At 43.6% G+C, this 144,179-nt stretch overlaps 1 protein-coding gene across 1 annotated transcript; it reads left to right on the top strand.

Annotated features, from left to right (window-relative positions):
* The first annotated feature begins 43,798 nt into the window (after positions 1-43,798).
* fez1 (fasciculation and elongation protein zeta 1 (zygin I)) lies at positions 43,799-138,277 on the top strand. Its single transcript, XM_060846862.1, has 9 exons — positions 43,799-44,133; positions 75,871-75,970; positions 105,615-105,716; positions 107,704-107,851; positions 116,026-116,297; positions 123,671-123,751; positions 124,965-125,040; positions 135,480-135,545; positions 138,242-138,277. The coding sequence occupies exons 1-9, from the start codon at positions 43,799-43,801 to the stop codon at positions 138,256-138,258; spliced, it is 1,197 nt and encodes a 398-aa protein (XP_060702845.1). The 3' UTR covers positions 138,259-138,277.
* The last annotated feature ends 5,902 nt before the right edge of the window (positions 138,278-144,179 follow it).

Below are 144,179 nucleotides of genomic sequence, written 5' to 3'. Positions count from 1 at the left end.
ATACACACCACCCTCTGTTTGAAAAGGTTGCCCCATAGGTCTTTTTTATATCTTTCCCTTCTCATCCTAAAGCTATGCCCTCTAGTTCTGGACTCCCCCACTCCAGGGAAAAGACTTTGTCTATTTATCCTATTCATGCCCCTCATAATTTTGTAAACCTCTATAAGGTCACCCCTCAGCCTCCGACGCTCCAGGGAAAACAGCCCTAGCCTGTTCATCATCTCCCTATAGCTCAAATCTTCCAACCCTGGCAACATCCTTGTAAATCTTTTCTGAACCCTTTCAAGTTTCACAACATCTTTCTGATAGGAAGGTGACCAGTATTGCACGCAATATTCAAACAGTGGCCTAACCAATGTCCTGTACAGCCGCAACATGACCTCCCAACTCCTGTACTCAATACTCTGACCAATAAAGGAAAGAATACTAAACGCCTTCTTCACTATCCTATCTACCTGTAACTCAGTTTCAAGGAGTTATGAACCTGCACTCCAAGGTCTCTTTGTTCAGCAACACTCCCTAGGACCTTACCATTAAGTGTATAAGTCCTGCTAAGATTTGCTTTCCCAAAATGCAGCATCTCGCATTTATCTGAATTAAACTCCATCTGCCACTTCTCAGCCCATTGGCCCATCTGGTCCAGATCCTGTTGTAATCTGAGGTAACCCTCTTTGCTGTCCACTACATCTCCAATTTTGGTGTCATCTGCAAACTTACTAACTGTACCTCTTATGCTCGCATCCAAATCATTTATGTAAATGACAAAAAGTAGAGGGCCCAGCACTGATCCTTGTGGCACTCCACTGGTCACAGGCTTCCAGTCTGAAAAACAACCCTCCACCACCACCTTCTGTCTTCTACCTTTGAGCCAGTTCTGAATCTAAATGGCTAGTTCTCCCTGTATTCCATGAGATCTAACCTTGCTAATCAGTCTCCCATCGGGAAGCTTGTCGGATGCCTTACTGAAGTCCATATAGATCACATCTACTGCTCTGCCCTCATCAATCTTCTTTGCTACTTCTTCAAAAAACTCAATGAAGGTTTGTGAAATGTGATTTCCCATGCACAAAACCATGTTGACTATCCCGAATCAGTCCTTGCCTTTCTAAATGCATGTACATCCTGTCCCCCAGGATTCTCTCCAACAACTTGTCCACCACCGAGGTCAGGCTCACTGGTCTATAGTTCCCTGGCTTGTCTTTACCACCCTTCTTAAACAGTGGCACCACATTTGTCAACCTCCAGTCTTCCGGTACCTCACCTGTGACTACCGATGATACAACTATCTCAGCAAGAGGCTCAACAATCACTTCTCTAGCTTCCCACAGAGTTCTCGGGTACACCTGATCAGGTCCTGGGGATTTATCCACTTTTAACCATTTCAAGATATCCAGCACTTCCTCCTCTGTAATCTGGACATTTTGCAAGATGTCGCCATCTATTTCCCTATAGTCTATATCTTCCATATCCTTTTCCACAGTAAATACTGATGCAAAATATTCATTTAGTATCTCCCCCATTTTCTGTGGCTCCACACAAAGGCCGCCTTGCTGATCTTTGAGGGGCCCTATTCTTTCCCTAGTTACTCTTTTGTCCTTAATATATTTGTAAAACCCCTTTGGATTCTCCTTTATCCTGTTTGCCAAAGCTATCTCATGTCCCCGTTTTGCCCTCCTGATTTCCCTCTTAAGTATACTCCTACTTTCTTTATACTCTTTAAGGATTCACTCGATCTATCCTATCTATACATGACATATGCTTCCTTCTTTTTCTTAACCAAACCCTCAATTTCTTTAGTCATCCAGCATTTCCTATACCTTCCAGCCTTCCCTTTCACCCTGACAGGAATGTACTTTCTCTGGATTCTCGTTATCTCATTTCTGAAGGCTTCCCATTTTCCAGTTTTCCCTTTACCTGCAAACAACTGCCCCCAATCAGATTTTGAAAGTTCTTGCCTAATCCTGTCAAAATTGGCCTTTCTCCAATTTAGAACTTCAACTTTTAGATCTGGTTTATCCTTTTCCATCACTATTTTAAAACGAATAGAATTATGGTCCCTCGCCCCAAAGTGCTCCCCTACTGACACCTCAGTCACCTGCCTTGCCTTATTTCCCAAGACTAGATCCACATACTGAATCAAAAAATTGCCTTGTACACACTTAAATTCTTCTCCATCTAAACCTTTAACACTATGGCAGTCCCAGTTGATGTTTGGAAAGTTAAAATCCCCTATCATAACCACTCTGTTATTCTTACAGATAGCTGAGATCTCCTTACAAGTTTGTTTCTTAATTTCCCTCTGATTATTAGGGAGTCTATAATACAATCCCAATAAGGTGATCGTCCCTTTCTTATTTCTCAGTTCCACCCAAATAACTTCCCTGAATGTATTTCTGGGAATATACTCCCTCAGTACAGCTGTAATGCTATCCCTTATCAGAAATACCCCTCCCTCTCCTCTTTTGCCTCCCTTTCTATCCTTCCTGTAGCGTTTGTATCCTGGAACATTAAGCTGCCAGTCCTGCCCATCCCTGAGCCATGTTTCTGTAATTGCTATGACATCCCAGTCCCATGTTCCTAACCATGCCCTGAGTTCATCTGTCTTTCCTGTTAGGTCCCTTGCATTGAAATAAATGCAGTTTAATTTATTAGTCCTACCTTGTCCCTGCCTGCCCTGACTGTTTGACTCACTTCTGTTCTCAGCTGTACCTATCTCAGATCGATCTCTTTCCTCACTATCTCTCTGGGTCCCATCCCCCCACCTTACTAGTTTAAATCCTCCCAAGCAGTTCTAGCAAATTTCTCAACCAGTATATTAGTTCTCTTCCAATTTAGGTGCAATCCGTCCTTCTTGTACAGGTCACTTCTACCCCAAAAGAGATTCCAATGATCCAAAAATGTGAATACTTCTCCCATTCACCAGCTCCTCAGTCATGCATTCATCTGCTCTATCCTCCTATTCCTGCCCTCACTTGCTCGTAGCACTGGGAGTAATCCAGATATTACTACCCTTGAGGACCTCATTTTTAAATTTCTGCCTAACTCTCTGTAATCTCCCTTCAGAGTCTCAACCTTTTCCCTTCCAATGTCATAGGTTCCAATGTGGACAATGACCTCCTGATGACGCCTCTTCCCTTTTAGAACATTCTGCACCCTCTCTGAGACATCCTTGATCCTGGCACCAGGGAAACAACACACCATTCTACTTTTTATCTGCTGGCCACAGAAATGCCTGTCTGTACATCTGACTACAGAATCCCCTAACACAATTGATCTCTTGGAATCGTAATGCAGAGGATTCTCGGCAGGCTGTGAAGAGTTTTGAAAGCCCATTTTGAAAACCTGGTTCTCAGGTGAAATTCATACTGGATCAAGTTATGCATTTTCCCTCTTGGGTTTTTCATAGATTATTCTTGAGTCTTGTTCACAAATTGGAAGAACCAATAATTTTGGTGGAATTGTCCACAAATAGCTCTGAGCTGATATTTTAAACATGGCTGTCTCACCATGTCACCTGACAATGTGATGGAAGGTTCATGATATATATAATGTATAAAATTATCATCATTTCTTTGAGTTTGGATTTTAAACTAGTCACATATGTGACACAAGCAAAACAGAAATTGCTGGAGAGACTCAGTAGGTCTGGCAGAATCTGCAGAGAGAAAATAGAGTTAACATTTTGAATCCAGTGACTCTTCTTCAGAACTAGAGTTGTATATAATTCATCGAAGACCAGGTTGTCTGGCAGAAAGCTTAAGATGCAGGCTCTATCATGAATAGAGTTCCCAGTTACCTTGACCTTTCCTCTTCCTACTAGCACCTTGACTGATGTTTAACGATTAAATGGTTTAATCAGAGCTCCTTTTCACCTGAGTGAATCCCTATGTGTTTGGAGTCATACCTAGCAGAAAGGAAGATGGTTCTTGTTGTTGGGGATCAATCAGCTCTGTGGTATTTTCCCAGATGACCACTACTGGTACCTTGTGGTCTTGGACATTTCAACTCATTAGTGGTATGAGGTAGGGTTATTTGAACTGATTCACTGCCACCAGTCTTCCTGTGTCTTTGGACCTATTTAGTGATTAGTGGTAGAGGATACGCCATCTATAGAAGAGGCACTGTTCTTAGTTAACAGGAAGCTTTGATAGAATAAAGTACAGCTATATTCAGTCAGGCATAATTACTAGGGCCTTGGGGAGCTGGCACAGATATATCTGCTCCCTCCAAAAGTGAGAGTGGAACTGTTTGAGTCCAACCACAGATTGCATGTGACATTAACAGAATGGGTAGAGCCAATATAAGATGAATGGTAACTCCTTCAGAACCATTGCCTTATGCAACAATATCTGTCCCAGGAGATCTCCACAGGAATTCATCAGGGTGGTTTCCTAGCCCAACCATCTTCACCTGCTCCATCATTGACCATCCTTCCATTATAAGGTCCAAACTGTTGATTGTGCAATGTTCAGCACCATTCATAGATTCCTGAAATACTACTAAAGCTGTTGGGGTCCATAATGAGCACAACCTGACAATATCCAGACTTGGGCTAATCAATGCAAGTAGCATTCAAATATCACAATGATCAACAAGAGAGAATACAATTATCTTTCCTTAACATTCAATGGTATTACCTCCATTGAATATTACACTATAAACATCCTTAGGGATGTTGACCACAATCGGGACTGGACGAGGCTTTTTCGACAGTGCAGTGTAGAATGGTCTCTTTTTGTGTTTTAAACATCTCTATAAATACTGTGGCTACAAGAGCAAGTCAGAGGTTAAGAATTCAATGGTAAGTAACTAACCTCTTATCTTCACGAAGCCAGTCTAACATCTAAAAGATGTGACTGAAATGTGATGGACACTCTCCACTTGGCTGGGTGTGTGTAGCTCCACAATTACTCAACAAATGTGACATCACCCAGGACAAAGCGTCCATTTGATTGGCACCCCATTGACAATCTTCAGCATTCACTTTGTAAAGCACTGCTGTGAAGGTACAGTCTCCACCATCTGGATACTCTAGGGCAACATAAAAGCGCATTACAAAACCACAACCTCTGCCATGTAGGGCAGAAGATGCATGAGACTTCTCCCAACTGTGACCCTTCTGAGCAGCATGAAAAGGACTGATCACAGCAAGAGGCAACCTACCCAATGGGGGTAGGTATAGATGATCAGCCAAAATTCCTGTCTTTGGTTATGCATTGATTCTTGCTGCAATGTAATGGATGTGCTAGTGAGGTAAGTGCCATGCTGCCCTTTGCTGTTCAACAGTAGGTGGCGTTCACTTTCCAATTCGATGCTTGAAGATTGGATATGGGACTATACTGTGAGAATTGACTCTGGATCAAGTCAGAAATTGGAATAACAAATACATTTGAAAATGTTCTTATTGACTGGCAGCTTGATTCTTAAATTGAAAAATAGCACTTATCTTATCATTACTCTGAGTTATAATATGAAACAATGGTTTTTCTATAATGTACATGTCCTTTAGATCAGATGTCAATCTGAGGCTGGATATAAACGTAGTAGTACAGGGGAGATTCCCGCATCAATACTATCTATTATCTGGTTATTATTGCATTACTTGTCATGAGATTCATGCTTATGATACCATCATTGTATCTGAGCCTATGACTCAAGGGCAGAAAATCTTAGTCTCCATTGTAACTCAAGTCACTCAAAGTATAACGTAATCATTGAGGCACATTGCTCTTTGTGGCTGAATAGCTGAATGTTAACGCAGCCACACGTGTCTATGAATATTTGTATATATCAGTGAGTTATAATAAACTTTGGTGAATCTTTCAAGAGCAAGGTACCCATATCTGGTTCATAGAATCATAGAGCTGTACAACATGGAAACACATCCTTCGGTCCAATTTGTCCATGCTAACCAGATATTCTAAATTAATCTAGTCTCGTTTGCCAGCATTTGACCCTTATCTCTCTAAACCTTTCCTATTCACATATTCATCCAGATGCCTATAAAATGTTGTAGTTATACCAGCCTCCACCACTTCCTCTGGCAGCTCATTCCAGACACACACCACCTTCTGAGTGAAAAAGTTGCCTCTTGGGTCCCTTGTGATTCTTTTCCCTATCACTTTAAACCTATGTCCTTTAGGTTTGGACTCCCCCACCCTCAGGAAACAACCTTGCCTATTTGCCCTATCCATAACCTTCATAATTTTATAAATCCTTACCCTTCAATGCTGCAGGGAAAATAGCCCCAGTCTATTCAGCCTCTCCAACCCTGGCATCACCCTTGTGAATCTTTTCTGAACCCTTTCAAATTTCACAACATTCTTCCAATAGCAGGGAGACCAGAATTGAATCAAGTATTACAAAAGTGGCCTAACCAGTGTCCTGTACAGCCCCAACATATACTCCCAACAACTACACTCAATGCACTGACCAATAAAGGAAAGCATACCAAACGCCTCCTTCACTATCCTATCTACCTGTGACTCCACTTTCAAGGAGCTATGAACTTGCACACCAAGGTCTCTTTGTTCAGCAACACTCCCCAGGACCTTACCAGTAAGTGTATAAGTCCTGCTCTGATTTGCTTTCCAAAATTCAGCACCTTCCATTTATCTCAATTCAACTCCTTTTGCCACTCCTCGGCCCATTGGCCCAAAGGTTCTTATATTATGAGGGATAATCTAATCTAAAACATAATATTGTTGAATGTCATAGATTCCCTGCTGGAGTTAAAACATACATCATTGTTGTGCACAGATTAGCCATTGCACTTCTATGTTGTAATTTTTGCTATATTTTTTTTTATAGGATAGTTCCGTTTGGTCCATTGAGTCTGCACCTACCATCCAAAGACCATCTCACTCAGCCCAACCCCCTACCCTATCTCTGCATTTCTCACTTAGTCTACACATCTTTGGACCATTGGAGGAAACTGGGAGCATCCAGAGGAAACTCACGCAGACATGGATAGAATGTGTAACTCCACACAGATAGAGGTCTGAGCCTGGAATCAAACCAGGGTCTCTGGCGCTGTGAGGCAGCAATGCTAGCCACTGTGCCGGCCCAGACACACTGTACAGGTCATTTTGCTATAACACGTGTTTCATTAACGCAAATTTGCTGTAACATAATTGATGAATTAGAAACACTGTTTCTAAAGTGCAAACCTTTAAAGCGTGTACTGGTTATAACATGATTCTGGCCCCATTAGTTAAAATGGTGCTGCTGTTACTTGATTTTCTTATAACATAGGATTGCACGAGGATGGAACTACTGTGTAATAGCAGAACTGACCGTATTGTGGAAGGTTCTTCAAAATGTCCTGAGATCATGAAATAAAGTAATGTACTTTTCTTTGAACTTTGCTACAAATGTAATCAGTCCATGATGGAACTTGACTGCTCTACACCAACATTGTGAGTGCAGTCTCAATCAATGGGTGGGAATCAGATAGCTTTCCAGTCAGATCTGGAGTCAGGCAGGGCTGCCCTCTCTCTCCTGCCTTGTTTGGGTGCTGCATAGAGCCATTTGCCGAGTCCATCAGGAGGGATGCGAGCCTGAGAGGGGTGACTATTCCTGGCAGCAGGGGCCTGCAGGTCAAGGCCACCCTGTACATGGATGACGTCACCGTTTCCTGCTCGGATCCGGTGTCCATGCGCAGACTCATGTGCATATGTGATCAGTTCGAACGGGCCTCGGGCACCAAGGTAAACCGAGGCAAGAGCGAGGCCATGCTCTTCGGGTACTGGGCTGACCAATCCTCGACCCTCTTTACCGTCAGGACTGACCACCTGAAGGTGCTGGGTATTAGGTTCGGGGGGGCTGGGGCTTGCACCAAGTCTTGGGAGGAACATATCAGCAAAGTGAGGCAGAAACTGGGCAGATGGAAGCTATGGTCGCTCTCCATCGCAGGAAAAAACCTGGTCATCATGTGTGAGGCACTGTCATTGCTGTTATACATGGCACAGGTCTGGCTTATTCCCAGAACCTGTGCCACTGCAGTCACCCGGGCCATCTTCCAATTTATATGGAGGTCAAAGATGGACTGGGTCCGAAGGGACACGCTGTACAAAGATCTGGGCAATAGGGGAAAAAATACACACAATGCCACCCTCACCCTGATGGCCACCTTTGTGTGTGGCTGCATCAAGCTGTGCGTGGATCCCTGGTACGCAAACACCAAGTGTCACTACGTTCTGAGGTTCTACCTGTCCCCGGTGTTGCGAAGGATGGGCCTGGCCTCGCTGCCGCGGAACGCTCCGAGTAGTTGGACTGTTCCGTATCACCTGTCCTTCGTGGAGAAGTTTATGAAGAAAAACACCTTTGACCACAAGTCCATCAGGAAGTGGTCAGCACGTAGTATCCTTGAGACCCTTCGGGAAAAGGAGAGGGCGGATCCTATCAAGTGGTTTCCTGAGCAAAATGCCTCATCGCCAGCACTTTCCAACAAGCACCAAGACATGGCTTGGCTGGTGGTGAGGAGGGCTCTGCCTGTGAGATTCTTTATGCACACCCAGACTCTCTCCCGCACTGCATGCTGCCCTCGAAGCGGCTGTGGGGGGGACGAGACTGTCACACACCTCCTTCTGGAATGTGCCTATGTAGAAGAAGTCTGGAGAGGAATGCAGTGGTGTGTGTTGAGGTTCATCCTGAGCAGCGCCGTGACGTGAGACTCCATGCTCTACAGTCTGTTCCCCGGGACGCAGTCCGAGACGAACATCAACTGTGCCTGGAGGATCATCAACTCGGTGAAGGACGATCTCTGGGCGGTCCGAAACTTGTTGATCTTCCAGCTGAAGGAGTTGACCCCAACTGAGTGTTGCAGACTGGCACATTCCAGGGTCTAGGACTACGTGTTGAGGGACGTGCTGAAGCTTGGGGCAGCTGTCACCAAGGCGTGGTGGGGAAAGACCACCGTGTAACATCTGCCTGTCTGAGAACAGGGGGCCCACCCAGTCATTTGGGCTCTGACGCCTCAACTAAATGGATATATGATTGATAAATGTACAGACCTGTATATAAAAATGATAAATTCTGATCTCTGTATGTAAATGTTTACATATGTATGGCATGACCAACTGTACAGACCATCAAATTATTTTATGAATAAAGTATATTTTTGAAATTAAAAAAATGATGGAACTTGGGGAAGCTGACCACAAGCTGTCTATCAAGTTTCACACAGACCTCATGGCGTATTGTTTCACTCCCGCTACCAGTCCATTTATTTTGTAAATGCAAATTTCCAAAGCAAGGAATTTGTTTTCTCTTTTATATTCTGTCACTTTGTTTGTAGATGGGGCACTCCTTAGTAATGTGCAGCGTTGCTTATGTTTCTTCACGAGTACATAGAGGATTTTCATTGAGGCCCTGTGTGTACTGAAATAAAACAAAGATGCTGGAGATCTGAAATGAAACCATAAATTGCTGGAGAAACTCAGCAGGTCTGTGGGAAGAAACCAGAGTTAATGTTTCGAGTCCGGTGACACTCCATTAGAGAGGTTGTGGAGATTGGCTGCACATGGGCTCTGTGGTAGTACAAAACCTGCAATTCCACAGATGAGGCTTGTCAGAAGAAATTTGTGATCCTGTGTTTCCCATTCCATTACCCAAAGCCTGCTTCGCCGACAGTTATCTGATTCTGCTCTCTACGCATCTGTATTTCACAGAGTTGCTGTCTCAGACACCCCTGTGCTTCATCCACATGACAATTCCATAAGGATTCACTTTTCCTAATGCTCGGGACGCTGGGATAGCCTGGGAGGCATCTTAAATCTCTTGTTGATCTTTCCTCTTTCTGCAGGGATGAGACGTTCATGAAGCTTTGGCAACTCTGGAACCACAGAATCAGATAAAGGTTGTGAAAGCACCAGCATGTCAATCACAAGCCACACTTTGTAAGGCATTTTGTACACCTGTGTTTTTGTTAACCCCTGCTGAGAACGAAAGGAAAAGAAAGAAAATGAATACATCAGAAAGAAATAGAGAAAGAAAATTAGCCCTCCTACAGATAAAATGAACAAATCCCCATCACCTTCTCTGAGAGACTCCTGTACCGATATTGATTTTTAACCCCTATTATTGTGTATTTTTAATGGGGAAGACACAAAACATGTCTCTCGCCCAGACTACTATCTTCTCTCATCATGTTCACAGTCTCTGATAAAATTAAAAATCACACAACACCAGGCTATCGTCCAACAGGTTTATTTGGAAGTACAAGCTTTCGGAGCACTGCTCCTTCGTCAGGGAGCTAGTGGGACAGGATCATAGGACACAGAATTTATAGTAAATGATCCAAGTGTCATATAACTGATGAGATGTATTGAGATGTGACCTACAATCCTGTCTCACTAGCTACCTGACAAAGGAGCAGCGCTCTGAAAGCTTGTTCTTTCAAATAAACCTGTTGGACTATAGCCTGGTGCTGTCATTTTTAACTTTGTTTACCCCAGTCTAACACCAGCACCTCCACATCAAATCTGTGCTAACTCCCAGCACACTACAGTTCATTTCTTCCAGTGTAAGACCATCCCTTTAAAGCTTGCTTGATACCTTACCCTCAGGAATGTCACACCTGATATGTGTGTCTCTCTCTCTCTATCTCTCTCTCTGTCTCTCACTCTGTCTTCCAGACAGCCACTGAATTTACTTCCATGGTCATTTTTATAGCTGTTGCAGGCCTCTTTTTAATCCCAACATGTGTTTTTTTTAATATGTCTATATGTCCATCGGTGACCCAGATGATTTGTGGTCATGACTTTGGCATTACCAACATCCTATCAGTAAATATTGAGTATTGACATCATATTACTAGTAGAGTCATAGGGAATGGAAACAGATCCTTTGGTTCAGCCAATCCATGCCGAACATAATCCCAAACCAACCTAATCTCACCTGGCTGGATCCTGGCCCATATTCTTCCAAACGTTTCTTACTCATGTACTTATCCAAATGTCTTTTAAATGTTTAATTGTACCTGCATCCATCACTTCCTCTGGAAGTTCATCCCACACAACAACCACTCTGTGTAAAAAAAACTTGCCCTTCTCATCCATTTTAAAGCTTTCTTCTCTCATCTTAAATATATGCCGCCTAGTCTTGAAATCCTCTACCTGTGGGAAAGGACGCCTGTCATTCACCTTATCTATACCCCTCAAGATTTTAAAAATCTTTATAAGGTCACCCCTCAACCTCCTACACTCCAGTGGAAAAAGTCCCAGCTTATCCTGCCTCTACCTATAACTCAAACTTTCCATTCCCGGAAACATTCTCTGCAATCTTGTCTGAACCCACTCCAGCTTGATCATAACAAGTTCAACACACGGCGAGACATCGAACAATTCTTCCACCGCCTTTGCCTCCGCGCCTACTTCTCCAAACAGGATTCTCGCCCACCCTCTGACGACCTCTTCTCCCGCCTCCAATACATCCCATCCACCTGGACACCCCGTGCTGGCCTCTTACCCACTCTCGATCTCTTCATAGCCAACTGCCGCCGCGGCATTGACCACCTCAACCTGTCCACCCCTCTCACCCGCTCCAACCTCTCACCATCACAACGCACAGCCCTCCACTCCCTCTGCTCCAACCCCAAAGTCACTATCAAACCGGCATACAAAGGAGGCGTGGTGGTAGTTTGGCGCACCGATCTTTACATTGCTCATTTCCCCTCCCCCCAACCTTATCTCAGTCCCAACCCTCAGACTCAGCACCGCCTTCTTGACCTGCAATCTTCTTCCCGACCTCTCCATCCCCACCTCCTCTCCGGCCTATCACCCTCCTTCCAACTATTGCATTCCCAACGCCCCGCCCCTAAGTCCCTCCGCCCTACCTTTTATCTTCGCCTACTTGGCACACCCTCCTCATTCCAGAAGAAGGGCTTATGCCCAAAACGTCGATTCTCCTGCTCCTTTGATGCTGCCTGACCTGCTGCGCTTTTCCAGCAACACATTTTTCAGCTCTGATCTCCAGCATTGGCACTCCTCACTTTCTCCATATTCTTTCTATAGCAGGGTGTTCAGAACTGGAGGTACTGGAGTACTTCAGAGAAGGTCTCTCCAACATGCTTTACTCAAAGGTCTGAGCAATGAAGGCAATTTTCTTAACCACCCTGTGACACAAATCTCAAAAAATTATAATCGCTAAGATACGAGCAGGGCATCAATATCAAAGCAGCCTCTCTCATCAGTCACACATTTAAAGAAATAATGATCTTCAAAACACCACATCAAGTGAATGTACCCAACTCCGCCCCCATCGTAATTGTCACCTCTGTGTGTAGCTGCATCAAGCTGTGCGTAGACCTGTGGTACGCAGATGCCAAGTCACTCATACTGAGGATCTACCTGCCCCCTGTGTTGCAAGGGATAGGTCTGGCCTCGCACTGCAGAACGTTCTGTATCATCTGGACAAATTTGCAAATAGAAACACTGTGATCACAAATCCATCAGGAAGTGGTCAGCATGTAGCGCCCTCAAGACTCCGTGGGAAAAGAAGAGAGTGGATCCTGTCGGGTTGTTCCCTGAGCAGACCGTCAAAGTCATTTGGCAGAATGCCTCATAACCGGAACTTTCCAACAAACACCAAGACATTGTTTGGCTGGTGGTGAGAAGGGGATTATGCACGCTGCCCTCGAAGTGGTTGTGGGGGGATTGAGATAGTCACACATCTCCTGCTGGAATGTGCCTTTGTGAAGGAAGTCTGGAGAGAGATACAGTAGTTCTTGACGGGGTTTTGTCCCAAATAGCTCCATGATGCTGAACTCTACAGTCCACTCCCTGGGAGACCACCATCGACTGCACCTGGACAACCACTAACTCAGTGAAAAGCACACTTTGGTCTGCCTGAAATGTGTTGGTCTTCCAGAGCATGGAGTTGATCCTGACCAAGTGTTGCAAACTGGCACATTCCAAGCTCCAGAACCACGTGCTGAGGGATGCAATAAAGCTTTGGGTAGAGGCCACCAAGGGGACATGGAGAAAGGCCACTATCTGAGGTCATAGAGTCATAGAGATGTACAGCATGGAAACAGACCCTTCGGTCCAACCCGTCCATGCTGACCAGATATCTCAACCAATCTAGTCCCACCTGCCAGCACCCGGCCCATATCCCTCCAAACCCTTCCTATTCATGTATCCATCCAAATGCCTTTTAAATGTTACCCTTTTGTCCTTAATGTATTTGTAAAAACCCTTTGGATTCTCCTTAATTCTATTTACCAAAGCTATCTCATGCACCCTTTTTGCCCCTCTTAAGCATACTCCTACTGCCTTTATACTCTTCTAAGGATTCACTTGATCTATCCTGTCTGTACCTTACATATGCTTCCTTCTTTTTCTTAACCAAACACTCATTATCTTTAGTCATCCAGCATTCCCTACATACACCAGCCTTTCCTTTCACCCTGACAGGAATATACTTTCTCTGAATTCTTGTTATCTCATTTCTGAAGGCTTCCCATTTTCCAGCCGTCCCTTTACCTGCAAACATCTGCCCCCAATCAGATTTTGAAAGTTCTTGCCTAATCCTGTCAAAATTGGCCTTTCTCCAATTTATAACTTCAACTTTTTAGATCTGGCCTATCCTTTTCCATCTATTTTAAATCTAATAGAATGATGGTCACTGGCCCCAAAGTGCTCCCCCACTGACATCTCAGTCACCTGCCCTGCCTTATTTCCCAAGCATAGGTCAAGTTTTGCACCTCCTCCAGTAGGTACATCCACATATTGAATCAGAAAATGTTCTCGTACACACTCAACAAAGTCCTCTCCATCTAAACCCTTAACACTATGGCAGTGCCAGTCTATGTTTGGAAAGTTAAAATCCCCTACCATAGCCACTCTGTTATTCTTACAGATAGCTGAGATCTCCTTACAAATTCGTTTCTTAATTTCCCTCTGATTATTGGGTGGTCTATAATACAATCCCAATAAGGTGATCTTTCCTTTCTCATTTCTCAGTCCCACCCAAATAACTTCCCTGGATGTATTTCCGGGAATACCCTCCCTCAGTACAGCTGTAATGCTATCCCTTATCAAAAATGCCACTCCCTCTCCTCTTTTGCCTCCCATTCTTCCTGTAGCATTTGTATCCTGGAACATTAAGCTGCCAGTCCTGCCCATCCCTGAGCCATATTTCTGTAATTGCTATGACATCCCAGTCCCATGTTCCTAACCATGCCCTGAGTTCATCTGCCTTTCCTGTTAGGCCTCTTGCGTTGAAATAAATGCAGTTTAATTTATTAGTCCAACCTTGTCCCTGCCGGCCCTGACTGTTTGACTCGCTTCTGTTCTCAACTGTACCCGTCTCAGATTGATCTCTTTCCTCACTGTCCCCTGGGGTCCAACCCACGCCCCCCCCCCCCAACTTTACTAGTTTAAATCCTCCCAAGCAGTTCTAGCAAAGCTCCCTTTCAATTTAGATGCAATCCATCCTTTTTGTACAGGTCACTTCTCCCCCAAAATGAGATTCCAATGATCCAAAAATGTGATTCCTTCTCCCAATGTCTTTCCGCTGAGGTTAAATGGTGCCCTTCTAGTTAACAGAAACTACCAAATGCATGAAAATATAGTCTTGTACAATTAAGAGATGCCATGGAACCAAACTGCATTTGTGACTATGATATAAAGTTACTTGTTATGAATAAAGTATATTTTTAAAATAAAAAGAAGTGTTTTATAAACCACTGTAGCTAAAGCTAAGTATCTTCAACTTCACATCAATTCCATTAATTCAGACATCTTATGTACAGTTAGAAAAATTTACTTGTAATATTTTAATGATTACTTGCTGATGAGAGAGGCTGAGTTGTCAATCATGATCAATCTGTGAGGTTTGCTAGGATTTATGTCTGATTTGGTGTTCTCACAAAGAATCATTGACCTGAAATGTTAGCCCCCCACTTCCTCACACCACAGGTGCTGCCTGAATAGTCCAGTGTTTGCAGTATTTTCTCTTAATCTTGCAGCCTCTAATTCTAACGTAACCTTGAAGAGGTCAGAACATAAAGCTATTCTTCAGCAGCACAGTAAAACCTTGTGCATTGCACGCTGCAGTACACACGTTACTGCACATTCTCCAGCGTCTTAATTCATTCACAGGATGTGGTCTGCACAGCCACAGGGGCATCTGCTATTATTTGCATAAATATTCTCTCTGTAACCCACAGTAGTCATCCTGTTTTCAAGAAACACTGTTCCATGAGCACGCATCACCAACTGCTGCCAACTGGCTCAGTAACCAGCTGATAACATCCTTATTTCCTGAATGGGTCCACAGAATTTCCTGGTCTAACGTGGCAGGGGATGAACAATAGGTGCTCTACCAAAATGCTTTGAACAAGATGTGTTTTACTGCATGGTTCAATTAGTTACAAATTGCAATTGTAAGATAGACATTGTCATTGAGGCTATTGGACTTGTCCCTCTAAACCTTCCTATTCATGTACCCATCCAAACTCCTTTTAAATGTTGTCCATGTACCAGCCTCCACCACATCCTCTGGCAGCTCATTCCATACACGTACGTGAAAAAGTTGCTCCTTGGGTCCCTTTTATATCTTTTCCCTCTCACCCTAAACCTATGTCCTCTAGTTCTGGACTTGCTGACCCCAAGGAAAAGACTTTGTCTATTCACCTGATCTATGCTCAAGATTTTATAAAACTCTATAAGGTTACCCCTCAGCCTCCTACACTCCAGGGAAAACAGCCCCAGCCTGTTCAGCCTCTCCCTGTAAATCAAACCCTCCAGCCCTGGCAACATCCTTGTATGTCTTTTCTGAACCCTTTCAAGTTTCACAACAACCTTCCTATTGGAGGGAAACCGGAATTGCACACAATATTCCAAAACTGGTCTCAGCAATGTCCTGTACAGCTGCAATATGACCTCCCAACTCCTACATACAATGCACTGACCAAGAAAGGAAAGTATACTAAATGCCTTCTTCACTATCCTATCTAACTGAGATTGCACTTTCAAGGAACTATGAACCTGCACTCCAAGGTCTCTTTATTCAGTAACACTACCCAGGACCTTACCATTAAATATATAAGTGCTGTCCTGATTCGCCTTGCCAGAATGCAGCACCTCGCATTTATCTAAATTAAACTCCATCTGCCACGCATTGGCCCTTCTGATGAAGATCACACTGCACTCTAATTTAATCTTTTTCCTGATAATATCATCAAAGTGAGTGAAGCTGAACCAATTCTTCGGCATTAACCCTTTCAGAACTATGATCTTCCATACCAGCACCAATCAAATCATCAGAGCACAATCATTCAGGAGCACCTCCATTGACTTTTTTTAAAAACATGTAAGTCTAATCAAATATAATCTAATTGTGGGTGGCACGGTGGCACAGTGGTTAGCACTGCTGCCTCACAGCGCCTGTCGACCCGGGTTCAATTCCCGACTCAGGCGACTGACTGTGTGGAGTTTGCACGTTCTCCCCGTGTCTGCGTGGGTTTCCTCCCACAGTCACAAAGATGTGCGTGTCAGGTGAATTGGCCAAGCTAAATTGCCCGTAGTGTTAGGTAAGGGGTAAATGTAGGGGTATGGGTGGATTGCACTTCGGCGGGTCGGTGTGGACTTGTTGGGCCGAAGGGCCTGTTTCCACACTGTAAGTCTAATCTAATCTAAATGTTTCAGGACTGTACATACAGCTTCAAACTCTGCAAATCTCAGTGAGTACTCAGCAAACTCTTAGCTCCATCATTGTCTTTGGTCAATCCCCTCTTACTCTCTCACCATGCTCTTTCACTTTATCTAACTTTGTCCTTTTTCTGGAGAGCAGAAAGTTGCGAAGGGATATTGGAACATCAGGTTAGTGGGCAAAATTCTATGTGGATAAGCGTGAGCTCATCCATTTTATCCATAAGAATAATAAATCAAAGTATTTTCTAAATGGTGAATAACTAGAAGCAGAGAGATTGAGTCATCCATGCGTGGAAATCACAGAAGCTTTTATTTTGAAAGGGCGTATCAATAAAGGGGTGGAAGATATGCCACAATTGTAACAAACTCTGGTTTGACCCCAACTAGAGTACTCTCTTCAGTTCAGGCAACACAGTTTCAGAAAGATTATTAACTGTGGAGATTGATTGTAATGATACCATTGTTTAAAAGATTAAATTATAAGAACAGGGCTCATGGAATGGCCTTGATTCCCTGGGAAACAGAAGTTTAAGAGATTATCTTATCAAGGTATTTAATATGATTAAATGACCTGATAAGTAGAGAGAAATCCTTTCCTCCATTAGAGTCCAGAAATAGGGGAACGTAAGTATAAAATTAGAGCAGGTAATTTGGAAGTGATGTTGAAAAGTATTTTACACAATAAGGGTTTGATGGTTAAAGTTCAGCTATTGAATGGTTCCCAAGCCCCAAAGGACAAATTCTAGTTCCATCTTGTTGCTTACATCTCTGAATGGTAACTTGGAAAGTTTCAGATCAATTCATTTTGATTTCAGGTCTTCTATATATACAAAAGTGAAAGGTCTAATTGCTTTCTCTTTCCATTGTCACTATAAATTTTCACCAATAGTTTTTTTTCCTTTGTTACATTTATAAAACAAATTATCCTTAGCTGTTGAATAAACTGGAAGGACTGAAATCTTCCCCAGGGCTGACAAGTGCAGATATTAAAACAAAATGTGACATGATTGCTGCAACTCAGTAAATTAAATTAGCATAATGATTTTAAATCTCTAACAGCTGTAAACATCAATGTACTTTTCCTTTAAGTAGTCTGCTGTAGTTGCTAATTAGTCAGCTGGTAAATTAACCTATTGAGATTAGCAATCAGGAGATTTGTACTTAGAAAGAGATATAAAACATTATTAACTGTAAAATAGAATGTGCAATGGAGCACAATACAGTCACATACAATCCTTTAATTTTTAACTTAATGATTAGACAAAAATAGGAACAGCATGTCATTAAGATCCCTTACTGTGCTTAATAAAGAGGAGCTACATAAACATCGGTCCTATCCTCCAAAATCAATTTATACAGTATATAGTGACCAATTCTTACCTTGTTGAATAAACAATATCAAATTATCTGATAAGATTTGAACACTCTTGGTAAATTGAAACACTGCAGTCACATAAGAAACTGTTATTTTGTTTCTAACCCAGGCACTCGGTAATTATTAAACTTTCTCTGTCTTTGATGGGACAAAACAATTCAGTGAAATTGCAGGTGAAGGTTTCTGGTTTGCTCCTAAAGGGAGCTGCCTTTGGTGATGTGCCATGCCTTTGGATGCAGATGTTGACTAGCCATGGCAAATATTTCCATTATGGTCTTGAGACCAAACTCTGTAAATGATTAGATGGAATGGACATAGCATTGAGAAAGGATAGATGACGACTGCTTACAATTACTTAGAGTCAGAGTCATAGATCTGGACAGCGTAGAAGCCTTGGTCTAACTTGTCCACACCGACCAGAAATCCTAAATTAATCTAGTCCCATTTGCCAGCATTTGGCCCATATCCCTCTAAGCGCTTACACTTCATATATCCATCCAGATACCTTTTAAATGTTGACATTGTACCAGCGTCCACTACTTGATCTGGCAGCTCATTCCATACATTCACCAATGTCTGCATGAAAAAGTTGCTCCTTGGGTCCCTTTTATATGTTTCCCCTCTCACCTTAAACCTATGCCCTCCAGTTCTGGACTGCCCTACCCTGGGGAAAACATCTTGCCTATTTATCCTATCCATGCCCCTTATGATTTTATAAACCTCTATAAGGTCACCTCTTAGCCTCCGATGCTTTAGGGAAAACAGTCCCAGCCTATTCAGCCTCTCCTTACAGCTCAAGCCCTCCAAACCTGGTAACATCCTTGTAAATCTTTTTCTGAACCTTTTCAGGTTTCACCATATCTTTCCCAATTCAGGGAGACCAGAATTCAATGCAGTATTTCAAAAAATGGCCTAACCAATGCCCTGTACAGCCATAACATGACCTCCCAACTCCTATACTCAGTGCACTGACCAATAAAGCCAAGCATACCAAACACCTTCTTCACTATCCTGTCTGGCTGTGGCTCCACTTTCAAGGAACTATGAATCTCACTTTAAGGTCTCTTTGTTTAGCAACACTCCCAGGGCCTTACCATTAAGTGTAAAAGTCCTTAATGACATGTGAGGTGCTACATTTTGGAAAAGCAAATTAACTAAATTAAATTCCATCTGCCACTCCTCGGCCCATCAAGGTTCCGTACTACTCCAAGATAACCTTTTTCGCTGGCCACTACACCAGCAATTTTGGTGTCATCTGCAAACTTACTAAGCATACCTTCAATATTCACATCCAAGTCATTTATACAAATGAGAAAACGCTTGTTAGGGACTGTTTCCACAGGGATTGTGCCCAAAATATATGCACACCCCCCCACAAAAGAATAAAGGAAAAGAACGTATGATTGTATTGCACCATTCACATTCTCAAAATACTTTTTAATTTAATGAAATACTGTAAACATTATACTTCAGAAAATGCGTCAAGAGTTTCCATGACAAAGTCTCACATCATAATTGAGACAAATAATTGGAAAATCAGATTGACCACAAGGTTCCAGAGATGAAGTGTCTCACCTTCAGAAATGAAATAGACCTCATCAGATTTCTCACACATTTCTGCCGCAAATTTCACAATGGTCCATGTCGTTCCGATTACTGTAAAACTCTGCCCTTTGTAGTGGAAAATTTAGACAACTTGTTCACATTTCAAAAGTGTTTTGTTAACCATAAAAGTGATTTGAGGCAGTTTGAAGACGTGAATGGTGTGACACAAACATACGTTCTTTATTCTTTCTAGTCAACATGAGTCAATGCAAGCTAAAATACATAAATGTCTAAATCACTGCACAAATGGAACACTCAAAATACAACAGGATAACGAGACTATTAAATAGACGGTAGCAAGACCTAACTATGTAATCAACTCGTTGTGAAGTGGTTACAGGAGGTGGATAGTGTGTGTACAAATGATTTGCTCAGTGAATCAGAAATGTGCAGAAGTCCTACACCCTTAGTGTTGCCTAGCAACCCTTCAGAAGAAATTTTACCTGTTATTATTTTCTACCAGGGAAAATTTCAAACAGTCTTGATCAGATCAGGAACATCCTCCATTCTTGCTCCTTTACAATATGCAAATTTTCAAAAATCAACAGTTGAATTAAAATATGGATGGCACAGTGGCTCAGTGGTTAGCACTGCTGTCTCACAGGGACCCAGGTTCGAATAAAGCCTCAGGCGACTGTCTGCATGAAGTACGCACATTCTCACATGTCTGCATGGGTGTCCTCCAGATGCTCCAGTTATTTCCCACAATCCAAACAGTGCAGGTTTGGTGGATAGGCCATGCTAAGTTGCCCATAGCGCTCAGGGATGTGTAGGTTAAGTGGATTAGTCAGGGGAAATGTCTGATTACAGGGAATAAGCATGGGTATGTTTGGGATGCTCTTCAGAGAATCGGTGCAGACTCAATGGGCTGAATGACCTGCTTCTCATGCTGCAGGGATTCTATGAGAGACATTTTTGGACAAATGTCTCTCATAGAACCTGAAAGCTTTGCCTCTTCTTTATGCATTTTTACCGAGCTGATCTCAGCTTATTTTATCTGTCATAGATAAATTCCAAATTTCGTAGATTGATACCATTCATTCATCCATTTGTGTCTGTACCAATTGGGGCAAATCTCATCACAGCAACAGGTGGAATTTGAAGTCAATGAATAAATGAGGAATTAAAAGCTCATCCCATTAGCGATGTCCATGACAACGTGTGTCAATTATTGATAAACTGTTGAGGAAAGAAATCTATTGTGCTTGCTTGGTCTGGCCCATATGTGATTGCAGACCCAGTGGTTGACTCTTAACTGCTCTTTCAAATGATCAGCAATACACTCAGTTCAAGAGCAATTAGGGACAGGCAACAAATGCTGGCCTTACCAGTGACACAACATCCCACAAAAAATTTAAAAGCATTTAGGGTGGCAGAGTGGCTCAGTGGTTAGCACTGCTACCTCACAGCGCCAGGGTCCTGGGTTTGATTCCAGCCTTGGGCGACTGTCTGTGTGGAGTTTGTACCTTCTCAGAGTTGAATTCATTGTGCCCAGTTCCTTTCATGATGCTCAGTAAGTTATTAGCTGAATGAAATGGCATTTTCCTTACTGTTAATGTAATCTGCGTGGGTTTCCTCCCACAAATCCAAACATGTGCAGATTAGGTGAATTGGCCATGCTAAATTATAGTATTCAGGGATGTGTATGTTAGGTGCTTTAGGGGAAATATAGAGTAATGGGGAGTGGGTCTGGGTGGGTTACTCTTTAAAAAGTTGGTGTGGACCTATTGGGCCAAGTGGCCTGTTTCCACACTGTCTATGATGAGGCAAAGGCAACAGAAACATTTGGTCCTACCAATCCATGCCAATCTTTATGCTCTACTTTTAATAAGCTCTTTGCATAGAAGCATGTAAGAAAGTAATTAGTTTTCCAAACAGTCCCATACAAATAACAGGCATGTACTCCCTTGAACATTAAAGGTGATTAGAGTGATGAGTACAGGTTGATTTGAATATAGACAGTGTCTGTTTTCTCTGAATTACAAATTGAGATTGATAGATTGTTCTTGGATAAGGATGACAGGGATATGGGTAGATGGTTAAGATAGATATCAGCAATGACCTAATTGAATGGAAAACACATTTGGGGGACTGAGTGGTCTCATCATGTTCCCAGTGTCTGACCATTTAAGAAGGGCATCTAACATCTTGACTTTGACTGACACTTTTAATCTTATGGGCCAAGGACCGGGACTCATGAGAAATCAACACAAAACCCAAAAGTTTTATTAATTAAGAGCCAAGACAACAGAAAAGCCACAAGTGAGGAACTGTTGCCACTTTGAGGAAGTGTATGGATTTTAAGTTGATGCAATGGTATGCTAAGGTAAGCTGTTATTATGTGTGTGTTCTTTTTTTTTGACTGTTTAAGCTCAGAAGTTGAATTCATTGTGCCGAGTTCCTTTCAACATGCTCAATAAGTTATTAGCTGAATCAAATGGCATTTTCCTTACTGTTAATGTAATCCTTCTTTGGACGGATTATGTAAACACTTCAGTGAGTGTAAATCACTTTAGAAATTCCTGAAGCCATGACAGCCTCTAAATAAATCCATACATTCATACAAAATAAATTCTTAAAGAAATGCAGTCGCGAAAGATTAATTTTTGTTCGTGGAATGTGGGCATCATTGGCTAGGCAAGCATTTATTGCCCATCGTGAATTGCTCTTGAGAAGTTGGTGGTGAGCTGCCTTCTTGAACCACTGCAGTCCTTGAGGTGCGAGTACACCCACAGCACTGTCAGGAAAGTGGAGTTTAATGATACTGACCCAGTGTCACAGGAGTAAGGTTAAATTATTCCAAGTCAGGACAGTGTGTTGCTTGGAGGGGAAATTGCTGGTGGCAGTTTACCCATGATGCACTGCCTTTGAGCTTCTAGATGGTAGAGGTCACGGGTTTAAAAGGTGCTTTGAATGAGCCTCGATGATTTGCTGCAGTGCATCATATAGATGATACACACTGCTGCCACTGCATGTCGATGGTGAAGGTGGTGGATGTAGTGCCAATCCATCAGGATGTTCTATCCTGGATGGTGTTAAGCTTCTTGAGTGTTGTTGGAGCTACACTCATCCAGGCAAGTGGAGAGTATTCTATCACACTCCTGACTTGTGCCTTTTAGATGGTAGACAGGCTTTGTGAAGTAGGGAGGTGAGTTGCTTGCAGCAGAATTCCAAGCCTCTGACCTGCTCTTGGAGCCATATTATTTATATGGTTGGTCCAGTTCAGTGTTTGATCAATGGTAGCCTCCAGGATATTGATTCTGGAATAAAGTGAGAATAATATCATTGAATGTCAATTACAGTGAAGATTACACTGTAAAATTCTGTGTAATTCATTGAGAAATAGCACTAGCAAGTAGTGGTGAAGTTTGATTTCAAAAGTAGGGAAACACATCGTAAGAATAAGTGCCTAACACTGCTAAATAAATCTAAGCAGATAGTCCAACAGATCATAGCTGTTCCTTAAAAGAAGTATACTGATACCATTAACGTGTCATTACATCGATTGTGACTGCATAGTAGGCAGTTCTTTAACTACAAGGTGCATTTATGTGGCAACTTTAATGTTATGAAAACATTTCAAGGTGCTTTAAAGAAGTGTTTTCAAACACATTTTGACTCTGAGGCACATAAGGTGAGACAGGTGATCAAAAGCATAGTCAAAGAGGTAAGGGTTAAAAAGTGATTCAAACGAAAAGTGAAAGGTACAGAATTCGATAGTTTGGGGATGTAATTCCAGAGATTATGGTTAAACAATTGAAGATGCAACTGCCATAAGCCAGTAGCAATAGTGGCAATGTTTGTCAGATTGGAGGGATTATATTGGACTGGTTAGCTTCCTGGATTTAGGGTTGAGACTATAGAGCTTCTCACAATATATTAAAAGTGGCACAGTATGATACTTGTGATCTGCAAGGCCAGCTCTGAGCACACTCTTGCCCATTTCTTCAGCCCAAGCCATTTCCTTGATGGATTTTGTAAGTGGTGGTCTTCCTCTCCTGGGAGAAGCAGGAGAATGCAGTTCCCAACTCTACTTCATCCCAAACAGTAACTAAACTCTACAGTGTTGGCATTATTCCAAACCACCTATTGGCCATCTACGCAAATGGACTAACCTGCCTCTCACATGTAAAGCCCTTGCAAGCCATTCAGGTCAAAGTGCTTTCAGAATGGACAGCAAATGCTGCCTTGCCAGTGACACACACATTCCAAAAAAGAATAAACAGGATGGAAGCTTTGAGTGTAAAGTTCAACTTCCGTAAAGATACAAAATATGCGATAATTGATAGGCTGTTCTGGCAGGTGTCAATGCTACTGGAAGTGTTCAGAAAAGAATATTGCTGGAGTTGGAGGGTTTGAGCTATAGGGAGAGGCTGAATAGGTTGCGGCTATTTTCCCTGAGTGTCGGAGGCTGAGGGGCAACCTTATAGAGGTTTATAAAATCATGAAGGGCATGGAGAGAGTAATTAGACAAGGTCTTTTCCCCAAAGTGGATGAGTTCTAAACTGGAGGGAAAGTTTTAAGGTGAGAGGGGAAAGATTTAAAAGGGACCTGAGGGGCAATATTTTCACTCAGAGGGTGGTACATGTGTGGAATGAGCTGCCAGAGAAAGTGGTGGAGGCTGATTTAAATGACAACATTTAAAAGGCATCTGTATGGGTACATGTATAGGGAGGGTTTAGAGGGATATGGGCCAAATGCAGGCAGATAGGACTAGATTAATTTAGGATATCTGGTCAGCATGGAGGAGTTGGACCAAAGGATCTCTTTCCATGCTGTACATCCCTGTGACTCTATGACCCAATAAAATGAGAATTTAGATAGGGTAAATAACAAGGTCCTCACCCATTACTGCCAAGATTACGGTCAGCTCCTTGCCTGCTTGCAGAGGAAACAATATCCATATTTGCAGAAATAGTGAGTGAGGTTGTGAATGTATTGAAGTGATGGTTAAAAAAATGCTTGCTGCATCAAGCCTTCCATCACACTCAGGATGTTTTGAGCAATGCGTTTCCCAAGCTTATAACAAATGTCAGAAGCACAATTCAGTTAGTGGCTAGGAAGATTACTGAATGTACAGAAGGTTAGTATGGGAAGCAAAGAGGGATCATGAGAATAAAAGAAATTTATGTAAATCTCATGTTTCTTTTCATGATCACCATGACATCCCTAAGTGCTTTAACACGAATGAAGTTCTCTGAAAGTGTAGTCACTCATGTAGGAACTCCCACAAACAGCACTGAGTTAATGACCAGCTGTTCTGCTTGGATATATTATACATCCACCCAATTGAGGAAATGCTTTAACACAGTTTAATCTCAGTTGAACATATCATCTGAAAAATGTCAGAATCAACAAAGCAGCACTCTTTCCTTACTACACTGCTCTTTTTTGAAGGTATTTGATTTATTATTGTCACATGTCCCGAGTGAAAAGTTTTGTTTTGCATGTATTACAGGCAGTTCATACCATACAATGATGTGGAGGAGCTGGTGTTAAAAATCACACAACACTGGGTTATAGTCCAACAGGTTTATTTGGAAGCACGAGCTTTCAGAGCACTGCTCCTTCATCAGGTGGTTGTGAAGCAGGACCATAAGACACAGAATTCTGCTTTCTTGCATTTCTGCAGAAACTTGAAGCCTGTGTCGATTTGCGTGATCTTCTTGCGTGATCCTCCCCACTTTGAGCCAGCAGTTAGTGATGTCAATGATAGCCATGATGTGGCGGAGCTGGTATCTTATGGTCATGATGAAGGAGCAGCGCTCCAAAAGCTAGTGTTTCCAAATAAACCTGTTGGACTATAACCCAGTGTTGTGTGATTGTTTTAACTCAGGCCATAAAAAGTGCATAAGGGTACTAGAACAGAGTGTGGAATACAATGTTACAAGGTGCACAAAGAGCGAGATCAACATTAATTTTAAAATTTGAAGGGTCTATTCAGAAGTCTAATAACAGCAGGGAAGAAGCTATTCTTGAATCTATTCATATATGTATTCAAACTTTATATCTTCTGCCTGATGAAAGAGGGTGGGAGGGATCTTTGATTATAATGGTTACTTTCCCAAGGCTGGGTGGAATATAGATAGAATCAATGGATGGAAGGCTGGTTTGTGTTCACAACTCTCTGCAGTTTCTTGTGGTCTTGGGAAAAATCCCGATGTGCGTCTTGAAGCATGTTCCATGTGATTCAGAAGCAAAAGTGCAAACAATAGAGCCATGATTGACTCTGAATGAGCTGTATTTAGTTGAATTGTAGAATCATAGAATTTCACAGTCCAGAAGGAGGCCATTTGGCCCATTGTGCCTGTACTGGCTCCCACAAGAGCTAGTTCTATTCTCCGGCCCTACCTCTGTAGCCCCTAATTTTCAGGATTTAGCGTTGAGACTATTGAACCTCTCGCAATACATAAAATGTGACACAGAATAATACTTGTGATCTACAAGGCCAGCTCTGAGCACACTCTTGCTTGTTGCTTCATTCCAAGCCATTTCAAATATATACCTAGCTCTCTTTTGAAACCTCCTAATGCCCCACCTCCACCAATCTCCCAAGCAGCACATTCTAAATCTTAGCAACTCTCTGAGTAAAATGTTTCTCCTTGTCTCACTCTTAGCTCTCTTGCTGACAGTCTTGAAATTGTGACCGCTAGTTACTGACATAAATCCTATAACATTTTCCTCACAAATAACTAGTTAAGGAAAAAGCTGGGTCAATTCAGGATCCAAAAAGATACTTTCAATTAAAGGCAATGAAATGGCTAAAGTATGGCTGAATAGCTGGATGTGTTCACGGGTTTTTATAATTCAGTGAAGGTCAATTTAAGAGGAAAGAATCTACACCATTTCTCTCCAATTCTCTAATGTAGTTGGAACTTGTCTGGGATACCATACTAACCATGAATCACATTGCTCAGCTCATTCCTGTATGCAGTGATATCAGGCCCAGGAAGAACAAGTCTTTTGAAGATATGGAGCTGATCAGAATACACCATGTTCTCTGGCCTCTAACTCCACAGATTTAAATTTTATAACCTTCCAGAGGCGGCAATGGTGTTGTGATATCGCTAGACTGTTAATCCAGAGAGGAACTAGGAGAAAGTGAGGACTGCAAATGCTGGAGTACCAGAGTTAAAAAATGTGGTGCTGGAAAAACACATCAGGCCAGGCAGCATCCGAGGAACAGGAGAATCAACGTTTCAGGCATAAGCCCTTCTTCAGAAAGCCCTACATTTACCCCTGACTAATCCACCTAACGCTATGGGCAATTTAGCATGGCCAATTCACCTCACCTGCACATCTTTAGACTGTGGGAGGAAACCAGAGCACCCAGAGGAAACCCACGCAGACACGGGGAGATTCTGCAAACTCCACACAGACAGTCACCTGAGGCGGAAATCGAACCCGGGTCCCTGGCGATGTGATGCAGCAGTGCTAACGATTGAGCACCGGTGCCGCCCAGAATGATCGGTAGGATAAAAATAATGGACAGCGATAAGGGAAAACAACTTGAAATTTAGGGTCATAGAGTCATAGAGATGTATAGCACGGAAACAGACCCGTCCATGCCGACCAGTACCCCAATCCAATCTAGTCCCACCTGTATGGATGAGGGTCAGTTTGTTAGATAGCTGGTGTGCAGTGCGAAGAGATACCAGTAGTGTGGGTTCAATTCCTGCACCAGCTGAGATTAGCATGAGGGAATCATCTTATCATCCTGTCCCCTCCCGTGGGATGTGGTGACTCTCAGGTTAAAAGCCATGGCCAGACATCGCTCTCTAATGAGAGAGCAGACCTATTGCAGGGTTGGGACAACTTTAGCTCATTGACTGTTCAAACTGCAGCACAGAAAAACATTTCATTTTTGACAAAATAAAAGTGATTCATGTGAAAACCCTGCTGTTTGTGAGAATGGAGTACAGTCACAAACTAAGTGAGACTGAATGTAAAACCCTGTTCACATAGAATAGGAATCTTCCTCTGCCCTATGATAGAGATTGGTTGATATGACCTCACTTTATTTCCAATGGGTTAGTTATAGTTTAGCAGTTACCTAGGTAGAAATGGATGGCATGGGAGTTTATTTAGAGAATTATAGAAACTAGAATACAAGGACAGTACCTCAAATCTGGCACTCTTGGGATCAAAACTGTGCTGAATTTCAGGTCAAGCATTTCTGGCCCTGAGCGGATTAGGTCAAGCCAGATTGGGTGTTGTGAAGAATCACTTGGAGCATTGGATAGAGAGGAGTGCAAAGCGATAGTAGCCAGTAACTGGTCTGGAATCACAATGTGCCAATGTAATGCTTAGCCAAACCGTCCAGGTAGTTTTAACACAAACATTTATTAAACTAACATTCATGCAGGAAGGTTGTAAAAATGTCCAGTTTTCATATATTTGGGTTGCTCGATTTGAGGTACAAGTATTGCATATAAAATTTGGCTAGTTCTCAATCTCCTTAAAAATAAATAGTTACAACCATCGAGAATTGTGCCCCTGCTGTACAGCCTGCAGGTATCAACAGTAAACCTCATAAAAATTGAAAAGTGAGATGGATTTTAAAATTTAATCTTAAACCTCTCATCACAGCATGAAGAGCGTTCCAAACCATTTCTTTTAAGACTGAAATTCAGCACTTCAGTGTAAGTTTTAATGACTTTGAAAGTGATATATGTTTGCAAAAATAAGTGTGAACTTGAACAGTACTCTGCATCCCTGATATTTTGAGGGATGCTACACTTCACCCTACATGCTACGTTTCAGACAAATGTCACTAAACATAATATGTATACTCGCTTGTGCAGTCAGGTTCATAGAGTTTATGTGACATTGAAACTGCAGAATTTTGCTTTAATATAATCATACTTCAGTAATAGCAGTCTGTGCTATTTGATTTATTTCAAAAATATGCTGATGGACTGACTATAAAGGATTCTGTTCTTTACAGCCTCTCCTATTAGGAGAGAACTAGTAACAGGCACTTAATTAATTGGACTGATCTCTAAGTTCAATTGTCCATCACATCTCCCTACCTCCGGAACCTCCACCAGTTTGCAACTCTCTAGAAATTCTGTTTCTCTCTACTCTGGTCCTTGTGCCTTCAGACCCACTATCAATGACTGTGGTTTCATTTGTCTGGGGCCTAACATCTGGAATTTTCACTCTAGTCCTCAATACCTCATTATCTCTCTTTCCTCCTGTGAGTTTCTCCTTATTACCTCCCCTTTGGACTGAGCTTTTGTACATCTGTCCTAAAATCTTTTTATGTGGCTCAGTGTCCAGTTGGTTTAGATATGATTCTGTGAGCATGTTGGAATTTTTTACTATAACAAAGGCCATATAGAAAGCAAATTATTGTTAATCATGATGGAAGGAGGAAGTGGGAGCTTGTATCAGTCTGGTCTTATATCTAATCTGCTAGTTTTGGATGGGGCAATGCAATGGCAGCTTTACTCTCTATTGTGTTCTGCCTTATCTGGCAACTCATTGGAAATGCTGGGTGGACTAAGTAAAAAATGTTCCCCATATCATGTAATTATTTTTGACAAATTTATTAGAGTTTTTTGAGGGAATCACTGGGATGGTAACTAAGAGAGCCAGTTGATGTAGTGTACCTCAAATTTCAAAAGTTATTGGATAAGTTGCCATGCAAAAGGTGAATACACGAGATAAGTGTGCATGAATGTTGGGGTAATGATAGCATGGACAGAGGATTTGTCAACAGACATGAAGAAATGAGTAGGTATAATTGGGTCATTTTCAATTTGACAGGCCATGACTACTGAGTGCTGTAAGGATCAATGTTGGGGTTTCAGCTTGTTACAATCTGTATTAATGACTTCAACAAATAGACAGACAGCATTATACTGTTGGTTCTGCTATAACACAGTAGTTCTCATGTGATCCTGTATTATAGGAAAATCACATAATAGCAGCGCCATTTAAATTAATGGAGCCAGAATAGCATTATAGTCAATACATGCTTTAAAGGTTTGAGTTTTAGAAACAATGTCCTCAATTCATCAGTTGCATTATAGCAAATTCGCATTAACTAAATACATGTTAAAGCAGAACAACCTGTATCTAGATTTGTTGATACAAAATGTGCAAATGTAACTGAGAGGCTGCAGAGACATGGACAGGTTGGGTCAGTGGGCAAAAGGTAGTGGATACAATATAATGTGGGCTCTGTGAGCTTATTCACTTTGATTGTAAGAATAGAAAAGCAGGATATTTTTTAAATAAAGTAGTTGGCATGAACACAAAGATGGCCATCAAAATGGCAACATTACATGCACAAATGGGCCCAGTGACATTAGTTCCTAGTGACAAATGTCTCTAACTCAGAATGAGTGAGGCTAAATTCCCTTCGACCTGATGGAATACATCCTAGGATGTTAAAGGAAATGATTATAGAGATAGTGGTTACCCTAGTAGCAGGGGCGGCACGGTGGCTCAGTGGTTAGCACTGCAGCCTCACAGCACCAGGGAGCCAGGTTCAATTCCAGCCTCGGATGTATGGAGTTTGCACATTCTCCCTGTGTCTGCGTGGGTTTCCTCCCACAGTCCAAAGATGTGCAGGTCAGGTGAATTGGCCATGCTAAATTGCCCACAGTGTTAGGTACATTAGTCAGAGGGAAATGGGTCCGGGTGGGTTACTCTTCGGAGGGTCGGTGTGGACTGGTTTGGCCGGAGGGCCTGTTTCGTCACTCTAGAGAATCTAATCAAATGTACAGAATCAAATCAATCTTCCAAGATTCCTTAGGTTTTGGCAAAGTTTCCAATCTGAGGATTGGAAAATTACCACTGTAACAGTCTCATTGAAAAACAGAAAGAGAAAGAAAGGTAACTATACTCCACAAACACAGAGTGCTGGAGATATCCAGCATGTATGGCAGTATCTGTGGGAAGACAAACAGGGATAATACTTCGAATTTGTTATGATGCTCCTTTAGAACTGAAAGGTGTTGGAAAAGGGTTTTATTATACTTCACTGAGGACTCCCAATCACCTCCCCACCCCAACCACTTCATTGAATCTCTGTGGATCGGTTCACTAGACTTATCCTACTGCTGGAAGGCAGCTGTGTCTGTCCCTTTACGGTGGAATAATACAGACAGGCGGAGTTTCTGGGCCTGCACAGTTTGTGCCATCTAGAGGTGGCATTCCTCTCACACAGCGTTTTTGTAACAGCTATGAAACTTGTAATTATTGATGTTCAGAGACAATTGTGTATCCTTGTGCAAGGAATTCAGAATATTAGCATGCAAGTAAGCCAACCATTAGGAAACTAAATGGCATGTTAGCCTCTATTACAAGGTGGCTGGAGTTCAGGAATAAAGAAGTCTTCCTGACAGTTGTACGGGGCTTTGGTGAGACTACACCTGGAGTACTGCATGTAGTTTTGATCTTCATATTATTCTAAACAGCCCAGGAGTGAAGTTCCCCAACACAGTACGGTTCCAGATAGGATACCCCCAAACTGTTAAGCTCCTGGGAAAGGTGGAATGAATGTGCTCCTCCTCTTTATTCACTTATTCAAGGAACAAGGTTCATTTAAAAAGGATCCCTTCCCTTGCAGCTACCCTTTTCCTAGAACAAAAGGACTGCTGCTTTACAGAATGAACAAATTAGGCCAGGGTTTCTTGAATTAATGTTCCTGAGTTTAAATATTATTATACGTGAGAAGGAATACTGACACAACCCAATACAAAACGAAAGAACTGAGGATGCTGTAAATCAGAAACAAAAACAGAAATTGCTGAAAAAGTTCAGCAGGTCTGGCAGCTTCTGTGGTGAGAAATCATCATAGAATCCCCAAAGTGTGGAAACAAGCCACTTGGCCCAACAGGTCCACACCGACCCTTTGAAGAGTATCCCACCCAAACCCATTACCTTATCCTATCAGGCCCACAATCCATTATGAGGAGATAATGGCATTAGCGGTAATGTCACTGGACTAGTAGAGTCATAGAGTCATAGAGATGTACAGCATGGAAACAGACCCTTTGGTCCAACCCGTCCATGTTGACCAGATATCCCAACCCAATCTAGTCCCACCTGCTAGCACCCGGTCCATATCCCTCCAAACCCTTCTTGTTCATATACCCATCCAAATGCCTCTTAAATGTTGCAATTGTACCAGCCTCCACCACATCCTCTGGCAGCTCATTCCATACATGTACCACCCTCTGCGTGAAAAAGTTGCCCCTTAGGTCTCTTCTATCTCTTTCCCCTCTCACCCTAAACCTATGCCCTCTAGTTCTGGACTCCCCAACCCCAGGGAAAAGACTTTGCCTATTTATTCTATCCATGCCCCTCATAATTTTGTAAACCTCTATAAGGTCACCCCTCAGCTCCAGGGAAAACAGCCCCAGCCTGTTCAGCCTCTCCCTGTAGCTCAGATCCTCCATCCCTGGCAACATCCATGTAAATCTTTTCTGAACCCTTTCAAGTTTCACAACATCTTTCTGATAGGAAGGAGACCAGTGCTGCACACAATATTCCAACAATCCAGAACCAGTAATCCAGAAACAGGCTAATTCTCTGGATATATGGGTACATGGCAGATGATGAACTTTGGATGCAATAAAAATTTACAATAAGAAGCAAGCATAATGGTAAACATGTAACCTATAAAAAAACCCATCTGGTTCACTAAACTCCTGTAGGGAAGGACATCTGCTGTCGTTACTTGATCTGGCCTATGTGTAACTCCAGACACACAGCAATGTGGTTAACTCTTAACCACCCTCTGAACAATGAAATGTTGGTCTAACCAGCCACTCCTGCATCCCACAAATTAATTTTAAAAGTCTTCATGACACTCTGATAAACTTTAAGATAAAAAAAATCTCAGACACAAGTGTGATTGTGCACCATTTATGAATTACTTATTCCTCACTGTGCAGTTTTTAACTTTACACAGGATCTAATTCTATCATGATGTGTTGTAGAATGTTTCACAATTCACAGTGGACTTACTGAAATTGCTACTGAAGGTAATGCACTCACATTGATCATAATGCTGTCTCAATTCAAATCAAGTTGATAGTTCTTATCATTGAAGAATCTACAATGGATTCATTTTATGAAGCAAGCCATTTTCAATTCCGCCATTGTGTGGTAAGGCTGATTGCAAAGCCATTGGTATAAAACTGATGTGTACTAAAATGTGGGTATAGCATTGTCCATTGTTCATTGTGATTCTTCCCCAGCCAGTTTCTAAGACTAGAAGATGAGAACCCTTATTTGTGTCTTGAGTGCTTTTTCAATAAACCATCAGAATAATGGAAGCCCAATACCCCCACCTATTCTGTTTTTATTAGTAGCAGATTTTGTCTTTGACCCAATTTCCTCCCTTTTCATTTTGAAGGTAGTAATCCTTGTAGAGGTTTGGCACCACAGGTGGCATTCATACAACAGTATATTGTCCACGCATCAATTCACTGTTTATTCAGACAGGAATCAGGCACTGAGGGTATACAGTATTGACAATTCTCAGAACTGGAGCTCCACAGCTGAATAAGGTGCTCTCTACTCTGCCTCATTCATTTGAGATGTAAGGGATTGAATACAATTGTTGTTACCTTGACGACTTGTATTCAGAAAGTGAATGTACATTAGTGAGCGGATTGTATCAAATTAGGCGAATTTGAAAAAGGTGGATCATGAATTACAAAGTGGAGTGGATACAATTTCTAAGCGAAAGATAAAATTTAATGTAGTTAAGTGAATTAAAATGGGGATCATGTACTGGGAGGACAGTATTGAAAGGGCTAAGAGTGATTTTTTAAGACACCTAGGAGCATTGACAGAATTGTTCAGCATATCGAACCAGTTAAAATCAGCAAACAGAGGTAAGCAATAGAGTGAAAACACAAAGTGCTGGAGATCACAGTGGGTCAGGCAGCATCCATGAAGAGAGACTCGGAGAAAGTGAGGACTGCAGATGCTGGAGACCAGAGTTGAAAAATGTGGTGCTGGAAAAACGCAGCAGACCAGGCAGCATCGAGGAGCAGGAGAATCAACGTTTCGGGCATAAGCCCTTCTTCAGGATTCCTGAAGAAGGGCTTATGTCCGGAACGTGGATTCTCCTGCTCCTCGGATGGTGCTTGGCCTGCTGTGTTTTTCCAGCACCACATTTTTCAATCCATGAAGAGAGAGCAAGCTAACATTTCAAGTCTGGATGACTCTTCATCAGAGCAAATATGGTGTTGGATTAAATAGTTAAAAGTTAAAGGAAGTTACAATCAAACCGATTAGACCACACGTGGACCATATGTTTGGTGTGGTCACTGAGTCTCAGGAGTCACCTTCCAGCGCTGATGCAGAGGAGGGTTACAAGACAAATCCTGATCTGTAGACAGCTGGGTTTTCAAGGAAAGAGGCATCTAAGAGGTGATCTTGTTGATGTATATAAATGAATAAAAAATAAGCAAGGCTAATTTAGGAAATTTATTTCAACTAGATTGTGAGGAAAACAAATAAAATTAGTAAAAAATTAGTGAAGAATGAAATTAGTAAGAAGCAAATTTGGAATTGATATCCAAAATTTCTCTTCACACAAATGATCAATAGATGGAACTGGCTCTTGGTTGGAGCGGTCAAGACAAACAAAAAACTTCATTAATATTTAATAGTAATTGGATTCTGCAGAGGACATATTTAGAATATTTGCCATTGCAATGCAGGAGGACCTTGAGATGCTTCAAAGAGCAGTGACTGATGCTGCCAATCTTGGGGGTCAAAGACTGGTATAATATTAGATGATGGGTAGATAAAGACAATGATTTCTACAGCTTGATTGCTAAAGAATGAACTTAGGAGACAACGTAATGAGGGCTTTGTTCCGAAAAGCTGTAACTAGACAGTATGGATATATGTCCATTAATGGCCCAGGCAGTGTGTGCTTGAGGAAATTGCTTGGTCTGAGTCCAGGTCTCTTGTCTTTGTTTACACCCATACTCATGTGTTTCTGGAGATGGCACATTAGATTAGATTTAGATTAGATTTACAGTGTGGAAACAGGCCCTTCGGCCCAACAAGTCCACACCGACCCGCCGAAGCGAAACCCACCCATACCCCTACATTTACCCCTTACCTAACACTATGGGCAATTTAGCATGGTCAATTCACCATGTGTATGGTGTCCATACTGATGTTCGAGGCCTTCCCCAATAGATGGGCCCTACAGCTTATGTAGTGCATCATTACCTCCAGGAAAGTTACTTTGATTTATTAAGAATCCAGTAAATTTTCTTAGCTGTTTAATTTCTAGGCAAATGCTCTCATTACCCTCCATTAATTCATCGATATGAAAATCTGCCAATGATTCATTCATTAAAGATTTAGATACTGTAGAGGTGAAAATTGCAATGGTCATTATACGGATTAAATTGGCTATGAGTGAGGATATAAACGGAAGATATTAATTTTCTACTTGTAAGACACACTGCCTGGTATTCAACAGCATGTGCAGGAAATGATTTTATATAAGGAAATTTTCTGAATTCCAGACACCGCCTTCAGGAAGAATATATTGACCTTGTTGTGGGTGCCATGCAGGTTCACCAAAATGTTACTGGGGTAAAAAGAATTAACTTATGACAACAGATTGCAAAGACATGGTATCCATTCCATTGAGTAAGGGGTTGTCTAGTTGTAGTGTTTAAGATAATTAAAGAACTTAGAGTCATAAAGTCATAGAGATGTACAGCATGGAAACAGACCCTTTGGTCCAACTTGTCCATGCCAACCAGATATCCCAACCCAATCTAGTCCCACCTGCAAGCACCCGGCCCATATCCCTCCAAACCCTTCCTATTCATATACCCATCCAGATGCCTTTCAAATGTTGCAGTTGTACTAGTCTCCACCACTTCCTCTGGCAGCTCATTCCATACATGTACCACCCTCTGTGTGAAAATGTTGCCTTAGGTCTCTTTTATATCTGTCACCCTAAACCTATGCCCTCCAGTTCTGGACTCCCCCACCCCAGGGAAAAATACTTTCTCTATTTATCATATTCATGCCCTCAGGGTTTTATAAACCTCTATAAGGTCACCCCTCAGCCTCCGATGCTCAGGGTAAAATAGCCCCAGCCTATTCAGACTCTCCCGGTAGCTCAACTCCTCCAACCCTGGCAACATCCTTGTAAATCTTTTCTGAACCCTTTCAAGTTTCACAACATCTTTCTGATAGGAAGGAGACCAGAATTGCACACAATATTCGAACAGTGGCCTAACCAATGTCCTGTACAGCCGCAAAATTACCTCGCAACTCCTGTACTCAATACTCTGACCAATAAAGGAAAGCATACCAAATGCCTTCTTCACTATCCTATCTACCTGGGACTCCACTTTCAAGAAGCTATGAACCTGCACTCCAAGGTCTCTTTGTTCAGCAACACTCCCTAGGACCTTACCATTAAGTGTATAAATCCTGCTAAAATTTGCTTTCCCAAAATGTAGTACCTCACAGTTATCTGAGTTAAACTCCATCTGCCACTTCTCAGCCCATTGGCCCATCTGATCAAGATCCTGTTGTAACCTGAGGTGACCTTCTTCTCTGTCCATTACACCTCCAATTTTGGTGTCATCTGCAATCTTACTAACTATACCTCTTATGATCACATCCAAATCACTTATATAAATGATGAAAAGTAGTGGACCCAGCACTTATCCTTGTGGCACTCCACTGGTCACAGGCCTCCAGTCTGAAAAACAACCCTCCACCACCACCCTCTGTCTTCTACGTTCGAGCCAGTTCTGTATCCAAATAGCTAGTTCTCCCTGTATTCCGTGGTATCTAACCTTGCTAACCAGTCTCCTGTGTGAAATGTTGCTGAACGCCTTATTGAAGTCCATATAGGTCACACCTACCGCTCTGCCCTCATCAATCCTCTTTGTTGCTTCTTCAAAAAATTCAATCAAGTTTGTGAGACATAATTTCCCATGCACAATCCCTAATCAGTCCTTGCCTTTCCAAGTACATGTACATCCTGTCCCTCAGGATTCCCTCCAACAATTTGCCCACCACTGACATCAGGCTCACTGGCTTGTCTTTATCACCTTTCTTAAATAGTGGCACCACATTAGCCAACCTCTAGTCTTCCAGCACCTCACTTGTGATTATCGATGTGTTCTTGTTACACAGTATGGGCATTATGAGAGACGAGATTTTACCTGGGATTGAATGGTTGTTCTTCAGATGGTCCCATTCATTAGCATTTCTTATCAGCATCTTGCAGTTTGTTTATCGACTGATTTTAAATCAGCAAGTTGTGTGGAAAACATATGAAACAAATTTGCTCACAGTTATTCCTGGTAAACAGAAACAAAATAGGAACAAAGCAACAGGAGAAGACCATTCAGCCCTTTGAAACTTCACTACTGTTCAATTAGACCATGGTTCATGGCTGCATTCTGGAACCTCTGTGCGGTGTAAATCATTTCTGTATTTGCAGCCATAAAGAATGTGGAACATATGTATTTGGATGGTATAAAAATTCTGGGGTATTTCACCAAATGCAAGATAAGCACGAGTCTCATAGCGTCAGGCCATGGAGTCTGCTCCATATGGCAACCTACTGTATAGTCAACCACCCAGGGTCATCCTGAAAGGTCCAGGAATCAATGACTAATCTCTTCAAAATTGCTGAGAGTAAACTGGGAGAAAGGTCAGGGAAGCATTAGACTCATAATTAGAATTTTTTTATCCTAATTCATTTGAGGTTAGGGGTTAAAGACTGTTGTACTTGTTGGGAATAGTTGAATGTGGGAGGTTATGTAATTAACCTCCAGCAACATATTCAACAAGAATGAGTAACTCCAGGAAGACATGACGACCTGTAGCAATAAGACTGCCAAGTACTGATTCTGTTCAAGATGTTTGACATGAGTAGGACAGCCACTAAAGTTCTGCACACCTATAGCATCATCAAATTCATGACCTCAATTAACTGCTAGATCTATAGAACAATAATTGATAGAGATTTGAACTGGAGCTTGATGCAATTTTTACTTCAGTACGCTAAACTAGATAAACAGTATACATAATGGTTATAATATTATGTATAATGGATATGGCTATGTGTATTGGCTGTTCAATAATTGACTTCCAATACCTGTACCTAGGCTGTAGTTAAGGTTCTATTCTACTGTACATTAGCCAATGTTGCAGGACCTGCTGTTAGGCCTGTCCCACTTCTCAGCTGCAAATGTGTTGCTGGTCAAAGCACAGCAGGCCAGGCAGCATCTCAGGAATAGAGAATTCGACGTTTCGAGCATAAGCCCTTCATCAGGAATAAGAGAGAGAGAGAGCCAAGCAGGCTAAGATAAAAGGTAGGGAGGAGGGACTAGGGGGAGGGGCGATGGAGGTGGGATAGGTGGAAGGAGGTCAAGGTGAGGGTGATAGGCCGGAGTGGGGTGGGGGCGGAGAGGTCAGGAAGAGGATTGCAGGTTAGGAGGGCGGTGCTGAGTTGAGGGAACCGACTGAGACAAGGTGGGGGGAGGGGAAATGAGGAAACTGGAGAAATCTGAATTCATACCTTGTGGTTGGAGGGTTCCCAGGCGGAAGATGAGGCGCTGCTCCTCCAGCCGTCGTGTAGTTGTGTTCTGCCGGTGGAGGAGTCCAAGGACCTGCATGTCCTCGGTGGAGTGGGAGGGAGAGTTAAAGTGTTGAGCCACTTTTGCTCAACACTTTAACTCTCCCTCCCACTCCACCGAGGACATGCAGGTCCTTGGACTCCTCCACCGGCAGAACACAACAACACGACGGCTGGAGGAGGAGCGCCTCATCTTCCGCCTGGGAACCCTCCAACCACAAGGTATGAATTCAGATTTCTCCAGTTTCCTCATTTCCCCTCCCCCCACCTTGTCTCAGTCGGTTCCCTCAACTCAGCACCGCCCTCCTAACCTGCAATCCTCTTCCTGACCTCTCCGCCCCCACCCCACTCCGGCCTATCACCCTCACCTTGACCTCCTTCCACCTATCCCACCTCCATCGCCCCTCCCCCTAGTCCCTCCTCCCTACCTTTTATCTTAGCCTGCTTGGCTCTCTCTCTCTCTTATTCCTGATGAAGGGCTTATGCTCGAAACGTCGAATTCTCTATTCCTGAGATGCTGCCTGGCCTGCTGTGCTTTGACCAGCAACACATTTGCAGCTGTGATCTCCAGCATCTGCAGACCTCATTTTTTACTGTCCCACTTCTCACTTACTTTGCCCCTGGAGTAATCTTGCAGCCAAGCAAGGTGTGCCAGCACTGGAAGAGGACTCATGAAGCAATTATCCTGCAGCCTCCATGGCTACCACTATTGTAAAAGCATAAAAGACTGTGTACCCCTTGTCTGTGGTTAATTCCATAATTGTCTGTTAGTAACTCTGAGCTGGTGGCAAAAGAAGGCTCCCGAGCCGGAACTCATCTGCTCCACTGCTTTTCTTCCTTCTTTTCTCATTTCTTTCTTTTTTTTAGTTTTTCTTTTCTCTACTAACCTTCTGGAGGGAGCTCAGTCTTGGAGGCAATGGCAGTGATGGCAGCAGCTAGGGAGTTTTGGCGGTTGGCCACGAGATGGCTGGGGTGCCCACACTGAGCCCTGGCAGTCAGCGACATTGTGGCTTCTTTGAGATCCTGGGCATGGAATAGGCTGGGGGTCCAGAGTGGGACTCCAGCAAGAGTGCAGGAGCAGGCAGCCTGGGACAACAGCAGGAGCAGGAACAGGGGGAGGCTGAGTCCTTGTGAGGAGTATGAGCCTAGCATGGCCAGACACTTATGGACTGTGGTGTTGAACTATTTATATGTATCTTTGTTTTTCTACTTTTTAGTAAGAAGGATTGTAATGTTTAAGTTTTTAACTTTGTTTTCGTTATTTTTCTGTTTTGTACCTAAGATTCTGTTTCTCGGTCCCTTTATAGCTAAGATGGCACCATAAGTGGTGACTTGAAAACTTCTCACTGTACTCATATGTGACAATAAAACTAATTCAGCTCAATTCTCTTGAATATTTCTTTCCATGCTATATTGTGAATGATGTTGTTCTATTTAGCGTTGAATTCTTACTGCTAGTCATGAATAATTGCACATTAACAGTGAAGTATTAATGTGCTGCACATAGGCTATATCTGAGAAAGTATAATGCGCATGAGCACTGAATGTCATGTTTTATATGAATTTTATACCATTGCATATGTTTATGTTACATATGACTTCATCATGGAGTCTGCATATCTCACATAAATTAGCAATAACTTTTGATTTATAAAGCACCAATATTGTAATAAAATTTAGAAGGAATATTTGTGAAGCATCTCAAATGTTTGATAATCAATCTGTGAGTCTGTTCGGCATTTCCCTGCTGTTCCTTAAAAGGGAAAATAGTGTATTTGAAAACATGCTAAAAATATTAATCTCCAGTTCAGTACCTTGGTATGATTATCAGACAGAATTTGATACTGAGCCACATAGGGATAATAGGACAGGTGACCTAACCCTTGCTTATTTCGTCACTCACTGTATCATTGTGTATAGTTCTGTCACTGTATTACTAAAACCTGCCCACTGTTAACACTCTGACCAGAATGTTGAATGTTTCTGTACTACACATTTATAACATCAAGTCAGCTTTATTTCAGAGACAGCAGTCTTACCTCTAACCCTGGAAGATTGTAAGTTTAAATCCCACTCTAGGACTTCAGCTTACATTGAAGATTGCCACTTCATCACAGTTCTGAGGGAGAATTGTAAGGTCAAAGGTGGGAATTTGATTGACGATTACAAAATGTTCTGCACCATTCACAACTCCTTAAATGCCAAGGTAGTCTGTGTCCATACCCAGAAGGACCTGGATAATGTCTGAGTTTGAGTTAAGGCAACATGAGTACTAAGAAATGACCATTTTCAATAACTGAAAATCTGACCATTTTCCTTTGACATTCACTCGCATTACAATCACTGAATCCCCCATGATCAACATCCTGGGGGTTGCTATTGAACTTAAAATGAACAGCGCTAGCCATACAAATAGTGTGGCTGCAAGAGGAGGTCAGAGGCTGGAAATTCCAAATCCATGACCACCAGCAGCTAGCAAAACAAATGCAGAAAATACAAGGGAATACCACCCGTACTAGTGTCCCTTCAAGCCACTTGTTGATTTGACTTGAAACTAGATTTTTTTTAAAAAAATTCAGTGACAAGCACCTCCCCTCCTGATTCCCTGTTCTGTATCTACAAAGCACAAGGCAAGAATGTGATGAAATATTCTCCACCTGCCTGAATGGGGTTTAGCTCCAACAACATCCAAGAAGCTCATTGGCAACCAGGCCAACACAGCCCTCTTGGTGGGTATCCCATCCATCATCATCAATATTCACTTCCTCCACCATAACGCACAGTGACAGCAGAACGCACCATCTACACGGTGCACTTCAGCAACTCACCCAGACTCTTTTGATAGCACCTTCCAAATTCACGACATCTACCACCAAAGAGGACAAGATGCGCAGGAAGACCACCATCTGCAGATTGCTCTCAAGGTCATCCACCACCCTGACTGGCAACTATATTGCTGTTCCTTCACTGAACTCCCTTCTTTACAGTAATGTACATCACATATATCGCTTATATCTATATTGCATGGACTGCAGAGGTTCGAGAAGGTGGCTCACCATTATTTTTCCAAGGACGATTAAGGATTGGCAATAAATACTGATCTGGTCAACAATATTCACATCCCATGAAAGAATTAAAAACAACAGATGTTTTCTCTATATCACTGAGTTCTAGACTTCTTAAGATCAATAAGTGAGAAAATTAGTTGAGACTTGAGGGGAAATCTTTGGATTGTTTACTTATACAACTTCAAATAAAACAAACCAATGAAGCAGCAAGATAAAAACTGTTTAATCAAAATAAAATGGTGTACCAAACTCAGATCTTCAAACCAGCATGGTTCCACATGTATATTTATTTTGTTTCTGTCTTTTAGATTAGATTACTTACAGTGTGGAAACAGGCCCTTCAGCCCAACAAGTCCACATCGACCCACAACCCTACATAACACTACGGGCAATTTAGCATGACCAATTCACCTGACCCGCACATCTTTGGACTGTGGGAGGAAACCGGAGCACCCAGAGGAAACCCACGCAGACACAGGAAGAATGTGCAAACTCCACACCTGAGGCAGGAACTGAACCCGGGTCTCTGGTGCTGTGAGGCAGCAGTGCTAATCACTGTGCCACCGTGCCGCCCACACTTTTCCAAGGACGATTCTTCTATCACCTGGGATGACATTTTTCAGGAATAGGAAAATGTTTGGGATTCTGGTGTGCCCAGTACATTGACCAGATGAGCATACCTCCTGAAGGAGCAATGTAATTAGAAAGTGCATTTCCTTGGGATGCTCAGAGCATTAGTAAAGTATAATTAACAGAAGAGATCCCATTAAAAATATCTAAAAGACGATGCAACAATGTCTTGGCGTGGGCTTCACATTTGCGGTTTTGGAGACAATACCTTCAAATAGAAACAGAAACCAGTGTTTTGATTTAACCAGTCTCATAGAAAAAAATCTGTCAATGAGGAACTAAATTCAATCTTGGCATTCCAGATGACTCAAGGCAAACTGCCAATCCCACATTCTTTATAATCACAAAAAACATCTACTTAAACTTTTATAACATCACCCACCTTCATCCTGGCCTAAGCTCATCTGCTACTGAAATGCTCATCCATTCCTTTGTTACCTACTCACTTGGCTATTCCAATGCTCTCTTGGTTCGCCTCTTATATCCCACACTCATAAAACTGAGCTTAACCAAAACCCTGCCCGTTTCCTAACTCTAACTATGTTCTGTTCTCCCACATTGGTTTCCTATCAACCTATTTTAAAACGCCTCACCCTCTCACTATATCTATAACCTCCTACAGACCTACAACTTTGGAGAAATAGTGGCAAAGTGGTAATGTTACTGGAATTGTAATCTGACAGTTTCATTTCCTGGGGACGTGCTTCAAGTTCCACTGAAGCAATCTGGAAATTTACAATTCAGTGAATAAATCTGGAGTTTAAAGTTAATCTCATAATGGTAACTGGGGCAACTTTCATTGTGTGTGGTACATCAAAATGTCTGGATCACTAATTTTCTTCAGGGAAGGAAATTTGCTATCTTATTTGATCTGGCCTACAAGTGACTCCAGACCCACAGACTGGGCTGGAGGAGGTTACAGAGATAGGGAAGAGGTAAAACCATTTAGAGTATTTATGAGGACTTTTAAAATTAGGGTGTAGCTGGATCTGAAACCCAATGAAGGTCAATACAGAGGTGATGACTCAACATGACTTTGGGAGTGAGTTAGCAAATACGCAAGAGAGTTTGGGATGAGCTGATTTCAACCATTATCCTTGGAATTTCTAGGGAAAAGAACATTCTTGTAGGGAGAAGGTGCTGCAATCATAATGTCTTTGGACCAATGCAAAGAGCTTTTGGGGACATGGATTCAAACCCCACCAATGGCAGCCAGTGAAATCGAATCAATGACAAAATCTTGAAATGAAAGCTGGTCTCATAACCACCACGCTATCATTGATCGATATAAAAACCTATCTGGTTCACCTGAGCGAAGAAAATACACCATCCTCAGCTGGTCTGGCCAAAATGTGACTGCAGATGCACTCAAATGTGGTTGACTCTTAACCTTTCTCTGAAATGTCAGTGTATACCATTCAAGGGCAAGCCACTCCAATTCAGGGGTAATTAAGGATGGGGAGCAAATGCTACCCTCAATGGTGACCATCCCCTCCCTGTGTCTGACATTGAGAGGGAGGATGAGGAGGGGGGAGCTGTGTTGGTGGAACTATCCTGAAGCCCTTTCTTGTTACTTAAGCTTGGTCAGGGTCACAGATGGTCATGAGGTCGATTGGCTCAGGTGGTGAAGGGCTGTACCACTCAACATAGCCCCCCTTGGGAGGAAAGGCCAGAGTCATCGCGGAGGGAGTGATTCCAGGGAGAGAGGTTGGGAGACACAGAGAGATAGACAGAACCTTTCCTCTCTCTCTCCAGTCTGAGCGGAGATGATCTCACCTTGTTGAGTGCGCAGTCTCTGGAGCTGGGAGAGCCTCTCTCTCTCTCGCAAGCTATAGATCTCTTGTTTTCAGGCGCGATGGCAGCTCCTCTCGTCACCTTGGACGAGGAATGGCAGGATTTTTATGAACTGAAGCCGGACCGAGCCGGCGAGCAGGCTCGGTCCGAGGCAGAGGACAGTCTGAATGAGCTGGGCTCCCTCAGCTCCCTGACACTGCCTCAGCCCCTGGAAGAAATGGGCGAACTGGACAATTTCAGCACCGACATCATCAGTTTCAAGTCCATGGAGGACCTGGTGAACGATTTCGACGAGAAACTCAACGTTTGCTTCCGAAATTACAACGAGAAGACGGAGAATTTGGCCCCGGTGAGAAAACAGGCGGTGGAGGAGGAAGAATTAATCCGAGACGACGAGTGAGTAGATTCAGTATAGAAATAATCTCACCGAGATTTATCATTCCAAAGACTGGGGCTTCAAAATGTCATCACAACTGCATTCATTATAATTGCTTGCTCTCTGATGAAATTAACATTGATGCCACTTCTTTGCATACACCCCCCCAAAAAATATATTTATTCCATGGAGTTAAATTAACTCAATGCTGTTTTGATGCATGTGGATGGTTGACTTGGCAACCCCCCCCCCCTCCTCACCCCCGCAACAAAAATTGTGAGATCTCCCTTGTGTTATTTGTAACCCTATACCCCCACCGCTTTCACCTGCAGAATAGTGACATTCACAGGCACGCATAAAAAAATACACTGTAATGTCCTGATTGTCCCAATCCCTTGTGCAGCACCCTCACAGATTTTGTTTTGAACAGAATGAGATTGGAGATGGTTTGTGATGAAAATGTTGAGCCATATATGCGGTGTGTAGAGAGAGAGCTGCTGTCAGTGTGTGGGAGAGAGATGTTTTACAGATAATCACTGCACCAGACTTCTAAAGGCAAACCCTAGACCCCCCAGGGTTATCCACATGTGATGGGATGCATCCCGCAATGGCCATAAGCTGATACCACTATTCGCATTTTGAGGCACTGGTTACCCTGTGGTATGTTTTTCCCCAATGTTGTCAGAAGACTTTATCATTTCTGTGTTCTTTCTGTAAAGACAGAGGATAATAATAAGCTGGGTGGATTGGCCATGGGAAATGCAGGGTTACAAGGGGAGGGAGGGTGGATGCGTCTGGGTGGGATGCCCTTCAGGGGCTTGGTGTGGACTCAATGGGCCAAATGGCCTGCTCCCACACTGTAGGGATTCTATGACAGCTGCTTTGAGGAGATATCTGGACTGGACAGTGGGCTAGCATTGCCTGCTCAAAGGTGCAATCTTGGCACACAGTGGTAGCACACTGCTCTGCCTGGCACTGCCCCACATTCACTTACACTGGGAAATCTGCTGCAACATTTTGGAAGCAGACTGCAGCCTGTCCTTTTCCAAGTCCCCAGTTAGTGAGAAAATGGGTGAGCTGTAGCAATGCCTCTGTGGGTAAGGGCTTTAATCAGTGCAGCATTGCCATTACCAGTTTGTGTCGAATTGGCGGCTTTAATGAGGGGGCCAGCAATTAACCTCAGTATCTGAGTCTCTGTTACCCATAATGTTAACATCCCTGGTTATTATCCAGCAACCTGGAACATTTGCGTACGCAGTGTCCTGGTATCCATTAAATAACGAAACAGTTATGCCCTGCTATGCCACTCACAACCAAAGTGCATGCTATTCATTGATGCCTAGGTTAACATGCTTATTATGGTCATCAACGAGGTCTGCCACTGGGCCATAGAATTGTAACAGAGTATATACCTTCAGGAGAGAAATGATGGAAGGACAAATAAATGGTTGGAGGAGCTAATTAGTTATTCATTGGTGATGAGATCAGGCTTCAAATTGTTCAGTGATGTTGAGGAACGATTGTTTTAGAATATTGTGGAGTGAGGTCTGGAACCTTCATCAGCTCCAATCAAGTTAATAATAGCAGAACAGTGAAACCCCTTTACACAGGATCAATACCATTGTTATTTAGAAATTCCTACCAGCACAATAAGTGATTTGACGCTTCCTGAACTAACTGAGTATTTATATCACCTGAAGCAAACGTTAAAGCCCCTTATTAAGCTGTGAACCGGCCGGGCAGCACTCTTACCTTTAGATCCGAAGGTAATTCATCTTGAATTCCGCATAGTTTTGAGTCTATCTGGCTTCCCCTTCTCCCTATTGAAGAAGTGCCACTGGGTCAGAGACGCTGTCCTTCAGAAGATGCTTGTAACAGGTTGCATCTTATCATAGAAACCCTGCAGCACGGAAGGAGGCCATTCATTCTGACCAAAATCACACCAACCCACTGTTGAGCATCTCAATCAGACCCATCCCTCTACTGTATCCTATAACCCCACATTTACCCTGGCCAATCCACCAAACCTGCATTTGGGCCATAGAGATGTAAAGCATGGAAACAGACCCTTCGGTCCAACCCATCCATGCTGATCAGATATCCCAACCATGGTAGGAAACCAGACCATCCATCAGAAACCCATGGGAAGAACGTGCAAACTCTGCACAGAGTGGAATTGAACTTGGGTCCCTGATGCTGTGAGGCAGCAGTGCTAACCATGCCACCCATCTGCCAGGAATTCTGTATGGATTCTGTCACTGCTGAAAGAGCCATAATTTATTCAATATCTTTGCTAATAATTCTGTCTGAATACTAAAATTCTGTTGCAGTTGACTATCTAACAACTGAAAAGGTGATGTACAAAGTGCTTTAAGCTATTTCAGTTTGACAGATAATTGTGTCAATGGGGATAAATAATATTGCCTGGGGTTTTCTTCTGCTGCTAGTCCATGTTTTTCTGTCTATTTTCTTTAAATTGTGAGCTGCTGATGGTCAACATGCAAAACCTTGACCAATATTTATTATTGTTCAGCTGTATGCTGACACATCATGCTTATTTCAGTGGGGACAATTTTGACTTGAGCCACTTGTCAAGATGCTGATGGCTTGGGTTCAATGCTGGTTTTACACCACACTCAATTCTGCTCTGTATTCGAGTCATTGTTTGATTAGTTTCAATCACAGAAGGTTTATAAAATCATGAGAGGTATAGATAAGGTGAGTGGCAGGTGTCTTTTCCCTAGGGTGAGGGATTTCAAGTGTGTATTTTTAAAGTGAGAAGAGAAAGCTTTTAAAAAAGACACGAGGGACAATTTTTTAACATAGTAACATAACAGTATTCATGTGTGGAATGAACTTCCAGAGGAATTGGTGGACATGGCCACAGTTACAACACTTAACAGACATTTAGATAAATACATGAATGAGAAATGTTTCGAGGGGTGTGGGCCAAGTGCAGGCAGCTGGGACTAGTTTAGTTTGTAATTATGGTTGGCATGGGCTGGTTGGACTGAAGGATCTGTTTCCATGTTGTGTGACTCTATGAATTTATGTGTAAAAACAATGCTGCACCCCATCCAGTGGGGTAGTATCTGACAAGGCAAGGTGATAACTCTGATGGTCACTGGAGTGAGGTGGAGTTACCCTGATTAAGAAAGACCCTAGATTTGGTCAGTAATTGGTTCTGTGAGCAGATCTTGACCAGTGAGGCTGGGATCATTTAGTGATCCCTCAGCAAGGTGGTAGAGTCAACTGAAGTGAAACAGAGGCCATATCTGCCTGCTCATTAAAGATCCCATGAAAATATGTTTTTAAAAAAAAACACATCAGATGAGGTCTCTCTAGTGTTCTGGCAAATAATTAGCCCTGATCCAACAATTTTAAAAAATCAGGAAACTAATACTTCATTCTTTCAAGGGATGTGGGTGTCACTGGTAAGTTCAGCATTTGTTCCCCGTTCCCTAATTGCCCTTAAACAGGCAGTTAAGAGTTAACTATGGATCTGGAGTCACGTGTGGGACAGACTGGGTAGGGGTGGCAACTTTTCTTCTCTCATTAAGGGCATTAATGAATTTGATGGATTTTACAACAATCAATCATAGTTTCATGGTCACCATTACTGACGGTTAGCTTACAATGCCGGATTTATCGATCAAACTTAAATTCCACCAACTACCATAATGAGGTTTGGTCTTATTTATTGAGGCATTAGGTTAGAACCTCTGATTTTCTACAGAATCAATATTACCATCATATCACACACCCACCTTTGAAAAATACTTGCAATGTGCTCCACTGATTATAAAGCATTAACCACAACCAATGTCAAGACTTTCCTCCTTATTCTTGCTCTGAGAAACAGAAGAATCTCTCCATAGACGTTGCCTCTGTCTGTTATTTGCAATAAAACAGATTGGAGTTCGTTTCAAAGTGATTTCATATCTTAGTATTTGCATGTCATTGACTAAAGAACTGAGCTTTATCCCTTAAAAACCATGATGCTATTTTAATGCTCCATGTCCATGCCTCATCTGTGCCTTACCTCCTGTGTAACATATTACTGCATGATTTTGATTGTCACTACTTGAATATCATGATTTATTTAATGACATTCAGTGGGAGTGTAGGTTGGTGTATGGCATTACCATGACAATGGCATTGCCTTCCCATCTCCCTTTGTGTTGTTGGCTCCACATTGGGTGTAGAGAATTATTCAATTTACTTATTAAACCATAGAATGATTGGGGGCAGAAATTTTGTTGGACTATGTAGCACAGTCCACACCACTTTCACCTTGAACCCAATTACAGCAAACAGCTAAAGGTTGACTCAGATTATTCTTCCTTAAGAGGAGTGTTTGCCCAGTCACCTGTGTCAGTAGTTCCAGCATATTTTACACATTCTACAGCCACATAAACAACATGTATTTATGAAGCATCTGTGACGTAGTAAAGTGTTAGCTTTATCAGAGAAAATTTCACAGCTAGTTACACAAGGGAATCTGAGAAGAGGTAACAGAAATTTGGTTAAAGAGATGGTTTTTAAAGAATCTCTTGAAAAGGAGAGAAGGGTTGAGATACTTAGTGAGGAAATTTCATCCAAGCAGCTGAAGGCACAGACGGCAGCAGTGAGTTGAAGAAAATCAGTGATGTTTTAATCTATACAATTTGCAGATAATGATTTAAATACTAAGACCATTGGTAGGAATAATGGAAGGCCCCAAATCCATTGATTATTATAATATACATTTAAAGGATGTACTCCACGTTATTATTGGGAATTATCAATTACTGGGTAAATTGGTGTATAAAAACGTGGTAAGATGTCAACAGATACACCCTTTACACTGGTACCATTGTGGGGGACAACAAACCTGGCACAGCTAACTCAGAGGTTTTACACAATTAGCAGTTTAGTCCTGGTCAATATTTATCCCTCAACCTGTATCAAAACAAAATGGCTCATTTTTTACACATTGTGGAACCTCACTGCGTGCAAATTAGTTGGATTATCACTTTGTATGTCAATGATGACTGCATTTCAGAAGCACTTTATCAGTTCTGAAGTGCATTGTGGTGTGCTGTGAGGTTCTGTTGGTGTTAACTCTTCCTTCTGCATGGACTTCAATCTTGTACCAGTGACTGCTATTCAAGACAGCTCATTTCAACCAATAATGTGACTGTGATGGGCATCAGAGTAAAGTCCAAGACCTGGGTTCAAATCCCACCTGTTCCAGAGCTATGTAATAACATCTCTGATGAGAAAATGTAGTCCTAATTCTGCTGTCAACACAATGTGAAAGGAGCTATACAAATTAAGGTTTTCTTTCTTTGAGAATTTCTGCTTCTCATCAAAGCAAAACATGAATGAATTGTGTTTTTGTGTTCGCGATTCTTTATCCCCCATCACCTAACATCAACACAGGGGAAATTGGCAAACAGCAGTTGGCATCTTAGCCATTGTTCCCTCCTCAATCCGGAGGAGACTGAAGTAGTTTGTAGCGCTGTCTCTGCCATAAGCTACCTTTGCAAATAGAAAACTAGCAAAATACTGTGGATGCTAGAACTCTGAAATAAAAACAGAAAGACAGCAGTTTTGGGGACAGAAACAGAGTTAATGTTTCTAGTCAATGATTTTTAATCTCCAACTGATAGTCTGTTTGCTTTTTACATCCGATGGATTCTGGAGGAGGGGGATTTTGACTGTCCCTCTCACTTGAAATTGGGCAAACTGGAGAGTGAAGTTGCCTCCATCTTTTCCCTGGGATCATCCCTACTCTTCATTGCCTGTGCTGTGTAAATGTGATGGGAGCCTATGGTTCTTGTCTTTTGTTCCACTTACCACAGCTTCTTTCAGCTGCCATAAACCAAGTTTATGAACAGAGGGTTCAGGCAGTGTTGGTAATTACCCTGAGATACCCCTTGAAAGTGTAGACCAAGGTGACAGTCTTGTCTTCCCTCGTATCTGCTTAATGGACCAAAACCAATGGAAGCCTTAATCAGTGCATCACGCCTGAACTGTGGGTGATTTCTGTTGCATTACATCATTTTTAAAAAGGATATCTCTCATAGAATATGGATATTATTGGCAAGGTCATGGTTTAATGATTAGATTAGATTACTTACAGTGTAGAAACAGGCCCTTCGGCCCAACAAGTCCACACCGACCCGCCGAAGCGCAACCCACCCATGCCCCTACATTTACCCCTTACCTAACACTGTGGGCAATTTAGCATGGCCAATTCACCTGAGCCGCACATCTTTGTACTGTGGGAGGAAACCGGAGCACCCGGAGGAAACCCACGCAGACACGGGGAGAACGTGCAAACTCCACACAGTCAGTCGCCTGCGTCGGGAATTGAACCCGGGTCTCAGGCGCTGTGAGGCAGCAGTGCTAACCACTGTGCCACCGTGCTGCCCACCAATGTTAGTGAACCAGATCAGTTTTTACAATTATCGATGGTAGTTTCATTGTCACCATTATTGGGACAAACTTTCAATTGCAGATTTTATTAATTGAATGTTAAACTGCATAGTTTGCTGTGCTGGGATTTAATTTCATTGATTCATAGTAATAGAGTCACAGAGATGTGCAGCACAGAAACAGACCCTGCTGTGCAACTTGTCCAGGCTGACCAGATATCCCAAATTAATCTAGTCCCATTTGCCAGCATTTGGCCCATATCCCTCTGAACTCCTCCTATTCATGTACCCATCCCAATGTCTTTTAAATATTGTAATTGTATCAGTCTCCACCACCTCCTCTGGCAGCTCATTCCATGCTCTCACAACCCTCTGTGTGAAAAGAATTCCCTCAGGCCCTTTTAAATCTTTCCCCTCTCACTTTAAACCTATGCCCTCTAGTTTTAGACTCCCCTATGGTGGGGAAAAGAGCTTGGCTATTCACCCTATCCATGCCCCTCATGATTTTATAATTCTCTATAAACCTCAGCCTCTGACACTCCAGGGAAAACAGCCCCAGCCTATTCAGCCTCCACCCCATTGCTTAAACGCTTCAACCCTGGCAACATCCTTGTAAATATTTTCTGAACTCTTTCAAGTTTCACAACACCTTTCCTATAGCTTGGAGACCAAAATATTTATCTGTGTCTCAGGATTGCTAATTAAGGGACAATACCACTACACTGCCATCTTGTTGCACCTAATGGCGTTGTGGCAGTGTCCACTCAATCACATGCTCAACATCACTCCCCACTTTCATTGAAGTTGCTGAGCCTGATATATCAGTGAACATATTTCCACTATTTTCCGTTGTTGCCCAAAGGCATAATTCTCCCATTGTCCTCCTAGGGATCACCAATCTTCCTGTAGGAGGAAGCCTGACTGGTTTGGAAAGGAGAAAGTGAGGACTGCAGATGCTGGAGATCAGAGCTGAAAATGTGTTGCTGGAAAAGCACAGCGGGTCAGGCAGCATCCAACGAACAGGAGAATCGACGTTTTGGGCATGAGCCCTTCTTCAGGGCTCATGCCCGAAACGTCGATTCTCCTGCTCCTTGAATGCTGCCTGAACTGCTGCGCTTTTCCAGCAACACATTTGCAGCTCTGATTTGGAAAGGAGCCAGGTCAAATCGACAGCATATCTCTCATCGAAAGTGAAGGTGTTCTTTGCACAGTTTCTATCCAACGTCTAAGTCCTGAGGAGTATATTAAAAACACAACTTCACTGAAGCCAATTTTTAAAAGCCAGTAATGATGTCAGGACATCCCAAAGTGAACCAGCCAATGAAGTATTTTGGAAGTGTCATCACTGGTCTACGAATACATGATTTGTGCTCAGCAAGGTCTAAAACAGGGCACAATGAGATTGATCATTACCCAGTTATTGCTTGGAATTATTTAATTTCCAATCAAACACTATAACTTTGGCAGACACTCTTGATACATTCTGGCTGTCTGTAACTAAAGTCAATTAAAACAACACATAATTTTTCTAACTGAGATGTGATAGCACTTTACTTCTGTTGGCTTGATACAGATCAGGGGTCCAATCTGGAACTTCTCCTGGTCAGTATAATTCAAGTGTGTCGGAATAAGTCAGGATAGGTCAAGCTTGCAAATGTGCTTAAACACAGGGTACTGTGGAAATAGAAACTTCCTTCACAGCCCCTTAGATGTTGTATAAAGGGTTTGATCTGACCGTACAATATGGTCAAGTGACCCAGTACGCATTATCACAGAAAGTAATGCAATGTCACATGATGTTGCTTACTCTTGCAGACTAGTGGCAAGATAAGGACATACAGCACGGAAACAGACCCTTTGGTCCCACTCGTCCATGCCGACCAGATATCCTAAACAAATCTAGTCCCACGCCAGCATTTAGCCTATATTCCACTTAACCCATCCTGTTCATGTACTCACCCAGATGCCTTTTAAATGTTGTAATTGTACCAGCCTCCACCACTTCCTCTGGCAACTCATTCCACGCACGCACACCTTCTGCGTAAAAAAAGTTGCTCCCTTAGGTCCCTTTTAAATCTTTCCCCTCTCACCTTAAACCTGTGCCTTCTAGTTTTGGATTCCTCTACAGTGGAGAAAAGACCTGGGCTATTTACCCTCTCCATGCCCCTCATAATTTTATAAACCTTTATAAGGTCAGCCCTCAACTTCTGATGCTCCAAAGAAAATAACCCCAGCCTATTCAGCATCTCCCTGTAGCTCAAGTTTTCTAAGCCTGGCAACACCTTTGTAAATCTTTTCAGAACCCTTTCAAGTTTCACAATATCTTTCCTATAGCAGGGAATTGAATGCAGTATTTCAAAAGTCGCCTAACTAATGTCCTGTATGGCTACAACATAACATTCCAAACATATACTCAATGCACTGACCAATAAAGGCAAGCATGCTAAACATTTTCTTATTACCCTGTCTACCTTTGACTCCACCTTCAAGGAACTAAGAACCAACACCCCGCGGTGTCTTTGTTCGGCAGCACTCCTCAGGGCCTCACCATTAAGTGTATATGTCCTGCCCTGGTTTGCCTTACCAAAGTGCAGCACCTCACAATTATTTAAATTAAACTCCACCTATCAGATCTTGGTCCATCAGCCCATCGTACTCTGAAATGACCTTCTTCACTGTCTACTATTTTGGTGTCATCTTCAAACTTAATAACCATTTGCCCTATACTCACATTCAAATCATTTACACAAACACTGTGGACCCAGCACTGATTGATGTAGCACTCCTCTGGTCACAGACCTCTAGTTTGTAAAACAACCCTCCACCATCACCCTCTGTCTCCTACATTCGTGCCAATTTTGTATCCAAATAGCTAGCTGTCCCTGGATATAGCATGTGAGCATGCTTTACTTTGGTAAAGAATCATATAGAGACCAATTTATACCCATTCACATGGCAGCAGCATGTTAATGCCTGACTAGAAGTATCCCGATGACATCAGGCCATGTTTCCAATGCTAGAGAACTGCCTCATACTTCACCTGCAGAGTTAGAAATCACGTCCACATCATATTCACCTGCACAGCCATATTCACAGCTTGTGTTTCCTTTCCCTTCCCTTTCACCCATCTTGTTCCAAAGCTCTGTCTCCTCCTTGCCAAGGCTTAAGGTGACCTCATGAGGCTCTCAGCACTTTTGCCATCCCACAGTGACTGTCTTCATTAATTGGCTTGATCCCTTTAACCTTCACCCTTCCACCATTGTCCACTCCTTCCACTTAGTGGTAAGTTTGAGAAGGAAGTAGGCAGTGAAAATCCATGTGATCAATGAGTAAGCAGGGAGGCTCGTCGAAAGATACTTCAGTTGGAATAAAGTATCTTCATTCTCTGCTTTCAACAATGGTCTTTGGGAAGAATGAGGTGGGACTGGCTGCTCAGGGTTCACACTGCTACCTCATAGCACCAGAGAGCCAGGTTCAATTCCAGCCTCGAACAGCTGTCTGTATGGAGTTTGCACATTCTCCCTGTGTCTGTGTGGGTTTCCTCCTGGTGCTCCGGTTTCCTCCAACAGTCCAAAGATATGCAGGTTTGGTGGATGGCCGTGCTAAATTGCCCATGGTGTCCAGGAATTTGCAGGCTAGGTGGATTAGCCATGGGAAATGCAGTGTTTCAGGGTGGTTCTGGGTGGGATGCTCTTTGGAGCGTCAAGGTGGACTCGCTGGGCTGAATGGCCTGCTTCCACACTGTAGTGATTCTATGATAACAGTGAAGGTAATAATGACTTTCTGCAATTGTATAATGTGGAACATTGGATCTGCCACCTCTCCTCTTTTCCAAAGATATGGGAGATATACAACGAGCGGCAATACTCAAAATCTAATTTACGCTCACCCCACTTTCCTACTCTGATCCGAATCTGTAACCAAGTCCAAGTGAATGACTGAAGAATTACAGTAGTCCCACTTGATTGAGAATAATGTAGCTCATCAATCACTTCCACGTTGTAAATTATAAACGGCTGGTTCAGTAAAGCCCAGTTCTAGAGCAGAGACATGTCTCATCAATTTCATTTGATAACTCAGATACCTCTGAGTGCATACTCAGTGTTTTCTCTCTTGCTTCCTTGAGCCATGGATTTTAAATGGGTTAAGATTATATTTGCAATGCCCTAGCTTACAACAGCTGCAGTTACAAGGATATTAATGAGCTTGACAAGCACACTGAAACAAGTACCCCTGCCATCTCATGAGCAGATTGAGGTAAATCTAGCTGGATAGCCACTCCTCCATCTACTGTGTTCAGTTAGAACAAAATCTCATTTTCCCTTCTCGATGTCAAATCATCATAAGTTATCCATTGATTTTATTTGTTATTGTACCTCTCCATGTTAATGTCGAAATCTCTGTTGATGGGGAAGTGCTGTGACAATTGTTTTTTAATGAATCTAATGGATGTAAGGTTTTAAAATTGCATTGTGCAAACATTAGTGACAAACACTTAATGCATGAAGTTCCTTTGTTTGTTTTAATGGACCGGTTAAATGAGTAAGCATAGCCATTAAAGTAGTAGACAGGGGAACTGCATATCAGTGCAATAATTGCTAACCTTCCTAAAACCTCATTTAAAAACTTTAAGTATCTAATGATGCGCTGTTTCCACAGTCTCCTGACAACTGTTCCAAATTGTCATTCAAGTATTCGAAACCCATTCAATGTAAATGTGCCTTGTATTCTCTACATGATCTGATCAAAGTGTTTAAAATGTTAAAAGGATTTGATTGAGTAGCTGGGTAGATAGATTTCATGAAAAGTCATCATTTATTTGAGATGATGATGCAAATAAAACAAGTAATCATAATTTATGAAATAATTTAATTAAATATAAAATCTTAAATATTAAAATTGCCCAATGGTTTACGTTTATAGACAATGACCACACATGGCAAAATATAGGTCTCTGTCTTCTTGAGCAGCTCAGTGGCTCAGTGGTTAGCACTGCTGCCTCACAGTACCTGGGACCTGGGTTTAATTCCCGCCTCGGGCACCTTCTCCCTATATCTGCGTGGGTTTCCTCCCAGTGCTCCGGTTTCCTCCGACAATCCAAGGATATGCAGGTCAGGTGAATTGGCCATGTTAAATTGCCACAGCATTAGGTGCATTAGTCAGGGGCAAATATAAGGTAGGGGAATGGGTCTGGGTGGGTTGCTCTCCAGAGGGTCGGTGAGTGCTTGTTGGGCCAAAGGGCCTGTTTCCACACTGTAGGGAATCTAATCTAATCAATTTACAGAATAAAAACAAAAGGCACTCTGCACTTAACAATAGCATCCACAGATTCCATGTTGTGAGATTGAATTATTTCAATTATTAATCTATTCTAGGCTATTTATAAACTTTGTGAAAGAAGGAGTTGGTGCTGTGGTACTTCATGGGCTGGAGACAATGCTGGCTGGACCATCATTTATTGTCCATTCCTAATTGCTCCTATATGAGTGATTAGGCCATTTAAGGGGGTGGTTAAGAGTTGACCACATTGCTGTGGGTCTAGACTCCCATGAAGGCCAGGACAGGTAAGACCAACTAATTTCTTCCCAGAAAGAACATCAGTGAACCAAATGGGCTTTTACAAATTTGGTGAGATGGTTAATTAGATTAGATTAGACTTACAGTGTGGAAACAGGCCCTTCGGCCCAACAAGTCCACACCGACCCGCCGAAGCGCAACCCACCCATACCCCTACATTTACCCCTTACCTAACACTACGGGCAATTTAGCTTGGCCAATTCACCTGACCCGCACATCTTTGGACTGTGGGAGGAAACCGGAGCACCCGGAGGAAACCCACGCAGACACGGGGAGAACGTGCAAACTCCACACAGTCAGTCGCCTGAGTCGGGAATTGAACCCGGGTCTACAGGCGCTGTGAGGCAGCAGTGCTAACCACTGTGCCACCGTGCCGCCCACATTGGACTAGCCTGACTTTACTTGAATTAAAATTTCACCATGTGATGGGATTCAAACCAATGTCCCCAGAGCATTAAGCTGTCTCTAAATTACTCATCCAGTGACATTATCACTGTGTCATTGCCTGCCCATGTAAAAACAGAGAAACTATTTCCCCGATGGACAATTCAAGGTCAGTTTTAAATTAGAGCCACAATATTTTGAAGCTACAGTATTTCACTTTTTAGTTCAAAGGATAGTGGATATTGGAAATTCTTGTCACCACAAAGGGCTGTGGATGTTGGGTTAATTGGAGTTTTAAAACAGATTTATGGGGTTGCTTTTAGGAATAGAATGAGTGATCTGGAGCGAAGATAGACAGAGTTGAAAGATTCTTCATAGTCTGATGAAATTGTGGAGGTAGGTAAAGAGGGTCTGAATGATCTACTTCTGGTCTACAGCGATTGGAACCAGACCTTGTTGGCTATGAGGTCCTTGACTGGAGTTGTTAACCTGGGCCATTCAGGAAAGCCTTGGCTGACCAATAGAATCAGGAGATTTAGAGTCTCCTCAGTTTAGAAGAAAAAAATAAATAAAAATAATCAGATGGTTGGGATTTGAGGTGTGTCCTTATTTCCCTGAAAACAGGTTGTACAGTGGGATGTAGGGTCTGGCTTTGCCACCCCTTTCCCCTGTAAATTGATGTTTCTTGTATACGGCTGTTTATGTTAACTGTTTGTTTGTAATTTGTACTGTTTAATAACATTTTAAAAAAATTTATAACCAGGCAGTTGACGTGTACAGATATCCCTGGGTCTCTCTGCTCTTGCCCATCCTTTAGAACACTACCCATTGTTTTATACAGCCTCTCAGCATTCTTGGTATCAAAGTGCACCACCTCACACTTCTCTGCATTGAACTCCATCTGTGACCTTTCTGCCCACTCCACCAATGTTTCGATGTCCCTTTGGAATTTCACATTGTCCTCTTTAAAGTTTACAATTTTTCCAAGTTTGCAGTCATCTGCCGAAACATATATATATATATATGTAAAAAGAAGGTCCCTTGCCAACAAATCATCCCTCTAGTCTTATTCAGCATGAATGCTGGTTTTTCCCTTAAACTGGTATTCACGTGAATTGTCCTGATGAGTCTAACTTGAAAAGATTTGACAAAATCTGTCTCTCTTTTCAGCAACACTCAAGTTGAGCGCTTCCAGACAGCTAATTAATGAGAATGGTAAATACATAATTTGTCAGTTGTTTAGTTGATGAACTGAACATTAACAACCGTGAAATGGAAAATATATAACCAGGAAGTCGGGCCTGGCTGTCCCTGGAACAGGAGTACGCGGTCTCCACCAATACTCTCAATGTCTTTAAGGAGAGGTAGACACCGCGGGGTGTGGAGTGCTTTATTTCTCCCTCCAATTCTGTTTTGATTTAATCCCTCCCTTTCTTCTTTCACATAGGCATTGTCCCCATGGGGCTGTGCTTAGAATATAGAATCCCCACAGTGTGGAAACAGGCCCTTCATCCCAACAAGTCCACACCAACCCTCCAAAGAGTAACCCACCCAGACCCATTCCCCTACCCTGTATTTAGCCTGGACCAGTGCACCTAACCTGCACATCTCTGAACTCTACTGGCAGTTTAGCGTGTCCAATTTACCTAACCTGAGCATCTTTGGATTGTGGGAGGAAACTGGAGCACCAGGAGGAAACCCACACAGACACGGGGAGAATGTGCAAACTCCACACAGACAGTCACCCGAGGCTGGAATCGAACCCAGGTCTCTGGTGCTGTGAGGCAGCAGTGCTAACCACTGAGCCATTGTGCCATTCCATTGATTCCTTGGCCGCTTGGCTGTTTTTCCAGGTAGTGGAATGTTAATAAAGTTATTTACACCTGGTGTTTTCACTGTGTAGAAAAAGATTTAAAAATAGACATAACCAGGAGATTAGAATCTCCTCAGTTCATGGTCCAGTCTCCCTATGCCCCAGTTTTTGTCCAACACTTGACTCTTTTACACTAAAACCTCCTTGGTGCCGTTACTAGCAAAGGCTGTCTCCGAGTAATCCTGGCTGATTTTGCCCCAACTAAGGTCGGCTAATTCCTAATACCAAAAGGTCAAAGTATCAGTTTAGCTCAGTTCCTGTTGTTTTGCCTATGCAGACAATTAAGGGAGCTAGCATGTCAGCCACATACCTTGATGCACTTCTGACTCAGATGCTTAATTCAGCTCGTAGTTGGCTCAACCTTGGCTGCAGCTTCTAGTGCAGTAGAATTAGACTGGGTCGATTCCGATAACACAGAGACCTTATTTTTGCAATGCAGAAAACCAGGAGAAAGTCTACTGCCATTGCCTGTCCTGTCCTGTCCTGTCCTACACGTACATCTCCACCCACAGCAAAGTAGTCAACTCTTAACCATCCTCTGGGCTAGCCACCCATACAGGGGCAATTAAGAATGGGCAATCCCAAACGTGTTCCCACTGTGACCCTATCTTGAGATTTAACTTGTCAGGATTCTCTAAATGAGAACTGTGGGAGTGTAGGACGAGGAGCTGTGAGAGAGGGGCCAGTCTGAGAGGGAACACAGCTGTTATAACTCTGTCAGAGCTCCATGCTGTTTCATCACTCAGGACCCCAAAGTTTCACCTTGTCAGACTGGACCCCCCACTTTGAGAGGCACGATCTGTACTGCCTTGAAGCCTGCTATATCTTTCATTCATTCATGGGATATGGCGTTGCTGGTAGGTCAGCATTTATTACCCATGCTTAATTGCCCAGGGTGCAGTTAAGTATCAGCCACATTGCTGTGAGTCTGGAATCTCATGTCAGCCAGACCAGGTATGGACAGCAGATTTGTGGGCGGCACGGTGGCACAGTGGTTAGCACTGCTGCCTCACAGCGCCTGAGACCCGGGTTCAATTCCCGATTCAGGCGACTGACTGTGTGGAGTTTGCACATTCTCCCCGTGTCTGCGTGGGTTTCCTCCGGGTGCTCCGGTTTCCTCCCACAGTCCAAAGATGTGCGGGTCAGGTGAATTGGCCATGCTAAATTTCCCATAGTGTTAGGTAAGGGGTAAATGTAGGGGTATGGGTGGGTTGCGCTTCGGCGGGTCGGTGTGGACTTGTTGGGCCGAAGGGCCTGTTTCCACACTGTAAGTAATCTAATCTAATCTAATTTCCTCTCTAAAGTGATGGGTTTTTCCAACAATCAATAAAAGATTCATTTTTACCATTAGGCCCTTAATTCCAGATTTTCACATTTTGCTGTGCCTTGGGCGGATTCAATCCCAGGTTCCCAGACATTAGCTGGGTCCCTGGATAATATCATTAGGCTGCCACCTCCCCATTTGTTAACATTTTTCCAATTCTGATGATAATTCATTTATCTGGACTGCTTGGATCATTTCAACTCCAAACAGATGGAAATCATTTGAGTGGGAGATTAAGTTATTAAAATTCAGAAACACGTGCCCACACTGCAACATGCAGTCTGTTTCTAGTGGAGGCCAGGGAACGAGAAACCAATCCACTCTGGGGAATCTCTGATTTTTTTGAAGGAATCCACATTTGATTAAGGATTTTATTTCCAACCCCAAGTGTTTTGGTTTTTTGGACATGAGGAAATATGGCAATGAGAAAGAGGAGAGAATGCTCTGCCCCAGCACGCCAATTTATTTACAACATTGCATTTGTACCAGGAGGTGCAGGAGTGTTTGCCCTCATCCAACAGGCTAACATCAATTTAGCCCCCGTCCAATAATATAATTCACTGTAGCCCGGCTCAACAGCACACTTGTAATCAGAGGCCACCCTGAAACTTGACTCAAATAATCCCCGACACGTTCCATGATCACTGATTGTCCCCACCCTGAGCTCACAGAGACTGCCCACCCCACACTATAATCACTGACACTCTCCCCACTGTAATCACTGAGAAGCCACCCACACTGTAATCACTGACACTGCCCCCCCCACTGTAATCACCGACACTGCCCCCCACTGTAATCAGTAACACTGCCACCCACACTGTAATCACTGCCTCCCCTCACTGTAATCACTGCCCCCCCACTGTAATCGCTGACACTCCCCCTCCCATTGTAATCACTGACATTCCCCCCACTGTAATCACTGACACTCCCCCCACTATAATCACAGACACCTCCCCACTGTAATCACTGACATTCCCCCCACTATAATCACTGACACTGCTCCCCAGTCCCACTGTAATCACTGACATTCCCCCCACTATAATCACAGACACCTCCCCACTGTAATCACGGACACCACGAGTGTAATCACTGACACTCCACCCCCACTGTAATCATGAACACTGCGCCCCACTGTAATCACTGACACTGCACCCGCCCCACTGTAATCACTGACACTCCCGCCCCACTGTAATCACTGACACTGCCTCCCGCCCCACTGTAATCACTGACACTGCCCCCCCGCCCCACTATAATCACTGGCACGCACCCCCACTGTAATCACTGACACTCTTTCCCCTCCCAACCACTGTATTCATGGACACTGCCCCCCCCCCCACTGTAATCACTGACATCTCCACCCACTGTAATCACTGACACCTCCCCCCACTGTAATCACTGACACACCCCCTCACTGTAATCACTGACACTGTTACCCCCCCACTGTAATCACTGACACCTCCCCACTGTAATCACTGACACTGCCCCCACTGTAATCACAGACACCTCCCCACTGTAATCACTGACACTGCCCCCACTGTAATCACAGACACCTCCCCACTGTAACACTGTCATCACAGACACTGCCCCCACAGTAATCACTGACACTACCCCCCCAACTGTAATCTTTGACACACACCCCCACTGTAATCACGGACACTGCCCTGCCCACTGTAATCACTGACACTGCCCCCTGCCCTAATGTAATCACAGTCACTGCCCCTGCCACTGTAAACACTGACACTGATACCCCCCACTGTAATCAATGACACTCCTCCCCCACTGTAATCACAGATGCTTCCCCACTGTAATCACTGCCACACCCCCCACTGTAATCACAGACACTGGCCCACCCCACTGTAATCACTCACACTGGCCCTCCCCACAGTAATCAGTGACGCTGGCCCTCCCCACAGTAATCACGGACACTGCCCCCTCCACTGTAATCACTGACACCTTCCCCCACTGTAATCACTGACACTGCCCCCTGCCCCACTATAATCACTGACACTCCCCCACTGTAATCACGGACACTCTTTCCCCTCCCACCCACTGTATTCACGGACACTGCCCCCCCCCCCACTGTAATCACTGACACCTCCACCCACTGTAATCACAGACACTGCCCCCACAATAATCACTGACACTGCTCCCCAGTCCCACTGTAATCACTGACATTCCCCCCACTATAATCACAGACACCTCCACACTGTAATCACTGACAATCCCCCCACTGTAATCACTGACATTCCCCCCACTGTAATCACTGACACTTGCTCCACTGTAATCACTGAAACTCCCCCCACTGTAATCACAGACACTGCCCCCACAGTAATCACTGACACTACCCCCTCAACTGTAATCTTTGGCACCCGCCCCCCCACTGTAATCACGGACACTGCCCTGCCCACTGTAATCACTGACACTCCTCCCCCACCCACTGTAATCACTGACACCCCCGTCCCACTGTAATCACTGACACTGCCCCCTGCCCCACTGTAATCACTGACACTGCCCCCCCACCCACTGTATTCATGGACACTGCCCTCCCACTGTAATCACTGACACTCCTCCCCCCCACTGTAATCACTGACACCCCCGCCCCCACTGTAATCACTGACACTGCCCCCTGCCCCACTGTAATCACTGACACTACCCCCACTGTAATCACTGACATTCCCCCCATTGTAATCACTGAAACTCTCCCCACTGTCATCACAGACACTGCCCCCACAGTAATCATTGACACTACCCCCAACTGTAATCTTTGACACCCCCCCCACTGTAATCACTGAAATTGCCCTGCCCACTGTAATCACTGACACTCCACCCCCCCACTGTAATCACTGACACTGCCCCCTGCCCCACTGTAATCACTGACAAAGATACCCCCCACTGTAATCAATAACACTCCTCCCCCACTGTAATCACAGACACCTCCCCACTGTAATCACTGATACTCCCCCCATTGTAATCACTGGCACTCCCCACCCCATTGTAATCACTGCCACACCCCCCACTGTAATCAGTGACACTGGCCCTCCCCACAGTAATTACTGACACTGCCCCCCGCCCACTGTAATCACTGACACTGCCCCCTCCAGTGTAATCACTGACACTGCCCCCCGCCCACTGTAATCACTGACACCTTCCCCCACTGTAATCACTGACACTGCCCCCTCCACTGTAATCACTGACACTGCCCTCTGCCCCACTGTAATCACTGACACTGCCCCCTCCACTGTAATCACTGACACTGCCCTCTGCCCCACTGTAATCACTGATACTGCCCCCGCCCCACTGTAATCACTGACACTGCCCCCTCCACTGTAATCACTGACACTGCCCTCTGCCCCACTGTAATCACTGATACTGCCCCCGCCCCACTGTAATCACTGACACTCCCCCACACTGTAATCACTGACACAGATACCCCCCACTGTAATCAATGACACCACGAGTGTAATCACTGACACTCCACCCCCACTGTAATCACGAACACTGCGCCCCACTGTAATCACTGACACTCCTCCCCCCCACTGTAATCACTGACACTCCTCCCTCCCACTGTAATCACTGACACTGCTGCCTGCCCCACTGTAAACACTGACACTGCCCCCTCACCCACTGTATTCACGGGCACTGCCCCCTCACTGTAATCACAGACACTGCCCTCACAGTAATCACTGACACTGCTCCCACCCCACTGTAATCACTGACACTGCCACCTGCCCCACTGTAATCAGTGACACTGACCCCAGCCCCACTGTAATCACTGACACTCCCTCTCACTGTAATCACTGACACTGATACCCCTCCCCACTGTAATCACTGACACCTCCCCACTGTAATCATTGACATTCCCCCCACTGTAATCACTGACATTTCCCCCACTGTAATCACTGACACTCCCCTGGCTGTAATCACTGGCACACATCCCCACTGTAATCACTGACACTCTTCCCACCCCCACTGTATTCACAGACATTGCCCCCCTGTAATCAATGACTTTCCCCCACACTGTAATCACTGACACAGATACCCCCCCACTGTAATCAATGACATACGAGTGTAATCACAGACACTCCTACCTCCCCCCACTGTAATCACTGACCCCCCCGCCCCACTGTAATCACTGACACTGCCCCCTGCCCCACTGTAATCACTGACACTGCCCCCCCCACCCACTGTATTCATGGACACTCCCCCTCACTGTAATCACTGATACTCCTCCCCCCCACTGTAATCACTGACACCCCCGCCCCACTGTAATCACTGACACTGCCCCCTACCCCACTGTAATCACTGACACTACCCCCACTGTAATCACTGACATTCTCCCCACTGTAATCACTGAAACTCTCCCCACTGTCATCACAGACATTGCCCCCACAGTAATCACTGACACTATCCCCCAACTGTAATCTTTCACACACCCCCCACTGTAATCACAGACATTGCCCTGCCCACAGTAATCAATGACACTGCCCCCTGCCCCACTGTAATCACTAACACTGCCCCCTGCCCCACTGTAATCACTGGCACACCCCCCCACTGTAATCACTGACACTCCCGCCCCACTGTAAGCACTGACACTGCCCCCGCCCCACAGTACTCACTGATACTGCCCCCCCCCACCCACTGTATTCACGGACACTGCCCCCCCCACTGTAATCACTGACACCTCCCCCCACTGTAATCACAGACACTGCCCCCACAGTAGTCACTGACACTGCCCCCCGCCCCTCTGTATTCACTGACATTGCCCCCCTGTAATCACTGACACTCCCCCACACTGTAATCACTGACACAGATACCCCCCACTGTAATCAATGACACGACGAGTGTAATCACTGACACTCCACCCCCACTGTAATCACGAACATTGCGCCCCACTGTAATCACTGACACTGCCCCCACTGTCATCGCAAACACTGCCCCCACAGTAATCACTGACACTACCCCCCAACTGTAATCTTTGACACCCCCCCACTGTAATCACTGACACTGCCCCCTGCCCCACTGTAATCACTGACACTGATACCCCCCATTGTAATCAATGACACTCCTCCCCCACTGTAATCACAGACACCTCCCCACTGTAATCACTGCCACTCCCCACCCCATTGTAATCACTGCCACACCCCCCACTGTAATCAGTGACACTGGCCCTCCCCACAGTAATTACTGACACTGCCCCCCCGCCCACTGTAATCACTGACACTGCCCCCTCCAGTGTAATCACTGACACTGCCCCCTGCCCCACTGTAATCACTGACACTGCCCCCTGCCCCACTGTATTCACTGACACTGCCCCCGCCCCACTGTATTCACTGACATTGCCCCCCTGCAATCAATGACTTTCCCCCACACTGTAATCACTGACAAAGATACCCCCCACTGTAATCAATGACATACGAGTGTAATCACTGACACTCCACCCCTACTGTAATCACGAACATTGCGCCCCACTGTAATCACTGACACTCCTGCCCCACTGTAATCACTGACACTGGCCCCTGCCCCACTGTAATCACTGACACTGCCCCCTGCCCCACTGTAATCACTGACACTGATACCCCCCACTGTAATCAATGACACTCCTCCCCCACTGTAATCACAGACACCTCCCCACTGTAATCACTGATACTCCCCCCACTGTAATCACTGACACTCCCCACCCCATTGTAATCACTGCCACACCCCCCACTGTAATCAGTGACACTGGCCCTCCCCACAGTAATTACTGACACTGCCCCCCCGCCCACTGTAATCACTGACACTGACCCCTGCCCCACTGTAATCACTGACACTACCCCCTGCCCCACTGTAATCACTGACACCTTCCCCCACTGTAATCACTGACTCTGCCCCCTCCAGTGTAATCACTGACACTGCCCCCTGCCCCACTGTAATCACTGACACTGCCCCCTGCCCCACTGTATTCACTGACACTGCCCCCCGCCCCTCTGTATTCACTGACATTGCCCCCCTGTAATCAATGACTTTCCCCCACACTGTAATCACTGACACAGATACCCCCCCACTGTAATCAATGACATACGAGTGTAATCACTGACACTCCACCCCTACTGTAATCACGAACATTGCGCCCCACTATAATCACTGACACTGCTCCCGCCCCCACTGTAATCACTGACACTCCCGCCCCACTGTAATCACTGACACTGGCCCCTGCCCCACTGTAATCACTGACACTGCCCCACTGTAATCACTGACACTCCCCCACACTGTAATCACAGACACTGCCCCCACAGTAGTCACTGACACTGCCCCCACCCCACTGTAATCACTGACACTGCCACCTGCCCCACTGTAATCAGTGACACTGACCCCAGCCCCACTGTAATCACTGACACTGCCCCCTGCCCCACTGTAATCAGTGACACTGACCCCAGCCCCACTGTAATCACTGACACTCCCTCTCACTGTAATCACATACACCTCCCCACTGTAGTCACTGACATTCCCCCCACTGTAACACTGTAATCACTGACACTCACCCCCCCACTGTAATCACTGAAACTCCTCCCACTGTAATCACAGATACTGCCCCCATAGTAATCACTGACAATACTTCCCCAAGTGTAATCTTTGACACTGCCCCACCCCCCCCACCCCCGCCACTGTAATCACGGACACTGCCCTGCCCACTGTAATCACTGACACTCCTCCCCCCCACTGTAATCACTGACACTGCCACCTGCCCCACTGTAATTACTGACACTCCCCCTCCACTGTAATCACTGACACAGATACCCCCCCACTGTCATCAATGACAGTACTTCCCACTGTAATCACTGACATTCCCCCACTGTAATCACTGACACTCCCCCACACTGTAATCAATGACACTTCCCCCACTGTAATCACTGACACTCCCGCCCCACTGTAATCACTGACACTGTCCCCTGCCCCACTCTATTCACTGACACTTCCCCCTGCACCACTATAATCACTGGCATGACCCCACACTGTAATCATTGACACTCTTTCCCTTCCCACCCACTGTATTCACGGACACTGCCCCCCCCCCACTGTAATCCCTGACACCTCCACCCACTGTAATCACTGACACTCCACCCACTGTAATCACAGACACCTCCCCACTGTAATCACTGACATTTTCCCCACTGTAATCACTGACACTCCACCCACTGTAATCACTGACATTCCCCCCACTGTAATCACTGACATTCCCCCCACTGTAATCACAGACACTGCCCCCACAGTAATCACTGACACTACCCCCCAACTGTAATCTTTGACACCGGCCTCCCCACTGTAATCACGAACACTGCCCTGCCCACTGTAATCACTGACACTCCTCCCTCCCCCCACTGTAATCACTGACATTGCCCCCCCCCACCCACTGAATTCATGGACACTCCCCCTCACTGTAATCACTGACACTCCTCCCCCCCACTGTAATCACTGACACCCCCGCCCCACTGTAATCACTGACACTGTCTCCTGCCCCACTGTAATCACTGACGCTACCCCCACTGTAATCACTGACACTGTCCCCTGCCCCACTGTAATCACTGACACTACCCCCACTGTAATCACTGACATTCTCCCCATTGTAATCACTGAAACTCTCCCCACTGTCATCACAGACACTGCCCCCACAGTAATCACTGACACTATCCCCCAACTGTAATCTTTGACACCCCCCCACTGTAATCACAGACACTGCCCTGCCCACAGTAATCACTGACACTGGCCCCTGCCCCACTGTAATCACTAACACTGCCCCCTGCCCCACTGTAATCACTGGCACACCCCCCACTGTAATCACTGACACTGCTCCCCCCACTGTAATCACTGACACTCCCGCCCCACTGTAAGCACTGACACTGTCCCCCGCCCCACAGTAATCACTGACACTGCCCCCCCGCCCACTGTATTCACAGACACTGCCCCCCCACTGTAATCACTGACACCTCCCCCCACTATAATCACAGACACTGCCCCCACAGTAATCACTGACACTGCCCCCCGCCCCTCTGTATTCACTGACATTGCCCCCTGCAATCACTGACTCTCCCCCACACTGTAATCACTGACACAGATACCCCCCCACTGTAATCAATGACACGACGTGTGTAATCACTGACACTCCACCCCCACTGTAATCACGAACATTGCGCCCCACTGTAATCACTGACACTGCTCCCCCCCCCCCACTGTAATCACTGACACTCCCCTACACTCTAATCACTGACACAGATACCCCTCCACTGTAATCAATGACACCACGAGTGTAATCACTGACACTCCACCCCCACTGTAATCACGAACATTGCGCCCTACTGTAATCACAGACACCTCCCCACTGTAATCACTGACATTCCCCCCACTGTAACACAGACACTGCCCCCACAGTAATCACTGACACTACCCCCCAACTGTAATCTTTGACACCCGCCCCCACCACTGTAATCACGAACACTGCCCTGCCCACTGTAATCACTGACACTCCTCCCTCCCCCCACTGTAATCACTGACACCCCCGCCCCACTGTAATCACTGACACTGCCCCCTGCCCCACTGTAGTCACTGACACTGCCCCCCCACCCACTGTATTCATGGACACTCCCCCTCACTGTAATCACTGACACTCCTCCCCTCCACTGTAATCACTGACACCCCCGCCCCACTGTAATCACTGACACAGTCCCCTGCCCCACTGTAATCACTGACACTACCCCCACTGTAATCACTGACATTCTCCCCATTGGAATCACTGAAACTCTCCCCACTGTCATCACAGACACTGCCCTGCCCACAGTAATAACTGACACTGCCCCCTGCCCCACTGTAATCACTAACACTGCCCCCTGCCCCACTGTAATCACTGACACTGCCCCCTGCCCCACTGTAATCACTAACACTGCCCCCTGCCCCTCTGTATTCACTGACATTGCCCCCCTGCAATCACTGACACTCCCCCACACTGTAATCACTGACACAGATACCCCCCCACTGTAATCAATGACACGACGAGTGTAATCACTGACACTCCACCTCCACTGTAATCACGAACATTGCGCCCCACTGTAATCACTGTCACTGCCCCCATTGTAATCACTGACACTGCTCCCCCCCACTGTAATCACTGACACTCCCGTCCCACTGTAATCACTGACACTCCCGCCCCACTGTAATCACTGACACTGGCCCCTGCCCCACTGTAATCACTGACACTCGCCCTCACTGTAATCACAGACACCTCCCCACTGTAATCACTGACATTCCCCCCACTGTAACACTGTAATCACTGACACTCCCCCCCCCACTGTAATCACTGAAACTCCCCCCACTGTAATCACAGATACTGCCCCCATAGTAATCACTGACAATACTTCCCCAACTGTAATCTTTGACATTGCTCCCCCCCCCCCCCCCCGCCACTGTAATCACGGACACTGCCCTGCCCACTGTAATCACTGACACTCGTCCCCCCCACTGTAATCACTGACACCCCCGCCCCACTGTAATTACTGACACTCCCCCTCCACTGTAATCACTGACACAGATACCCCCCCACTGTCATCAATGACAGTCCTTCCCCACTGTAATCACAGATACCCCCCCACTGTAATCACTGACACTCCCCCCCACTGTAATCAATGACACTGCCCCTCGCGCCCCACTGTAATCACTGGCACTCCCCCCCCCCCCACCCCCCACTGTAATCACTGACACTCTTCCACCCCCCCCTACTGTAACCACAGACACTGCCCCACCCACTGTAATCACTGACACTGCCCACCCTCTACTGTAATCACGGACACCCCCCCCCACTGTAATCACTGACACCTCCCCCTACTGTAATCATTGACACCCCCCCCACTGTAATCACTGCCATTCCCCCCCACTGTAATCACTGACACTGACCCCCCACTGTAATTACTCCAGCTCAGCACTGTCCCCATGACTTGTCCTACCTGTCTATCTTCTTTTCCACCTATCCACTCCACCTTCCCCCCACCCCGACCTATCACCTTCATCCCTTCCCCCACTCACCTATTGTACTCTATGCTACTTTCTCCCCACCCCCACTCTCCTCTCATTTATCTCTCCACCCTTCAGGCTCTCTGCCTTTATTCCTGATGAAGGCCTTTTGCCCGAAATGTCAGTTTTACTGCTCCTCGGATGCTGCCTGGACTGCTGTGCTCTTCCAGCACCACTCTAATCCAGAATCCCCCACTGTAATCACTGACACTGCCCCCCCCCCACTATAATCACTGACACTCCCTCTCCCCCCCCACTGTAATCACTGACACTGCCCCCCCACTGTAATCACTGACACTCCCTCTCCCCCCACAGTAATCATTGACACTCCCCCCTCAAAGTAATCACTGACAACCCCCACACTGTAATCACAAACACCTCCCCCCACTGTAATCTCTGACACTGCCCCCCATCGCTGTAATCACTGACACACACCCCTCACTGTAATCACTGACACTCCCCCCTCGCTGTAATCACTGACACACACCCTACTGTAATCACAGATACCTCCTCCACTGTAATCACTGAAACCCCCCCACTGTAATAACTGACACTCCACCCCCCAACGGTAATCACTGACACGCCCCCCCCCCCCCGCACTGTATTGATGTGCTCTCTAGTTTTCAGATTGAGTTGATGTGTCTGTACCATCTCTGTCCGATCCTAATAATTAGACCTGACCAAATGTAGTTGTGCTTATTGTTCTGAAGCAATAACAATAATTTATTGAGCAAGGGCAGGTGTGATGGGCTGAATGGTCTCTTTCAATGCTTTTTTATATGGCTTCTAAGAACAGCGCCTGTTCTGTAGATACTCAACAGTGGTGCATCCTCTACCAGTAATTACTAGATAGACTCAAAGCAAAGCAAAGACAGAGGAGGGCTGTTGGAAAAGATTTATTCAAATGACCTTTATACATGGAGATGACAAATACCACAAGGTATTATGGGTGGTCACACACTTCTGTGCTGTCCTTTGGTCCTCTGTAACCTTCCAGCACTCCACTTCACCCTTAGCTGTCACAGCCATTTTCTAACCCTGTGCAAACCCACCGACACCACTTCCAACCTCCCTCATAATTTCCTAAATACCATCCTTCCTGTGTTGCAACCTGTGCCGGTGGATTTCCATTGGATCAGCCATGCATATCCTCCAGGCCAGCTCCAGAGTGGGGATGTTGGAAAAGATCTGGGAAATCATATTTACCTATAGTAACTGTCTGTGTGGAGATTGCACATTCTCCCTGTGACTGCCTGAGTTTCTTCCTGGTGTTCCGGTTCCTCCCACAGTCCAAACATGTGCAAGTTAGGTGGATTGGCCGTGCTGAATTACCCATAGTTTCCAGGGATTTGCAGGCGAGGTGGATTAGCCATAGGAATTGCAGGGTTACAGGAATAGGGTAAGGGATTGGGTCTGAGTGCTCTTTAGAGGGTCGATACACACTCGACGAGTGGAAAGGCCTGCTTCCACACAGTAGGGATTCTATGATTCCATTCTTGCCCTGAAATCCTGCCAGAACAATGAATGGGAATGTTGCCTTGGTTTATGTCTCTCTGCAGTCGCGGTCTGACTTTCTGAGCATTTCCAGTATTTTTTACCTTTATTCCCAAGAAATAACAAGTTGATAGTCGTGGATTCAATTATAATGGAAAATGCAACGTGAATCTCCATGACTGGCACAGGGGAATGAGTCAGAGGCTGATGAACACATACTACTTACCGCGTCCTGCTGAACTCAGATAAGATATTACAGTTCTCCCAAGGGATCTAAGAGCTCAAACTAGACACCCTAGGGACTAAATCAGGATACTTACTGTAAGAACCTCTGTGCAGCAATCAGAGATGTACTACAGTGCTTTCCAGCATGATAATTAATTCAGAAATCAGGTCAGTGAGCTGGAAGGTAACACCAACACTCACAGATGATTTATTTCATAATTGACAAATAAAGGTTGTGACTCGATGATTTAAAATAAACTGGAATTAGACTTTAGATATTTGACGAATCAAGGGGGAGAAGCCATTGTTAAGATTAATGTGACAGATTGACAGGATTTTCTGATGGAGGTTTGCTCTCAACAATGAATTCAGAGTTGTACCAACTAGACCTGAAATGAGTCAATCATTGTGCCTCGCTAGGCAGACTAATGATTTGTTTTCAAAGGGACAGCTTTATCATCTTTGCGGACAAGAACAGGAATCTATCTTGATGAGGGAGGCATGCAGTGAAATATAATGACTTTTTATGCTGCTGAGTTGAAGATGCCTCGGGTCTGTTTCAAGGTGTTGCTGCATCTGCAGCTGGTGTCCTAGCGCCAAGGTCAGACTCTGAGATTATAATGAACAGGGACTTTGGCAAGCAGTTGGGGAAAAAAAAATTCTCAATGGCAAGAGAAATATTTTTTCTCCACTTCAATCATTGCGGAAGGCAGAAATAGAAACAGATGGTTCATTGTTCCCGTAGCTGGTGTTCGATTTGCTCAGCATTTTCTAAGTATTAGTTATGGATAGAAAAGGCTACCTGCATATTTGTTATATTGATAATCAAGATGTTTTGAGTGAGAGGGATAAATTAGTTGCCTTCTTCTATGTTTTTGGTCAGTCACAAAGATTTACATTCTTTTTAGCATGAGGCTATGCATCTCTCCATTTAAAATATAGAGTCGTAGAGTCATAAGTATGTAGAGCATGCAAACAGACCCTTAGGTCCAACTCATCCATATCGGCCAGGTATCCTATCCTAAATTAATCTGGTTTCATTTGCTAGCATTTAGCCCATATCCCTCCCTAATCATGTACAAATACACATGCCTTTTAAATGTTGCAATTGTACCAGCCTCCACCACTTCCTCTGGCAGCTCATTCCATACACGCGTCACCCTCTGCATGAAAATGTTGCCCCTTAGGTCCCTTGTAAAGCCGCCTTCTCTCACTTTAAACCTATGCCTTCTAGTTTTGGAGTCCCCTACCCTGGGGAGAAGAGCTTGGCTGTTCACTCTCTCCATGTCCCTCATGATTTTATAAACCTCTATAAGGTCACCCCTCAGCTATCAATGCTGTCTTTTGTTTAATTCACATCGGTTTCATGAGAATTGGCCAACTTATGTAGGTCAGGTGAGATCAGTTTAAGACAGGGGTTTATTACTTTTTAAAAATTGTTTGTCTATGGGCGGCACGGTGGCGCAGTGGTCAGCACTGCTGCCTCACAGCGCCTGAGACCCGGGTTCAATTCCCGACTCAGGCGACTGACTGTGTGGAGTTTGCACGTTCTCCCCGTGTCTGCGTGGGTTTCCTCCGGGTGCTCCGGTTTCCTCCCACAGTCCAAAGATGTGCGGGTCAGGTGAATTGGCCACGCTAAATTGCCCGTAGTGTTAGGTAAGGGGTAAATGTAGGGGTATGGGTGGGTTGCGCTTCAGCGGGTCGGTGTGGACTTGTTGGGCCGAAGGGCCTGTTTCCACACTGTAAGTAATCTAATCTATACAAGTCCCATATACTAAATTAGCTGATGGGATGGTAAGAACAAAAGCCCATATTTTATATCCCCGTGACAGCGGTAACCGGGATGTATTTGTCATTTTAAAAAGTCGCAAAATGCCAGCTGCACTCAGCAGAGACATTGAGTGTCAAGTTTCTTGAAAGCGGAATCATAGATGGGCAGGATGGGGAAGAAGATGTTTGGTATGGTTACCTTTATTGGTCAGTGCACTGAGTTTGAGTTGTCATGTTGCAGCTGTGGAGGACATTGGTTAGGTCAATTTTGGATTACTGCATTCAATTCTGCTCTCCATGCTATAGGAAAGATGCTGTTAAACTTGAAAGGGTGCAGAAAAGAATGTTGCCGTGATCGGAGGCTTTGAGGCTGAATAGGCTGGGGCTATTTTTCCTGGAGCGTCAGAGGTTGAGGGGTGACCATATAGAGGTTTATAAAATCATGAGGGTAATAGATAGCATGAATGGCCAAGATCTTTTTCCCAGGGTTGGCAAGTCCAAACCTAGAGGGCATAGATTTAAGGTAAGAGTAGAAAGATTTATAAGAGACCGAAGGGTAAAAAGTGAGGTCTGCAGATGCTGAAAATCAGAGCTGAAAATGTGTTGCTGGTTAAAGCACAGCAGGTTAGGCAGCATCCAAGGAACAGGAAATTCGACGTTTCAGGCCAGAGCCCTTCATCATTTCCTGATGAAGGGCTCTGGCCTGAAACGTCAAATTTCCTGTTCCTTGGATGCTGCCTAACCTGCTGTGCTTTAACCAGCAACACATTTTCAGCAAGAGACCTAAGGGGCAACATTTTCATGCAGAGGGTGGTGCATGAATGGAATGAGCTGCCAGAGGAAGTGGTAGAGGCTGGTACAATTACAACATTTAAAAAACATCTGCCTGGGTATATGAATAGGAAGGATTTAGAGAGATATAGGCCTTGTGCTGGCAAATGGGACTAGAGTCATAGAGTCATAGACGAAATTGATGTAGCATATCTGGTCGACATGGATGAGTTGGACCGAAGGGTCCATTTCTCTGTTGTACATCTCTATAAATCTACGACTCTGAAGAGGTACAATTTGGTGACGCGTAGCATAAAATATGGACCAAAAGTGTTGGCTGAGGAAAAGAAGGCAACTGATGCTGGAGGGAAAGATTACAAAGTACCTTCTACAGTTTTACAATCTGTTAGATTTAGACTAGATAGAATGTTTGTAGAGGATGTCTCAACAGGCATGTGTATCGCAACCACTGAGTCTGTATGGAATACCCTGCATGATCTGACTGAGAATTGACAGAAAATCCCCAGCCATACATATACAGTTTTCAAGACATTTGCAGGTCTGCTGTGGAATGGGTGAAAACTAGACCAGTGTGTTCGAGGATTTCTGCAGCATCGTCCTAGTGGTCATTGTCAATGTCCAGTTTCTGCCAAATTATCCTCCATTTCTCTGGCTTCCTGTCACTGTATAACATCATGGTGGAGCAGGGAGCAGATTTATAGCACTCTTGGATTCAGTGGGAAAAAGGTACAACCAAGCTGTCAGGACTAATAAACACTGTTTCTGATCTTTGGTGGTTGTTGTTAGAGCTGCACCCTGCAGCAGCAAGAAGAACTCAGATGGCAGGGCTGAAGAAGATTGCCTCACTTTCTGAAGGACCATTCTCCACGTTTTCCAATAAATCAGGCTGACAGATGATTATCCTAAAGTGACCACTTCAGCATTGCTGGTTGGGAAGTGAGCATTGACCTACATGACACAGAGTTGGTGGAATTTGACGAGCTGAAATTTAATGAAGAGAAGCACTTCTCTACTCATGCCAGTCATCACATTCGACCCCTACAAATCTGCATAACCCATCATATTAGACCCTGACAAATCTGCATAACTTGTCAAATAACCCCTACAAATCTGCATAACCTGATGGATAACTGCATTAATTATAATCACTTGGTCAATCCAGAATCGTGATGAAATGATATTGAGTAGGTGAGATGCAGAGGCCATTGAGGTCCAAAACACACAGTATATGGGTACCACTGGCCCAGTTGATCCTTCACAGCCCTTGAACTGAGTGGTTTGCTGTGGTATTTCAGAGGATCAGTAACAGTCAAACACATGACTGTGGACTGGAGTTACATATAGGCCGGACCAGCACATTTCCTTCTCTAAATGGCAAGAGTGATCCTTATGGGTTTTTACAACAATCTGTGAAGAGTTGAGACTGAGACTAGCCTTACATTCATTTAAATTTGAAGTTCCATCAGCTGCCCTCTTGAACCCATGACTTCAGAACATTAGCTTGGCTCTCTGGATTTCCCCGTCCAATAACTTTACCACGATGCCCCTGACTCAGAGCCAGAAGACTAGACTTTGCCCAACTGCTAGGGTTGTCTCTAGGCTGTTAGTGCCCTACTTCTCTCTATGTCTGTTTCACCTCTGAGACCTGGGTAGCACCTGGGCAGGCAGAGAGTGGAGAAACTCTTCTGTTGATTAAGGAGTTAATCCGACTAAAGGCATAAGTTGTTGCCTAGAAGCTTGTTCCCCCAATGCTGCTCCTGTGCACAATCACAAAAGGCACTTGTCCTCCAAGCGTGTGTTGGGTCGTAGTGAGGGTCTGTGTGCAGCTGACAGCTAACAATAACTCTTGTTATTCCAGGATCTGGGATGCTCTGACCGACAACTACATCATGAGCACAGCTGATGACTGGCGGACAGCACGACTACAGGAACTCAATATGAATCTCTCCAACCTGGAGGTAACATTGAGGCCTTGTCTGAGGCTATGCTTAGACTATCAGTAACACTGGGGGTGGGAGGAGTGTTCGGGAAATAGACTCAATTTAGATTACAGTCAGTTCTGCTTTAATGCGGCAGTTCCATTCCCAGGCAAACCTATGTTATCAGAAAATCACATGATAGCAGCACCATTTAAACTAATGGGGCTCGAATTGCACTATAACCAATACACTCTTTAAAAGTTTATGCTATAGAAACATTTCCCTAATTCATCTATTGCGTACAGTGAATTCACATTAACATAATGAGTGTTATTGCAGAACAACCTGTATTTGAAACAAGGCTTGCCCAGGACTGGGATTATTTCTTCTTAGCTATTTTTCATATTCTGATGAAAGATAAAATTTGAGTGGGTTTGTTCCTAGCTTTGATGTAGTGTTGCCTCAGTTGCTGACTTCTCCTTCGCTTGGCTTCAAGTCTCACTCCAGAGACCTGCAATGCCTTAGCCCTATCATGAGTGTGCCAGAGTGTGTCACTCTGTTTGAGGTATCGACCTTCAGATGAAATGATAAATTGAAGTCCAGCTCCCCAGATAGATCTCACACTTCAGAGAAAAGCAGTGATGGTCTCTCCCTGTCTCCTGGTCAATGATTACCCCTCACCAAACACCAGCAGTGACCTGGTCATTTTATTTATCACATTGATGGGAGCTTGCTGTGCTTGAGTTGGCAGCCAACATTGGTCACATTTGAAAAGTACTTCATTGGCTATAAGGAGATGTTTGACATAAAGTGGATATGACAATCTCTATACGATGACAGATCTTTTCTTAAAATTCATTTGAATCAACAGCAGAGCCTCAAAGATATACTTGCAGAGGTATTGCTACTTATTGCTACTATTGCCTCTCAGTCGTTTATGTTTAGGACTGTTCCTGCTCAAGCAGCTCTGATATTTTAGTGGGAAGGTGTACAGATCAGTAGTTCCCAGCTGAGGTGTCAGGTCTAGGGTCATTTATAGAGTCGAAAATGTGTTGCTGGAAAAGCGCAGCAGGTCAGGCAGCATCCAAGGAACAGGAAATTCGACATTTCGGGCATAAGCCCTTCATCAGGAGACCTGATGAAGGGCTTATGCCCGAAACGTCGAATTTCCTGTTCCTTGGATGCTGCCTGACCTGCTGCGCTTTTCCAGCAACACATTTTCAGCTCTGATATTCCAGCATCTGCAGACCTCACTTTCTCCTCATTTATAGAGTCATAAAGATGTACAGCATGGAAACAGACCCTTCAGTCCAACTCGTTCATGCCGACCAGATATCCTAAATTAATCTAGTTTCACTTGCCAGAATTTATTCCGTGTCCCTCTAACACCTTCCTGTTCATATACCCATCCAGATGCCTTTTAAATGTTGCAATTGTACCAGTCTCCACCACTTCCTCTGGCAGCTCATTCCATACATGTGCCACCCTCTGCGTGAAAAAGTCGCCCCTTAGGTCTCTTTTAAATCCTTCCTCCCTCTCCTTAAACCTATGCCCTCTAGTTTTGGACTCCCCACCCTGGGGACAATACCTTATCTATTCACCCTATCATGCCCCTCATGCTTGTAAGGTCACCCCTCAGCCTCCAACACTCCAGGGAAAACGGCCCCAGCCTGTTCAGCCTCTCCCTATTGCTCAGACCTTTCAAACCCAGCAACATCCTTGTAAATCTTTTCTGAACACTTTGAAATTTCACAATATATTTCCTATAGCAGGGAGATCAGAATTGCACAGTATTGCAATCGTGTCCTAACCAATTTAGTTGTTTTTAGCCCTGAGTGATGTAAAGGCTGTAATTGGCTGGAAGGGAAGAGGGAAATTCTTTCCTGGTCTTTCTCCAGCAATTCCCCATAGAAAATGCACACTCGGGGTCATCAACACCAGCTAAGTACAGGATCAGACTCAACTGTGCTGCTCAGCTGAGCCTTATCTGTCATAATGTCTATCATATCATTGTAACCTGTAACTAACATTCAATAAATGAATCATGTTAACTACAAGAGCACAAAGTGGTTTTCCTCTGCCATACTAGATCATGCAAACAAAATAGTTTCATATACACCTTTATCGTTAGCAATTGCTGTTACTGGGTAATGAGTTGGCATGACTATACCGACAGGAGTCAACCATCGGAGGGTATGAGATTTGGCACCAAAACCATATATGGAATCCTCCTGATAGATAAAGATGGTTTGAAGCAAGGGCAAATTTGGAGGGTGGGCCATGCTCTGTATCCAGGAAATCTGGTTGGAGATGAGTGAGCAATGGCAGTGGCCATTCAGCTGAAAGCAGCATGGAGCCAATCGGCATCAATTGAGAACCTAATGAGAAGCTTCTGCTAGTGTCTCTTTGTGTTCATTGTAGAGTTAGGCAGCTCTCAGAGTCTGCCTCCTGCTGGCTGACTGCATGGCTATCAGGGATCATGCCCCATAATGTGACTGAGCTTAAGGAATGTCACCAATGCAACCCATATGCATCCCTCCAGGGGGTTTTCCTACTGCTCCAAGGGACCTTTTGGCATTGCTCACTTCATTTAATTCATGTTGTGGAACCATGCTGAAGTCCACTCCATTTTAAGTTGCTCCTTGACTCCCTGAGAAGCAGCCATTTGTGGTGGGGCTCTGCCCTCCCAAGCTGCGGGCCCTCTGCCTGAGCCTGCAATGTCAGGGTTCAGAGTGTTTTGCTGGAAAAGCACAGCAGGGTCAGGCAGCATCCGAGGAAAGGAGAATCAACGTTTCGGGCTGGAGCCCCTCATCAGGAGCCTGTCGATTTTCCTGCTCCTCGGATGTTGCCTGACCTGCTGTACTTTTCCAGCAACACACTCTCAACTCTGATCTCAAGCATCTGCAAACCTCACTGTCCCCCTGCAATGTTAGAGGCTAACCCACCGAGATTAATCAGGCCCACAGGTATCTCCTGGAAAATCAAGCCAGATTATGTACTGTAGATCCATGTGAGATTGAATACTGGAATGGTCCACCACTCCTGAAATAAGTAATCAGAATGGTATTTATCATCTCTCCCAGTATGTGTTACTGGAGAAAGGCTGTTAAAGGTAATTCACGTTGCTGTGTTGGGCTTAAGAGGTAGAATTGTAGAATCCCTACAGTGTGGAAACAGGCCGTTCAACTCAACAAGCCCACACCGACCTTCCAAAGAGTAACCCACCCAGACCCATTCCCCTACCCTATTGTCTTCTATTTACATCTGACCGATGCACCTAACCTACACATGCCTGAACACTACAGGCAATTTCATACAGCCAATTCACCTGACCTGCACATCTTTGGATTGTGGTAGGAAACCAGAGCACTCAGAGGAAACCCACGCAGACACGGGGAGAATGTGCAAATTCTACACAGTCACTCGAGACTGGAATTGAACCCAGGCCCCTGGCACTGTGAGGCAACAGTGCTAATCACTGAGCCACCATGCCCCACCACCACCCCCCTAACCACCACCACCACCACCACCACTGTGCTGCCCCTGATTAGCAGTAGATAAGTAGGAGAGACACTTTTCTTGAAGAGCAAGAAGATTTATTGTGTGACAGCAGCAAATCTAACTAAATTTGTTTAGATACAATTACCAGGACCTTAGGGAGTTGGGGTGGCATGGTGGCACAGTGGTTAGCACCACTACCTCCCAGTGCCTGGGACATCAGGTTTAATTCCAGTCTCTGGTAATTATCTGTGTGGAATTTGTACATTCTCCCTGTGTTGGTATGAGTTTCCTCCCACAGTCCAAAGATGTGCTGGTTAGGTGGGTTGCCCATGCTAAATTGCTTTCTAATGTCCAGGGTTAGGTGAATTAGTCACGGTAATTATAGGGATATGGTGGGGTCTGAGTGGGACGCTGACCAGCATGTCAGTGCAGACTTAATAGGCCGAATGGCCTCCCTCCACACTGTAGAGACTCTTTGACTCTGAGTTAGTATGGATACATCTTCATCCTTCAAAACATAGGGTAGAACATTCTTGTCTCCAATCACAGCCTGTGGATGACAGTAGGAGCATGGCTGGAGTCAATGTAACATGAACATTAATTCCTTCAGGACCTTCTCCAACAGAGGCTACAAACACATAAAAAAACTTGCAATCACAAAGTGTCTTTCACGCCTTCAGGATGTAGTGAGATGGTTACCAACTATTTTTGAAGTGTGGCCACTGTTGTAATGGAGGAATTGTAGTTGTCAAATTGATCACAGGATGACCCCAAAAACATCAGTGTGTCTGCAGTGATTGTAATGAGATCAGCCAGATGGACATCCATAGTATGAGTTCCCTATTTGGGGTGGTTAATCTGGTCCAATCAGGGAGCCCTGGCTGACAGATATAAGCAGGAGTGTTCCCCCTTCACTGTTTGATCACACAGCATTGTCCTTTGATGAGAAGGGCACTGCTTATCACTGGCCACTCGGAAAAAGATAAAGAAAAAAAAAGAAAAAAAAACAAAAAATAAGCAGGAGTGTCAGGAGTTCTCCTCACACTAGGAGCCGGCTCTGAGCTAGCTGGGTCTGTGTCATGTACTATGCAGAAAGAGTGCATAGGGTGACTTGGTGATGGCATACCGGCCTCTGTGGGGTTATTTCAGTAACAATGGTCAGAAAATCAATTTCTATATGAGTATTCCAGTCATTTACATAAATGATTTGGATGTGAGCATAAGAGATATATTTAGTAAGTTTGCAGATGACACCAAAATTGGAGGTGTAGTGGGTTACCTCAGATTACAACAGGATCTGGACCAGATGGGCCAGTGGGCTTAGAAGTGGCCGATGGAGTTTAATTCAGATAAATGCGAGGTGCTGCACTTTAGGAAAGCAAACCTTAGCAGGACTTATACACATCATGGTAAGGTCCCAGGGAGTGTTGCTGAACAAAGAGACCTTGGAGTGCAGGTTCATAGCTCCTTGAAAGTGGACTTGCAGGTAGCTAGGATAGTGAAGAAGGCGTTTGGTATGCTTTCCTTTATTGGTCAGAGTATTGAGTACAGGAGTTGGGAGGTCATGTTGCGGCTATACAGGACATTGGTTAGGCCACTGTTGGAATATTGCATACAATTCTGGTCTCCTTCTTATTGGAAAGATGTTGTGAAACTTGAAAGGGTTCAGAAAAGATTTACAAGGATGTTGCCGGAGTTGGAGGATTTGAGCTACAGGGAGAGGCTGAACAGGCTGGGGCTGTTGTCCCTGAAGGGTCGGAGGCTGAGGGGGTGACCTTATAGAGGTTTACAAAATTATGATGGGCATGGATAGGGTAAATAGGCAAAGTCTTTTACCTGGGGTCAGGGAGACCAGAACTAGAGGGCATAGGTTTAGGGTGAGAGGGAAAAGATATAAAAGAGACCTAAGGGGCAACTTTGTCACACAGAGAGTGGTACGTGTATGGAATGAGCTGCCAGAGGAAGTGGTGAAGGCTGGTACAATTGCAACATTTAAAAGGCATTTGGATGGGTGTATGAATAGGAAGGGTTTGGAGGGATATGAGCCAGGTGCTGTCAGGCGGGACTAGATTGGGTTGGGATATCTGGTTGGCATGAACAGGTTGGACTGAAGGGTCTGTTTCCATGCTGTACATCTCTATGACTCAGAGCTCAGATCAGGGAACAGACTAGACTGACGAGTAAACTTTGAACTTAGAACATTACAGCGCAATACAGGCCCTTCGATCCTTGATGTTGCACCAAACTGTGGAACCAATCTGAAGTTCATCTTACCTACACTTTTCCATTCTCATCCATATGCCTGTCCAATGACCATTTAAATGCCCTTAAAGTTGACAAGTCTCCTGTTGTTGCAGGCAGTGTCCATGATCTATGTACATGGAGACCAAGATCTCTCTGCTCATCAACGCTGCCAAGAATATTACCATTAGCCCAGTACTCTTTATTCCTGTTACTCCTTCCAAACTGAATCACCTCACACTTTTCTGCATTAAACACCGTTTGCCACCTCTCAGCCCAGTCCTACAGCTTATCTATGTCCCTTTGTAACCTACAACATCCTTCCGCACTGTCCACCGCCCTTGGTGTCATCTGCAAATTTAATAACCCATCCTTCTATGCCCTCATCCAAGTCATTTATAAAAATGACGAACAGTAGTGGACTCAAAACAGATCCTTGCAGTACATCACTAGTAACTGAACTCCAGGAATAACATTTCCCATCAACCATGACCCTGTATCTTCTTTCAGCCAATTTCTGATTCAAACCACTAAATCACCCTCCATCCCATGCCTCCATATTTTGTGCAATAGCCTACCATGGGTAACCTTATCAAACACCTCACTGAAATCCATATACACCACATCGACCACTTTACCATCCACCTGTTTGGTCACTTCCTCAAAGATAGCCCTTGCTGGGCTTATTTAATTATCATTGAATGGTGTGCACTTCACACCCATTTACACATGTAAACCAATGTGAGGTTAGGACAGTCACTGTGACAAGCCTTCCCATTGCCCATCCCAATACTGTGTTTTACTCCCATGGCTCTGAACAATGAAAGTTGTAGTTTAGATTAGATTACTTACAATGTGGAAACAGGCCCTTCAGCCTAACAAATCCACACTGACCCTCCAAAGAGCAATCCACCCAAACCCATTCCCCTACATTTTACCATCCAGGCTATGGCCAATTTACCTAACCTGTACATTTTTGGACTGTGGGAGGAAACCCACACAGACACTGGGAGAATGTGCAACTTCCAAACAGACAGTTGCCTGAGGTAGGAATTGAACCCAGGTCTCTGGTGTTGTGAGGCAGCAGTGCTAACCACTGTGCCACCGTGCTGCCCAAGTGTGAAGTGATCTGAATGCTGTAGTTTAGTAACAGACAAAAGAACTGGATAAAATACTCAGACTTTTTGTGGTCTTGTACAGGGTGTTTACGTTTAATAAGATCATGTCGACAGAAGTTTTAAAAAGTGCTCCTCATGGAATGAGGGTGTCACTGAATAGACCAATGTTTGTTGTCCCTCCCGCATGAAGAGTCACTCACATTGCAGTGAGTCTGGAGTCACGTGTAGGCTAGATCAGGTAAGGATGGCAGATTCCCAAAGGACGTTAGTTAACCAGGTGGGTTTTTTTTAATGACAATAAACAGTGGCTACATGGTCACCATTGGGCTATCTTTTCATTCAGTCTCATTGTTGAATTCAAATCTCATCACCTGCCTTGGTGAGACTCAAACTCATATCCCCAGAACATGAGCCTGGGGTTTGGGATTGCTAGCCTGGTGTCATTACCGTGACACCACCGTCTCCCCCTGGGTGGGATGTAAGGGACCACCTTCGAGTTGTGCTGGGTTTGATGTCTCCTAGCTGCTTTTGCACATGCTCAGTAGCTGTGTTTAGAGTAAAAGTATAGCAAATCTTTACATTGAATACAGTCAGTAAAGGCAACTCAGGAGTGTTCCCCAACCAGCCAGATTAAAGATAGGGCAGACTGGGTGTTGGTGATGTTGTACGCGAGGAGGCTGCTTGTTAAATCCAGCACAAGATCTTGCCATCAGTGAATGGCCTGGCCTGACCTGACCTGGATGGAACTTTATGGAACTTCCCTAGTCAACAGGACAAAGGAAGCACCACCAGTTTAATCAAAATAAACCGCACAGCACCAGGTACAACAGAGAATTGAATAGCTCACTTCTCCACACATGGGCCTATTGAAGGCCTCATGAAGCCAATTAGTAACCATCCTTTTCTAAAAGCAAATTCGCTCATGGGATGTGAATGTCATGGCTTGGCCGATAATTATTGCCCATCCCTAAGTGTCCTTGAGGAGGTGGTGATGAGCTGCTTTCTTGAAATGCTGTGGTCCATTTAGTGTGTGTGTACTCACAACACAGTTAAGGAGGGAGTTCTAGGAAATAACAGGATGGTGAGTGGTTCGGAGGGAAAGTTACTGGTGGTGGTATTCCCATGTATCTGCTGCCCTTGTTCTCCAAGGTGATAGAGGTTGCAGGTTTGGAAGATCCTTGGAGAGTTGGTTCAATGCATCTTGTAGATGGTACACACTGCCGCTACTGTGCCTTAGTGGTGGAGGGTATGAATGTTGAAGGTGGTAGCTAATGAAGTTGTCTGCATTGTCCTGGATAGTGTTGAAATTCTTAAGTGTTAATACAATTGCACTCATCCACACAAATGGAGAATATTCCATTGCACTGTTGACTTGTGGGCTTGTTTATTGGGGACAGGCTTTGCGGAGTCATGAGGTGAATTAGTCACTGCTGGATTCCTATGCTCTGATCTGCTCTTGTTGCCACAGTACTTAAGTGGCTCATCCAGCTCAGTGTCTTCCAAGCCCAGCTATTTTACCCATGGCAGGAGTGGATGGAGCAAGTTTCCTGTAGGTCCCCCATGCCCATTTAAAGCATCCACACCCCTCAAGACCACACTTTCCCTTGTCTCCTTACACCCCCACAGCAGACCTTGGACCTCTCAAACTTTATGCTCCCCAGCTCCCTCATCCTCTTCACCAGACCCTGCTGAACTGGCCTTTGCTGAGACCAGAGAAGTTATCCTGGAGCTGTACAAAACATTAGTTAGGCCACAGCTTGAGTATTGTCTGAAATTCACAATGCAGGAGGGATGTAGAGCACTGGAGAGGGAGTAGAGATGATTTACCAGGGTATTGCCTGGGCTGAAGAGTTTTGGTTATGAAGAGAGATTGGACAGACTGAGGTTATTTTCCTTGGAGTAGAGAAGGCTGAGGGAGTCATGATTAAGATGTATAAAATTATGGGGGGGCATGTTGGTGGAAAGTTCAATGAACAGGGGGCACAGATTTAATGGGCAGAGGTTTAGAGGGGATGTAAGGAAAACCCTTTTCATACAGAGGGTGATGGGAATCCAAACCTCAGTGTCTATAAGAGTAGTGGAGGCAGAAACCCTCCTAACATTTCTGAAGTATTTAGTTGCACATTTGCAATGCCAAGGCTACAGGCAAAGTGCTGGAAATTAGAATTAGAATAGCTTGGCCGTTGTTTTTGTCCAGCACACATGGACTGAAGAGCCTTTTTTTTTGTGTTGTACTCCTCTGTGACTCAAAATGACTGAGACAGCCATTATTTCCCTGAGCCTGCTCTCTGTCAACTCTTTAGCTGAGGGACACAGAACAGCCATGATGGCTTATGAAATCCAGTTTGGACAGAGTTGGCATGGTCACTACATGCCTCCACACTCGAATAAATAGATTCAGACCCATGAGCAGTTTTGCTTTTGAAGCTGAGAAAGGACAATTAGTTTGTCCCTGAACCACTTTTCCAAGTCCGGTGTCTGGGGACTCAGGGACGCTGCAATCCAGGGATGTCATTGTAATCGAGCACAGCTTGTCCTTGTCCTTGCAGCTTGTGTTAGCTTCCAGGAGCCCCAAGGCTGTCTGGCCTCATGTTAGTTAGTACACTAGTCAGCAGGACAAAGGAAGCCCCACCAATTTAATCAAAATAATCCGCAGAGCACCAGGCAGGTAACTCCGCAGTGAAGTTATTGTATCAGAGTTGCCTGCACTCAGTAACTGATCCCCAAAGCAGCAGACGTCTTCACATTCTGAAAAAGCTGATGGGTTTCCATGGATACTTTATCATACCAAATAAAACCCCAGAATGTCATTCTCTCCCTCACATTAACTGATCATCACTAGATATATTTATCAGAAAACCCTTCCAAACCTGCAATCTCTATCATCTTGAAAGACAAAGATATAGAATGTGGAACAAACATGAATACTTTTATGTACATTTGCAGTAAAATATCTAATTAAGGCGAGCGTTCGTCCCTGCTGGTCTTATGTGGTAAAACCTCATTTGCTCAAAGCGATAGGAGGCTGACTTTCAAAATGATTCTTGTTTTTTTTTGACAACCACCAATTTATTTATCAGGACAGCAAGAAAATTCAAAACTATTACTGATCACTAAAAGATAGAGGAGATGTGTATTACTGCTCACATCTTTTCAATAACTCAAACCATTTTTGTTCTGCTGTCAGGTAAAATTGATGCATGTGATGAGGTCCTTCAGAGAAAAGTGACTGCTAAATATTTCTGTGCAAACTGCACACATTTGTACATTAACGTGACTTGCAACCTATGTTTTATGCAAACATCTTTAAAAATATGTCTATTGCTGCAAACTACTATTTTCTCCTTGAGGCAGCAGCATTGAGGATCATTTGGTTCTGTCAATAATGAAACTGTATAAAAGGATCAAGAATGAGAGGGCCCAAATGTAAAGTAATTTGCAAAAGAAGCAATTATAACATGGAAAGAAAAATCACAGAGGACAGAACAGGAACATGCTGCCTGGAAGTGTGGACAAAATCAGCTCAATTGACGCTTCAAGACGGCGTTAAATGGTTATTTCTGCAGAGACAATATTCAGAGTTGTGGGGAAAAAGACAGGATAATAACACCAAGTCCTAACGCTCATTCAGAGAGCTGGTGCAGGCACCCATGGGCTGAACAGTCTCCTCTTGCACCACAGCAGTTCTGCGATCAATTGTATGAACGAACAAATCTAGACAAGAACTAACCAGAGAAAAGTCAGCTTTTGACAAAAACACAATTAACAAATGAAGAAGCACATTAATAATGGATCCAAAACTTCGGTTCAATCTGTGTGAGTAATAAGAATAAAATATAGGTAGCTGAATATCTTGCATTCCATGGTCTGACTACTACAGTGTGTGACTTATACAATTCTATCTAGGTCCCAGGTGTAGAGTCATTACAGCAGTGAGAAATAAAGCTAAATTCTGAAACTAAATTTTACATTAGAAGTTGGCTGATATGAAAATAAATAAACCACAGTCCACAAGTCGATACTTCGTCTGTAAACAGAAATTCAATATTAAATTGTGTTTAACAGAGGCTGCTGTCTAAGGACCTAAAAGGCTTTATGTTTCCCAGGAGTTGAAATGTCAAACTGTCTTTCTCAACAACACTCAACACAAAAGCTCCATTTCACAGGCCAATGCAATGTACCAAACCACAGCTGCCAAACCAGTCATTAGTTATCTCTCAGGATTATTGTTTAATGTGGCAAAATCAAAGGCTGTGTCTTAAAAAGTAAGGAGAGTAGTTTATATTTGGAACTCATCACGACATAAATATTTGAGGTGAATAGAACACAATAACTTAAATAGAAACCTACATTGCTCAGACCTTTGAGTATAGGGGCTGGGATATTATGCTGAGGTTGTGCAGGATATTGGTGAGAGTGGTGCTGGAAAAGCACAGCAGTTCAGGCAGCATCTGAGGAGTAGGAAAATCGACATTTCAGGCAAAAGCCCTTCCTGATGAAGGAAAGTCAAGCCTGAAGAAAACTTCAAAGAGAAAGACTTCAAAAGGAGAAATGCACTGCAAACTGAACTATAACACTTTGTGAGTATCTCCAACTGTGAACAGGTTAGGAGAACAGGGTGTGGTTTGGATGAGAGTAGTTTGTGTGTATTCTCTTTGTGTGTATAGTTAACCAAAGAAGTTAAAAGGCAGTTCCAATCCTGGCCAGTAAGTGCTAGTGGGTGAAGGTGTGTGCTGTGAGAATCATAACTGAGAAAATCCCTAGTCACCTTTCCATTGCAGGTGAACTGAAACAAAATCTATCTTTCTCTTTGCTGAAAAGAAGTCAAACTGCAGTTAAAACAAAACCAGGGCCTGTCAGCTGACCTGCAGATCCAGGATCTTAAAATCCATCGTTTATCTACCAATCCCACTTTAACCAGAATTACACATCTTGTAGCATGTCACAACAACATGGCATGGAACTCAGAGACTGATCTGTCCGTATCTTTTTTAGTTTGTATCTTTTTGATGGATTGACCTCTTATTCCTAATTTGAATGCATGAGGGCTGCTTTACTATGTTTTTTCCTACTTAATAATTAATGAACTGCTTGCCTTTATTGGTCAGAGTATTGAGTACAGGAGTTGGGAGGTCATGTTGTGGCTGTACAGGACATTGGTTAGGCCACTGTTGGAATACTGCGTGCAATTCTGGTCTCCTTCCTATCGGAAAGATGTTGTGAAACTTGAAAGGGCTCAGAAAAGATTTACAAGAATATTGCCAGGGTTGAAGGATTTGAGCTACAGGGAGAGGCTGAAGAGGCTGGGGCTGTTTTCCCTGCCATGAGGGGCATGGATAGGATAAATAGGCAAAGTCTTTTCCCTGGGGTCAGGGAGTCCAGAACTAGAGGGCATAGGTTTAGGATGAGAGGGGAAAGATATAAAAGAGACCTACGGGGCAACTTTTTCACACAGAGGGTGGTACGTGTATGGAATGAGCTGCCAGAGGAAGTGGTGGAGGCTGGTACAATTGCAACATTTAAGAGACATTTGGATGGGTATATGAATTGGAAGGGTTTGGAGGAATATGGGCCGGGTGCTGGGAGGTGGGACGAGATTGGGTTGATATATCTGGTCAGCATGGACGGGTTGGACCAAAGGGTCTGTTTCCATGCTGTACATCTCTACGACTCTATGACTCTATGAACTCACATTTTTGTTAATTCGATAAACCTGGCGAAATTGGATCTTGACAAAACATAAAACTCATTTGATCTGGTGGAAAAACAGATGTAAGGGAAGGATCCTTTTGAAATTAACCTTGTAAGCAACCAAGTGAGGTGCTGAATAAGGAAGGGGAGCCTGTTAGTCTCTTCTCACCCAGGAGTTTGACATCTTGGCATATCTGTTTGGGACTGAAATAACTTGTGGCCGACTACTTCCACTCCCCCTCCCACTCCCTCAAGGACATGCAAGCCCTGGGCATCCTCCATCACCAAATGCAAGCCACCCAACAACCAGAGGAAGAAAGCCTCATCTTCCGCCTTGGGACTCTCCAACCCCACAGCATCAACATTTACTTCCCCAGTTTCCTAATCTCCCATCCCCCCACCTCATCCCAGATCCAACCCTCCAACTCTGCACCGCTCTCTTGACCTGTCTTACCTGTCCATCTTCCTTCCCACTTATCCGTTCCACCCTCCCCACCGACCTATCAATATCACCCACCTGCATCTACCAATCGCCTTCCCAGCTATATTCCCCCTAGCCCCACCCCTCAATGCCCTATTTACCTCTCAGCCCCCTTCCCCCTCCACATTCCTGATGAAGGGCTTATGTCCGAAACGTTAATTCTTCTGCTCCTCGGATACTGCCTGATTTGCTGTGTTTTTCCAGTGCCACACCTTCAAACTCTGACCCTCTAGCATCTGCAGTCCTCACTTACTCATCGTCACTGAAATAAATTGGGGAATCTTATCTGAGAATGATGCCTACTTAACAATCCCAAAGGACACTTAACCACCCTTAAAGATTACCTGACCTCCAGCAAAGATGTCCCAGGATGAATCCATGCATCACAACTTTGTGCTACTGAAATCTGGAGCAGAGGCAGCTTGTGGTTTAAATGGCCAGCTACCTCCATGAACAATGTACCTCGACTCGATCTCCTACACACACACCCTGTGAAAATTAGAATTTCCGTGTATTTGAGGGAAGGACTTCAACCTTCCATTGCAGTGAAATTCCAGACTGAGATTTTCATGATCCATGCCTGGAGCAGGCATTAATCAGTCCACATGAGAATAAATGGGCCTAACACTCACTTCTGCTCCCCCTTGTACTTTTGATGTGTGCCTTTAGAAACCAACCCCACCAGCTAAAACCAACACTAAGCAGCACAGATCCAGTTAAAGGTTAATACTCTCACCTTAACCACTCTTAAAAATCACACAACAGCAGGTTATAGTCCAACAGGTTTAATTGGAAGCACTAGCTTTCGGAGCGCTGCCCCTTCATCAGGTTGACAACCACCTGATGAAGGGGCAGTGCTCCGAAAGCTAGTGCTACCAATTAAACCTGTTGGACTATAACCTGCTGTTGTGTGATTTTTAACTTTGTACACCTTAGTCCAACACCGGCATCTCCAAATCTTAACCACTGCCACTCTTAATCGCGACATCTCCAACCTTGCTCTCAAATGTGCCCCTCAGGACACCCCACTGCTCTGCTCAGTGTCAACATCCCATCCTTAAACCCTTCATCCAGTTTTCTCTTGTTCACAAACTGCACCCACATCCCCAGCAATGTTCTTTCCCAGCCCTTAAGTATTCACACACTGAGGCCTAGTGATTCACCCTCCCTGCTGTCACCCAATCACTTACATGGAGGTTGGGTACATGAACCTGAGCAGGTCTCAACCTATGGAACATCTGATTGATGAAGGGGTGCAAGTACACAGTTTCCTGGACCTCCCACGTAAATGTGCATTGTAGGTACCAAGAGTAGGTACTGCCAAATGTCTTGACCATTATGCATTGATATCACAGAGAGTAGCAATTCCAATGCCTGTTACTCTGCTATCACCTGTCAAGACGCAGTCAAAGATGTTGATTAACAAGAATTGAATTGAGCTACTTATTGAATGGAATGTTGTGTAATTCAGGTGGGACTGTCAGAACCTGATACAGACAAGTCCGTTCAATCAGCTGCACACAGAGTTACAGACAGCTCTGTTGAGGATGAACTCCATATTGATAAAGTTTTGGGGAAGCAGCGATGGCAGTAAGGTATTGCAGCATTGCTGGTTCTCAGTGGGGAACAAATATGTGACAATGATAAGGAGTAGGAACAGGAGTAGGCTGTTTTGCCCCTTGAGCCTGTTCCATCATTCAGCAGGTTCATGGAGTGGCTGATCATCCCATGTGGGTTGGATTGCTAACCCTCGAGGCTGAAAAATCTATATCCAGGCAACTTCTTCGTGCAACCCAGGTGAAAAATCATTTGATTAAAAAAGGTTTTTTTTTCATTTTGTTTGGTAACAGTACAAGAGGAAAATGTTGTTTTGTTGACAGTGTAAACCCCTCCTTTTTGGGTAAGAGTATTGGCCCAGGTACCAGTGCATACAACAACTTAGATACTGTTCGACTCAACATGTTACAGGGTTATTACAGTATGAAACAATGGTGCATTCTCACACTTACCTTGGTTGCTTAGACATCCCATTGTCCAAGGTTTGTTTCAGGTGGTGAATTCATCACTAGATCTCCTGGTGTGACTTTAGAGAGCTGATCAAACTTAGTCGCAAGTTGTTTATGAAAATTTTTCTTCATACACCTTTCCTTGCTATGATTTTGCCATACGTCACGTTCCTGGATGAAGCCCTTACCAGTGATGTATTTTCCCTGGCCTTCCTTCAAGGTAATGGTCATTGCCGCTCCCTCACCACCAGACACCTGGAGGAAGAACGCCTCATCTTCCGCCTCGGAACACTTCAACCCCAGGGCATCAGTGTGGACTTCAACAGTTTCCTCATTTCCCCTTCCCCCACCTCACCCTAGTTCCAAACTTCCAGCTCAGCACTGTCCCCATGACTTGTCCGGACTTGTCCTACCTGCCTATCTCCTTTTCCCCCTATCCATCCACCCTCTCCTCCCTGACCTATCACCTTCATCCCCTCCCCCACTCACCTATTGTACTCTATGCTACTTTCTCCCCACCCCCACCCTCCTCTAGCTTATCTCTCCACGCTTCAGGCTCACTGCCTTTATTCCTGATGAAGGGCTTTTGCCCGAAATGTCGATTTCGCTGCTCCTTGGATGCTGCCTGAACTGCTGTGCTTTTCCAGCACACTAATCCAGATCCTGGAACTTGTGTCCAATCTATAGAACTTGGACTGCAGTGGCTTAGGAAGTCACCTGATGAGTAATAAATGCTGGTCCAGCCAGCCACGCTTTCGTCTCATGAGTGAATACATTTTAAAAAATAAAATGTTGACATGCTGTTCCACTAAAAAGGCACTAGGACCCTAATCCAATATCCATTTAAACCTCTGGAGTTTATATATAAATATATCAAAATAAAATATTTATTAGCTGCAGCATTCTCTGAATCTCCTGCAAGGCCCACCAGTCAAAGGTCACACTTTAAACTAAGAAGTCAACTTGGCTGAAATAATTTCACCAAAGGATCATCAAGTCGTGAAATTGCCGGCCAGTGAAGAGGAGAAGTGTAAATGTCTTTGAGGGTCATTAGAGCGAATTTAGACTTGGTATACAAAAGTAACAAAGTTACTCTAAGTTTAATCATAGAGTGAGTCATATACCACAGAAGGAGAACCTTCGGTCCAACCAGTCCATGCCGAACATTATCCCAAACTAAACCAGTCCCACCAAACTACTCTTGGCCCATTCTCCTATAAACCTTTCCTACTCATGTATCCATCCAAATGTCTTTTAAGCATTGTCATCGTACTGCATCACTTCAAATTTATTGCTCTTTCGGGAGGTACCGCCAAAAGTAGATGGGTCAGCACCACTTCAGCTGTCAGCAGAACCCAGGGTTACAGTTTGGCAGTGACAAACAACTGAGGGTAGTTCCTGCCTTCAAAGGGGAAACCATTCAATCAGAGGGCCTGCTGCTCAGCAGCACCACTGCTGGTTCTGCAGCAAGGTGAGTAGGGTACAAGGATTGACACACAGCCTGATACCATGCAAACTGTACCATTGGGGCTGGTCAGGTAGGCGCCAGTAAGGGCTGGGGATGGGGAAGGGAATGCTCCTGAGGGCCAAAGGTTATCTGAAAAGGAAGATTACTGTGAGGTTGCCAGGGATTACTCTGTTGCAGAGAAATAATTGTTGCTTGTTTAACACAAACAGACCTTTAACTGGCCACTTAAGTGTTTCTGTTTGGCTTTGAACAGGAGAGCCATTTGCTCTCTTACCCTCCTTTAATACAGTGTTAGGATACTGGGCACTGACAGCTACCCCACCCTCTGTCCTCCCCTCACCCTTTTACACATGCTCTTCCTGCCTCCCAGCCTTTCCCCAGGGAGCTTTTAAAATCTAGTCATTGGGCTACTCTAGAAAGAATCTCAAGGAGATCAGAAGGGGTTTATTGAAGGTCATTAATCTTATTACTCTACTGTCTCTATATTAGGAAGATCATTACTCTTATTAAAGATTAATGACCTTCCTAATATGGAGACAGTAGAGAAACTGAGGCTGTCTGGCTTTGAGGAGAGCAAGTTAGGAGGCGATTTAATGGAGATTTTTAAGGTTATGCAGCGTTTTGACAGTAAATGGGAGAAACTGGTTCCAGTATAGCAGGATACAGAATTAAGGTAAGGGGAGGAAAAGACAGCAGTTTATTACTTCTGCCTGAAAGGTGGTGAAAGCAGTATCAATAGTAACTGTGGAATAGAAATTAGATCAAAACTGGACAAGAAAGTTTGGTAGAAATTTGAGGAAATCACTCAGATCTTCCAAAGAGGGAGTTGAATATGAATGGCCTCCTTCTGTACTACTTATGATCTACTGTCGTAAATGGAACTCTGACAACATAGTATTCTCTCTATGCTCACTGAGCGTTAGCTTAAGTCCTGGTGTGAGAGTTTAACCTGTTGCCTTTCTGCTTGAGAAATGAGGCTATGACACCCCATGATTGATAAGGACCTAAAGGAGGTTGAGTGGGTTACATATTGTTACTGACACTTAATCCTCAAGTTTACCAAGAAACCTTGAATAATGCTGAGAAGCTTCCAATAAACACTGTCATTGTCACTTTGCAGGATGCAGAAAAGAGCTAAACGATTTTTGAATGGAATTGAATTTATTGTCACAGGTACTGAGGCACAGTGAAAAGCTTTGTCGTGCAAAAAATACAGGCAGATCAGAGTTAAGTAGCAAAGATAGTAAATAATAGGAAAACAGCAGCAAAAACAAAAACACAGATACAGACAAATGCTAAGAGTTTGTGAATCCATTCAGTATTCTAAAAACAGGAGGGTAGAAACTGTTACAAAATCGGCTGGTGCATGTGTTCAGGTTTCTGTACCTTCTCCCTGATGGTAGAGGTTGTAGAAAAACGTTGCCTGGATGGGGTGGATTTTTGAGAATGCTGGCGACCTTTCCTTGACAGTGGGGTCTGGTAGATGGATTCTATAAATGGGAGGTTGGCCTTTGTGATTGTCTGGACTGAGTTCACCGCTCTCTGTAACCGTCTCTGACCTTGAATGGTACAGTTGCCATACCAGGTAGTGATGCATTTAGACAGAATGCTCTCGATAGCACACCTATAAAAGTTGCCAAGGGTATTCACCGTCATGCCAAATTTCCTCAGCTGCCTGAGGAAGAAGAGACATTGTTGGGCCTTTGTAACCAGTGCATCCACATGAAGAGTCCAAGAAAGCTTGTTGTGGATGACCACTCCCAGGAGCTTGAATCTTTCCACTCGTTCCACCTCTGTGCTGTTAATGTGTATGGGGGCATGAGTAACATCCTGCTGAAAGTCAATAAGGAGTTCCTTGGTTTTGCCGGCATTGAGAGCTAGGTTGTTCTCAGTGCACCATTTTTCCAGGTCTTCCACCTCCCGTCTATAGTCTGTTTCACCGCCATTGGAGATTCGACCGACTAGGGTGGTGTCATCAGCGAATTTGTAAATGGCATTCGTCTGGTATTTGGCGATGCAGTCATGGGTATACAGTGAGTACAATAGGGGCTGAGTACATTGACAGGAGATGAAGTAAGGTATGAGTGAGGTATTCTCTGACACAAAGAAATGTAAAGTAATGCATTTTGACAGGAAGGGCAAAAGAGCCAATATTTTTGAAAAGTGTACAATTCTATATTTGGTACAACAGCTGCAGGACCAGTATGTGTGCATACATCGCTAAAGGTAGCAGGACAGGTTAGAGTACATAGAGGCTTAGAGTACAACAGCAACAAGATTATGTTAAACTTGGCTGAAACATTGATTCATCCTCAACTGGAGTATTGTGTCTGGTTCTAGTCACCATGCTGTAGGAAGAATAGGATGGCATTTGAGAAAGTGCAGGAAAAAAATCACAAGAGTTGTTCCAGGAATGAAGAACTTTAGTTGCATGGACAGTTAGAGAAGTTGGGACTGTTCTCCATGGAGACAGGAAAGTTGAGGGGATGTGATCGATGGGTTAGGACAGGGATAATAATACGGAGAAAATGTTTGCATAGGTGGAAGGATTAAGAATGAAAGGGCATAGTTTCTAAGAAGCAATGAAGGCATATGAAAAAATTGTCTTGATCTAGAATGCACTCCCTAAGAGTTTGTTGGAGGCAAGTTCAATCAGACATATAAAAGAGAATTGGATTATTATTTGAAAATGAAGAAGGGTTATAGTTACAGGGAGAGAGCAGGGAATGGCATTAAATGCTCTCCACATTTGGTGCAGATATGATGGGCCAAATGGCCTCTTCCTGCACTGTAACTATTTCAAGATTCTGAATGAATTGGTCATGCTTTTGTTGATTTGCTTCACAGACCAATATCCACACTCTGCCAACATTTAGCACGAGCTAAATCTGTTTCTGAGTTGTGAAATTCTGTGTAGGTCCACTAAACCGTTAAACAGCTGAGTTACAGAACGATTTATTCATAAGCTTTTATTGTGCGTAGCAAATGAGATCATTTCCCAAATGATGACAGCTGGATTGTATTTGAAAGGCTACATTGTCCTGTGAGGAAATGCCAAGCACGGGACTGAGAATCCATGCTCCCAACCTCACTGAGCCCATCTGTGCCGCCCCTGCACATGGTACGACAGCCATGTCAATTAGCATTGAATTTGATTAACATAAAGTTAGCACAAAGCCTGGCAGAAAGTGGGTATCCAGCGAATATCTGTCCAACGCCAGTTGCTGGAGTATAACTGACTGGAATCTGAGCAACAGGGAAGCAACTGAGGAGCTGCACTTTCGCATCCCAGGTTTAAGGCAAGTCTGATAATTTGTGCTTTCATAAAATCTTTTCATCGATGTACTGGGAATAAACTTAGGCAAGGGTCAGTTTTTATATCTGTGTAGCACCCAATTGGCTCAGTCACAGAGTTTACCAGAGTCTTGCTCCCTCATGCAAGTGCTGTTTTTTATATGGTTACCTCTTAGCTAAAACCTCTGAAGCCAACAACATGTTGATGTAGGAATTGTGCCTGAGTGCTCTGTAATGTGACTATTTGTATTCACTAAGGTTATGTACTTTACTGCGCTTCACATTTACCAATGCAATCACTCAGTGATTATCTTTAGCCTTTTCATCACTTACCTCATCTTGTCATTACGCAGCTCACACTGCTTCATGTTGGGAGTGTTACAGAACATGATGTGCACTGACTTTATTCTGTGAATCAAAAGTAGAAAGTCTGTCTATCTTCATTGATTATATAACCTGGTTATCGGTCTCTGTTTCATGGTGATGCCCTGATGTTCTGTGGTTGTTTCACTTTAGTTGTGTCATTATAATTATTTTTATTTTCTTACTATTCTTATTTAGGGTGGCACAGTGACTGGCATTGTTGCCTCACAGCGCCAGGGACCCGGGTTCGATTCCAGCCTCAGGCAACTGTCTGTGTGGAGTTTGCACATTCTCCCCGTGTCTGCATGGGTTTCCTTCGGGTGCTCCAATTTCCTCCCACTGTCCAAAGATGTGGAGGTGCCAGTGTTAGACTGGGGTGGACAAGGTCAGAAGTTACATGACACCAGGTTATAGTTTAGAGGATTTATTTGAAATCACAAGCTTTCGGAGCACTGTTCCTTCGTCAGGAGCAGTACTCCGAAAGCTTGCAATGTCAAATAAACCCGTTGGACTCTAACCTGGTGTCATGTGACTTCTGGCCTTGTCCAAAGATATGCGGGTTAGGGGGATTGTCCATGCTAAATCGTCCATGCGGGATAATCATGGAAACTGCAGGGTTACAGGGATAGGGTGGGGTGAGGCTGTTGGTGCTCTTTGGATGGTCGGTGTGGATTTGATGGGCTGAATGGCCAGCTTCCACACTTGAGATTCTATACTTATTCTTTTAATAATTACTTTTAGCATGCATAGCGGATTGGCTAACTAATCAAAGATAGAGAGTTGGCCTGAGGGGGGTCATTTATAAGTTGACAACCCGTAGTTAGTGATGGGCCACAGGGATCAGTGCTGGGGCCACACTTATTGACAATATATTTATTAATGATTCAGGTGAGCAATGTCAATTTGCTGTAGCTAAGTTATAGACAGATTTAAGCAAGAGAGTAAAATCTAGGCAGACAAAATATAATATGGCAAAATATGAGGTTTTTCATTTTGGCAAGAAGGATGGAAGAGAGCTGAGATCATTTACATGGAGAAAGACTGCAGATAACTACAGCACAGAGGGATTTGTGCCACAAATCATGAAAGTTAGCATCCAAGTTCAACAGGTAATAGAGGACGTGAATGGCATGTTGGCCTTCATTTCAAAGGCAAAATATAAAAGTACGGAGGTCTTGCTAAAAATGTACAAGGCACTAGTCAGATCACAGCTGGAATACTGAGAACAATTGTGCTCCCCTTGACTAACGAAAGATATATTGGAATTGGAGGCAGTCCAGAGAAGGTTCAGGATGGAAGGACTGACTTATGAGGAGAGGTGGAGTCTGTACTCACTAAAATTTAGAAGAATGAGAGGCAACTTTATTGAAATGTCCAAGTTTCTTAGGTGCCTTGATAGGTTAGATGTGGAAAGGTTGTTTCCTCTTGTGGGAGAGTCAAAATAAGGAATCACCCATTTAAGACAAAGCTGAGGAGGAATTTCCTTCAAAAGTTAGTTAACCTGTGGAATTCTTTACTGCAGAGAACAGTGGAGGTTTATTCATTGAGTATATTCAAGGCTGAGATGGACAGATTTCTAAGCTGGAAGGAACCAAGGATTATGGGGAAAAGGCAGGAAATTGGAGTTTAGGATGATCAGATCACCCATGATCTGATCGCATGGCAGAGCAGACTTGATGGGCCGAAATGCCTTCTTTTGAGCTTCCATTTCATTAGCTGTGCAGACATTTTATGACATATCTCTGGGGTGGGTTTAGACTTAAACTTGGCTTTATTGTTTTACCTCTATACTACAGGTACAATTTGGTTTCATGATGTTGGGTTACCTAAATGGATGCAGCCATGTGTATTCAATCCTGACCAGAATGACAAAAGCACCATAAATACCAAACTGCCCCCATTAGTTAAAACTTGGATTTATTTATTCCCTTTCATGATCTTGTGACATTTCAAAGTGCTTTGCAGGCAGTTTAGTGCTTCTGAACAATTGACACGATGAATAGTTAGGAAGCAAAATAACTCGTTTGTCTCAATCGGAGCTCCATAATAATGATCAGACGATCTGATTTTTGCCTAGCAATGTTTTAAATCAGACACCGGCAAGGTCTCTGTAAAATTGTGCCAAAAGAGAGATCCATCTACCTGAGAGCATAGGCTAACATCTCAGCAACTTGTGATACCTCTGACAGTACAGCGCTCCCTCAGTACTGCACTGAAGTATCGGCCTAGATTTCATACGCCTGCCTCTGGAGTGGGATTTGAACCTTCTCAAAGGTGAGAGATAGTGGGGGGAGTGGGGAATGGGAAATGTACCCAATGCTGCCCTCATCCTGATGGCCACTTTTCAGTGTGGCTGCATCAAACTGGGCATAGACCCTCAGTATGTGAACACCAAGTGTCACTACATACTGAGGTTCTACCTGTCCCTTCTGTTGCATAGGATGGGTCTCGCTGCTGTAGGATGCTCCAAGTTGTTGTTCTGTTTTGTATTACGTGTCCATCATGAAGAAATTTGCAAAGGAAACAACTTTGGCCAGAAATCCATCAGGACGTGGTCAGCACACAGCATCCTTGTGACCCTGCGTGAAAAGGAGAGGGTGGATCCCGTCAGGTTGTTCTCTGAGCAGTCCGTCAAAATCATTTGACAGAATGCCTCATCACCAGAGCTTTCTAACCAGTGCCAAGACATCGCTTTTCTGGTGGTGAGGAGGTGTCGTGGCCGTCAGATCCCTTATGTACATCCAGAATCTCTGTGCCATTGCATGATACCCTCAAAGTGGATGGGGGAAGATGCTGAGAGATGGACTAAAGCTTTAGCTAGCTGCTGCCAAGGCACAATGGGGAAAGACCACAGTCTAAGATCTTTCTGCCAAAGTAGAATGGGGTTTGTTCAGTTATTGGACCCTCCCAGTGCCTCAAATATATGTAAATATAGCCTTATATAAGTACGAAATGCTTTGAGTTTGTTAGTTCTACCAATGTGTACAGAATTGAACTGGTCTAGTGGCTATATATGTACAGAAAGTTTTTTTTATGATTAATGTATATTTTTGAAATAAACAAAAGGTGAGAGATTTACCATTGGCACATGGCTGACTAAGTTGCTGGAGTTGAAAATGTGTTGCTGGTTAAAGCACAGCAGGTTAGGCAGCATCCAAGGAACAGGAAATTCGACGTTTCGGGCCAGAGCCCTTCATAAGTTGCTGGAGTGTCAGTGATACTAACACACATTTTCTTCAGCACTTTTACTTTAGTTCAGAGGTCAGTGCTGTCAAAACAAAGCACAATGGGGTGAATGCATTCTAATTATAATTTGCAAAGATCACACATTTATGTTAATTGTAATCATTAAAGTATCATTAATTTATCTTGGGGCATACTGCAGTGGCAAAGGACATAGGGTGTGGGAAATAAGCTGTTGCTAGTAACAATAAAATCACAGTATTGTTATGGTGCAAAAAGAGACCATTCAGCCCATCAAGTCTGTACCAGCTCTCCGAAAAAGCATTTTGTTTCGTTCCATTCTTCTGCCTCCATCCTATAATCCTGCACATTCTGCCTTTTCAGATAACAGTCTCATTCCATATGAATGCTGCAATTGAATCTGCCTCCACTACACACTCAGGCAGTGCATTCCTGACTTTAACCCAATCAGTGCATGGAAAAATTTATTTTCCTCATTTTTGCTTTCGCCTCTATGATCTGGAGGTTCCAGTGTTGGACTGGGGTGTACAAGGTTAAAAATCAGACAATACCAGGTTATAGTCCAACAGGTTTGTTTGGAAGTACTAGTTTTTGGAGCGTTGCTCCTTCATCAGGTGGTTGTGGAGTATAAGATCATAAGGCACAGAATTTATAGCAAAAGTTTACAGTGTGATGTAACTGGAATTATATATTGAAAAAGACCTGGATTGTTTGTTAAGTCTCTCATCTTTTGAAATGACCATATTGGTCTTAGTTCTTTCATATGTAAATCTGAGAACTTACTTTAAAGTTCCATTCTCAAGTGAACTTTAACAATAGGTGCCATGTCGGCTCAGATAATGCATTGAAGATATGATGTGTGAGGCTGTCTGTCCCCCAATATTCAGACTGATTGTATTTCTGAAAAAGAGATTCACAGAATCTTACATGGATTCATGCAGTTTTTGCGTAAAATAAAATGTAATTCTGCAAGTACAAATTCACCCCACAATTGTGTGCACGCGCGCGCATGCATGTGGGCATATGCATAGGGGGAGGGTATGAGTGTCTGTGTGAGAGTTTGTGTATGTGTGTGAGTGACAGTGTAAAGGGGCATAAGTCTATGAGACGGTGTGTGTGTGGGTGTGAGTGCGGGAGTGTATGTGTGAGCGTATGAGAGAGGGTCTGCAGGAGTGTGCCTGTGTGTTCTGTGTGTGTGTGTGTGGTGGGGTCACCTGTAATGTGACATGAACCCAAGGTCCCGGTTGAGGCCATCCCCATGGATACAGAACTTAGCTATCAGCCTCTGCTCGGCCACTTTTCACTGCTGCCTGTCCTGAAGTCCGCCTTGGAGGACGGTCACCCGAAGGTCCGAGGTCAAATGTCCCGGACCGCTGAAGTGTTCTCCTACCAAAAGGAGAACACTCCAGTCTGTTGTGTGGTGTCCATTTATCCATTGCCGTAGCCTCTGCTTGGTCTCGCCAATGTGCCATATCTCAGGGTATCCTTGCCTGCAGCTTATGAGATAGGCAGTGTTGGCGGGGTCACATGAGTACCTGCCGCATACATGGTGAGTGGTGTCCCCACGTGTAATGGTGGTGTCTGTGTCGACACTCTGACACGTCTTGCAGCATCTGCCATGACAGGGTTGTACGGTTTTGTCCTGAAAGCCGGGCAGTTTGCCTCAAACAATGGTTTGTTTAAGGTTTGGTGGTTGTTTAAAGGTGAGAAGTGGAGGCGTGGGGAAGGTCTTGGTGAGGTCAGTGCTCTGAAAGCTAGTGCTTCTAAATAAACGTGTTGGACTATAGCCTGACCTTGTGTGATTTTTAACTTTGAACCTCTCAATCCTTTCACAAGAGGGAACAGTTTCTCCCTCCAATTTCCCAAGGCAAACTTGCAAGATGTTTAATTTTTCTTGTGAATACATGTCATTGTAAGATTCAGTCTGGAAAATCAAAGATCTGCAAGTGCCCAGCATTTTGTGAACTGAGAACGTGTTGAATTGCATTAGCTCTAACCCTTGTCTCGAAAGCCCCTGTAGGAACTTTGCAGCGATGTCAGGGGTGTCTGAATTTGCCCAAGATGCAGGGCAGGGCATAATTGGAGCTTCATCATTGACAGTGGGTCACTGACAATGGAACCCCCTGGTCACAAGCCCTTGTGTGGACTCGCACATTCTCTACAAAGCCACTTTTCCAACTTGATTGATTTTGCTGAGGTGATTTCCTTGGAACAACTGCAATGAGCTTCTTAACACAGTTTGCAGTTAGAATATGGAATTCTGTCACATATGAGGACCACCAATGAATTCAGAACTAAATTTGATAACTCGTTTAACAATATCAAGGCAATGGGGAACGAATGATAGAGTGAGACCTTATTAGATATCCTGAATTTTCCAACAGTATAGGTTGTTCAATGGCTAGGGAGTGCTATCTACAGTGCAGGTTCAATCCCCACGCTGACTCTGACAGTTCATGGAGACCTGCTTCCTCACTTTGCCCTCTGTTTGTGGAGTGCTGCCCCTCAAACTGTCAATCATCTCTAACAAAGTAAGACACCTTTGTGGACTGTAACTTATCAGTTTAGATCAAATTGCTATTGGTAGGTTCCTTTTCAATGTGAACATCCAACTATCTGCTCATTTGTATGGCTTTCAGTACGGGTTTTTCAATGACCAACTTATAAACGCTCGTACTTACAAATGCAATCCCATACACTGGTGTAATTTAAAATATCCAATATACGAACACTTTCTGAATTGTCCTTCATCATGTTCCAACTTGCAAAAGGACTCAGAAATGGAACCTACTTGTAACCTGAGGACTGTGTATGCAAAGCCGGGTGGGAGTAGGATCCTATCCATGCTGTGAGTAGAATATTGAAGACGAAGTTAAGTTTAATGAGATTGAAACTTAAGGCAAAAGGCAATTCAAGGAAAGTATCAGATTAGAATTCATTACAATGTATTCACTGTGACTCAATAGGAAGGACTCTGAGTCACAGGGTTTTGGGTCCTAATCCCACTTTAGAATTTGAGCGTAAAACCAAAGGCTGACTCTCTTGATCACCGCTGAGGAAGTGCTGTACTGTCAGAAATGCCACCTCATAGATATGATGTTAAACCAAAGTTGCTGCTCCTTGCTTGCGTGCTCATTAAGAAATTCCAATATGTTATCATGAAGAGGAGTTATCTGTGGTGTCATGCCTAATATTTATCCCTCAATCAACAGATTGCACTGTCACTATCATAGCATTGTTTTGGGATATTGCTTTGCACAAAGTTTTCCTACATTACAACAATGACCACACTTTAGGAGTGTTTTATTGTACAGTGATAGAGTTAAGGTTCACTTGAACCCTAACCCTAACTCACTTTGAGACAGCCAGTGGTTATATGAAAGCACCACATAAAGGCAGATCTTCCTTTCTTTCAATCCTGAAGGTCCTTGGAAATGTCTTGAAGCAGCTCAACTCCTTAGTAACACAGTCAAGGCTACAGCGGAGAGGGTCAAAGAAAAAAAATATTCAAGATACAGGCATGACCTTACAAGCAAGTGATAGAACAATGAACACCCTCCCTTTTGGGTCGGTCACTGAAGGAGACGCCAGAGGGCAGCTATGTAGCAGTGCCCGGGCACAGACTCACATTGTCACATGCCAACAAGAACACCCAAGTTGCAATTGACTAGTGCAGACACTAGGTAGACCAATGCACCAATGGGGATAGCTGCAGATGGTGACAACATGTACCTGAAAACAAGCCACTGCTCTCTTTACCAGGCTCCATAGTAACAGCTACATGGGTATGCAGCTATCGATTACCTCGGCATGCCACACTGAAAGCTGGGTCTACTAAATTCAGGGGAATTCTGATGCAGCTTCCAATGTCATTTTCAGTCAACACTCATGAAGCAATTATGTCTGCTCATGTCAGACAATCTTTGGGATGAGGGCCGAAAGCAAGATTTTGGTCATTTTTAATTCTGTGGAAAGAAATAAGTCCTCTTAAGTGATCAGTATTTTCTAAATTGTTTTGCAACCACTAAAGTGCTTTTTAAAACATTAACACAACAGGGAAATCAATGATTATGAATAATAATCACATGTAACTTGGTGTAGGGAATGGAAGTTACAGGCTGTAGCTAATGGTGTGAAGTGATATGATCTAATGTGCTCTGAAGGAATACCCGAGACCTAATGGAATTGGGGAATGGATGAATGGATACATTATTTAAGAGGTAATTGAGTTTGAATTGGTTGTATAAATATGGGGAGCTAGTAAACAGTGGGAAATGAATTTTATGGAGTGTGGCTAACTGAAATAAGGCTTTCACATAAAAATGTGCACTTGAATTCAGTTTAATGCAGTTACCTTTAGGAGTATAACAAAAAGGACTATCATGGCCCACTGGTCAGCCAACAGCTACCTCAGGTCAGGATGACCCTAACCAGTGAGCTACTCACCATGGTTCAACCATCAGTGGGTGCTTGAAGCTTTCAGTCCCTACTTGGGCAAACGGACAGAATCTATTGAGTATGGCAACCAACGAAAGGAAAGCAGATGCCAATGCTTTGGCAAGGGGTATGTCAGGAGCATGTTCACATGATACATGACAGGCAACTTTCAGCTGATCAGTAATGTGGGCAAGGCAGCCTGGATTAATATACAATCTGCACATTGGCATGTAGATTCCCCACAAGAGACCAGGTTTACTGAAAGAATGGATCAATTCATCTGGTAGGGGAAGAGTTCTGGGGGGAGATGTGTGAGAAAGTTTTTAAAGGTGGGGTGTAAGGAACTGATGACTTTCAATGATATCTACAGCCTGCCAACCACCCTCACCCCTCCGCTTCTGTAGCTTGAAGTCTAACCTTGTTGGATGTTACCACCCCATTGGTGTAGCTGGTCAATGGAGCTTGTAGCTTCTGATTGCCAGCAGCACTTTTCTGACCTCCACCTCCGAATCTTTTGTTCCTGGGAAGGATCCACTGTTGCCTGGTTACCAGTTGTCAGCAAATATGGCACCCATACCTTCCCTGCCCCTTCATCAATTATATAAATGGTTAACGGTTGATGTCCCATCAGGGATCAATGTGGCACTTGGTACATCTTGCTGACCTGAAAGGATCCAGTTATGTTTATGTCTGATTCCTGGCAGCAAACAATATATATCCATGCCAATATATTATTCCCTACCATGAACCGTTATTTCCTCCTTATGTGGTTTGTTACCTTCTGGAAATCTAAGTACAGTACATCCCCTAGTTCTCCTTTTTCCCCAGCTTGTATTACCTCCTGCTAAAGAACTCCAGCAGATTGTTCAAACATGACATCCTTTTCACAAAATCTTGTTGACTCTGCCTGATTACCACATTCATCCAAGTGCCATGCTCTAAAGCTTCCATGACCAATGTTCATCAGTTTCCTGTTTTCTGTCTTCTTCCTTTTTTTAATAATAATCTAAAAGGAATATCTCAAAATCAAAGGAATTACAGAAAATTAAAACCAAGGCATCAACTAACTCACTGGCTGCTTTTTTAAATGATTATTAGGATGAAGTCTGTCAGGACCTGGGCACTTGTCAGTGCGTAGCTCCAACAATTTATTCAGTGAGGAAGGTGATGGCCTAATGGTATTATCACTGGATTGTTAATCCAGAGATGAAAAGTGTGCCGCTGCAAATGCACAGCTGCACAGGCAGCATTCGGTGAGCAGGAGAGTCGATGGTTCGAGCATAAGTGCTTCATCAGGATGAAGGGTTTATGCCCTAAACGTCGACTCTTCTGCTGCTCGTGTGCTGCCTAACTTGCTGTGCTTTTCCAGCACCACACTTAATGACTCTGATCTCTGGCATCTGCAGTCCTCACTTTCTCCTATTAATCCAGAAGACCCAGGGAATGTTCTGAGGACACAGGTTCGATCCCACTATGGCAGAGGGTGGAATTTGAATTCAATAAAAATCTGGAATTAATAGCGAATGATGACCATGAATCCATTGCTGCTCTTTGGAAAAGCCTATCTGATTCACTAATGCTCTTAAGGGAAGGAAACTGCCATTCTTACCTGGTCTGGCCTACATGTGACTCCAGATACACAGCAATGTGGTTAACTCTTACCTGCCCTCTGGGTAATTAGGGATGGGCAATAAATACTGGCCTAACTAGTGATGCCCTCATCCCAAAAATGATTAAGAAAGTGCCTCTTTGCTGATTGTTGTGACTTGGCATTGTAGGAGAGAGACTAGATTGAAGAACTTGTGATTTATATATTGAAGTTGAAAAGATGTGATAAAACAATGCTGTTTTGCCTCTCTTTTTCCCATGTGTTGTTCAGGTTAGTGACAAGGATAGTATCAGTGAGGATGGAGAATTAATTGAAAAGTTGGACATCATCGTATCCTGCAACAGTGAGGAGCCTCTCTTCACCGCCGAACAGGTAAATTCCCAAAGCCAACAAAGTCCACGCAGAAAGAAGTAAAATGAAAAACAACTGCAATGTGGCATTGGTGCCATCATCTTCAAGAGAAACCCTCAGTCTGGCTGCAAAAGCAAGTCTAAGTCTTCAGTGCAAAGAACATCTCGGGAAGAACAGACTGAACTAACTGCTGCCCATCATTCAATCCAGGCTGGAGGATACTGAAAATGAGGGTGAACAACATTAAGATAAAAGCACCCAAGAGCTGGAGAAGCTTAGCATCTGTGGAGAGAGAAACAGAGTGAACAATTTGGTGGCTCAGCGGTTAGCACTGCTACCCCTAGTGCTGGGGACTTGGGTTTGATTTTACCCTCGGGTGATTGTCTGTGTGCAGTTTGCACATTCTCCCAGTTTCCACATGGGTTTCCTCTGGGTGCTCCATTTCCTCCCACAGTCCAAAGATGTGCAGGTCAGGTGGATTGGCCGTGCTAAATCACCCCCTAGTGTCCAGGGATGTGCAGGCCACATGGATTAGCCATGGGAAATTAAAGATTATAGCGATGGAGGTGGGTCTGGGTAGGATGCTTCTCGGAGGGTCAGTGTACACTTGATGAACTAAATGGCCTGATTCCACACTATAGCGATTCTAATCTATGAGGCAGAATCATGTTTGACTCAAAACATTAACTTTATTTCTCTCAACACAGACTGTGCCAGACCTGCTGAGTTTCTCTATTTTTATTTATTTCAGATTTCCAGTATCCATACTATCTTATTTTTATTTAAGTAATATTGACAACCCAGCTAAAAAAGCCCCAACCTTTATTATTTGAAATATTGGCTGAAAAGTCTTGAATTCAGCCCATGTTTGGAAAGATGACAGAAGTACGTTGGATGGTTATTGATTTACCATTGACCCTCCCCAGTGGAGGGTTAGGAGCTATTGCAAGAAAGTGCCTTACATCCTGGTCATAATAATTAAACTCCAGGTCCTGAGAAGCTGGTATGGGAGTCAGGAGTGGAAGTTGGGTGGCTGAATGTTTAGTGGAAATGGGCAAGAGGGCAGAAAATGGGTCACAAGAACAAAATGTGTAAGAGATAGAGAATAAATAGAGATAACCAACAGTTTAGCTTGGGCAGCAAGTATCCTGTTTGAGAGTTGCAGGGAAGTAATGAATCACTATAGCCTTACCAGACCAGAGGGCTACACTCTTATTAGAGAGTGATGACTGGTGGTGGTTTTACCTGAGGGTCATCATGCCTCATGTGAGGGGAGATATTGAGAAGGTTACCATGACAGAAGTTACCACCTGTTGTGGTAACCTCAGCCAGTGTAGGAATTGAATCCAAGCTGTTGGTGTCACTCTGTATGGCAAATGAGCCAGCCAACTGAGCTAACTAACTCCCAGAAGGAAGGGAGAGTGGTAACTGTTAAAATAGACTTCTTCTCATGTCCAAGATGTCCATAAACTCCTGGCACATATTATTGGCTTGTGGGGTGGGAAAAGAACAGCAGAGAGGGGTTTCAGGAGTCTGTCAGTGTTGAAGATAGGAAGCTACAGATTATCCAGAATGATCATTATGTGAGAGTAAGAATTGATAGATCTAGCCAACCAGTTCAGCTCAATCCTATGATATGTGGAGTAGTGACTAGAGTGGGAAAAACTTTACTGGGGGCAAGACCATCAAAGGAAAAGAAAGGGTTATTCAGCTGCAGACATATTGGTGAATGGAGGTTGAAAGGTGAGGCAGCTTGAAAGGAAATTGTAAATGATCGGTGAGGCACTTTTCCCAACAATAGCAGCTCCCTTCCACACCCCAGCTCAGCACAGACAGTGTAGGAACCTGAAGTGTACCCAGTCTGGGTGTATCATTAGTAAGGCAGGTAACGCCCTTACCCACTGACCATCCAACATCTTCAAACAGAATTCTGAGGGAAAAAACAATGTTAAAAAGAGTCGAGTTAGCAGAATGTCTGAGATGTAAGTGTCTGCTCATCCACCTACAGGTCATTGAGGAGATTGAAGAGATGATGCAGAATTCCCCTGACCCTGAGGTTGAGGAGACTCCATCACAGTCCGACAAACTCTCAGACCTCTCGCAGGATGTTCAGGTGTTCAAACCATCCAGCAGCAACAACAATATCCGGATGGAAGGTGAGGTGATAGTCATTGACCAGTACGTGGACCACTGTATCACCCCACTCTATCATTGGGGGGATGTTTACATGAGTGGTTTGGGGAAGTTTGATGGGTTAATATTTTACAGTTCCAGTCTTCTTTAAAGTTATAGCTCAAAGCTGATTTCCTGTGCCCATCCACCTATTGCACTCTTACTGCCTTCTCCCTAGCCCCACCTCCCTCCCATTTATCTCTCCACCCCGGAGGCTCCCTGCCTTATTCCTGATGAAGGGCTTTTACCTGAAATGTCGATTTTCCTGCTCCTCAGATGCTGCCTGACCTGCTGTGCTTTTCCAGCACCACTCTAATTTTGACTCTGATCTCCAGCATCTGCAGTCCTCACTTTCACCTTTCAGGTGCATTGGTCAGGGGTAAATATAGGGTAGCGGAATGGGTCTGGATGGGTTACTCTTCGGAGGGTAGGTGTAGATTTGTTGGGCCGAAAGGTCTGTTTCCATACTGTAGGGAATCTAATCTTATATGTAAGTGGGGGAAGAAGTGGCTCGTGTTTATTAATATAAAATGGAAGCAGTAAGGCCCAATTTTGATCACAACCATTCTACACCACAATTATGCCTGTAATTAGATTAATTCATGTTCCAGGCTGCTCTGCAATGGGGGAAGTGTGTGTGAATTTGTAACAAGCCTTTTAGTGGAATCAGATGGCTGGACATGCTCTTCTTATTTCAGTCTTCACCCATCATCTGTTTCACAGATTGAAATCCATATGTTGAGTTTAGCAACAAAAACCCTTCCCTGTCCAGAAGCCAACTCACCGCTGGGGAAGACGCCAGCTCTTGTTTTTGTTTTCTGTCATCAAATCAGCCAGTTAACAGACCAACTCACCAAATCACCCATGTCATTGAGTAAACAATTAATAATTTTCAAGCACACTCGTGAGGGGTGACAATATCAAAAATAGGGAGGGGACTAAATTAGAATGGAGCTGGGAGAGCTCACATTTTTTTTCAGTCAACCTACTCAGACATATATCTCTGAGGCAGGAAGGACTTGAACCACGGATTGCTGGCTCCAAGGTAAGAATACCACCACAACATCTCAAGAACCCATTTCTTTATCGCTTTTGTTTTATATTCAGAAGTACTTTCACACACATCTGAACAATTTTTTTTTTGCCCATCACCCAGCCACCCTTGTCACTTTTCACCTGTGACGCACCATCACTGAAATCATCCATGTTTCCAACTGACCTGCAGAGCCCATCAATGCAGCAATACCAAAGGTGAGAGAGTGGTAAGAAGAGAGGGATGAGGTTAAATCAAAGTGGAGTTGGAAGGCACGAAAGGACATTCCACCCCTTGCGGGACCCACCTCTTCCTAAAAACATCAAAAATATTGATAGGCACTGCATGCTCCCTCTCTCAGGACACCCAGGCCTGAAAATAGCAACAGAAGAGGGGATGGGAGTCGGGAAAGATACCTAATTTTTTCTCTTCATATCCAGACAACTTGCACACAACTGAACATTTCTATTCCCTCACCAAATCACGTGTGGTATTTTTCATCTATTAACCACGACCAGTATATCACCCTTGTTTTCCAATTGATTGATTGACATTCAAAACCCATTAAGGGCAATACAAAGCGCCAAAGGTGAGGGAGAGGTAGAGAGCCAAATCATAATGGAAATTGATATTGTGTATAGACAATCCATTTACTGTCTTGCTGTGCAGCTTTTTCTAATCAACCTGTTCAGAGATATTGTTACACACATCTAGAGCAGGTGGGACTTGAACCCAGGGCTCCTGGCTCAGAGATAGAGACACTACTATTGTGCCAGAAGAGCCCAAACCCAACATTTCTTTTTTTCTTTATATTCAGAAGAGCTCTTGCACATGATTGATTTCTCATCATCAAATCAACTGCAGTATATTTCTTCGATCTATTAACTACTACCAGTAAGTCAGCCACGTTTTCCATTTAGATAACTTACGTGCAAGGCCTGGTAAGGAAAATGCAAACCATCAAAGGTGAGGTTGTGGTAGGGTGAGGGGGAAGGTAGCTAGTTGAAAATGGAGTAAGAAGTGTTGAACCCAACTCTTAAATACAAAATCCAATGAGCATCACCTTTTTACAGTCAACTCTGAAGCTATTGAGGTTGATCCTTAGCGCTTTTTGGTGCAGTTTTGGTGGTAGTGGTGGAGACAATGCAGGCTCAATGGTCCAAATTTGAGGGGAGTATGGGAGCAGAGGGACCTTGGGGGTTCAAGTACATAATTCTCTGAATGTGAGGGAGAGTGAGGGAGCAGAGTTGAATGTGGTGGCCATCACCAAGGAGAAAGTTCAAGAAAAACTGAATGGCCTGAAGGTGGATAAATCACTTGGACCAGATGGACTACACCCTAGAGTTCTAAGGGAGATAGCTGAGGAAATAGTGGAAGCATTAGTGGTGATCTTTCAGAAATCGCTCAAATTATGAAGGGTTCCCGAGGACTGGAAAATTGCTAATGTGATGTCTCTGTAGAAAAAGGGAGTAAGGCAAAAGATGGAAAATTACAGACCAATTTAGCAGAACCTCTGTTGTGGGTAAGATCCTGGGATCCATAGTGAAAGCTGAGATTTCTGAATATTTCAAAGTGTGTGGTAAAATAGGGAAAGTCAGCATGGTTTCATCAAGGGGAGTCATGCCTGACAGATCTGATAGACTTCTTTCAGGGAGCGATGAGCAGGTTAGACCAAGGAGGGCCAATGGATGTTGTCCATCTGGACTCCAACAAGGCCTTGGACTAGGTACAGCACAGGACGCTGCTGAGTAAGATAAGGGCCCATGGAATCAGAGGTAAGATGCTAGCATAGATAGAGGCATGGCCGTCTGGCAGAAAACAGAGAGTAGGGGTAAAAGGTCCTCCTCAGGATGGCAGCTGGTGACAAGTGGTGTTCCCACAAGTCTCAGTGTTGGGATCACAACTTTTCACTTTATACATTAATGGCGTAGATGAAGGAACTGAGGGCATTCTGGCTCAGTTTGCAGACAATACAAAGATAAGTAGTGGTACAGGGAGCATTGAGGAGGCGGGGAGATTGCAGAAGGATTCGGACAGGTTAGGAGAGAGGTCAAAGAAGAGGCAGATGGAGGACAATGTGGGAAAGTGTGAGGTCATGCACTTAGGAAGAATAGAGGCATGGGCTGTTTTCTAAGTGGGAGAAAATTAAGATGTATGAAGTGCAAAAAGACTTGGGGTCCTCTCAAGGTAAACTTGCAGGTTGAGCCAGGAGTTAGGAAGGCAAATACACTGATGGCATTTATTTTGAGAGAACTTGAATATAAAAGCAGGGATGTACTTCTGGGGCTCTATAAGGCTCTGGTCAGACCACATTTGGAGTATTGTGCCCAGTTTTAGGCCCCATATCTCAGGAAGGAAGTACTGGTCCTGGAGTGTGTTCAGAGGATGTTCACGAGAATGGTCCCAGGAATGAAAAGCTTAACAATAAGGAAAGTTTTAGGACTCTGGGTCGATATTCAATGGAATTTAGAAGAATGAGAGTGGATCTAATAGAAACTCACAGAATACTGAATTGATTGGTGAGAGTGGATGTTGGGAAGATGTTTCCATTGGTAGGAGAGATTAGGGCCCGAGGTAAAGAGAAGACCTTTGAGAATGGCAGCAAGGATAAATGTCTTCAACCAGAGAGGGGTGAATCAATGGAATTCACTGCCACAGAAGGCTGTGGAAGCCAGGTCATTGAGTATATTTAAGACTGAGGTAGATAGGTTCTTGATCTTGAGTATCAAGGGGATCAAGGGTTACGGGGAGAAAGTAAGAGAATGGGCTTACCAGCCATGATTGAGTGGCAGAGCAGACTCAATGGGCTGAAAGGGTTAATTTCTGTTCCTATGCCTTATGATCTTATGGTCTTATTATTTAAATAGAGAGAGATTGTACGTTACAATGCTGCAGGACAAAGGGGTATGGGTGACCTTGAACATGAATCATAATAAATTAGCATGTTGGTACAGCTAATAATTAGAATGGTTAGTAGAATGTTGACTTTTAATACAGGGGTGTGGGTTTGAGTATAAAAGTAGGGAAGTCTTGCTGCAATTGCACAATTTTGGTGAGATCACACCTGTAGTATTGTGTAGAATTTTTGTCTCCAAATTTAAAGAGACATAGATTTGCATTAGATGCCATTCTGAAAAGGATTAGTATACTGACTCTTGGTGTCAAGGTGTTGCCATATAAGGAAAGGTTCAGCACATTGGATCCATACTCATTGAAGTTTAGAAGAATGAGAGGTGATCTAATGGAAACATTGAAGATTCTGCGGGGTTTTAACAGGGTAGTCAATAACCTGGGGACACAGTTTGAGAATAAGATAATCCCTTTTAAGAACATTGTTAATCTTTGGTATGCTCTACTCCCAGAGAAGGTGAAGTTTAGGCCTTAATCAGATCAACTATGATCTTATTAAATGGGGGAGTAGACGAGAAAAGCCAATTGACACAATCCCACTCCTATTCCTTATATCACCTGCCCGTTGTGCTCTCATTCCACCAATCCAGCTGTGTTGATTTGAATTTCTTAATGCTTCCAAGTTTCATGTCAGCAGGAAATTTTGAATTTGTGTCTCTCACCAAAGTCTGGATTATTAACACCTATCAAGAGGAATGATATTTCTAATTTTAGTCATTTTCTAGTTACTTTATTAATAAGAAATGCCAGTTGTGAGAGGCTCAGTCTTGTTCCCTTAGACTCACTCACTTGAACGTCTTGAAGATTACTGAACATTCAACCTTAAGTACATCGCCCACCAAATTTGCAGCACTTTTTCTCACAATTGTGCATATGAACCTGCAGTATCAACTAAATCATGACATATTTGTTTGTTGCGAAGGAAAGTCTGTGTTCCCCGTTAGGTTCCTTTTCAATCTTTCCCATCTCATCTTAAACCTATGCCCTCAAGTTTTGGACTCACCTACCCTGAGGAAAAGACCTTGGCTATTAACCCTATCCATGCCCGTCATGATTTTATAAATCTCAATAAACGTCAAACTCTGACGGTACGGGGAAAATAGTCCCAGCCTCTCCCTATAGTTCATACCCTCCAACCACGGCAATATCTTTGTAAGCCTTTTCTGCACTTTTCCTATAGCAGGGAGAGCAGAGTTGATTGCAGTAATCCAAAAGTGGCTCCCATAATGTCCTGTACAGCTGTAACTCGTATACTCAATGCACTGACCAATAAAGGTAAGCGTACCAAATGCCTTCTTCACTACCCTGTCTTCCTGTGACTCCACTTTTAAGGAACTATGATCCTGCACTCCAATGTCTCTTTGTTCAGCAACACTCTCCAGGACCCTACCATTAAGTGTATAAGTCCTGCCCTGATTTGCCTTTCCAAAGTGCAGCACCTCACATTTATCTAAATTAAACTCTGTCCATTGGAGGTTCCTTCTTGTCTTGTGAGGCAGGCAAATAGATTGAAAAAATTTGAGAATTTCAATCTCGAGAGCAAAAATGATTCAAGAAGTAAAGCTGAGTAGTGATAGTGTGCTGGAATGGTATTTTTGGTTACTCCAGAATTGGAATCAATCAGTTTTCGTTATTCTGTTTCACAAACTCTCTGTGTACATCAATGGAAAGTGCTTGCTATTGGTTAAAATCTAATTGAGAGGTCTATGTCGAGGATCACTGCTATCTAACTGAGTTAATGGTCTAATTGAATTAAAAACATAGAAGTAGAAGTTCTATTGAGCCAACTCTGTAACTTAAATAAATTATGTCTGATCGAACATTGAAATGGCATTTACCCATGTTATCCCCTCAACTCTTTACATCATTGATAATTAAACATTTTTTAACCTTTACTTTAAATATACAAAAAGACTAAGATCACACAGACTTCGGAACTCCAAAATGATCACAACTCTCCAGTAAAAAGATCTCCTCTCATTTCAGTCCAAAATGGCATTCCCCTTATGTTTAAATTACGCACCCTAGTTTTTTGACTCCCCAACCAAGGGGAAGATCTCATGTGTATCTCCCCTGTCTATCCTTTACGTATTTTGTAGGTTTCAATGAAACCACCTCTATTCTTCAAACATCTAGAGAATAAAGGCCCAGTTTGCTGAGTCTCTCTTCATAGGACAGTTATGTGGTCCAAGGAACAAGTCTGGTGAACCATCATTGCACTCTCTGTGACAACAATATCCTTCCTGAGATAAGGAGTTAAAAACTGCACACAATACACCAGGTGCCATCTGAACCTTTTCCTATAAAATTGGAGCAACATCACTACTCCTTACTCACATCCTCTTGCAATCAAGGCTAATACTCCATTAGCTGCCTTAACAGCTTGCTGCACTTGCAAAATTGATTCGTTTACAATAACTCGATAAGCCAAAGAGTGCGCAAGTGGTAAAAGTGAACTATCAAATTTTAAGTTCCAACATCTGATTATTATTCCTGAAACCTTCCATGGCTTTAAAATAAGGAGAAATACTGAACTAAAATGGCTGCCATGGTCACCTAACTGCACATTGAGACAATCCAAAAGACCCATATGGAATTAATTAACAAATCTGTATTCAAATTTGCTTTTTATTGAAAGACATTGAAATCAGGCAACTGAGTCAACATCAGGAAATTTGTGTCTTCTGTTTTAATTCATACATTTCTGAGTTTAACATATTGGGAGATGAGAGGCATGCCCAATTGTTAGCTGGCTTGGAAAGACAGTAGAACTAGACTTGGGAATATAAAACAAACCATATTTCAGTAGTCATAGAGATATACAGCATGGAAACAGACCCTTCAGTCCAGCATGTCCATGCTGACCAGTTATCCCAACCCAATCTAGTCCCACCTGCCAGCACCCAGCCCATATCTCTTCAAACCTATTTATATATCCATCCAAATGTCTCTTAAATGTTGCAATTGTACCAGCCGCCACCACTTCCTTTGGCATCTCATTCCAGACACGTACTACCCTCTGTGAAAAAGTTGCCCCGTAGGTCTAAGCTGCAGGGCAGAAAGAATGATGAGCCATAGCAGCAGAATCTGGAAGATTTTCTATCTCTTTTATTAACTCTCTCTGTCTCTCCCCCTATTTCCCTGATCACCACGGCAGACAGTACTCAGTGAAAAGCAAATTGGGAAACCAAGCATTCACTGAGAGCACAAAGGTATCTACAATCTTTGCCAGTAAACAATTAAATAACAATTACCCCAAGTTGAAAATCTAACACCCCAAGAACTTTAAGAAGTTTTAACCCGCACTACCATCATTCTTCCTCTCTGTCCCACTCACTGTCTCCATTTAGAACATATTACTTCTGTTTGTGTCTGTGTTTTACATTGTGTTTATTATTTTTTTCTCTGGCTGAGTAGGCATTAATTTTCTCTTTCTTTTACTCAAGAAAAGGTGAGTAATTAACTCCTTAGGGTGGCATGATGGCTCAGTGATTAGTACTGCTGCCTGGCAGTGCTAGGGACCCAACTTCAGTTCCTCCCTCAGGTGACTGTGTGGAATTTCTGCATTCTCCATGTGGGTTTCCTCCAGGTGGTCAGGTTTCTTCCCACAGTCTAAAGATGTGTAGGTTAGATGGATTGGTAATGGTAATTTGCCCATGGTATCCATGGATGTGCAAGCTAGATGGATTAGCCATAGGAGTTACAAGGACGGGGGTGGGTCTGGGTGTGATGTCCTTTGGAAGGTCCGTGTGGACTCAGTGGGTTGAATGGCCTGCTTCCACACTGTAGAGATTCTATGATTCATTTTTGACCTAGTTAAATAACTGTTTTAATTGATGATTAAGTGCACAAGAGAAAGGATGACCGAAAGGATGATAAATGAAACTTTAATTGAAGGTTTAGCCAATGGGGCCAGGTTAAAGGAAGCTTCTAAAGGACAGAGGATTCTGGAGAAACAAAGGGATTGAGGGTGGGAGTTACAATCTGTGGGTCAAGTGACTGATGGCGTGGTGAAGCAGGCAACCTGAGTAAAGTACGGAGAGGTCAGGGAGAGGAAAATTTACCTACAGAATAATAAGAATATTCTGGTGGATATTGAAGGGGGCAGAGAGTTATACACATAAGTACAGCAAGAATGAAGTAGCAGCCAGGAAGGATTTAAATGGATTCACTACGAAAGTTTTCACCCCTGCTTTGTGTGTTCTGGCTGTGCAGATGTGAAGCAGCTGACTGAGGTTGAGCTTGGTGAGCTGTTGGCGCAGATTGAATTGGCCGTTAAAGATTACTCAGAGGAGCTGATCCAACAGCTGGCACTGCGTGACGAGCTAGAGTTTGAGAAAGAGGTGAAAAACAGCTTCATCTCCATCCTCCTCGAGGTGCAGAACAAGCAGAAAGAGCACCGGGAAACAATGAAGAAGAGAAAGAAGGAGAAAGGTGGCATTTCAGCAGGTTTCCGGCAGGAGAGAGCAAGTCACATGCCTGTGAAGGTGAGGCCCTGACCATTGCATGCTGAAAACAGGTTGCTGCTCTTCATTACCAGCCCAGCCTTGTGAGGCTCTCTATCGAAGTTCTTTCATCTTTGTGTGGACAACAGTAGAATAATAAATGATTGGATGAGTGATTCAAAATTCTGATATAATGTAGCATAGATACAAGATCAAATGACTCTATGGCAGAAGTGAATTTAATTTCAGTTATTTAAGTTTGGTTAATGAAGATAAAATCTTGAATTGAAAAATAGTCTCGGGTATAAAACTCCTAAATTGTTGTAAATTCCTATCTTGTACCACGGACATCCGCTGTCCTTACCTGGTCCGGCCTACACATGACTCCAAACCCACAGCAGCTTGAAATGTCCGAACATGCTGGTCCATTTTATTCTCTTGGAAAACAAGGGATGGTCAATCAATATGGATCCTGTCAGTGACGCCCACATGTCATGAATAAATACGTTGGTTTGTTTTTGAGTGATGTACTAGGAAAAGAGGGATGCTGCCAATGTCTCAACTCTGTGGTAGAGTTCTCCTTCAGGGAAGGCATGACATGGAAGCCCTAACTATCTCTATCTCTATAATTAAGCAGTTTTAAATGGTCATTCTAGACACTCGCTGTTGAATTCAGATAAATTTTAACGAATTGAATTTAAATTCCTCAGTTGCTGTGGAGTTGTGTCACCAGATCATGAATTCAGGCCTCTGGGTTGCTCTCTTCTCTCATAGGCAGTCCCAAGGGATCAAGGGTGAACTTTCTTCCTGTCCAGCTCAGTGGGTTCCAGGATAGCTGATCAGTCCAATGCACGATTTGTGTGTGTGCTTGATAATGCCTCAATATTAATTTTCTCAGCATTAGCAAATAATAAATTTGCTCTTCCTTTAATTCAAGAAAACGTTATAACTGTCTCCTTATTGTTCTGATGATCCAGTCCACTGTATAGCACTGCTGCCTCATAGCGCCAGGGTCCCAGGTTTGATTCCACTCTTGGGCAACTGTCTGTGTGGAGTTTGCATGTTCTCCCCATGTCTGCGTGGATTTCCTCCGGGCACTACAGTTTCCTCCCACGGTCTAAAGATGTGCATGTTAGGTGGATTGGCCATGCTAAGTTACCCATAATGGTCAGCGATATGTAGGGTTACAGGGAAAGGGTAGGGGGATGGGTCTGGGTGGGATGCTTTTTGGAGGGTGGGTGTGGACTTGTTGGGCTGAATGGCCTGTTTCCACACTGTAGGGATTATATGAAATTTGAGTTGGGTACTAAAAACAGTTCCTTTCAAAAGCTGTTTCAAAAAAAGCTGCAAAGAGATATTCTTAGGCCTGTACCATTGAAATGCTAAGCAATATAGAACAGGACAGGTAACGAGTTGTCTTTGGAAGAATTGAAAGGATAGCTAGGTATTGAAAGCCCAGCCGACATGTCTTTGGAAAACTCCAAAGCAGAATACCGTATTAGATGTAATTCCATAATTGGCCTAAATATGTTAAATTATTCTGAGATTTGTAAAGAATTATGCTGATGATCATTTTAGGATTGTCATCCCGCACGTCCTATATGTTAATATCCAGGGCCCCATTCTTTGCAAGAAGAACATGTACACACTATGCATCTGTTTTCAACTCTGCAAACAGGTGACGTTCATTTCACTTGTTAATTTTTAAGGGCAATGCATTTATTAATCAGAGTCAACCTGCCTAGTTTAAACTCTAAACAAATCTTGGCGTTAACTGTCAGCCATCATCTAACTGGCACATTTTCTAGAGTCCACTTGCAAACCAGTCAATACTTTTCTCTCATACAATATAAATTTTGCTTTCCAATTAATTTATTAATGCTTGCAAATTGAGCAAGGTGAAGAGCCTTGAGAAAATGTGCCTTTTTTACCCAGAGAGTGACATGCTGTGGGCTAGTGTAGCCTGGAGTGACCCCTGACAGTGACATGGTATGGGTTGGGGTAGCCCGGAGTGTACCCCTGACAGTGTCATGGTGTAGGTTGGTGTAACGTGGAGTGTCCCCCTAACAGTGATACGATGTGGGTGGTGTAATACAAAAGTTCTATTCCAAGCTTACTGCTGAGCAAATCAGATTCCAGACTAAAATCTAACTTGATAGATCACATTTTGTTTTTTTCTTAATTAATAAATGCAGCAGCATTTCACAGAAATACAAGATTTGGTTTTAACAATGAAACCGAAGTCCATCACACAAAGACTTCCTTACCCCAGCCTGGCTGAAATAAGGGCCTGCATTCTATTAACCTTCCTGATTATCCGCTGCACCTATGTGCTAGCTTTCTGTGTTGTGTTGTGCACAAATACCCCCAAGTCCCTTTGTGTTGCAGCTTTCTGCTATTTTCTCCATTCTCCATTTCAGCAGCCTGGTGGCTCTGTGATCAGCACTGCTACCTCACTGTGTCAGGGACGTGGGTTCGATTCCAGCCACAAGCAGTCTGTGTGGAGTTTGCATATTGTCCCTGTGTTCTGTGTGGGTTTTCTCACACAGTCCAAAGATGTGCAGGTTAGGTGGACTGACCATGGAAAATGTGGGGTAATGGAGATGGGTGTGGATGGGATGTTCTTTCATGGGTTGGTGTGGACCTGTTGGGCCAAATGGCATCTTTCTGCTTTGTAGGGATTCTATGATTAAATAATACTGTTCTTTTGTTCTCCCTTCCAAAATGAACAACTTTACATTTTCCCACATTATGCTCCATTTGCCAAATGTTTACCCACTTAGTCTATCAATATCTCTTTGGAAACTGTTTGTATCCCTCTCACAACTTGCCTACAAATTTGACTACAATACATTCACTTCCTTCCTCCAAGTCACTAGTACACATTGTAAGCAGTTGTGGTCCTAGCACTGATCCCTGTGGAACCCATTGGTTGCAAGTTGCCAACTTGAAAAAAAAACTTGTAATCCCACTCTCTATTTCCTGTCCATTAGTCAATTCTCTCTCCATGCTAAGAAACTACCTCCAACACCATAGGCCTTTGTGGGGTACCTTGTAGGACACCTTTGGGGAAGTCCAAACACCAACAAATTTACTGGTACCACTTTATACACTCACATTGAAAAACTTCAATAAATTAGTCGGACGTGATTTCCCTTTGTGACGAGTTGGACGGAGGGATCTGTTTCTGTGCTGGACACCTCTATGACTCTTAGCCCTGCAGATACTGCTTGATTAGATTATGATTTTCCAAATGTTCTTCCATTAATTCCTTAATAATTGATCCAATATTTTTCCAAAAAAATAGATGTTAAACTAATCGGCCTGCTTTTTTCCTCCCTCACTTTTTGAAAAGGGATGTCACATTAGCAACTTTCTAATCCTCTGGTAATTCTCTAGATTCCAAAAATTTTGGAACATTACAACCAATGCATCCACTATCTTTGTAGCTACCTCATTTAGGATGCTGGGATACAAGCCAACAGGGCCAGGGGATGTATCTGCCTTTAACTGGACCTAGGGTAATAGCCATAACAGAAGGGAATAAAGTGCCAGGGAAGGACGGTGTCAAAAGGTGATCGTACAGAGCAAGAGATATGGTTAACAAAGTAGCTTCATGTAAAAGTTAAAGGGGGTCAAAGGAGTTCTCAGACGGGCGCAAAGAAAGCGGAGTGAAGCCTCACTTAGTTGAAAAGCCACAGTGGAATATTGTTGAATGTCCACCTGATGGCAGTAGTGTTCTAAGGCAAGTGTAATAGGCGAAGGGAAAACCCATTCCAATCTACAAGGAAGAAGGATGAGAACACACTCCACTGCAGACATTTGGTGAGAAGCACCAAGGGCAAGGGCATAAGGTAAAGCACATTTCTCTACTGGGGAGACCAAAGGAACAGACGTAACATGCAACGCTTGACTTGTTTAACTGTGTTGATGTAAAGTTGATTGAAAGTGAGGTACAGGATGCAAGTCCATTTATCCAGTGGGAAGGGAAACTCATTACCCAATTAGCTCCAGGAAATCAAATTTGGAAAAATGCCAGCATCTGGCACATGGATTGTGCAACTGGGCAGTGAAAGATTAAAACTCAGATAAGAAGAACAGCTCAGAAACTAAGTCCAGCAACAGTTCTCAAAGCAAGCTTTGAACCCTGGTTAGGATGAATAGAATGAGTGTGGAATGTGCATCTGTATGTTAGTTGTACCAAGTTTTATCTTGTTATTTCGTAGCAACTTTGTAAGGGAATGCTCAGTGTAAACTAGTGGAACAAATATTGATTATGTTCCTTTCTTGAAGTGGGAAGGTTACACAATAGTGATAAAATGTGGATTATCAAGTTTTGATTTGTATCAGCTGATCATAATGTCTGGGACTTTTATGGACTGGAAGAGATTTGGAAAGGAAAGACACAGACTTATAAATGATTGCACTGATAGCTGACCACAGGTTGAGACACGTTTCATAAAATAATCGATAAACAAGAACCAATCTGAATTGAAATTAACGTTTCTATCAGGAAACCAGTCAAACATGGAAAAACCCGTATCTCTGATTTGATATCCACCAGCGTGATAAGTTTCATATCCTGGAACTGAAAAGCTGACCTACAAATATCCAGATTGAAAACAAGAAACTCAGACATTGGAGTACACAAACCAGCTATGTTTCAAAGAGCTATTTTTGGTAGGGCAGAGGAGATAGTTTTGTAACTTAAACTGAAGAAGGCTCTCTGTTTGTCTGTCTGCCTCTCTCTCTCTCTTTCTCTCTCTCCTCTCAAGAAGGACAAACTGCAGTGACAAAGAAAATTGTAGAAACAGTCGATCATTGAGAACTCTTAAGATATCTGCAAGATTCATTATTCCTGTTGATCCCAGAATATCTCTAACCATAGTCTCATGGATTTTAAATTGCATGTTCTTTTATCTTCCTTTGAACTGTACACTAGCCCCTTTTAACTTGTATCTCACAGAATCACAGAATTATTATGGCCATTCAGCCCATCATGCCTGCCCTGATTCCATTACCAAGTGTCAATCCCCTGCTTTTATCCCATGTTCCTGTTCACAATTTCTATTCAGATAATCATCAAGTGCTCTCTTGAATGTTTCGCACCTGCATAAGTTTTAAAAATGCAACATTAGGGAATGCAAGGCAATTTGTGCTAATCTTTTGTATCTCTTAATAGTTAGCTTAAAAATAGGAGGCCCAAGGCTGTAAGGTAAATGAGTGTTTACTCCATCAGCTGGAGAGTGTTGTTGTGATTGGAGTGAAGGTAGAAAACTCAGAGGTGAAAATATTATCTTAAATAAATTCTTGCATTGAAATCACTCCTTTCATAATCTCAGGATGCCTTAAATTATTTCACAGATGATAAAGTGTTGCAATTCCCCTTCTAATAAAGGAAACATCTAATCAAACCTGTACACAGAAAGATCCCACAAACAGCAATAAAGCAAACAATCATATGTATATTACTTGAGGAGTATGTGTTTTCCAAGATAGTGATAAAGTCCATTGCTGTTCTTCAACATAGTGCCTTGGGATCTTTTATGCTCATCTGAGACGTTAGACAAGCTCAAAGGTTAATGGTTAATCTGAAAGGTAGCATCCCTGACAGTGCAGCACTCCATTGATGGTGCCTAGAGTTTTGTGCCAAAGTCTTAGACTTAGACTCAAGTTAAGTATTAGATGATGGACTAGCAGTTATGTTGATAGATTGGGGATCATGTGGTCATTTTCCTATAAACAAAATTGAGTGGAGATTTGATAGAAGTATTCAAGATCGAGGAGGTCTGGGACAGAGTAGATAGAGAAATTCTGTTTGTATTGGAGAAGGGTTAAGGACCTAGGAGCTCCGGCAACACTCAAAGCTTGAGACCATTCAGGACAAAGCAGTCCACATTGACAAACATATGCTCCCTCCACCATAGACACCTAGTAGCAGCAGTGTGCACGATCTCTACAAGATGTACTGCAGACATTCACCAAGGCTCCTAAGACAGCACCTTCCAAAACCCATGACAACTATCACTTGGAAGGATAGGAATGGCAGGTGTATGAGAACACTTCCACCTACAAATTCCTCTCTAAGCCACTCACTATTCAGACCTGCAAATATATTGCCGTTCCTTTACTGTCATTGGGTCAAAATCCTGGACATCCATTTGTAAGGGTATTGTGAGTCTACCTACAGCAAAGGCACTGCACTAGTTCAAGAAGGAATCTCACCACCACCTTCTCAAGGGCAAGTAGGGATGAGCAATAATTGTTGGCCTAGCCAGTGTCACCCATATCACGTAGGTAAATAAAAAAAATGTTAAAGATAATTGACACAACGACCAATGGTAACAGGAGGAAAATGTTTCTCTAGACCAAGTGGTTAGGATCTGGAATGCATGCCTGAATGTGTGCTAGATACAAGTTCAATCCGACTTTTCAAGAGTTACTTGGATAATTGTCTCAAGAGAGAAAATTTACAGGCCCATAGGGAAAGGGGAATGCGATGAGCTGTTTTGCAGAGAAGCACAGCAGGTCAGGCAGCATCTGAGGAGGGGGATAACCAACAATATGGGTAAAAGCCCTTCATCAGGAATGAGGCTGTGAGCCAAGGGAGTGGGGAAATAAATGGGAGAGGGTGGGGCTGGGGGGAAGGTAACTGAGGCTGACCTGACCTGCTGTACTTTTCCAGCACCACACTCTCAACTCTAATCCACAGTCCTCACTTTCCCCTGTTTTGCAGAGAGACAATACTGACATATTGGGCAAAATTGCTGTAAACATTCTCTGAAATAAAGTGGAAGGATGTTAATGAGGTCCATAAAAAAAACACTAACATAGCCTATTTGGTCTAAACAACCTGGTTCTGTGGTATAAGGTCCATCAAATCTAAGATTTAATGGTGACCTGAAAAAAAGGCATAATTTCAGATTTTTGAAATCATTATGACACAATTACAACATTGTGATTGTATAGTGATTAATGAATGCAAATTTACTGATACATATTAATGATAGCCCATGACTCACTGGCTTAGAATGACATCACATGACGTACTATGCAATAATCAGATGTGTTCTGGAAGTCAGTCGGTGTCTCTGTTTCAGGGACATTGCTTCCACTTCAAGTCTCTTTGCATTCTACACTACACCTTTAGTCACAATGCCTTCAGGAGTCTAGGCTAGGCAATCCCTACCTAAACCTCCTCATCTTTCTAACTCACTGTCTTCCTGTAAGATGCTGAAATGCCCCCATTATCCAGTTTGGTTCAGTGTCATTGATTACCCTGCTGTGCAGTGACTTGGGACTGCTTATCTGGTTAATGGTGCTGGTTAGGTCGAAGTTGTGGTTTCTGTTTGACACCTGTACTTCGAACTCCACTCCTGATAACCTCCTTTCCTTCTGTTCAACATGGCTGCCAGCGTTTTAGCATGGAAGGAATCTCCAGTGTCATCCAGAGTGGCATTCGACAGACATTTGGAAATTCTGGCAACGAGAAGCAGGTAGCTACACTTTGTGTTGTTCCCGTGTCCTATTGTTTATAACGGGTTGTCAGCACTCGGAAATTCAGGCAATTATTAAAGAATTAATTTCCTGGACACTTCTACAAAGAACTGTGAAGCTAAATTGTAGGCACATTGAATAAAATGGTGTGCGGTTGTATCCATCTTTCTTCTCTGAGGAAAATCTTCTATTATTTATAAAGTTAACGGACATGGGGTAGGTTCTGATTCAGGGGAAGGTAGTTATAGGCAAGAGGCATGTCATGAAGCCTACAGGAGTATGTCCAGCCAGTATTGGCAACCCCATAATGAGCTCGCATTGGAGAATAAAGGAAACTCATTCAATTTATTACATCCTAAAACAACAGCTGTCAGCAGTTCACTAACATCAACAAACACTAGCTTATAGCCTGGATTTATTGGTTCTGACTGGCTGATGAATTGCAACGTTACTGAAACACTGAGCAGAAGAACCTGTTAATTCTTACACTCAAATTGATTTATCGCAAAGCCGTTCTTTATGCTGAAGAATATATAACAAGAGGCGACATGTACAATCACACTGCTTACATTATTGTTGATTATTCAAAAGAATCTGAATGTGTTACTCAATCACCATGAGGTGTTAAAGCCACATGGCTCTTAATCCAAAGAGCTATTGTCAATTACACATCTAAATTTGTATAGAAAGTGAGGACATTGAATTATGTTTTGATAGAATCTGAAATTAATATATATATACTTGAACTGCGCACCTTTCAGAAATTATTTATTTGATTCCTTCAAGGGGTTTGGCACTGCTAGTGACGCCAGCTTTGTTGCCCATCCCTAATTCCCCCTTGCCATTTCAGAGGGTGGTAAAGAATTAACTACATTATGGTGAGTCTGTGTTCAGCTGGAGGACAGTCGATAATGCTTTCATGGTCACAATCACTGAGATTAGTTTTCGAATCCAGTGATTCATTCAATTGCAATTGTACAGCTGTCATGCTGGGATTTAAAACCCTATCCATGGGACATTGATCTGGACTCCTAGAATACCCATCCAGTGACATTACCACTACGCTACCATCTTCCCACTAAACTGACCTGAAACCCATGCTCACTCCTCTGAATACATGATGGTGCTGTAGCATTTCAGCATCAGTAGTACTAGATGGAATGTACCAAATATTCTTATTACTATACTAACAAAGTGTCTCTTTATATCTAGTACCTAACCACAGTAATACCATATGAGAAGAAGAATGCACCTCCAACAGTTGATGACCTTCAAATTCTGACCACAAGTGAGTTATTTAAAGAAAATATCTAGTTTCACAATTTCATTTGATTGTTAATTTTTGTTGTAAGCAGTCTGACAGTTTTGCTAAGAAAGATTGAAATTATCTCTTCACAATTTTTATGAGCGAAAGAATGATTCTTTTTCATCTCTGCAAATGCCTGACCTGCCCAGTTTATCAAGCAATTCTTATTTTTATGGCAGTTCATATTTTTTGGAGTAGTGTGTTAAACAAGGGTGAGATTAAAATTTGGCTGTTAATTCAGTCAAAAGTGAACCCACTATGTCACCAGTTTTCCATTCCGACAAAACACAACCACACTTGAGATTTCAGTGAATGTCATTACAACTGGTTTAATGCTCAATGGCAACTTGCTTCAGATTGGCCAAACAATTTCACTTTGACACCCAAGAGTGCACTTGGACCCCAGTCCCAGGAGTGAGAAGTCATTGACAATTAACCCGATATTCAATTATTAGATTTTCACTGGGAATAGCAAATCATTGTGTAGCTTAATTGTCCCACTGCCATGGATTTGGAATAATCTGGTAAAAGAATTCCCATCTCCTGATTGCCTATTAATCAGGGCCAGTGTAGTGGTTCAGTGGTATTGCCAGGAAACTAGGTTCGATTCCACCCTTGGAATTTGCACATTCTACCTGTGTCTGCGTGGGTTTCTTTCAAGTGAAGTGGTTTCCTCACACAGTCCAAAGAGTGATGGAGGCTGGTACAATTACAACAGTTCAAACACACCTGGATGGATATATGAATGGAGGGGTTTAAAGGGATATGGGCCAAGTGCTGGCAGATGGGACTGGATTAATTTAGGATGTCTGGTCAGCATGGAGTAGTTGGACCGAAAGGTCTGTTTCCATGCTGTACATTCTGTGACCATGACTCTGTGTGCAGCTTAGTTGGATTGCTAAATTGCTCATAGTATCCAGGGATGTGCAGGTCAGATGGATTAGCCATCGGTACTACAGGGTTACAGAGATTGGGTAGAGCAATGGATCTGGGTGGGATGTAGTTCAGAGGGTCAGTGTGGATTCAATGGACTGAAGGGCTTGCTTCCATACTGTAGGGATTCTATGATTAATAAGGAGTTATGAACCTAAACTGCTGTCTCTGTGTCTTGTATTTTAGTTCTGTCCTTTTGTTCTTTGTAAATTGTATTCTATCATAAGATGTAGGTGTCTCCGGGATAAATATTACCAATCTCTAATTTCCTTTGCCCTGAGTGGCTCACTTAGCTAGTCGTTGCTGTGCAACTGGAATCACATTTAGACCAGAGACGGCAAGGAGGGCAAATTTCCAAGCCTAGAGGAAAGGGCATTAGTGAACTCAATGGTTTTTTTATAACAATCAATGATTATTTTCTGGTCGCCATTATTGAGACTAGTTTTCAATTCCAGATTTTTTTTTATTAATTGAATTCAAATTCCGTTATCTACCTTGGTGGAATGTTAATATCCCCAGGATATTAGTTTAGGCTTTTGGATTATTAGTGCAGTGACAATACCACTATGCGTCACTATCACTTTGTCCAAAGGTTAACACTTAAATACAGTATTACCGGAGCTATTATCATTTACATGCTTTTTTAGTGTCACTTTCGTCTCTCTGGTGTGAATCAAACATTTTTTGGTTCACACCTCTCACTGCTCCACTTCCCCTATTGCCAATTATAAATAATTTAAGCTGTGCTCTCCGTTTTTAGTGACTTATGTCTCTACCTAACATGGAAGCTAAGATCAGCAGCAGGCCATTCAGCCCTATGACCCTGCTTCCACCATTCAGTATGATCATGGCTGACACTCTGTCTCAGTGGCATATTCCCACTTTCTGCCCATACCCCTTGATGCCTTTGAAACCTAAACAAAAAGTCACTTTGATGGTTGGTGACCACTCTGTTAATATCCCCTGGAACTAGCTAGCAAAAGACTCTATGAAGTCTGATGGATGCAGTAGTCCCCTTTGCTTTTTTCACTATTTCCCCTGTGTCCCAAAACGTTAGGTGAAATTATGACCTCCTTTGAGATAATCCCTCCGAAATTGGGAAGGAAGGAGTTCAGTGATTTGAGTCTATATCTTGCCCTGGCTCCTATGCTTCGAACATCAGCGGTTCAAAGTTAGGATTCGCCATGTTACTGTTTCCTCTTGGTCTGTGATGTGCATAGTAAGTTCCACTACCTCTTAATGAACAATTAGTGAGATTAACCTTGCGTAGGACACTTATGAACTCTGGAACATGAAGTAATCCAGAAACAAGCAGCATGTATACATTGAAAATAAAAATTAGGATATGCAATATAAAATCATGCACATTTCTTTCACTGAAATAATGATGGAAATCCAACTGTTCCTCCATTCAGGTGTCGATTGTTGGCTTATTTTGCAAACTCTGCTATTCCTCTGTATATTCCAAATGTATTTATGCTGGGAATACATCAGCAAAACCCACAAAAGACTAATTCTCTCCTTTTCTGAAAGCTTCCTTATTGATTGATTTGTTCTGTCTGTACATACTGGGAATAGATTGCACTGGTGCTTAGCAAAATTGTGAAGCTATCCAAAGAAACTTTTTATGATTTTTGTTCAAAATGTTGACCACAATCTTCATGAAGACATTTGCATTGTCTATGTTCAGTGACCAGACTAATCCTCCCCACATTGTTGGCTAAAAACTGATTTCATTCAGGTCAATAGACAGTAATAAGTCTTTAAGTGATACCAAGAATTCAAGTTTTGTTTTTAAAATCCTTTTGGATTCCTTAATTCTATCTGGAGGTATTCACATGGAGGCTTCAGCCTCAATTTTCCAGTTCATTGGTTTAAGCCACTATCAGCCTGTTGGCTTTGTCTAATGACAACCGTTACATTGAGTCAGCCAGACGGAGACTATGCTGTTCGCTGCTTGAGAGCAACACACTATGCTGCCAGTGAAATGTCCTTTTTAATTGACTACTTTATTAATTAAGGTACAAATAACTAGCAATTATCCTTCATCACTTTTGTTTTCCATTCTGATTTATGTTTGTTGTGGCATCATAAACGGTTGCATTTTATTGTAAGTGGCTGTTGATGAGGCAGATTCCAGGGGAAGGATTTGATTCTAACATAGTTTGTCTTGACGTCGACGTTTCAAAGCTGGTGAAGGGCTATGGAGGTCAGGCAGTGATGGACATGAGTCAGGGAGGTCATGAGAACAGTTACAATGTTCACCAGGTTCTCACTATTGATGCTCATTTGAAAGGAACAAGTTTTTGACATGAACTACAAGGCGCCAGGTTCTCTCTTGATTTGCCAAGCCTGGCTTAGAATGATGCCAAGAAAGGTCAAAACCTAGGTCTGAATACAAGAAAAAGAATGGCTTGTGTTTATTCTTAGGCCCGAGTGAAAATGCAGAAGAAATTAACCAAGCATTCAACCAGGAAAGAGGGATTTGAGTTATAGGGAAAGACCTAGAGGAGTTGGAATTAAGAAGGGAATGTGCTCAAAATACTTGCCAGACCTTGGCAGCGTCTCTTGAGAGAAGCAAGGTTAACATTTCCACAAATATTGCCCACACATACTGAATACCCACAGCGGTTCCTGCTTTGATTTCAGGTTTGCAGTTTCCACAATGTCTTGTGTCTGCTGGGTCTGTTCTCTTTAAATTAGGGAAGGATAATAAGAAATTTGATTGAGGTGTTCAAAATTGTAAGTGTTTTTGTAAGGATGCAAGGAGAACCTATTTTCAGTGGCTGAAGACACAAATATAATGTGATTGGCAAATTTGGTATAATGGAACCATATGTGGATTAACTTACAAAAGAAAATTTTATAATGCTTTGAAGGGCAGAGTTGACAGATCTATTAAAAGGATTCCATGGAATCATTTTGCAAAAGGCAGTTGGATTTTCCCCAGTGCAAGTTTATGGGATTAATTGGATAGCTGTACCAAAGAACCATCACTGATATGATGAGGCAAATGGTCTGCTTCTGTATTGGATCAGTCTGTGGTATAGCTCCTTTTGTGACTTTAGAACATCCTAAAGTGCTTGACATCCACTTAAGTGATTTTGAAATATAGTTACTGTTGTAATTTAGGAAATATGGCAACCAATTCATGCACAGCAACCTCCCATACACCAGTAAGTAATAATATCCACATAGTCATTCAAACGAATACTGGTCGAGAATTAAATATTGGGTCATAAAAACACTGGGGAAAATCCAACTGCCTTCTGCAAAATGGTTCCATGGGATCCTTGTAACCTACCTGAGAGCAATGATTTAGCTCAGTGTAACACCTCACCAGCATTTGAAGCCCAACATCCTCAAATTTGACACCGACTTCACATGTGACCCTGTCCGCCAATGTCGCCTTGATGCCATTCTGCCATTGCTTCACCACCACCAATTCCAGACCCAACTAATGTCAAATTTGCCGATCCTCAGGCACCGTCTCTCTCGTCTGGGCCTACCTCGCTAATGTCACCTCCGCCAATACTAGGTCTGTCTTACCAAAATCTTCCACCACAATCCACACTGGGCCCACTCATGTCTGCACTGAACCCACTCAATTCCACAATGGGCCCACTCATGTTCAGACTGAACCCACTCGAGTCCGCACTGGGCTCACTCGAGTCCGCACTGGGCCCACTCGAGTCCGCACTGGGCCCACTCAAGTCCGCACTGGGCCCACTCGAGTCCGCACTGGACCCACTCAAGTCCACGCTGGACCCACACGAGTCCGCGCTGGGCCCACTCGAGTCCGCACTGGGCTCACTCGAGTTCACTCTGGACTCACTCATGTCCGCGCTGGATCCACTCGAGTTCACACTGGGACAACTCTAGTCCACGCTGGGACCACTCGAATCCACGCTGGGACCACTTGAGTCCGTGCTGTACCCACTCGAGTCCACGCTGGGCCCACTCGAGTCCGCGCTGGACCCACTCAAGTCCACGCTGTACCCACTCGTGTCCGCGCTGGGCTCACTCGTGTCCGCGCTGGGCTCACTCGTGTCGGCGCTGGGCTCACTCGAATCCATGCTGTACCCACTCGTGTCCGCGCTGGGCTCAGTCCAGTCTGCGCTGGGCTGAGTTGCTGCCATTGGTGCCATCGCTGGGACCGAGCTCTTCACAGGAGGTATGTACAAGAAGAAAAACCAAACGAGAAAAGAAAAAATACAGAGAAATGAGAATGAAAAGAACAATGCTTGGAGCAGATGAGCCCTGGGCTTAGGAGCTCCACACTACTGCCATCTTACCAGAAAGCTTTCTTTCTATGGTACATCCTCCCATGTGCCAGGTATGACTCCACCAGAGAGTTTGCCCTCTGATTCCCATTGATTCCAGTTTTGTTAGGGCTTCCTGATGCCGCATTCAGTCGAATATGGCCTTGATATCAAAGGCTGTCACATTCACCTCACCACTGGAATTCAAATTTTTTGTCTAAGTTTGAACCAAGGCTGGAATGAGGTCAGGAGCTGAGTGGTCCTGGCAGAACCCAAACTGGGTCTCACTGAGCAGATTATTGCTGAGCAGGTGCTGCTTGAATAGCACTGTAAATGACAACTTCTATCTCTGTACTGATGATCAAGACCAGACCGATGGGGCAAAAATTGGTCAGTTTGGATTTGCCGTTTTTTTTTATGTAGAGGACATATCTGGACAATTTTCCACATTATTGGGTAGATGTCAGTGTTGTTACTGTACTGGGACAGTTGTATACTCTCTGTAAACTGTCCGTTATTCTATAAAGACAACAAGCAAGGATTGTAACAAACACTACATTGGCCAAACAGGCAGAAAACTAGCCACCTGGATACGTGAACATCAAATAGTCACAAAAAGACATGACCCACTCTCACACACAGATAAGGAAGAACACTACTTCGACTGGGACAACACATCCATCCTAGGACAAGTCAAACAGAGACACGCATGAGAATTCCTAGAAGCATGACATTTCAACTGGAACTCTATCAACAAACACGTTGACTTGGATCCCATTTACCACCCCCTGAGAAAAAGAACAGGAAATGACATCACCACAGGAAATGATATCACCACAGGAAATGACATCACCAACCCGAGGAAACTCAAACATATAAATAGAAAATGGGCTAAAACCACCAGCGCTTCATTCATTCGCTTCACCGAAGATGTTACCAATATGGTGACGAAACGTCTGAAAACAAATCTTCCAGCTCTGCGAGCAAACCTGCATCCAGTCCTGGAGCAGCTTGGCCATGGGAGTTGCAAGTGCTGAAGCACACATCTTCAGTAGTATTGAAGGAATGTTGTCAGGGCCCATATCCTTTGCAGTATCCAGTATCTCCAAACTTTTCTTGATGTCATGTGGAGTGTTTCAAATTGGCTACACATCGGTATCTGTGATGCTGGGAACCAATGAAGGAGGCTAAGGTGGATCATCCACTTGCCACTTTTGGCTGAAGATTATTGCCAATGTTTCAGCCTTATTTTTTGTACTGATGTGCTGGGCTCTTCCATTTTTGTGACTACGAATTCTCAAGTGGGTTGGTGGCTTCACCAGGGTTCCACCTCATTTTTTCAGTATGCCTGATGTTGCTCCTGGTATTCCCTCCTGCACTCTCTATTGAATGTAGGGTTCATTCCCTGGCTTGATGGTAGTGGTTGAGTGGGGGATATGCCAGGCCCTGAGGTTGCAAATTCTTTTGAGTGCAGTTCTGTTGTTGTTGATGGCCCACAGTGCTTCATGGATGCCCAGTCTAGAGTTACTAATGCTGTTCAAAGTCTGTCCCATTTAGCAAAGTGATAGAATTAGAATTAGAATCCCTACAGTGTGGAAACAGGGCCTTTGGCCCAACAAGCCCACACTGACCCTCCGAAGAGTATCCCACGCAGACCTATTCCCCTACTCTATTACTCTGCATTTACCCCTGACTAATACACCTAACCTACACATCCCTGAACACTATGGGCAATTTAGCTCTGGGAGGAAACCAGAGCACCCGGAGGAAACCCATGCAGAATGTGCAAACACCACACAGTCACCTGAGACTGGAATCAAACCCCCAAGTTTCTGGCGCTTTGAGGCAGCAGTGCTAACCACTGCACCACCGTGCCACCCTGTGATAGTGCCAAACAAAACAAAGGAGGTTATTTTCAATGTGAAATCAGGACTTCGACTCCTCGAGGACTATGGGGTGGTCACTCTTACCAATACTGTCATGGACAGATGCATCTGCAGCCAGCAGATTGGTAAGGATGAGGTCTTGTATGTTTTTCCCTCTTGTTGGTTCCCTCACCATCTGCTGCAGACCCAGTCGAGCAGCTATGTCCTTTAGGACCTGACCAACCCAATCAGTAGCACTGCTGCTGAGCCACTCTTGTGGTGGACATTGGAATCCCCGACTCAGAGTAAATTTTGCTCCCTTGCCACATTCAGTGCTCCCTCCACGTGTTGCTCAACATAGAGGAGTACTTATTCATCAGCAGAAGGGAGGATGATATGTGGTTTCCTTCCTCATGTTTAGCCTGAAATCATGGGGTCTTAAAAGTCTGGAGTTGAGGCCTCCTAGGGCAACGCCCTCCTGACTGTATCCCATTGTGCTACCACCTTTGCCGGCTCTGTCATACTGGTGGCACAGGACATATCTAGGGATGGTGATGGAGGTGCATGGGACATTGTCTCTAAGGTATGATTCCATGAGTATGATTATGCCAGGATGACACTCTCATTCGTTTGGCCGAACTAGTCCTCACCTGTAACAATTTCTCCTTTGAATCCTCCCACTTCCTCCAGACCAAAGGGGTAGCCATGGGCACACGTATGGGTCCCAGCTATGCCTGTCTCTTTGTTGGCTACATAGAACAGTTGATCTTCCGTAATTACACCGGCATCACTCCCCATCTCTTCCTCCGCTACATTGATGACTGCATTGGCGCCACCTCGTGCTCCCGCGAGGAGGTTGAGCAATTCATCAACTTCACCAACACATTCCACCCTGACCTTAAATTTACCTGGACCATCTCTGACACTTCCCTCCCCTTCCTGGACCTCTCCATCTCCATTAATGACGACCAACTTGACACTGACATTTTTTACAAACCCACCAACTCCACAGCTACCTGGTTTACACCTCTTCCCACCCTATCTCTTGCAAAAATGCCATCCCATATTCCCAATTCCTCCGCCTCTGCCGTATCTGCTCCCAGGAGGACCAGTTCCACCACAGAACACACCAGATGGCCTCCTTCTTTAGAGACCGCAATTTCCCTTCCCACGTGGTTAAAGATGCCCTCCAACGCATCTCGTCCACATCCCACATCTCCGCCTCAGACCCCACCCCTCCAACCGTAACAAGGACAGAATGCCCCTGGTGCTCACCTTCCACCCTACAAACCTTCGCATAAACCAAATCATCCGCCGACATTTCCGCCACCTCCAAAAAGACCCCACCACCAGGGATATATTTCCCTCCGCATCCCTTTCCGCCTTCTGCAAAAACCGTTCCCTCCATGACTACCTGGTCAGGTCCATGCCCCCCTACGACCCACCCTCCCATCCTGGCACTTTCCTCTGCCACCGCAGGGACTATAAAACCTGTGCCCACACCTCCACCCTCACCTCTATCCAAGGCCCTAAAGGATCTCCACATCCATCAAAGTTTTACTTGCACATCCACTAATATCATTTATTGTATCCGTTGCTCCCGATGCGGTCTCCTCTACATTGGGGAGACTGGGCGCCTCCTAGCAGAGCACTTTAGGGAACATCTCCGAGACACCCGCACCAATCAACCACACCGCCCCGTGGCCCAACATTTCAACTCCCACTCTGCCGAGGACATGGAGGTCCTGGGCCTCCTTCACCGCCGCTCCCTCACCACCAGACGCCTGGAGGAAGAACGCCTCATCTTCCGCCTCGGAACACTTCAACCCCAGGGCATCAATGTGGACTTCCAACAGCTTCCTCATTTCCCCTTCCTCCACCTCACCCTAGTTTCAAACTTCCAGCTCAGCACTGTCACCATGACTTGTCCGGACTTGTCCGACCTGCCTAGCTCCTTTTCCAACTATCCACTCCACCCTCTCCTCCCTGACCTATCACCTTCATCTCCTCCCCCACTCACCTATTGTACTCTATGCTACTTTCTCCCCACCCCCACCCTCCTTTAGCTTATCTCTCCACGCTTCAGGCTCACTGCCTTTATTCCTGATGAAGGGCTTTTGCCCGAAACGTCAATTTCGCTGCTCATTGGATGCTGCCTGAACTACTGTGCTCTTCCAGCACCACTAATCCAGAATCTGGTTTCCAGCATCTGCAGTCATTGTTTTTACCTTGTTGGTTGATTAGTCTGTGCAACAGCTCTCCCAGTTTTGGCACTAGCCCCACATGTCAGTCAGGACATTGTCTTTTTTGGTCCTGGGTTGACACTGGGTGGTCTGTATAGTTTCATCTTTTTGTTGAGATTTTGTAGTGTTTGATACAACTGAGTGGCTGGCTAGGCCATTTCAGAGGGCAGGTGAGAGATAACCCCATCACTGTGGATCTGGAGTCACATATAGGCCCAACCAAGTGAGGATGACAGATTTCCTTATCTGAAGAACCTTAGGGGGCCACATGTTTTTTTTCCCCCTGACAATTGATAATGATTTCATGGTAATCAGTAGGTTCTTAATTACAGATAATGTCATTGAATTCAAAGTCTGCTGTGGCAGGAATTGAACCTGGTCCCCAGAACATTAGCTGAGTTTTTGGATCAATAGTCTTAAGTCATAATATCACGTAGTCATCACCTCCCCCTACATCTTATGTTCTTAATGACTCTAGTTCTGTATTTAGTGGATACTGGGAGAGTGGGTATGTCTAACACATGGGTCAAAGAAAGTGCACGTGAATCAGGAAAAGGCTTGGGGTAAGGGAGAGATGGGGAATATGTGGAGGAGTGAAGGGTCATGTGTCATTAAAGCGGACCTGATGCCATAGTATGTGGGTGGGTAATCCCCACCTCTGACAACTATCCTCACTGCTTCATATCCATCAACATCCCAATCCCACATTCCTGGAATGAAAATATAATAAACATATAGTCTTTTTAAACAGAGAGAAGTTCCACTACGATGGGAATTTTCCCAACTTCTGATACCCATCTCCCTCACAATAATCCAACCCTAGATCTTTCATTAATTTCCAACATTCTGTGCTAACTTAATTGGCTTCTGCCAGATCAATAGCGGTGGGCCCTGTTATTGTATTTGGGGGTCATTATTGCCCTGATTATCATCCAGTAACCTGTGTTGGCAAAAACACTGTCATGACTCACTGTCTGGGTCCTTCAAAGCCATGTTTGCTTGGGCAGGAAGCTAACGGATTGGCAAATCTTACTGGTTAATTTCAGTGAAAATGTGGTTGATGTGTATCAAGAAGTTCAATGTTTGAAGTCACTAATCAAATGATCTTTGTCCTTCAGTCCTTCTGGCCATGAAGGAGGACAGTGAGAAGGTTCCAGTTTTACTGACAGACTACATTTTGAAAGGTAATATTGTTTGTCTTTCTTCAAGTATAGAAATCTATAAGCTGTATAATGAATGTGCTTCCTTTGCACTCTCTTGTTGCTTCTTCACATTCTTCATGACTCTAAACCAGACAAGCAAATAGTCTTCTCTACCAATGTTATTCCAAGTCTGGCCTCTACACACTGCACAGTTGAAACCAGAGGATAGTCGCATGTGCATCTTGGTTTGGTGAGATGGAACACTCAATGAAAGAATTAATATTAGCATTGAAATCACTCCACAGAAGGCAGTATCCCACCACCAAGTCATCTTTTATTTACACATGGACAGTCCTTAACACCAATTCAGCTCCCTCAGAGCCAGGTCTCAGAGTGTAAGGATGTCTGACAGTCCTGCTTATATCTATCAGCCAGGGCTCCTGATTGGGGCTGATAATTTGGTCCAGTCAGGAAACTCATATTCTGTGAGGTCCACCTAGCTGACCTCGTTACAATCACGACTAGCATCATCCAATGCATCATCAGTTTATTGTGCAATGTGCGAAGTTACTAAAAATGTACTGTCAGATATGTGGTTAAAACTATAACCGTTGATTTAGCTGCAAGTCTCTTTCATTTTCTGCTATTACCTTATAACACCCATTGACCAGTATTGGTTTTGTAAGGTCAGGAGAGATGACAATCCCTTTTGAACCACATGGATGGTAATTGAGAATTGATTTTTCTCCTGTTTGTTGAGCAGTTGCTCAGTGCATGACCTGGAGAAGGTGCAAATCAAACGAAAAAGTGCAGTAAAGCTGAGAAAAAGCAAAGCTAAGCTTTGAAGATGACATCTTAACAAAATATAGTTGTTTGAGCAGTGCTACTCAATTTTTTTCATGGCCACGATATGTAATTGTAGTTTTGGTGAAGATTGCAAGCAGAATGCTCTTATAAAATGCTTATATCTTCCACCACCACCTGATTGTAACCTAATTCTTGCTGAATGCAAATAAGGGATTTCCCCACAGGAAATCAGAAGAAAATGCTACTTCTGCTTTACTGTAATGTGGCCTTGTCACTTGTTAAGCAAGGCAAATAACCTTCCTTTTAATAACATCCTCTTAGAACCAGAGTGCAAAAAAAAAGACAGATTTGCACTTACATAGCATCTTTCACATATACGTTGATGATGTAAATGGAGTCAAAGGTTACAGGGTGGGGCAAAGTGAAGTTAAAGTCTTGCATAGGGAGGCCATCCAAAAAACTCGACACATCCCAGACTTTGATTCGCTCTCCTCAGACATTGCCAGACCTGATGAGTTCCTCCAGCATTTTCTGTAAATGGCCTTCTCCCGCTCCCATTTCTATCAAAATGCTTTATTACGAATGAAGTTCAGCTGCAGCAAAGAGAAACCTATCAGCCAATATGTGCATAATGAGGCCTCCAAGTAAAAAGATCATAAATGACCAAACGGTCTGAGATTTTTAAAAAATTGTGTTAGTTGAAGGTTAAATGTTTGTCAGGACATCTCCTCTGCTTGTTTTCACTTGTCATGATACAATCTTTTACAAGCGAGCAGTTAGGGTGTCTTCTTATTTTCTCATTGACAAAGCCGATGATGCGCCCCTCCCCCCACGTTCTACGCTGAAATCAGGTTAGCTACTGGCGAGGAGCTTTAATACATAACCTCTAACTCAGAGGTGTGTGCAACCACTAAACCGAAACAAGGGCTGAAACCCAGCCTAGCCAAGAGCCAGCATGAGGATCACCTGTGACTCGAGGCCACAGTGAAGCTGAATGTGAGTAGAACCCAGAAATGAACCAACCCCCAAATGAGCAACCCATCACAGTGTCAGGGACATGGGTTTGATTCTAGCTTCAGATGACTGCCTGTGTGCAGTTTGCACATTCTCCCCATGTCTATCGTGGGTTTCCTCCCGGTGCTTAAGTTTCCTTCCACAGACCAAAGATGTGCAGGTTAGGTGGATTAGCCAGGGTAAATTGCCTATAGTGTCCAGGAATGTGTAGGCTAGGTGCATTAATCAGGGGTAAATGTAGGGGTGGCATGGTGGCTCAGCAGTTAGCACTGCAGCCTCACAGCACCAGGAATCCAAGTTCGATTACAACTTTCTGTGTAGAATTTGCACATTCTCCCCATGTCTGCATGAGTTTCCTCCAGGTGCTCTGGTTTCCTCCCACAGTCCAAAGATGTGTGAGTTAGATGAATTGACCATAGTGTTCAGCGGTGTAGGCTAGGTGCATTAGTCAGGGTAAATTTAGAGTAATATAGTGGGGGAATGGATCTGGTTGAGTTAGTCTTTGGACGGTTGGTGTGGACTTATTGGGCAAAATGGACTGTTTCCACATTGTGGATTCAATGAATTCTATAAATTGCTCTTCATGTTCAGGGGTGTGCAGGCTAGAAGAGTTGGCTGTGGGAAATGCAGGGTTACAGGGATAGGGCAGGTGGGTGTGCTCTTCAGGGTGTCAGTGTTGACTCATTGGGCTGAATGGCCTGGTTCCACACTGTAGGGATTCTACGATTCTAATAAATGCAGTGACAGGTTGAAATGTATGCTTAAAGAACATCTGGGATCTAATATCCTCCTGTATAGTTCTGGAAAGGTGCAGTTTGACTGGATGTTTTCAGATCGTGTCAATTTCTGGTTAATGCCATGTGATACCTACTCTGCATATCTCCATTATGTTTTGATGTGTATTTTCTCTTTTCCAGTTCTGTGCCCAACTTAAATCCAGGCGCTGACACTGTGGAAAGCCAGGATTGACTGGGCTGCCAGATTCCCGCTTGCAGACTGCATCTTGAGGCCAACATAATTTCCCGACTGCTAAACTTTGTGAAACTGTCTCCGACCTGGGCATGACCAAATGAAAACAATGCAGTTCCTTATGCTTCGGGAAAGGTTTTGTAAATAACATATTTTTAAGTATCAGCTGATACTTGTTGGTGTCAAATAATCCAATGCAGAAATCATCCACAAACAGTATAGATACTAACAGGAACAATCTAATTGTAGCTGTACCTAATCCATCATGGTTGATCATTAGGCATGTTTGGTGCTGGGGTCATGGGAATTAAAGCCTGTGTTGTAATCCACTCCTAATTTTGGGCATTACCAATTAGTACCGCAGAAATGTTATCTATCCTGAGTTAACTCAGCTTCCATGATGAATCACGTGGATCTTCTGTTATGGGCTGGAGAGTCAAAATATAAAGCATTCTCGCTAAAGTCACAAGGCTGCCATATTACTGCAATGTGCTACACGCGTGAAGTAGGGAATAGTGGGGGCTTTCCTGTGAGATCAGAAGTTGTGTATGCATCAGATCAGACGCTCTTCAGAGACTGTGGAATCTAATGAGGCCAGCAGCAGGGGCTGACCTGGGACAGTACCAAGTGACAACCAGTATTCCACAATTGCTGGTTGTGGGTATGACAGGCATTTGGTAAGATGTGCAGAAATGGTCACTTGAAGTAGAATCTTCCATGCACACATACTGGAAAGTGGTTTCTGCTGTAGATACCACAGTTAAGGGAGGGAGATGTACCAGTCAGCTGAAAGAAATTTGCTGTAATTCTATTTCAGGAGATGGATTCCAAGAGGGAGAAAATTGCTTTCTGATTTCTAACACTCAGCATTTCACATTCTCCCCATGCCTGTTAATTGCCATGTTGCCTAAGCCAGAATTATTCTAGCAGACATGTCCCTGTTTTATTGTACTATCCACATCCTGATTGGTGAAGAATTGCTTGGCATGTTATAGATTATGTAAATATTGTTCCAGTGTAGTGTTTCTGAACAGACTTGTGCCCAGTAAATCTAAAGATCAGTCATAGTTCAGTATTACCTCAGTGGTGCTCTGATTATTTATTTATTTCTAAGATGAATGAGGTTTATATTAAGAAGGAACTGTAGCCTCTATGACAGTTAACTTGCAGAATATGAGTCTTTGAAAAATCTAACCTTGCAACCTACATTATTCATCGATGGTCAGTTCCCTTGGGTATGACAAGTATTTTGTAAGATATGCAGAAATGGTCACTTGAAGTAGAATCTTCCATGCACAGGTGTTCGAAAGTGGTTTCTGCTGTAGATGCCACAGTTATGGGAGGGAGATGTATTTTCATAGGTGCGATAATTTCACAGGTGCAGTTTGTCGAAAGTCTTTTAAAATTAAAAATGCTGCAATACTTAAACTTGTTTACCGGTATAGTGGGAATCTGAAGCTTCATAGACTAAAAAGCTGTTATTAAGACCAATTTAAATGTTCAAAACTGGTTGAGTTTAACGTATTGAGCAATTGTGGAATCAAAGCAATGGAGTTAAGATACAGATAAGCTGTGAACTAATTGGCTGATGGAGCAGGATCAAGTAATTGTATGGCCTACTCCTGATCCTATGCTCCTGGATTTGTAGGTTATTGAAGTTCATAAACGACCTTGTGCTTTATCTCTGAAGCACATATTTAAATTATGTCAGACTATTGGGAAAGCACTCTAACATTAAGAAGTCTCAGTCAGTTTCAGTTTTGATTTTTGTTATCACACAGAGGTTTCAGAATTTGAAATGTGTGCACAAGACCTGATCAATATATCAGGAATACTTGCTACAAAGTGAAGTTCAAAACTTAGTATTTAATGACAACCCCTGTTCGTTTCACATCCTGAAACAAGAAGGAAATGGAAGACACCCTCCCAATTTTATTGAAAATATTGTCTTATACCATTAGTGTGAATTAGGTTTTTGCAGCTTTTTTGGGTCCCTGCCCGTTTTTACAGCCCAAGGTAAAATGCGCACAGGATGCAATGGATTTTAAACCCTCCTAAATGAAAAGTGTTTTTGTAGAATCAAACCACTCCGTGTGCTATGAATCTGCAGGGCAATATTGCTCACAATTTTGCACTAATCAGCCTCTAACCCGATGCTCTTTGCTCAGAGAGGTTGCAGGGATCAGAACTGTTACATTGAGGGAGAAGGGTTTTGTTTTGCCGAGAAGCTGCATTGTTTCCAAAGAGTAACAAGTACATTATTCCGCACTTTCCCATTGCTGTAGCTAATCTGGGAGTGTTCAACAGTGCAGTTAAAAAAAACTTCACTCTGCTTGTAACCTATTCTTTCGCAGAACTGATAAAGCCAAAGCAGACAACATGTACTGAAATCAGAAGCTGTTGCTGCAAGATTGAGGTTTGTGACTGTAATCAAAGTCCAAACACAGAAATTAAGTGGTTCATAAAAGCCATTGTGACAATGGTCAAACATGCAAGCAGCAATGGTAACTCATGATTTCTCCAATCTTAGGCAATTTTTGGCAAAGTTCTTCTCATTTGAATGAGTGTACAGCCAGACTCCAGGTGAGGTTGTAGGAGGAAACGATGTGGCTCTACTGTTGGAAATAAAGCAAGAAATCAGAAGAGGAAAGAGCCAGAAATACAGCAAGTCTAAGTCTAAAGAAAAGGGCTGAACTATTTGGTTTGAGCCTATTCATTTGAGTAGTTATGCCCTGATATAAATATTACCCCAGATTCTGGTGGAATTTTCTGTGTAATTGACTATTTTCTGGTATTGTTTTTCAAAGGCTTGTGGATGCTGTTAATAAAGGAGCTAATGTACTTGGATTGCGTGTGGTGTTGCTCTAGTCAATAAGTGAATGTGTTTCATTGGCACTGAAGGATGAACATTAATATTGATTATTAAATAATGCTAATTTTTTTTAAAGTAGTGAGAGAATGGAACTATGGAGTCTGCCAAATGAATGTTTCTCTGACTGCCTTCCTATAAGGATATGTGTGCAATTTGCAGAGTTTCACCTTTAAAGAGACAATACCTGTGTATTCTCTTTTTCTCTTTTTTTGTGTGCTGAATCAATGTGGATACCTTCTCTCTCACATTCCTGTTATTGAATCATTTCACAGGGTAACAATATTCAGAGATCAGCCACCTTCCGATGTTATTTTCTTTTTGACAGGCTAATTACTTATCTCGCATTGTGTCTCTGGCTGACTCACTTGGATGCCCCCTTTCAGAGCCTGGCACTGAAGTGCATTAATTATTGACCTAATTCCTGTTCCCATACAGTCAATACAATGAGGTATTATAGCTTTGGTAGCACAGAACATGACTTTTCTGTGTCATCTTGTCAGAGCCTAATACTTTGCACTAATCAGGACAATTTGCAAGAGTATCAGTTCAAGGGCAAAACCAATAATAACACCACATGAGAGAAGCATGTTAATTGTTTGACATTAGACTGTAATTGCTAAAGGAGATGGCGTGGAAAATGCACCAACCATTCATGATTGACAGTTCATGGCCAGGCTTTTTGTTTAAATTTTAAACCAAGCATGTTGACTGTGGTCAGGACCAGCAAATGCCTGTCAACTATTGTGTTGAATTGAAACAGGTTCAGTGTGTACACGTTCGTTTGCTATCTGCAAAAGCATGACCCTGTGTATTAATACCTGTACATGCAAGTGGTACCACACTGTGGGTTCAACTCAGTTGGCTGTCAGTGAAATTCTTCATTCACTCAAAATTATCCAGGAAATGGTTACCAAGTTGCAGAATCTCATCAATGTGGGATATTGCGTAACAAGTGTTACAAGCTTGGGTTGATTAGATAGAGTCAGTACCTTTGTTCTAACAAAACTGCAAAGGGATATGTTCTTTGATATAATCCATCAGTGGTGTATGGCCTACATATCTGGCAACACACTGGCACTGCAATTGATATATTACATACTTGTGTGACAGGCAGAAGGTCTTTGAATGACACATGTTGCTGCTGTATTCACCATGGCAATCAGAACCACTTTCCAACCAATCAACACTGTATAAATTTTAGCTTTCCCTCTTGAATCAGTACTTCTTGAAAATTGTCCTAATGAGAGCAAGATGAAATGCTTTGACAAAAGTGTTTTCTTCCAATAACATTATAACTTTTTACATTGTCACTCCTCTCCCCCAATTCCACTGCTGCAGCAACATCAGTTGTATTTTGTAAGTGGTCAGTGTGCAGTGGAAACAATGTAACTATTTCCTCATTCCCCACCTCCACCAAGTCACGGAGCTCCACATTGATCCAATGCTGTATTCTGCAAATGAGAGCTCCTGGTCTGGCCTAGACAATGATGGAAAGTGCTCGCCACCTTCAGTAGCGTGCAGAATAGAGTGTGAGGCCATTCAAGAACACAAATAGACCATCATTAAGATATGAGACAGAGATCTGGTCCTATCTCCTGCCTTGGTACTGGGGCTTGCCTGGTCATTTATTTTAAAGACACACATTTTTGGTTTAAATTTCTCTCACCATCATCCACATCAGAGCCACACACAATCCACTCCCCCGCCCCCCCCCCCCCACCCCATCTCAACCCAAAACAGAAGCTAAACATACATGAGGTGAAATGGACACCTCAGCCTGTCGCAAGATGGGATGATCCAGTCGAGGAATGATTCCCTCTTCCTTAGCAACAGGAAATGATGCAATTTACTATAGGTGGAGTAGGTGGATTTAAGAGTGGCCATTTGGTGGGAGTCATCCAAACCAACAAAACTACGTTATCCGCATGTGCTAAAACCACTATGGACAAATTTAAATTCCTCCTTCTCGCTCCACTTAAAAACAAAAGTGATATTGTCTCTTTAAAATATACTTCTTTGGCTGATATGTGTCAAATAATTGTTAGATATGATAAAGTTGTAATTGAAAATGTTAGCATTATTAACAATAAAGGTTTGCAATATTTTATATGCATGGAACTCTTACAGTTATTCACAGATCATCTTGGTTGGAAGTTAAAGTATAGCCACATCACAGCTCAGCTAGAGTTTAAATAGTATTGTTAAAATTTCTTACAAAACAGTTACGGGTTCAAGCCTGAAATCAAAGTATCAGTACGTAATCATAAAATCCTGACAGTGTGCAAGCAGGCCATTCGGCCCATAGAGTCCACACCAACCTTCCAAGTAATTTCAGCCTATCCCTGTAATCCTATGTTTCCCATGGCTAATGCACCTAGCCTGCATGCTATGGGGCAATTTCCCATGGCCAATCCACCCAATCTGCACATCTTTGGACTGTGGGAGGAAACCAGAGCACCAGGAGGAAACCCACACAGATGGGGGGTGCAGAATGTGTAAACTCCACATAGACCGTTGCCTAAGTTCACAATCAAACCCAGATCCCTGGCACCTTGAGGCAGCAGTGCTAATCACTGAGCGACTGTATTGCCGCAGAAGAATCAGAATTGGCACCATGTTTTGCTGAAAGAGTAAAAAGCTGAAAATGTGTTGCTGGTCAAAGCACAGCAGGCCAGGCAGCATCTCAGGAATAGGGAATTCGACGTTTCGAGCATAAGCCCTTCATCAGGAAGAGTGTTACATTGACATTGGTGTTGGAGTTGGTAGCCATTGCAAAAGTGCCCTGACTGATAGTCAAAATGGCACTCCCAATTAAAAAGGAGCAGAGGTCAGTATGGTTGTTCCTGCAGTTGATATACTTCCTTTGGACGACCAGCAGCCATGTGTAAAATTGACATGTTGGCCTGCAATCCCATTTTGATTATAACAATTAGTTGTCCGATGTCTGCTTCTGTACCGGTTATTACTTGGCTCAATAGGATAGAGATTCTCCAGACCCTAAACCCGAGTCAGGC

Source organism: Hemiscyllium ocellatum, chromosome 29 (assembly GCF_020745735.1).
Source record: "Hemiscyllium ocellatum isolate sHemOce1 chromosome 29, sHemOce1.pat.X.cur, whole genome shotgun sequence".
Lineage (NCBI taxonomy): Eukaryota > Metazoa > Chordata > Chondrichthyes > Orectolobiformes > Hemiscylliidae > Hemiscyllium > Hemiscyllium ocellatum.
Note: the sequence above shows the minus strand (reverse complement) of the source record. Positions and strands in the feature narration are given on the sequence as shown.

What these genes read in the sequence shown, in the direction of transcription:
- fez1 (XM_060846862.1), top strand. Translation starts at nt 43,799, where the DNA reads ATGGCAGCTCCTCTCGTCACCTTGGACGAGGAATGGCAGGATTTTTAT. An exon ending in TGAATCTCTCCAACCTGGAG is followed by an intron (nt 75,971 to 105,614) that starts GTAACATTGAGG and finishes TGTGTTGTTCAG; the next exon opens with GTTAGTGACAAGGATAGTAT. An exon ending in CAACAATATCCGGATGGAAG is followed by an intron (nt 107,852 to 116,025) that starts GTGAGGTGATAG and finishes CTGGCTGTGCAG; the next exon opens with ATGTGAAGCAGCTGACTGAG.